Source organism: Oncorhynchus nerka, linkage group LG6 (assembly GCF_034236695.1).
Source record: "Oncorhynchus nerka isolate Pitt River linkage group LG6, Oner_Uvic_2.0, whole genome shotgun sequence".
Taxonomy (NCBI): Eukaryota; Metazoa; Chordata; class Actinopteri; order Salmoniformes; family Salmonidae; genus Oncorhynchus; species Oncorhynchus nerka.
Window position 1 is genome coordinate 40,347,023 of NC_088401.1, and position 121,896 is coordinate 40,468,918.

The window sequence follows — 121,896 nt, forward strand, 5'->3', positions numbered from 1 at the left end:
GTGTCTCCCAGGTGGCTTGTGGCAAACTTTAAACAACACTTTTTATGGATATCTTTAAGAAATGGCTTTCTTCTTGCCACTCTTCCATAAAGGCCAGATTTGTGCAATATACGACTGATTGTTGTCCTATGGACAGAGTCTCCCACCTCAGCTGTAGATCTCTGCAGTTCATCCAGAGTGATCATGGGCCTCTTGGCTGCATCTCTGATCAGTCTTCTCCTTGTATGAGCTGAAAGTTTAGAGGGACGGCCAGGTCTTGGTAGATTTGCAGTGGTCTGATACTCCTTCCATTTCAATATTATCGCTTGCACAGTGCTCCTTGGGATGTTTAAAGCTTGGGAAATCTTTTTGTATCCAAATCCGGCTTTAAACTTCTTCACAACAGTATCTCGGACCTGCCTGGTGTGTTCCTTGTTCTTCATGATGCTCTCTGCGCTTTTAACGGACCTCTGAGACTATCACAGTGCAGGTGCATTTATACGGAGACTTGATTACACACAGGTGGATTGTATTTATCATCATTAGTCATTTAGGTCAACATTGGATCATTCAGAGATCCTCACTGAACTTCTGGAGAGAGTTTGCTGCACTGAAAGTAAAGGGGCTGAATAATTTTGCACGCCCAATTTTTCAGTTTTTGATTTGTTAAAAAAGTTTGAAATATCCAATAAATGTCGTTCGACTTCATGATTGTGTCCCACTTGTTGTTGATTCTTCACAAAAAAATACAGTTTTATATCTTTATGTTTGAATCCTGAAATGTGGCAAAAGGTCGCAAAGTTCAAGGGGGCCGAATACTTTCGCAAGGCATTGTATATGGTATAAATGTACTAATGTTATATAAGGTTGTCTTTGTTGCTATGGGAAAACCCTGCTTGGCTTCGACTTCCCGTAACAGCAGCTAATAAATCTTTAGCAGTGAGTGTCTGAGAGGCTTGCATGCAGTTTTACATTATTCAGAGTGTATTATCCACACATTCACATCAGAGCTGTAATCCTAGCCTCTAGCGTTTCCTTCATTCGTTGTAATTATATTTTTGTCAGGTGAGAATATATCCTGGTGCTAACAAAGCTAGCTTGAAGTGAGCAACTGACACTCCACATCCTCCTCTCGCTCTTTAACAGCTAACAAGATGTTGCTCAATAAACGTTTCTCAGTAGTTTTTTCTCCTATTAGGTCACCTCCCAAATGGCACCCTATTTCCTATGTAGAGCACTACTTCTGACCAGGGCCTATAAGGCTCTGGTCAAAAGTAGTGCATTATGTAGGTAGGGAGTAGCGTGCAATTTGGAGTGTAGGCTTATTGTCCCTTTCTCTCCTCAACTGACTTTCTCCTAAGCAATGATATATGGTTCAGGCTCTTGCCCTTTCCACCAAACCTAATAAAGCAATTTTTTTCTACATGGAAAATGTACAAAATAAAACAAGAAAATCAACTTCTACTTCAGGTGGCGGTAGCCCACTTCCAAAGATCAGTTGACACAATTTTTCTCTCTGAACAGTGTATTTATTGTATTGATATTGGGAGACAATACTTGGAGAAAGTATAAAGATCCATCATATTGTACAGTATATAGACCCTCGGTCATATTAGTTGGTTCATGTTGTTTTAACTTTAAAACCATGTGTGAGTTACTAATATTGTATGTGTTGATAATGTAGCTTTCACCTCAATTTTTAGTTAGAAACCCTGTTTTGACAAAGACATATTGAATGTATACAAGACATTAAGAATAAATTATCAGAACAACACAATGATTAGGAGGAACAAACAATGGTATTTAGTTGTGACTGAGCTCAATCAAATCCTGTTTCTCCCTCCAGGCAAAGTGACTATGACTGACTTCTCTGCCTCCCAGGTGTGAAATAACATAATAAAAGGAGTCTGTGAGGAACATGTAAGTTGCTGCTTTGTGCGCAGTAGACTACTCTGCTCAGATACAGACAGACTTCTCTCTCTGCTCTCTCTAGTTTAGTACACAGTGTCTATGAGAGACCTGCTTCTCTTTGAATTCCTCTTGCTGGCAACACTCACGATTGTCAATTTCATGGTTGATTAATTGTCATTACTGGGTGAGAGACAAAAAAGGAGAAATGCATTTATGGATAAAAATGGGGAGGAGCGAGACCTTCCCTGAAGAGTGATGTTTAGAAAGAGAAACATTCATTCAAAGGTGTTCCTTGGGTTGTTGGCGTTGCCCTTATTCTAGTCAGTGAGTCTATTTGTTACAGTTTATATTTTTTTTATATTGTGGAAATTGTGAGTGAGATGAAGTTGATTAAAGTCATCATTCTCTACTTAGCAATAAAGTTAGTAAGGGCTGGGCAGCAAACCATATTTTATATGTTTACTTAAGTTTGCTAAATGTAAAATTAGGTTTGTTAAATTTAACAAAAATAGAATAACTGAGTGATGAAACTTGAAAAATTATGTCAATCAATCCTTCCTTACCACCAGACATTTTTTTGGTACCCTTCCACAGATCTGTGCCTCGACACAATCCTGTCTCAGAGCTCGACAGACAATTCCTTCAACCTCAAGGCTTGGTTTTTGCTCTGACATGCACTGTCAACTGTGGGACCTTATATAAACATGTGTGTGCCTTTACAAATCATGTCCAATCAATTGAATTTACCACAGGTGGACTCCAATCAAGTTGTAGAAACAGCTCAAGGATGATCAATGGAAACAGGATGCACCTGAGCTCAATTACGAGTCTCAAAGCAAAGGCTCTGAATACTTATGAAAATAAGGTATTTCTTTATTACAATTTTTTAAAATTTGCACAAAAATTATTTGATCAATTTTAGAATAAGGCTGTAACGTAACAAAATGTGGAAGAAGTCAAGGAGTCTGAATACTTTCCGAAGGCATTGTATAGAGAAACTAATGGAGGCTGCTGAGGGAAGGACGGCTCACAATAATGGCAGGAACAGAGGAAATGGAATGGCATCAAACACATAGAGGCCATGGGTTTGTTATATTTAAAAACATTCCTCTTATTCTGCTCCAGCCATTACCACAAGCCTGTCCTCCCCAATTAAGGTACCACCAACCTTCTGTGATAGAGGTTAGTGGGAGATAAATTACAGTCATAATTTTCTCCTCCCTCTTCGTTGAATTACATTGATATGAGTTTGTTCTGTCGTGGTTGTTAAGGAAACAAGTCGATTGTGTTCTTAAAGTATTTCTAAAGGATTACAATCAGTCTACTGTATGTATTATTATGACTGTTGTCAAGCCAATGCTAAGGATCTTCCATGGTTTAATACCAAAACAATCGCATTAGTGCCAGCTGCACCTGTGATATTACATTGAATGTGGAGAGGTGACACAAAGGTCACAAAGTAACAGTACTATAGTAACAGGCTTTAGATTATTTATTTTTTATGTTGCATAGTTTCGATTACTTGTAAGGGCACCTTGATTAAGGGGAACATTGTCTCTATGACAGAATGCCAAAAGGGTTATGATTTATTCGATGGATTATATATTCTTTATTGAAAAACACTGCATGTTGATGATCTATTCACAAGGGTGATTTTGTTCATTTCAAGGGGAATCATTTGTAATTCAAAAGAACCAAAAGACCCCCTGGATAGATATATGTCTGCAGGGTTGTATTGTGAAGTCAATATAAAACCAGGTTTGGGGTCAATTTGGAATTTCTGGATTTAATTTGATTCAAACAATGATTTTGAATTGAATTTGAATTGGCCACACCCCACAACAAGCATGATTTGAATTGAATTTGAATTGAAGGTAGTAGAGTTTAATTCAAACCAATTCAAACCAATTCAACTGAGAAGTGAAACTTATCATTTTCATTCATTTGACAAATCTTTTATCAAAAGGATATGCCCCCTATTAATGCAAAGAATACAAATATTATACCACTCAAATGTCAAACAGTATTTTTCTTTGTCGTGAGATGGGTTGATCCACGAAATAAGTGCCTTTTGCATCCATTTGATATTTTAAGTAGAAATTGTGCACCAATATTACATTTAAAAAGTCTGTTATTATAGAATAAAGTGCCCTTTAAAACCTCTTAACGATTGGACCATTTTTGTTTTTCAATTTTCGCCTAAAATGACAAACCCAAATCTAACTGCCTGCAGCTCAGGACTTGAAGCAAGGATATGCATATTCTTAATTTGAAAGGAAACACTTTGAAGTTTATGGAAATGTCAAATTAATGTAGGAGAATATAACACATTAGATCTGGTAAAAGATAACACCAAGAAAAAAACGTGTTTATATATAATTTCTTTCCCGTCATCTTTGAAGTGCAAGAGAAAGGCCACAATGTATTATTCCAGTTCAGAAGCCATTTAGATTTTGGCCACTAGATGGCAGCGTTGTATGTGCAATGCTTTAGACTTATCTAATGAACCATTGCATTTCTGTTCAAAATGTTGTATCAAGTCTGCCCAAATGTGCTAATTGGTTAATTGATACATTTTCAAGTAACTGTGCACTCTCCTCGAGTAACTGTGCATGGTATTCTTTCACTGTAATAGCTCCTGTAAATTGGACAGTGCAGTTAGATTAACAAGAATGTAAGATGTAAGCTTTCTGCCCATATCAGATATGTCTATGTCCTGGTAAATGTTCTTGTTACTTACTTACAACCTCATGCTAATCACATACGTACGTTAGCTCAACTGTCCCATTGGGGGGGGGGTCACTGATCCCAAAGAGGTTAGTATAGACCATGTGGAGAATTCAATTAATCATATTTTCTATATGAATAAAGGCTTGATAAAGTGCGAAAATTCAGCATTTTGATATATAGGAAGATTTTAACCGACTTAAAGATGGAATCCTCAGTAGTGGGAAACAGAGCCACTATCCGCCCCACAGTTGTTGTTGTTGAAAAGCTGAGGTGAGGAGCACTAGGGGAGCGAAGCGTAGTACACATGCTGCTGTTCTATTGTGTGCGCAATGATGTCCGAAGGAAAAACGTCTTTGTTGTTGTAATATTGCAAACCGACGTTGTGATTTCAAGGATTCCAGCTTTAGCCCCAAAATGTCTCCAAGTTTTCACCGTCATTGTAAAGCCCTAGTTATTTTGTTGCGTTGACAAAGTCATTTCTGAAGATCATTTTTTATTGTCAGCTCAGCAAAAAATGAAAAGTCCTCTCACTGTCAACTGCGTTTATTTTCAGCAAACTTAACATGTGTAAATATTTGTATGAACATAAGATTCAACAACTGAGACTTAAACTGAACAAGTTCCACAGACATGTGACTAACAGAAATTAAATAATGTATCCCTAAAAAAGGGGGGGATCAAAATCAAAATTAACAGTCAGCATCTGGTGTGGCAATCAGCTGCATTAAGTACTGCAGTGTATCTCCTCCTCATGGACTGTACCAGATTTGCCAGTTCTTGCTGTGAGATGTTACCCCACTCTTCCACCAAGGCACCTGCAAGTTCCGTACTTTTTGTTCGGGAATGGCCCTAGCCCTCACCCTCCTATCCAACAGGTCCCTGACTTGCTCAATGGGATTGAGATCCGGGCTCTTCACTGGCCATGGCAGAACACTGACATTCCTGTCTTGCAGGAAATCACGCACAGAACGAGCAGTATGGCTGGTGGCATTGTCATGCTGGAGGGCCATGTCTGTAACGCACAGCACTGAGATTGCCTGCAATGACAACAAGCTCAGTCCGATGATGCTGTGACACACCGCCCCAGACCATGACGTACCCTCCACCTCCAAATCGATCCCGCTCCAGAGTACAGACCTCGGTGTAACACTCATTCCTTCCACGATAAACGCGAATCCGACCATCACCCCTGGTGAGACAAAACCGCGACTCGTCAGTGAAGAGCACTTTTTGCCAGTCCTGTCTGGTCCAGCGGCGGTGGGTTTGTGCCCATAGGCGACGTTGTTGCTGGTGATGTCTGTGACCTACCTTACAACAAGCCTACAAGCCCTCAGTCCATGCTCTCTCAGCCTATTGTGGACAGTCTGAGCACTGATGAAGGGATTGTGCGTTCCTGTGTACGCTGTGTAACTCGGGCAGTTTTGTTGACATCCTGTACCTGTCCCGCAGGTGTGATGTTCAGATCTACCGATCCTGTTCAAATGTTGTTACACGTGGTCTGCCACTGCAAGGACGATCAGCTCTCCGTCCTGTCTCCCTGTAGCACTGTCATTGCACTGACATTGCAATTTATTGCCCTGGCCACATCTGTAGTCCTCATGCCTCCTTGCAGCATGCCTAAGACACGTTTACGCAGATGAGCAGGGACCCTGGGAATCTTTCTTTTGGTGTTTTTCAGAGTCAGTAGAAAGGCCTCTTTAGTATCCTAAGTTTTCATAACTGTGACCTTAATTGCCTACCATCTGTAAGCTGTTAGTGTCTTAATGGCCATTCCACAGGTGCATGCTCATTAATTGTTTATGGTTCATTGAACAAGCATGGGAAACAGTGTTTAAACCCTTTACAATGAAGATCTGTGAAGTTATTTGGATTTTATTTAATTATCTTTGAAAGACAGTGTCCTGAAAAAGGGACATTTCTTTTTTTTGTTGAGTTTGTCATTAGTGATTAATTTACCTCTGTCCCTCATTTTAAGGTCAACCCTTTTACATTAACTGAACTTTAATTTTAATATGGTGGAACTATTCCTTTTAAATCTATTTTTTTAAAGTACATCTAATAGTCAAATCATATTGGCTCTCTTCATTTGAGAGCCTCTTAGAGGTGGATCCTTCATCTCGCCTCACCGCCACCCAGTCCCTCCGCCATCCCTGGGTGGTCACCATGGCAGCAAGCTCCTCCTCCATGACCAACCTGCACCGCTCCATCTCCCAGAACCTCTGGCAAAGGGTGTTTCGGGCCTCAGTCCCCTCATCCTCCCAATGCCCCAGCAGCATGAGCTCCGGGGCTAGCCACAGTTGATTTCAATCTACGGGAGAGAGAGCTGCTGGAGAGGAACCAGACCCAGAGACCCACCACCCAGAACTAGAGACGATAGCCAGGGAATCCGGGAATTAGGACAGTCTCTGAAGCCCACCTCCCAGCCCCAGAAGCCCCCTGAGCAGGTTCAGCAAGCGGGCTCCTCCTCCCCCACCAACACCACCCGGCCAGGGCTGCTCTGCCAAAGACCCAGTCAGAGTAACATCAGCAGCACAACAGCTGTTCAGGCTAAGTCTTCTGTCTTACTGCTGCAGACATCGGAGTGTCTCCATCCCCAGTCTGAATCATAGGCTTTGTCCCAAACGGCACCCTATTCCCTATTAAGTGCACCACTTTTAACCAGAGGGGGTGCCATTTGGGACGCAGATATATTCTCCAGCTGTGTCTGTGGGTCAGGCTGAGGCCTTAGCATGTTCTGTCGCTGCCACTCTGTCTTAGTTACAGACCCATGCTCAGCTAGAACACTTTGATCCCTCTATGGCTCATTCAACACCTGCCTGCTCACACACCACAGACTGATATGAGGGTCAGAGGCTTTTTCTAAGACTTAACCCTCTCCAACCCCAATAGAGATGATCAGACTTTGTCTTAAAAAAATAGGCAAAACATCAGATTGTTTTTCAGGTGTAGTATAAATGAAACTTTAGTACAGGCCCTATGTTCCTCCAGGAACGAAAAGGATGAAGGCTTAACAGACAGTGATATCTCTTGACACACCCTGCTCTGTGACAATGTAATAAGCCATCATAAATATTTAAATTGAGTACCTGAAAAATGTTATTTCAAATCAAAACAGTTCAAGGAGTAGGCTAAAGGGAGAGGAAAGCAAAAAGAAAATCAAAGTTTGAAAGTGCATTAAAATGCAAATAGGATGGGAAGAAAAATTGCCAGTAAAGCTCCATTTCATCTGGCATTATCACAAATTACATTCATGATATGTTGTTTTGCATTAATATTGATGATAATTTTTTTCAGTTGAGATTACTTGGATTGCATCCAAAATGGCATCCTATTCCTGCACTACTTTCGACCAGAGCCCTAAATGGGCCTACTAAAGTAGTGCACTATTAAGGGAATAGGGTTTAGGGACAGCCTTGCTGTCTAGCTCACCTTGCTATTTTCCACTGTGGAGAGGAAAATGTACAGAGGAAATTGGGTCCTTATCACTGACGCTGGTCCAGTAATGGAGTCAGATGTAACTGATAGCCTATTTGTGTGGAAAGACCTCTCTCTACGCCATTGATTGGCTGTAAATATGAATATTAAATGTAATCTGCCTGACACCTGTATGTTTGTTTTCCACCCCCCTTCCCCTTCCTCCAATTCTGACCTAAGGTGAAATATTACTCCAATAGGTTAATGCAACAAAAGTGTTTAATCAAATTAATATTTGATATAATTCTACGTCATCATGTTTTGATGACATATAATGTTCTGTTTTATTTGTCCACAAGGTGACACTAGAGGGTAAGAACCCTGTGGCAGTGGGTGAATGAATGCATCAAAAGAAATTATGAGAGTAAATAATGTTTAATTTTTACATTGCCCACTTGAATAATTTCTGAGAATGAGTACATTTTTCTTGAGTTGGTGGCAACACGTCCATCATTAAGCTTTATACTTGGGATTGACAACAATTATGGCACTCTTGTAGATCGGGTTGTCACCTTGCAATGGAACAGAGGAAGAACAATATCAGTAGGTCTACATACGATTCCCAATGATTTATCTCATCACAATCCTAATTCAGACAGTGAAGAGACAAACATAACTACTGTACTGTACTGTATATTCTCCACAAGTAAGTTCCCTTGAGTCTGGTGAGACACTTGTCCTGATACGGCTGTAGCCTTCATGGCGTCTACACCACAGCCATATCAGGGAAAGCCAAACCCTGTCTGTGTCCCAAATGGCACCCAATTCCCTATATAGTGCACTTCTTTTGACCAGGTTCCATCGTGTCAAAGGTGAGCCAGAGCACCCGCACCCTGTCCCAGGTCATCGCTCCCAGTTCTTTATGGAAGTGGGTGAACTCCATCCAGTCGTGGCTGGGAGGTAAATAGTTTCCAGAGCAGTAGAGAGACCACATCCAGGACCATCATGGAGCCAGACACCACTGCAGTCACCAGAACCACATCCGGACCTGACGGGCACTCCGGGAGGAAGAGAACAATGTCAAAGTTTAAAGCCACAATCTGCCATTTCAACAGCCTGACTTTTCCATTATGAATAAACATTGGGTTGTATGTCAATAATTCAAATGGCCTTTAAACAGCAGGAATATGACAGAGTGTGGTTTATTAGAGGGGTAATCTGGGATTCAAACAGCAACAAACTGGTTACCCACCACTCTTTTGGTAAACAACTGAGGATTGGAGCTGGAGAAATGTAGACACTTTCAAATGACTGACCATTCATGAGATTAAAATGATTATTATAATTTTTTGACAAAAAATGGTTCCTACATACAGCAGCTTAATGGTTGAGTGAATGTGGGCAGCGCCCCATCTCTGTCTGGCCAGATACAGGAAATTAACTAAGCACGCGTCTGTGTCCCTCTCATTACACCTGTGGAAGCCATACCCAACAATGGGTATGCAAACCAGGTATTGAAAAAGTTAGGTCCGAAGAGTTGGTTAGTAGACTATTTGTGGTGTGCAATTGTCATCATGGCTGTTTGCGTCAGGGGCCTAGGCATGGGTTGGCCTGTGTGGACACAGCCACACCCACTGGGGAGCCAGTCCCTGACAGGCCCAGCCAATCAGGTTGATGTGGTTTAAGCAGTTTTGTGGACATAGAACATCACATTTTTATTTTATTTTTTTCAATGGGAAAACATTTAATTTTTAACACAGGGTGGGGACTTTTTGCCAAAATTCGAGTACACCCACTTCTCCAGGCACCACTACACAACTGCATAGGGCCGATAGAAAGACACCAGTCACAGACAGTATGATGTTAAAGCATAAGCATTCACTCGGACATAATAAGTCAGTAGGTCCCAATCATAAGAATACAAAAACACAACCATTAAGCATTTCCCGGTGGAAATATACAACCATTACTTCCCATTGCAAAAAGCATTTCACGTTTAATATACAAAATAAATGTTGACCTAAAGTAGAAATGTTGTATTTAATTGTATTTATTTTATTTAACCTTTATTTAACCAGGTAGGCAAGTTGAGAACAAGTTCCCATTTACAATTGCGACCTGGCCAAGATAAAGCAAATGTAACAATGTTTCACACAAGTAAGTAATTTTAAAGAGTTAGTGAGCGGCAATAAAAAAATACAGTTCCACTCACCATGCTCTGCAGTTGTACATTTGGTTTGCTAATTTAGTAGTTAGTGATCTAGCTAAGTGTCTAGCTTCTTGCAAAATCAAGCTTCTCTTGGTAACAGCAGAGAATCCCCTCCTAGATCAAGAGCCTTGTTGTATAACATTTGCTTTGTGCGTGCAGCACATTTTTGAGTTACATATATAACTTTAGGAGCTGGGATGTCTGTCCAGCAAATAGTTTATGTCAAATAGTTTATGCGCTCTTTAGCATTTAGCTAACATTCGCTATGGGATTTAACATGTACTTTTTAGCATTGCTAACATTCGGATTACAACGTTCCTAGACGACCAGCAGGGTCAAATAATAATAATTGCAGTGGTTGTAGAGGGTGCAACAGGTCAGCACCTCAGGAATAAATGTCAAAGTTAGAGACGGCAGGTGCAGTAGAGCGCGAGAGTCGAAAACAGCAGGTCCGGTGAACAGGTCAGGGTTCCATAGCCGCAAATCAAATTTTATTTGTCACATACACATGGATAGCAGATGTTAATGCGAGTGTAGCGAAATGCTTGTGCTTCTAGTTCCGACAATGCAGTAATAACCAACAAGTAATCTAGCTAACAATTCCAAAACTACTACCTTATAGACACAAGTGTAAGGGGATAAGAATATGTACATAAAGATATATGAGTGAGTGATGGTACAGAGCGGCATAGGCAAGATACAGTAGATGGTATTGAGTGCAGTATATACATATGAGATGAGTATGTAACCAAAGTGGCATAGTTAAAGTGGCTAGTGATACATGTATTACATAAAGATGCAGTAGATGATATAGAGTACAGTATATACATATACATATGAGATGAATAATGTAGGGTATGTAAACATTATATTAGGTAGCATTGTTTAAAGTGGCTAGTAATATATTTTACATCAATTCCCATTATTAAAGTGGCTGGAGTTGAGTCAGTGTGTTGGCAGCAGCCACTCAATGTTAGTGGTGGCTGTTTAACAGTCTGATGGTCTTGAGATAGAAGCTGTTTTTCAGTCTCTCGGTCCCAGCTTTGATGCACCTGTACCTCGCCTTCTGGATGATAGCGGGGTGAACAGGCAGTGGCTCGGGTGGTTGTTGTCCTTGATGATCTTTATGGCCTTCCTGTGACATCGGGTGGTGTAGGTGTCCTGGAGGGCAGGTAGTTTGCCCCCGGTGATGTGTTGTGCAGACCGCACTACCCTCTGGAGAGCCTTACGGTTGTGGGCGGAGCAGTTGCCGTACCAGGCGGTGATACAGCCCGACAGGATGCTCTCGATTGTGCATCTGCAGAAGTTTGTGAGTGCTTTTGGTGACAAGCCGAATTTCTTCAGCCCCCTGAGGTTGAAGAGGCGCTGCTGCGCCTTCTTCACGATGCTGTCTGTGTGGGTGGACCAATTCAGTATGTCTGTGATGTGTACGCCGAGGAACTTAAAACTTACTACCCTCTCCACTACTGTCCCATCAATGTGGATAGGGGGGTGTTCCCACTGCTGTTTCCTGAAGTCCACAATCATCTCCTTAGTTTTGTTGACGTTGAGTGTGAGGTTATTTTCCTAACACCACACTCCGAGGGCCCTCACCTCCTCCCTGTAGGCCGTCTCGTCGTTGTTGGTAATCAAGCCTACCACTGTTGTGTCGTCCGCAAACTTGATGATTGAGTTGGAGGCGTGCGTGGCCACGCAGTCGTGGGTGAACAGGGAGTACAGGAGTGGGCTCAGAACGCACCCTTGTGGGGCCCCAGTGTTGAGGATCAGCGGGGTGGAAATGTTGTTGCCTACCCTCACCACCTGGGGGCGGCCCGTCAGGAAGTCCAGTACCCAGTTGCACAGGGCGGGGTCGAGACCCTGGAGCAGCAGCACGACCAGGTCGACTGTTGTATTCTACTGCTTTAAATGGGCAGGTCAAGACAAGGGGCGCTATTTAACTGTGTAAATAGTGCCCCTTGTCTTGACCTGCCCATGTAAAGCAGTAGAACTGTTATAATCTCCACCCGGCACAGCCAGAAGAGGACTGGCCATCCCTCCGAGCCTGGTTCCTCTCAAGGTTTCTTCCTAGGTTCCTGCATTTCTAGGGAGTTTTTCCTAGACACTGTGCTTCTACATCTGCATTGCTTTCTGTTTGGAGTTTTAGTCTGGGTTTCTGTATAGCACTTTGTGACATCGGCTGGTGTAAAAAGGGCTTTATAAATACATTTGATTGATTGATTGATTGATTGATTGATTGATTGATTGATTGATTGATTAAACAGTATGTCAGATGTCAGAAAGAGAGCACAGACCTATCTCCACATGGTAAGCCCCGGTATTGGTCATAGTGGAAGTCACTGCACTCACAGAACTGCCCATAGTAAGCATGCAGGGTGGGATTTCTGTGGCTTTTATGGAACATACACTTTCCTGAAACACACACGCCTTGCCCACTGCACTCTTCTGAGGTGTTGTCATGGCGACAAAGGTGTCTCCCATGATTCTTCATGCTCGGCTTTACTTTCTCACACAACGCTCTGACATGCCACACAACTTTCCTATCCCTCTGACATGGACAGTCACATATGGTCTTCAGCATAGTCTCCACCTCCTCACTGTAGCCCTGGGGCTTGATGACCACCCGGGACTATCCCGTACTGGTGCCAGACCCACATTGAGGGGTAGTGATGATTACGTAAAAATTCACATCAAGCATCCAGGCTCCCCTCTGTTGAGTCCAGTTTTCCTGAGATCGGCTGTCCCCCCATCAGCTCAATGAACAGGCTTATATTGGCCGTGAGGCCCAGGAGGTCGTGGTAAGTGAAAGGAAGAACTACCCTACGCCTTGACCTCTTTCTCCCCTCTCTCTCCAGATTACATCCTGCAACTAGTGGTCTGGCCGACCTACAACCTGGTCGCTCGACCGCATCCCCTCCTCCAGACCATCTCTGGACCTTCTCCCATTCCTCACTTTCCTCATCGCTGACCACTGTCTGCATCCCCTCTGACTTCAAAATGGCCCAAGTTGCTCCCCTCCTCAATAAACCAACACTCAACTTATCTGACGTCAAAACTACAGACCTGTTATCCCTTCTTTATTTTCTTTCCAAAACACTTGAGTGTGCTGTCTCTGATTAACTTTCTCGTTATCTCTCACAGAATGATCTTCTTGACCCAAGACGGGTAACTCAACCGAGACTGCTCTTCTCTGTTTCACGGGGGCTCTCTGCAATGACAAAGCTGACTCTCTCTCTCCTCTGTTCTCATCCTCCTAGATCTATCCACTGCATTCAACATCGTAAACAATCAGATCCTCCTCTCCACCCTCTCAGGGCTGGGCGTCTTGGGCCCTGCACATTCTTGGATTGCATCCTACCTGTTAAACCGATCCTACCAGGTGACTTGGAGAGGATCTGTGTCTGCACCACGTACTCTCACCACATACTCTCACAAGTCTAGGTCCAAAAGGCTTCTTAACAGCTTCTACCCCAAGTCATAAGACTCCTGAAAAGCTAACCAAATGGCTACTCGGACTATTTGCATTAACCCCCTTCCCTTTTTACGCTGCTGCTCCTCTCTTTTTATGATCTATACATTGTCACTTTACCTCTACCTACATGTACATATTACCTCAATTACCTTGACTAACCTGTGCCCCCACACGTTGACTCTGTACCGGAACCCCCTGTATATAGCCTTGTTACTGTTATTTTATTGTTGCCTTTTAAAACCTCTTAGAGATCTCTTCACACGCCAATCCCTTCAGCGGGATCCATTTGACAACATCCAGTGAAATTGCAGAGCGCCAAATTCAAACTACAGGAATATAAATATTCAACATTCACGAAAATATAAGTGTAATACATCCAAATAAAGCTTAACTTCTTGTTAATTCAGCTGCTGTGTTAGATTTCAAAAAGGCTTTACGGCGAAAGCATACCATGCGATTATCTGAGGACAGCGCCAGGAACACAAAACCATACAAACATTTTCCAGCCAAGTAGAGGAGTAACAAAAGTCAGAAATAGCTATAAAATGTATCAATTACCTTTACATTTGATTACAATTACCTTTGATGATCTTCATATGATCTTCAAGATCAACCTCAAAAAAATGTAACTGCTCTTCCTCCTGTGGAAGGCCTTCTCGCTCAGACCTATCCATCACAGCTGATAGCTTCACAGTGTCACCCTCCCAGAGTGCAAAGAACCTTGGCAACACCCTGTCATTCTCTGCAAACATCAAAGCAGTGACCTACGGAACAGCAAGAGGAACTGTCCCTCCCTACCTTCAGGTTATGCTCAAACCCTACATCCCAACCCGAGCACTACATTCTGCCACCTCAGGTCTCTTGGCCCTCCCACCCCTATGGGAGGGCAGCTCCCGCTCAGCCCAGTCCAAGCTCTTCTCTGTCCTGGCACCCCGATGTTGGAACCAGCTTCCCCAAGAAGCTAGAACAGCAGAGTCCCTGCCCAACTTCCGAAAATATCTGAAACCATAAATCTTCAAACAGTATCTTAAATAATCCTCCTCCTCACCTTGACCCCCCCTTCTATCGCTGACTCTACTGATAGCTACATTATTGAGGCTGTGATATGTGGTTGTCCTACCTAGCTATCTTAAGATGCATGCTGTAAGTCGCTCTGTATAAGAACGTCTGCTAAATGACTAAAATGTCAATGTAAAATGGAAGGGAGCAAGGCCAGGGCTCAGTCCTTTTGCATGGGTTCTGGAGCACCCCCTCTGTGGTACTATTTTGTGTCTTGTCCACAAATGCTCCAAAGCCTTCAGGGAAGTAATGCAAAATACTGTTTAGCAGTAATGATTACACAAATCTGGGCCAATCAGTACGGCCAGGCAGGCAGCCAGGCAAGCAAGCAGGCAGGCACGCACACACACACACACCCATTTTGAAGTCGCTGGTGGTGTTCCTCATCTCCTCCATCAGGTGTGTCCCCAGCCTCTTGACATTGGGTAGGTCATCCTCCATGAAGAAGCAGAGGTCCATGGTGGTACAGGTCTATGGGGTAGTCCCCCACGTGCTTGAACTTCAACTCAAAAGTCTGTACTAAGAGGTAACCACTCACCTTTGCTGACATATTGGGGGGATACCTAGTCAGTTGTACAGCTGTTTTCCTTCAACTGAAATATGTCTTCCGCATTTAACCCAACCCCTCTGAATCAGAGAGGTGTGGAGGACTGCCTTAATTGACATCCACATCTTCAGCGCCTGGGGAACAGTGCTTTGCTCAGGCACAGAACGACAGATTTTTACCTCAAGGGATTCAATCCAGCAACCTTTCAGTTACTGGCCCAGTGCTCTAACCACTAGGCTACCTGCAGCCCCACAGTGCCAGTCAAAAGTTTGGAGACATTCAAGGGTTTTTCTTTATTTTTACTATTTTCTACCATCGTGGAATTATTCTAATCAAAAGGAGATACTTTCAGATTTCTTCAAAACAATCCAACTTTATTATTTAATTACTGCAGTAAGGAGCTTGTCAACCAGCCTCCTGTAGGTAATTAGTTGAGAGCCCCAGCAAGCGGATATGAGCCACAGCATGTTATAGCAAAGTCCATGACAAACAACAGATGTATGGAATGGGTCACAAGGTTGCTAATAATTCACTGCAAACAGTATATGCTGTAAATGCTGTTCTCTAGTGTAGAGACCAGGGTCTGGCCCTGGAGCCATCTCCCCCTGGTACCCCAGTACAGAAACATTAATGCATGCTATGGAATGCAGTCTTGTTAGGCTTATCACCCAAACACAACGTAAATCTTCTGTCAGTGTTAAATCTCCCAAAGGTCCACTTTCAGTCCACACAGACACAATAGAGTTATAAGAACACTCTATTCTGTTGCATAAAACAACCATTACAGTATTACATAATCTTGCAATTTTCTCCACCATACTACATTGTAGAATAATAGTGAAGATATCAAAACTATGAAATAACACATATGGAATCATGTAGTAACCAAGAAAGTGTTAAACAAATCCAAATATATTTTAGATTTTATATTGTTCAAAGTAGCCATCCTTTGCCTTGATGGCAGCTTTGCATACTATTGGCGTTATTTCAGTCTTCCAGAGATTTGAGACTGGCACTGAGGTTCACCTTCCAGCAGGACAATGACCCTAAACTTACTGCTAAAGCAACACTCGAGTGGTTTAAGGGGAAACATTTAAATGTCTTGGAATGGCCTAGTCAAAGCCCAGACCTCAATCCAATTGAGAATCTGTGGTATGACTTAAAGATTGCTGTACACCAGCAGAACCCATCCAACTTGAAGGAGCTGGAGCAGTTTTGCCTTGAAGAATGGGCAAAATTCCCAGCGGCTAGATGTGCCAAGCTTATAGAGACATACCCCAAGAGACTTGCAGCCGTAATTGCTGCAAAAGGTGTCTCTACAAAGTATTGACTTTTGGGGGGTGGGGGGAATAGTTATGCATGCTCAAGTTTCTAGTTTTTTTGTCTTATTTCTTGTTTGTTTCACAATAAAAAATATGTTGCATCAAAGATGCATCTTCAAAGTGGTATGCATGTTGTTTAATTCAAATGATACAAACCTCCCAAAAATCAATTTTAATTCCAGGATTTTAATTACTTTCTTAAGCCGCTGTATATATGCCACTCTCTTTGGTTTCTTCCCCAGTCGTCATGTTTCCTGTTTCTGTTCCTGTGTCATCTCTAAGCGTTGCTCGTGTTTCTTATTTTGTTTATTTATCAAAACACTCACTCCCTGAACTGCTTCCCGACTCTCAGCGCACATCGTTACAGAATGACGATTTAACAAAGACAAGCATCAGGGAGTGTTTTTTGTGTGTGTTGGGGGTGATGTCCGGTGTTGGAGTCGAAGCTACCTGGGAGGCCTCAGCCGGTTTGTAGGCTCCCATGCCTCAGCGGGTTCGATAGGCTCCCATGCCGAAGCTGGGTGAACATGTTCCCGTGACTCAGCCGAGGCAACCAGGGAGGTCTCAGCCGGCTCATCACGTTCACTCCTCTGCCAGTTAGTCAGGTTTCTGTGCCTCTGCGAACTGTCCGCTCCGGGGCACTGTTACATATGCTCTCTCTCCAGCGCTCTAAGTCGTCATCCTCCCATGCCTCAGCCAGATCGACAGGCACCTTAGCAGAGGTGACCGGTCTGCTCCTGATCCCTGGGATCGTCATCTTGGTCGGCGTCCTGCGACTGGAGCAGCGTGTCGGGCGGGGGTACTGTCACGTGTGCTCCCTCTCTGGCCTCTAGGTCACCAGGCTGCTCGTTAGGGCGCACACCTGTCACCAGCGTTAGGCGCATAATGACACTCACCTGGACTCCATCACCTCCTTGATTACCTGCCCTATATATGTGTTGATGGAATTTATATGAATGACTAGAATAATCCACCCTGAAGCCGTATAATCGTATGAGTATGAAATTGATTAGAATTATGTATGACCATAGTCTGTACAATATGTCTATAAACCGTGCCTCGTGATACATCAGAGAGAGTGTATTTTGTTACAAAATACAGCACTGAAGCAGAGAACATTAAAAGAATCATTAAAAATAATTGGGGAATCATCCAAAGTGATATGCTACTACGCCAAGTTTTTCCTGAGCCACCAGTAATAAGATTTAAGAGATGTCCTACCCTAAATGACAAATTAGTCCACAGTTAAACTTGGCTTGACCACAAACCCAAGGGCTCATTTAAATGTAAACATTGCAACCATTGCAGTAATATTGCACAGAATAAGTATTTTGTTGACACAGCTTCCAAAATGGAGTATTACGTCAAGCATTTCATTAACTGTAAAACCACTCATGTCATCTATAGATTGGAATGTCCACAGTGCAAGGTGTTCTACATTGGACGGACAAAGAGACACCTTCAAGACCGCTTAGCGAACACAAGTACGCCATACGGGTAGGCAATGAAGACTACCCCATGGCAAGGCACTACAAGTCCCTACACCATGGCAACCCTGCCTCCCTACAAGCTATGGGTATTGATCATATTCCGGCCTCTATTAGAAAAGGGGACCGTCTTAAACGGTTAAACCAAAGGGAAAGTTTTGGGATTTACAAACTACAGGCCACTAAATACCCTGGTTTAAATGAAGATATGGATTTCTCACCCTTCCTGTAAGGTTGTGATGGGTCCATTTGCTGTCATCCAGTGAACATTTTGCCTAATTTGCCCTCAGCTATGGTTAGACTGTTGTTGTTCATGTTTTGCTGTGTTCTAGTGTACTATGGAATATCTTGCTTTCTTATTCTTGACACTTCTCCCAGTCATATTTAAGGTTACAACTACCTTTCAGTCTTCTGATACTTGGAGCTTGAAGTTGTATTTTCTAAGATAACTTAGCTACAGTATTTCACCTTTTAATGTGTATAGTATTTTTTGTACTCCCTGACGAAGGCCATGCAGCCAAAACGCGTCGGTTTAAAAAAAAACGTTGTTGTTTCTATTGAACATACCATACTAATAAAGGCATTTCAATTAATTATATGCAGAGTGCCTTGGTCCTCCTTTCTTTCTGATGTCTATAAACCTTATTTGAATAACAGACAGACTCTCTGAGCAAGATTCAGTGCCGACCTTGGCTGGCGCCACTGACAGTACTTCCCAGTCTCCCTATCTTGAGGGAGGAGGGGGAGTAAGTCTCACAGAATCCCCTAATCTTTGTCGGCTGGGTAGCAGGACATTGTGTGCGTATGTTAGTGTGAATATGTGTGCGTATGTTTGTGTGAATGGGTGTGCGTGAAAAGACAATAGAACAATAGAGCAGCGCTCTCTGTCACACCCTGACCATAGTTTGCTTTGTATGTTTCTATGTTTTGGTTGGTCAGGGTGTGATCTGAGTGGGCATTCTATGTTGTGTCTAGCTTGTCTGTTTCTGTGTTTGGCCTGATATGGTTCTCAATCAGAGGCAGGTGTTAGTCATTGTCTCTGATTGGGAACCATATTGTTTGGTGTTGGGTTTTGTGGGTGATTGTTTCCTGTCTTTGTGTTTGTTGCACCAGATAGGGCTGTTTCAGTTTTTCCACGTTTATTGTTTTGTATTATGTTCATGTTTTTATTTTCATATAATTTTTTTGAATTTTACCCCTTTTTCTCCCCAATTTCATGGTATCCAATTGTTGTAGTAGCTACTATCTTGTCTCATTGCTAAGTCATGCGTCCTCCGATACACAACCCAACCAAGCCGCACTGCTTCTTAACACAGCGCGCATCCAACCCGGAAGCCAGCCGCACCAATGTGTCGCAGGAAACACCGTGCACCTGGCAACCTTGGTTAGCGCGCACTGCACCTGGCCCGCCACAGGAGTCGCTGGTGCGCGATGAGACAAGGACATCGCTATAACCCGGCGAACCCAGGGACTCTGATGGCACAGCTGGCGCTGCAGTACAGCGCCCTTAACCACTGCGCCACCCGGGAGGCCCCGTATTATGTTCATGTTAAATTTTCTTATTAAAAAACATGATCTTCAACTACGTTGCATTTTGGTCCGCCTCTCCTTCCCAGGAAGAATTCCGTAACACTCTCGGAAATACATTTTCTGACTATCGTAGCTGGGCCTCCGTCTGATTCATTTCAACCAGTTTCTCACAAATTCTGGGTTTCAGGCTGAGTAGTTAATTGAATTGGGTTTATGAACATTGAGAACATAATTCTCGTGACATTATGTCACTCCCTTTGGTTTCATCCCCACTCGTTATTGTTCCTGTGTCATGTCTGTGCGTTGCACGTGTTTCTTATGTTTTATTATGTTGTGTTTATTTTGTAAAACACTCACTCCCTGAACTTGCTCCCCACCTCTCAGTGCACATCATTACACAAGTGGTCACCAAAATAATTATTATATTGCCTTAAGTTGTTGTTGTTTTTTTAAATGAATACTAATGCTGTTTTCTATGCTTTGGGATACTGATGCACTTGTAGTCAGAAAGGTCCTTTTTTTCGTGTAGGAGTAGGTCTACACGATTTTATTCATAACGCATTTAATATTTTGTGGACCCTACATTACACAATTTTCTTCATAATGCATTTAATACAAGACCCCACTTTTTTGTGTACATTACACCATTTATTTCATAATGCATTTTATTCAAGGCTATGTCAAAGTGTATGAGGGTTGCCAGATTTTTTGTTTTTGGTGTTGATGAAGGTATTTGTTTGGGTAATGGGGATACATTTTATGATGGGACATTTTTACACACACCATAATACACACACACACACCATAGGTGGCAATCTCAGGGGGGACGGGGGACACACAACCCCCCCATCCTGGGAAAAATATGACTTGTCCCCCTCAATATATCACTGTAAACATAACTATGTACTTTAAATCATATTAATAATACGCAATGAAAGCACTTTTGCTGATTATAGACACTTAGCGTGTTTTTAAGTTTCAAAAGATTGCGTCCCCCCCGCCCTTTGCCTCACAATGGTTTGATCCACTGCCTCCCACCCTCCCCAGCCATCAGCAGTGGCACATGATGCAGGTACTGTGCATGTGTGGGAATCTGACAGAGTCTGTCGTTGGTGGCTGACCTCCAGTAAGTAGTTCAAACAAAGGATATGTTAGACATTTCTTTACTTCTACCACTCAATACAAAACATATTTTTAACTGTCACCAGTCTCCTCCTACATTTATGACCGAAGCCCATCTCCTACTGTAAATAACCTGCACACTGTGTGTGTGTGTGTGTGTGTGTGTGTGTGTGTGTGTGTGTGTGTGTGTGTGTGTGTGTGTGTGTGTGTGTGTGTGTAGCCAGCCAGACATGTAGCAAAATGGCAGAAAAAATGAAAAAGGACGGACATCAGAGCTGTCACGTTCTGACCCTAGTTATTATGTTAATTGTTTGTTTTAGTTGGTCAGGACGTGAGTTGGGTGGGCATTCTATGTTTTGTGTGTCTAGGTTGTTTTTCTGTGTTCGGCCTAGTATGGTTCTCAATCAGAGGCAGGTGTCGTTAGTTGTCTCTGATTGAGAATCATACTTAGGTAGCCTGGGTTTCCGTGTCTGTGTTTGTTTCACCACACAGGACTGTTTCGGTTTTCACATGTATTGTTTTGTATTTTTGTAGTGTTCTCGGTTATCGTCTATATTAAAGATGTTTAACACTAACCACGCTACATTTTGGTTCTCCTCTCCTTCAGCGGAAGAAAAACGTTACAGAAACACCCACCACAAAAGGACCAAGTGGCGTGGTAAGCAGCAGCAGCAGGAGAGGCAGCAGCAGCAGCAGCAGTGGGAGAGGCAGCACTATTTGGAGAAATGGACTTGGGAGGAGATCCTAGACGGGAAAGTACCCTGGGCAGAGCCAGGGGAATATTGCCGCCCCAAAGCAGAGCTGGAAAGCAGAGAGGCAGCATTAATGAGGAGCTAGCATGGCAGAGCGGCTGGAAGCACGAGAGGCAGCCCCAAAAATGTCTTGGAGGGGGGCACAGGGAGAGTGTGGCAGAGTCAGGAGTCAGACCTGAGCCAACTCCCCCTGTTTACCGTAAGGAGCCATGGATGGAATCAGAGCAGTCGGCGAAGTTAAGGTGTGCGTCTGGGAATGTTGAGGAGGTATTGGACAGAGTAGAGAGAGCTGTTGGTTTGGCGTAGTATGCACGGCATTTGCCCTGAGGAGCATGTTAGCTGCCCGATGCCACCTGTGTCAGTTCCTCGTACTCAGCCTGAAACTTGTGTTAGAGTTCCGGAAGATTTGATGTCGGCTATACACACCAGGTCTCCAGTACACCTTCACAACCCGGTGTGTCCTGTTCCTTGCACTCACCCTGAGGTGCGTGTCCCCAGCCCGGTACCACCAGTGCCGGCACCCCGCACCAGGCTGTCTCTCCGTCCCATCAATACAGGTGCTCCCGCCTGTCTCTCCGTCCCATCAATACAGGTGCTCCCGCCTGTCCGGCGCTACCAGAGTTTTCGCCCCTCAGTCCAGAGGCGCCAGAGCCCCTCAGTCCAGATGCGCCAGAGCTCCTCTGTCCAGCGCTGCCAGAGCCTTCCTCCTCTCCAGCGCTGCCGGAGTCTCCCGCCTGTCCAGAGCTGCTAGAGTCTCCCGTCTGTCCAGAGCCGCTAGAGTCTCCTGTCTGTCATGAGCCGCCAGTCAGCGTGAAGCCGCCAGAGCCGCCAGTCAGCGTGGAGCCGCCAGAGCCGCCAGTCAGCCAGGAACCGCCAGAGCCGCCAGTCAGCCAGGAGCCGCCAGAGCCGCCAGTCAGCCAGGAGCCGCCAGAGCCACCAGTCAGCTAGGAGCCGCCAGAGCCGCCAGTCAGCCAGGAGCCGCCAGAGCCGCCAGTCAGCCAGGAGCCGCCAGAGCCGCCAGTCAGCCAGGAGCCGCCAGAGCCGCCAGTTATCTCTCAGTCCTGAGCTACCCCTCAGTCCTGAGTTACCCTTCAGTCCTGAGCTACGTATCAGTCCTGAGTTACCTCTCAGTCCTGAGCTACCCCTCAGTCCTGAGCTACCCCTTAAGTCCAGAGGTGTCCCTCAGTCCAGTGGGCCTGTTGTTTAAGGTTCCCAGGTCAGGGTCAGCGGCAAGGGTCGCCGTTCCTAGGAGACCACAGAGGCGGACTAAGACTATGGTGGAGTGGGATCCATGTCCAGCACCAGAGCCGCCACCACGGACAGATGCCCACCCAGACCCTCCCCGAAAGGTTCAGGTTTTGCGGCCGGAATCCGCACCTTGGGAGGGGGGTACTGTCACGTTCTGACCATAGTTATTGTGTTAATTGTTTGTTTTAGTTGGTCAGGACGTGAGTTGGGTGGGCATTCTATGTTTTGTGTGTCTAGGTTGTTTTTCTGTGTTCGGCCTAGTATGGTTCTCAATCAGAGGCAGGTGTTGTTAGTTGTCTCTGATTGAGAATCATACTTAGGTAGCCTGGGTTTCACTGTTGTATTGTGGATGATTGTTTCCGTGTCTGTGTTTGTTTCACCACACAGGACTGTTTCGGTTTTCACATTTATTGTTTTGTATTTTTGTAGTGTTCTCGGTTATCGTCTATATTAAAGCTGTTTAACACTAACCACGCGGCATTTTGGTCCTCCTCTCCTTCAGCGGAAGAAAGTCGTTACAAGAGCATTTGTCAGTACACCAAAACGCAAAGTAAGAACACTAGTAGCCTAATATCTCAAAGACTAGTTGATAAAATGTTAATAGGAAATAAGTGAAATGCTAATGGAAAACTGTCATAATGATGTCATTAGGCAGAGCAGGCAACAGCTGGCACACAGACAGCAGAGCTGGGGACAGATAGGCAGGGACTGACTGGAAGAGACAGGGAGTCTCAGGTAAGTCTTTGTTTGGCAACATTGTGAAAGGTTTCTCTTTTTTAGACTTGTAAAATAGGGACATAATTTGAAAAGGCCATGGATACCCCCCACTCTCAACTTAAACTGGTGACTGAACTAAAATGTGTTTAAGGTAATGGTATTGCTGTTGTAATTAATTGTGTAGTTTTGGGTACCGGTAGTTAAGAGTATGGCAAAAACCTTATTTATTTTCTAGGAGACAGACTGTGTGTCAGTGAGGGTGGTGAACGCCAAGGAGAGAGACTTCAGAGGACAGTGTCACAGCTACGGCAGGACCAGATGTCAACTTTGTTGCCAGCAGCACCAGTATAGGGGACAGTGGCACAGCATTGTCCAGTTACCTCAGTAATGGCACAAAACCATACCAGCCACACCCACAATTTATAGAACCGCAAACTCTTGCCAACAGAGTGTTGACTTTTCAAGAGAAAAATGGTTTCGCGATTTCTCCTGGCTACATTATAATCCATCAATAAAAGGAGTGTTGTGTTTTCACTGTAACCAAAGGTTTTCAAGCCAGCCATCTTTTGGCCAAAGAGCGGATGCTGCCTTCATTAGCGCAGGATTTAGGAACTGGAGAAAAGCCATTGAAAACTTCACAGTACATCCAAACTGCCAAACCCACCGCCACTTTGTAACTGTAACAGCACACCAGCTAAATCCAATCAGTGTCCAATTTATCCAGCACGTGGGGTAAACAGCAGAATGCAAGGCATTGCTTGATGAAAATTGTTCGTTCGGTGTGGCATGTAGTAAGACAAGGACAAGCCTTTAGAGGCCACAGTGGGAATTTATACCAGCTTTTGAAACGTAGGGCAGAAGAGGATGATCCCATTTTACTGACATGGTTAACAAAGCGTACCACAATGTACACAGGCCCCAAAGCACAGAAGGAAATTCTGAACATCATGGCCAATACAGTCATTCGAGGCATTGAGGCTGAGATTTGGTCTCTTCCGATTGTACAATTTTCAGTAATTGTTGATGGTACTCAATATGTCTCTGTTGCTGAACAGGAGAGTGTCTGCCTGCGTTATGTTGACCATGACCTTGTCCCTCAATAGGAGTTTATTGGGCTATACAGGGTGTCGGAGGCAACAGGCGAGTGCATTGCAAAAGTGGTAACTAAATGTGTTGTTGAGGCTCAATTTGCCAATGTCTGGCTTCGTGGGCAGGGTTACGATGGTGCCTCAAAAATGTTTGTGGAGCATACTGTGTAAATATGATTACACAGGCTGGCTGCTCAGCCTCCACTGATCCGGGATCCCTTTCTTGGGTCCATAAGTGAGGTGTCCTCTATGGCCAGTGAGGAAATTTTAAGAGCATGTTTGAACCAATTGCCACGTCCAAAGATACACATCTGGCCACCCTGAAACCTCTATGTCCAACAAGGTGGACTGTGCGGAATACTGCTTTTAGAGCTGTGGTAGGGCAGTATGAGCGGGTACTAAGCAGCCTGCGTCGTCTTGGCCATGTGCTTAGGGTTGTTGTTCTGTTGGAAGGTGAACCTTCACCCCAGTCTGAGGTCCTGAGCTCTCTGGAGCAGGTTTTCATCAATGATCTCTCTGTACCTTGTTCCATTCATCCATCCTGACTAGACTCCCAGTTCCCTGCCAGTGAAAAACATACCCACAGCATGATGCTGTCACCACCATGCTTTACTGTAGGGATGGTGTCAGGTTTCCTCCAGACATGACACTTGGGATTCAGGCCAAAGAGTTCAATTTTGGTTTCATCAGACCAGAGAATCTTGTTTCTCATGGTCTAAGAATCTTTAGGTGCCTTTTGGCAAACTCCAAGCGGGCTGTCATGAGGAGTGGCTTCCGTCTTGCCACTCTACCATAAAGGCCTGGTTGGTGGAGTGCTGCAGAAATGGTTGTCCTTCCGGAAGGTTCCCAAATCTCCACAGAGTAAGTCTAGAGCTCTGTCAGAGTGACCATCGGGTTCTTGGTCACCCCCCTGACCAAGGGCCTTCTCTCCCGATTGCTCAGTTTGGCCCGGGCAGCCAGCTCTGGGAAGTCTTGGTGGTTCCAAACATCTTCCATTTAAGAACGATGGAGGCCAAGGTGTCCTTGGGGACCTTCAATGCTGCAATGTTTTGGTACCCTTCCTCAGATCTGTGCCTTGACACGGCCCTTTCTCTGAGCTCTACGGATAATTCCTTCGACATGGCTTGGTTTTTGCTCTGACATACACTATCAACTGCTGGACCTTAAATAGACAGGTGTGTGCCTTTCCAAATCCTGTCCAATCAATTGAATTTACCACAGGTGGACTCATCTCAAGGATGATCAATGTGTCAAGACTTCTAGAAGTAGTGGGTGGAGGAGTCAGGCGCAGAGAGCAGGGTAGTTAGATACGTGGATATATTTATTCCCAAAGCAACAGAGTGTCGGTCAACGCCACACACACGGGCGCTAAAAGACCCAGTTGTCACGCCCTGGTCTTAGTATTTTGTGTTTTCTGTATTATTTTGGTCAGGCCAGGGTGTTACATGGGTTATTTATGTGGTGTGTGTTGTCTTGGGGTTTTTGTAGGTTATGGGATTGTGGTATAGTAGAGTAGTCTAGGAAAGTCTATGGTTCAAATCAAAAATCAAATCAAATGTATTTATATAGCCCTTCGTACATCAGCTGATATCTCAAAGTGCTGTACAGAAACCCAGCCTAAAACCCCAAACAGCAAGCAATGCAGGTGTAGAAGCACGGTGGCTTGGAAAAACTCCCTAGAAAGGCCAAAACCTAGGAAGAAACCTAGAGAGGAACCAGGCTATGTGGGGTGGCCAGTCCTCTTCTGGCTGTGCCGGGTGGAGATTATAACAGAACATGGCCAAGATGTTCAAATGTTCATAAATGACCAGCATGGTCGAATAATAATAAGGCAGAACAGTTGAAACTGGAGCAGCAGCACAGTCAGGTGGAAGTTGAAACTGGAACAGCGGTTGGAAACGGTTCGGGAAATAAAATCCACAAAAATCACACACACCAATAACAGACAAACAAGCGGGTTTACCGCGGGCCTACCGGGTTTAAATAGCCCAAAACCTAAACAAGAAACAGGTGCAGCTAATCAGACAACACTAAATGAAACATAAAAGCAGATCGGTGGCAGCTAGTAGGCCGGCAACGACGACCGCCGAGCGCCGCCCGAACAGGAAGAGGCACCATCTTCGGCCGGATTCGTGACACAATGGAAACAGAATGAACCTGAGCTCAATTTCGAGTCTCATAGCAAAGGGTCTGAATACTTATGTAAATAAGTAATTTATTTTCATGTTTTTAGCAAACATTTTAAAAGCCTGTTTTCACTTTGTCATTATGGGGTATTGTGTGTAGATTGCTGAGGATTTTTATTTATTTAATCCCTTTTAGAATAAAGCTGTAATGTAACAAAATGTGGAAGAAATCAAGGGGTCTGAATACTTATGTAACTAAGTAATTTGTTTTAATGTTTTTAGCAAACATTTTAAAAGCCTGTTTTCACTTTGTTATTATGGGGTATTGTGTGTAGATTGCTGAGGATTTTTATTATTTATCCCTTTTAGAATAAAGCTGTAATGTAACAAAATGTGGAAGAAATCAAGGTCTGAATACTTTCCGAAGGCACTGTTAGCTTCAGTAACAAAAGACCATCATGGTTGTAATAACACTTGGTTGGTTGTAATAACACTACTACACTGTTGGAGCAAGGAACACAAGCATTTCCCTACACCCGCAATAACATCTGAAATGTGTGTATCTGACCAATAAAATGTGATTTGATTTGATTTGTTTTTTTAAAACAGGTAGTTTGTAAATGTGTAGAATGTGTTTGTTGTGGGTCCACATTGGCAAGTTAACTTATTAAAATTAGTCAGTCACAGAGGCTTTTCTTCTGAATAACTGGCATAACACATCAGTTTCAGGAAACTTTTATGTAAGGCTTGATTAAACCTGTAGTGACTACATCTATCCATCATGCCCATTGTTGCTTATCCATTGTTCACTAGATATATCAGTGTAATTACACCCAACACAATGTTGAAAAACAGAATGCTTCCCACCACTAGATCACAAAACTAGAGGTGAGCTAGACGGGATCCCAATGCTGCCACCAGTGTAACGGAAGAAAGTGAAAGCTACAACAGGGACTCTAACCAGGGCTCATACGTGGCAAAGTGAGCTCTCACTGCCATTGCCATTGCAATGTAGGTCATGAAAGCTTAGTAGGGTTCTGGGCAGAGGCAGTAGGCCTAATATACCTTGTTACAATAGCCTGATTGATGCGACCGTAATAATAATCATGAAATGGCCTTGGAAGTGCCATAAGTGTAAGCCAGCATAACTCATTATTTTGCATTAACCTGTTTAACTGCATTGATATGGCTTAATTGATCATAGTCCAGACTCGTTATAGTTGCAAATACCATGCAGTAGCACCGGCAGAAATTAAACCAAACATATTTTATTGGCAGGTCCTCTGATTCCCCACATTTGTTGAATAATGAATTCCCCATCATGAAAATGTATCCCCATTCCCCAATCAAATACCTTCATCGATACCACAAATGAAAATAAGAAAAATGCAGATTTTTACTCCAATCTGGCAACCCTCATAAAATCTGACAAAAACAAGCATAGAAAACAGCATTGACATTACTACAAAATAAAAAATAAAACATGAGGCTCCTCTTACAAGTATTTCTGTGACAACTTGGTTGATTATCAATATTGGGTTGTTAACGTGTTTTTTAAATTTTTATATATAAATAAATGTGTGAGACAAAAAAAGACAGTGTAGAACACCATTGCCCGAAATGCATTGCTCCAATAACTTTCAAAATATTGTTCCGAAGTTTGCTCCCCCAAAATGTATAGTAGCACAAAAAAATGTGTGTATTTTCCTATGAATTAAGTCACACATTATATTTTTTTTTTTCACACAAATGTGCACAAAAACGCAAGAAATCTGCTGAAATACTTTTTGCAAATATTTACATAAATTGAGTGTGAGATTGTGTTGGCATTGTATATTCCCATGGCCCCCATAGCCACAGGAGATAGGGGTGGTCAGGGTGCTGCAGCAATCACCCAAAATAGATAGTAGACAATATTAAAACATTTGCATGGAGAAAAGCACCAGGAATGTACGGCATTCTATTTAACATTTTGGGACAAAGTAGCACTCATATTTATAGAAATGACAACCCACATGTCACTGAATTCAGTGTCCTCTAGTTTCATTTATCAAACAGTTACTTGAGTTATATTAAAAACAGGAAAATCTGGAGTGCCCTGCTGATTACAGACCCATAAGTTTAATAATTTGTGACAAAATAATAACAAGTCTCTTTAGAAATAGAATGGCAAAAGTCTTACCAGACTTGATACATATCAATGAAACAGGGTTTATTAAAAATAGACACTTACAAATACAAGAACATGTTTCAGTTTAATAAGATATGCTAAAGAACTAGATATAGATCTTTCAATAATAACCGTTGATGCCGAAATTATGTCTTGAATGACCTTTTCTTGTCAGAAGTTGGGTGTAGCTGGTGCATGAAGTCAGGCGCAGGAGAGCAGAATGAGTGAGCAATGTACTTTCTCAAAATAAAGGCACAAGGTAACAATACACCTCACCAACAAAAAACGGTAATAAATTATGCACGGGTATAAACGGTACCCGTCGAAAACCAGCCAATAACGTACCAAAAGAAACAATCACGCACAAAAACATGGGGGAAACAGAGGGTTAAATAAATGAACATGTAATTGGGGAATGAAACCAGGTGTGTAGAAAACAGACAAAACAAATGGAAAATGAAAGGTGGATCAGTGATGGCTAGAGACCGGCCGAACGCTGCCCGAACAAGGAGAGGGATCGACTTCGGCGGAAGTCATGACTTTTCTATTTAAAACTTTGGAAGCTTTCAACTTTCCAGCTAAAATAATACATTTAGTAAAAATGCTATATAAATGTTATGATGTTAAAATGTTAAATGCTATATAAATGTTATAATATATTATTTAATGAAACTGCTTTAGAAGGTGGCACAGGACAGGAATGTCATCTCTCCCCCCTCCTGTTTGCACTGGCAATTGAACCGCTTGCAGAAAGAATTAGGCAGGACCCAAATGTAACAGGTATCAGTATTGGTAAACATTCATATAAACTAAACTTATTTGCAGATACATTTTTATTTTTAACCTTTATTTAACTAGGCAAGTCAGTTAAGAACAAATTCTTATTTATAATGACAGCCTACCGGGGAACAATGGGTTAACTGCCTTGCTCAGGGGCAGAAAGCCAGATTTTTACCTTGTCAGCTCAGGGATTCAATCCAGCAACCTTTCGGTTACTAACCCAATGCTCTAACAACTAGGCTACCTGCTGCCCCAAAATCTCCTGATATATCTGAACAATATTGAAAACTCACTGCCCCTCTTGCTAAAAATATTTTCAGAATACTGTAAAGTCTCAGGATATAAGGGCCTCCCGAGTGGCGCAGTGGTCTAAGGCACTGCTAGCTGTGCCACTACGGACTCTGGGTTTGAGTCCAGGCTCTGTCGCAGCCGTCCGCGACCAGGAGACCGGGGAGGTGCACAATTGGCCTAGCGTCATCTGGGTTAGGGGAGGGTTTGGCCGACATTGTCCCATCGCACACTAGTGACTCTTGTGGTGGGCCGGGTGCATTGCATGCTGACACGGTAGCCAGGTGTACGGTGTTTCCTCCAACACATTGGTGCGGCTGGCTTCCGGGTTAAATGGGCATTGTGTCAAGAAGCAGTGAGACTTGGTTGGGTTGTGTTACAGAGGACGCACGGCTCTTGACCTTCGCCTCTCCCTAGTCCGTACTGGAGTTGCAGCAATGAGAAGACTGTAACTACCAATTGAGGAGAAAAAGGGATAAAAAAAATCTCAGGATATAAAATTTACTGGAAAAAAATAAATATTGGGCAATAGGAAAAAGAAAAGTAATAACTCATGATCTACAGCAGTTGTTTAAGTGGACCACAAAAAATATAAAGTACTTAGGATGCTTAATAAGTGACAACAAACAACAAATATGTAAAGATAACTTTACTCAACAATATGAAAGCAGATCTAATTAAATGGAACAATCTTCCCATAAATCTTACAGGTAAAATAAACCTCTTCAGAATAGCTTGGCTCCCAAAGTTTTTATATTCATTCTCGGTAATACCAATTACCACACTGAAGATATTCTTTAAAAAAGTATACCAGAGCAATCTTGAAATAATTATATTTGAGAACAGTCTAGGAGAGATGATTGTGGCTGAGACAGGTCAATGGGTTGTAATGGAGAGACTAAATCTGTGTCCCAAATGGTATGTAAGAAATAGAAATAGGGAGCCATTTGGGAGACAGAGTAGTCTCTCCTTTACAAACCCATTGACCTGTCTCAGCCACAATCATCTCTCCTAGACTGTTCTCACTGTAAACCACAGGGCAGTGCTAAAGAGGGATCTCTTTGTGATCACGACACAGAATTTTTACAGTAAATTTCTCATAAACATTTGTATAAACCCAGATGGCTGCTGAAGACATTGCTGAGAATGTGATATTACTCACTATGTTCTACCCTCCCTCTGTGACACGATGCAAACATCTAGCTAACATGCAAATGTTTCACAGTCAAGAGGAGGTTTATTTCTAGATAGTTCCATATGCTTCCTCCGACTCTCCCTCTCTCTCTCATCTGTGTCTGATGGGCAATATGGGCTGCAGCATTAGCCCATCCCAGAAGCAGCTGAAAGCAGGACGGATCTTTGCACACAAAAAAAGCTGTGAAGGGAAGGGAAAGGGAGAGAGGGGGTGGGAGTGGGGTAGGAATTAGCAAAACACTTCTTTACCTTGAGTGGGGAAGGAACATTTTGCATCTCATTGCAACAATGTATTTCATATGGAATATTGTCACTGTGTCGGTCTGCCTGGTAAATGAATGTGTCTACACTACTGCTCCAGCAATACATTTCCACACTAAATTCATATTATCAGGTCAGATTAAATGTTCCATGTATATTGTCTGGCTGCAGGGAATTTACATCAAATGAGCCATACGTGTACACAATTCAATTTTAGTACAATACATTCACACATTTCACAGTCTTACCATTGGCCTTCATCAATAATTAATGGAGTAGAAGTAGAATATATTAATCTAGTTCAGTAATGTTTTTAGTAGGTCCACTGGAGTAAACTAACAGTGAGCTCATCGTCGCCACAGGTGATTGGTGCCACTCAAACTGTCCAATCACAAACCGTCTGTTTGACAATGCAAATTTTGGCTTGGTCAGCTGAGCTATAATCTTTTTGGACATGTTTTTCGCAACAGCTATGATATCCCTTCAAGTTCTGATGTTGGACAGCAAAATATTGATCCAACACACAATTTACAATGACAACCGAGAGAAATGTGTAGCTATGTTCTTAATACTGCATAGTGTTTGTGGATTGCTGAGCTAAAGCTAGCAACTAATAATGCGGACGGTTTCCTATGGCTAACGTTAGCTGGGATATTCGACTCATGTCGACCAGAGTTGTCATCGTCCTCCCTGGTGGTTTCTCTGGTAAGTTCATTTTCTAGTGTGGGGTTTGTCTCAGACTATCTATACTAGAATAAATATTGTAATGTACATTTTACAAGTTTTTGAATGTAGCTAGCCAAAGAAAAGGAAGACATTGGCTAATGTTAGCAAGCTAACGACGTTGGCTACGACGCCCATGTCTTAATTCACAACTCTCGTTTTTAAAAACGCTGGTGTAAAAGTAACTTGGATATCAAATGCCCTTCCCCACAATCTAGCCTGCTAGATACGCACATTTCTTATTCATCTATACATTTGTAACGTTATTTAACTTAGCTGTTAACATTAACTGTTCTCGTTCTTGAAAAAAAACGAACGTTAGCTAACTAAGTTAGCCCCGCAACATCTGTCTGGACTGTGTGACCAAACATTCGCTAAGGTCAAGAATTGAAAAGCTGTTATTAAATGTAGACTTTTTATCGTGGGCGTAACGTTAACTCGACAAGTTGGCTAGCTAACTTACCTAGCCAGTCAACTAGCTAACGGCGCTAGTTACCTAATTTTTTTATAACTGCAAATTATTCGACATTCGTAACTAAGTCAAGTGACCACCAAGCAAATCTCGCTAACGTACGATATTGTTGTACCATTTTGTGTCTCTGAACACTGCATTCTCTACCAGAAAGTTGGTTGGCCCTCTTTGAAGTCACACGTAGGTTGATGGATACTTCTGTGTATATATAGTTTAGTAATGTATGTGGACACGCCTTCAAATTAGTACATTCGGATATTTCAGCCACACCGGTTGCTGACAGGTGTATAGAATTGTGCACACCGCCATGAATTCTCCATAGACAAACATTGGCAGTAGAATGGCCTTACTGAAGACCAAACATTGGTCATTCAGTGACTTCCAACGTGGCACCTTCATAGGATTCCTTCTTTCCAACAAGTCAGTTCCTAAAAAATTCTGCCCTACTAGAGTTGCCCCCGTCGACTGTAAGTGCTGTTATTGTGAAGTAGAAACGTCTAGGAGCAACAATGGCTCAGCCACAAAGTGGTAGACCACACAAGCTCACAGAACAGGACTGTAGCGCGTAAAAGTAGTCTGTCCTCGGTTGCAACACTCGCTTCCGAGTACCAAGCTGTCTCTGGATGCAACGTCAGAACAAGAACTGTTCGTTGGGAGCATCATGAAATTGGTTTCCATATCCGAGCAGCCGCGCACAAGACTAAGATCAACACGTTCTCTGGAGTGATGAATCACGTGTCACCATCTGGCAGTCCGACAGACTAATCTGGGTTTGGTGGATGCCAGGAGAACTCTACATTCCCCAATGCATGCATAGTCCCAGCTGTAAAGTTTGGTGGAATTCTTTTTTCTGGAGCTTTTTTTCATGGTTCGGACTTGGCCCCTTAGTTCCAGTGAAGGGAATTCTTAACTTTACAATGACATTCTAGATGATTCTGTGCTTCCAGCTTTGTGGCAACAGTTTGGGGAAGAACCTTTTCTGTTTCAGCATGACAATGCCCCCCGTGCACAAAGTGTGGTCCATTACAGAAATGGTTTGTTGAGATCGGTGTGGAAGAACTTGACTGTCCTGCACAGATCCTCGACCCCATCGAACACCTTTGGGATGAATTGGAATGCCTACTTTGAGTCAGGCATAATCGCCGACACCCGTGCCCGACTTCACTAATGCTCTTGTGGCTGAATGGAAGCAAGTTCCCGCAGTAATGTTCCAACATCGAGTGTGGGGGGGTTGTTATAGCAGCAAAGGGGGACTCTATTACATTAAGGCCCATGATTTTTGAATGAGAGTTTTGACAAGCATGTTTCAACATACTTTTGGTCATTTAGTGTGTTTTCATTTATAAAGCCCTTTTACAAAAAGTCCCACTGTACCTAACATCTTTACTAAACTTTTGGACATACGAGTAACACACGTGGTCTCAGGTATCTATCGAAATCTTGATATTCCAGTTGTCTCTACTGAGTTAAGTAAATCAGCTTTTTGTTCCACAACTAAGGTCCAAGAAAACCATCTTAAATGTTCTTACATTTGATGTTTTAGTACCTTAAGGGCAATTCAGAAAGCTAATAGAGGATCTTATTACATTTTATATTTTGTGTGTATCTTTTGTAATTGATGTAATTCAGGGCCCATCTGTAAGAGACCTTGGTATCAGTATGACTCCCTGAACCTTTATTTTAAATAAAAAATAACTAGCTAGCTACTAGCTGAAATGTTTAATACTTTTGATTCTACTTATCTATCAAACAAATTGTACTTTGTAAACAACAGGTGTAGATTAACAGCGGAATGCTTACTTACCGGTTCTTTTCCAACAATGCAGAGTTGTACAATGCAGAAATGTATATACTCACTACTGTAAGTCGCTCTGAATAAGAGCATCTGCTAAAGGACAAAAAAAAGTTAAAGATAAGAAATGTTTTAATAGTGACAGTGAATAACGACTAAAAATAACCACAAATATGGTTCGTTTTTCAGGGGGACTGATTATTTCCCACCCCACTTTAGCTGGGATGGGTAGAAAAGTTCTCTCTACATGCCAATATGTATAAATCTATTAAAATGTATTGCATTGGGGGCTATGGAGGGGTTGGAGATAGGGATATGTATGACACAGTCCCCTTCAAACTACACATATTTGGTTGGTAGAGACCCCACTGAGTATTTCCCACCCAATTTTAGCTACAAGCCAATATGTATTCTATGTACAGTCTATAGTGTAATGCATTGGGGGCTATGGGGGTGGAGTGAAAAGCCAGCAGCAGGCTGTGCAACAGTACCCTTCAAAAACAAACAATATTTGTTGAGTAGAGACTAGTGTTGTCACGATGCCAACATTTTACTTATGATACCAGGTGAAGTATCGCAATACCACGGGGGGAAATTCAGTGGTCTCGCGTCCTGTTCGCCTTGTTCCCGTTTTCTAAACGTAATGCTCATGTGCTACACATCTGGCACTGATATTAATACTTCTACTCAATACAACACATTAACTTCATACTGTTAACTGTGTAATATATTGAACAAAAATGTAAACGCAACATGTAACGTGTTAGTCCCATGTTTTATGAACCGAAATAAAAGTTCCCAGAAATTGTCCATATGCACAAAAAGCTTATTTCTCTCAAATTTTGTACAGAAATGAGTTTATATCCCTGTTAGTGAGCATTTCTAATTTGCCAAGATAATCCATCCACCTGAAAGGTGTTGCATATAAATACGCTGATTAAACAGCATGATCGTTATGCAGGTGCACCCTGTGTTGGGGACAAAACAAGGCCACTCTAAAATGTGCAGTTTTGTCACACAACTGGGATATGGACTGGGATATGTTCCGGATAGCGTCGAACAACAACATTGATATACTGTGAGGAGAACAAGTATTTGAACACTGCCGATTTTGCAGGTTTTCCTACTTACAAAGCATCATTTTTATCATGGGAACACTTCAACTGTGAGAGATGGAATCTAAAACAAAAATCCAGAAAATCATATTTGTATGATTTTTAAGTAATTAATTTGCATTTTATTGCATGACATAAGTATTTGATACAGCAGAAAAGCAGAACTTAATATTTTGGTACAGAAACCTTTGTTTGCAATTAGAGATCATACATATCCTGTAGGTATTGCACACACTGCAGCAGGGATTTTGGCCCACTCCTCCATACAGACCTTCTCCAGATCCTTCAGGTTTCGAGGCTGTCACTGGGCAATACGGACTTTCAGCTCCCTCCAAAGATGTTCTATTGGGTTCAGGTCTGGAGACTGGCTAGGCCACTCCAGGACCTTGAAATGCTTCTTGCGGAGCCACTCCTTAGTTGCCCTGGCTGTGTGTTTCGGGTCGTTGTCATGCTGTAAGACCCAGCCACGACCCATCTTCAATGCTCTTACTGAGGGAAGGAGATTGTTGGCCAAGATCTCGTGATACATGGCCCCATCCATCCTTCCCTCAATACGGTGCAGTCGTCCTGTCCCCTTTGCAGAAAAGCATCCCCAAAGAATGATGTTTCCACCTCCATGCTTCACGGTTGGGATGGTGTTCTTGGGGTTGTACTCATCCTTCTTCTTCCTCCAAACACGGCGAGTGGCGTTTAGACCAAAAAGTTATATTTTTGTCTCATCAGACCACATGACCTTCTCCCATTCCTCCTCTGGATCATCCAGATGGTCATTGGCAGACTTCAGATGGGCCTGGACATGCGCTGGCTTGAGCAGGGGGACCTTGCGTGCGCTGCAGGATTTTAATCCATGACGACGTAGTGTGTTACTAATGGTTTTCTTTGAGACTGTGGTCCCAGCTCTCTTCAGGTCATTGACCAGGTCCTGCCGTGTAGTTCTGGGCTGATCCCTCACCTTCCTCATGATCATTGATGCCCCACGAGGTGAGATCTTGCAAGGAGCCCCAGACCGAGGGTGATTGACCGTCATCTTGAACTTCTTCCATTTTTTTATAATTGCGCCAACAGTTGTTGCCTTCTCACCAAGCTGCTTGCCTATTGTCCTGTAGCCCATCCCAGCCTTGCGCAGGTCTACAATTTTATCCCTGATGTTCTTACAAGGCTCTCTGGTCTTGGCCATTGTGGAGAGTTTGGAATCTATTTGATTGAGTGTGTGGACAGGTGCAGTTAATACAGGTAATGAGTGGAGAACAAGAGGGCTTCTTAAAGAAAACTAACATATCTGTGAGAGCCGGAATTCTTACTGGTTGGTAGGTGATCAAATACTTATGTCATGCAATAAAATGCAAATGAATTACTTAAAAATCATACAACGTGATTTTCTGGATTTTTGTTTTAGATTCCGTCTCTCACAGTTGAAGTGTACCTACGATAAAAAATTACAGACCTCTACATGCTTTGTAAGTAGGAAACACTGCCGATTTTGCAGGTTATCAAATACTTGTTCTCCCCACTGTATAAGCTAGAGGTCGACCGATTTTTATAATTTTTCAACGCCGATACCGATTATTGGAGGACCAAAAAAGCCTATACCAATTAATTGGCAATTTTAAAAAGAAAAAGTTTTTATTTGTAATAATGACAATTACAACAATACTGAATGAACACTTATTTTAAGTTAATATAATACATCAATAAAAATCAATTTCGCCTCAAATAAATAATGAAACCTGTTCAATTTTATTTAAATAATGCAAAAACAAAGTGTTGGAGAAGAATGTAAAAGTGCAATATGTGCCATGTATGAAAGCTAACGTTTAAGTTCCTTGCTCAGAACATGAGAACATATGAAAGCTGGTGGTTCCTTTTAACATGAGACTTCAATATTCCCAGGTAAGAAGTGTTAGGTTGTAGTTAATACAGTATTTATAGAACTATTTCTCTCTACCATTTGTATTTCATATACCTTCTGACTATTGGATGTTCTTATAGGCACTTTAGTATTGCCAGTGTAACAGTATAGCTTCCGTCCCTCTCGCCTCTACCTGGACTCGAACCAGGAACACATTGACAACATCCACCCTCGAAGCATCGTTACCCATCGCTCCACAAAATCACGGCCCTTGCAGAACAACCACTCCAAGTCTCAGAGCGAGTGCTGTTTGAAATGCTATTAGCGCGCACCCCGCTAACTAGCTAGCCATTTCACATCGGTTACACCAGCCTAATCTCGGGAGTTGATAGGCTTTAAGTCATAAACAGCGCAATGCTTGAAGCACAGCGAAGAGCTGCTGGCAAAACGCACAAAAGTGCTGTTTGAATGAATGCCTCCTTGCCTACCATCGCTCAGTCAGATTGCTCTATCAAATATCAAATCATAGACTTAATTATAACATAACACACAGAAATACGAGCCTTTGGTCATTAATATGGTCGAATCCGGAAACTATCAATTCAAAAACAAAATGTTTATTCTTTCAGTGAAATATGGAACCGTTTTGTATTTTATCTAACGGGTGGCATCTATAAGTCTAAATATTGCTGTTACACTACAAATTAGTTTGCAACGAGCCAGGCCCAAACTGTTGCATATACCCTGACTCTGCTTGCCATGAACGCAAGAGAAGTGACACCATTTCACCTGGTTAATATTGCCTGTTAACCTGGATTTCTTTTAGCTAAATATGCAGGTTTAAAAAGATATACACTGCTCAAAAAAATAAAGGGAACACTTAAACAACACAATGTAACTCCAAGTCAATCACACTTCTGTGAAATCAAACTGTCCACTTAGAAAGCAACACTGATTGACAATAAATTTCACATGCTGTTGTGCAAATAGACAACAGGTGGAAATTATAGGAAATTATAGGCAATTAGCAAGACACCCCCAATAAAGGAGTGGTTCTGCTAGTGGTGACCACATACCACTTCTCAGGTCCTATGCTTCCATGCTGTGGCAAGAAAGTTTGCTGTGTCTGTCAGCGTAGTGTCCAGAGCATGGAGGCGCTACCAGGAGACAGGCCAGTACATCAGGAGACGTGGAGGAGGCCGTAGGAGGGCAAGAACCCAGCAGCAGGACCGCTACCTCCGCCTTTGTGCAAGGAGGAGCAGGAGGAGCACTGCCAGAGCCCTGCAAAATGACCTCCAGCAGGCCACAAATGTGCATGTGTCTGCTCAAACGGTCAGAAACAACCATTAGGTACCGAGATGAGATCATCAGACCCCTTGTGAGACCATATGCTGGTGCGGTTGGCCCTGGGTTCCTCCTAATGCAAGACAATGCTAGACCTCATGTGGCTGGAGTGTGTCAGCAGTTCCTGCAAGAGGAAGGCATTGATGCTATGGACTGGCCTGCCCGTTCCCCAGACCTGAATCCAATTGAGCACGTCTGGGACACCATGTCTCGCTTCATCCTCCAACGCCACGTTGCACCACAGACTGTCCAGGAGTTGGCGGATGCTTTAGTCCAGGTCTGGGAGGAGATCCCTCAGGAGACCATCCGCCACCTCAGGAGCATGCCCAGGCGTTGTAGGGAGGTCATACAGGCACGTGGAGGCCACACACACTACTGAGCCTCATTTTGACTTGTTTTAAGGACATTACATCAAAGTTGGATCAGCCTGTAGTGTGGTTTTCCACTTTAATTTTTAGTGTCACTCCAAATCCAGACCTCCATGGGTTGATAAATGTGATTTCCATTGATAATTTTGCGTGATTTTTGTTGTCAGCACACACAACACAACTATGTAAAGAAAAAAAGTATTTAATAAGAATATTTCATTCATTCAGATCTAGGATGTGTTATTTTAGTGTTCCCTTTATTTTTTTGAGCAGTGTACTTCTGTGTATTGATTTTAAGAAAGGCATTGATGTTTAGGGTTAGGTTCAGTCATGCAACGATTGTGCTTCTTTCGCAAATGCGCTTTTGTTAAATCATCCCCCGTTTGGCGAAGTTGGCTATCTTTGTTAGGAAGAAATAGGCTTCACACAGTTCACAACGTGCCAGGCGGCCCAAACTGCTGCATATGCAAGAGAAGTGACACAATTTCCCTAGTTAAAATAAATTCGTTAGCAGGCAATATTCACTAAATATGCAGGTTTAAAAATATATTATTGTTAATTGATTTTAAGAACGGCATTGGTGTTTATGGTAAGGTACACGTTGGAGCTACAACAGTCCTTTTTCGCGAATGCGCACCGCATCGATTATATGCAACACAGGACACGCTAGATAAACTAGTAATATCATCAACCATGTGTAGTTAACTTGTGATTATGATTGATTGATAGATTTTATAAGATAAGTTGCTAGCTAGCATTAAACTTATCATGGCTTCTTACTGCATTCGCATAACAGGCAGGCTCCTCGTGGAGTGCAATGAGAGGCAGGTGGTTAGGGCGTTGGACTAGTTAACTGCAAGATTGAATCTGAGCTGACAAGGTAAAAATCTGTCGTTCTGCCTCTGAACAAGGCAGTTAACCCACCGTTCCTAGCCTTCATTGAAAATAAGGATGTGTTCTTAATTGACTTGCCTAGTTAAATAAAGGTGTTAAAAAAAAAAATCTGATTGTTATGAAAACTTGAAATTGGCCCTAATTAAATCGGCCATTCCGATTAATCGGAAGTATAAGCTGATTCGGTGAGCGAGTTTATTAGCAAGTGCATCGGTGATGTTGTACCCACAGCGACAATTAAAACCTTCCCCAACCAGAAACCGTGGATTGATGGGAGCATTGCTTTTAATCAGGGCGAGGTGACTGGAAACATGGCCAAATACAAACTGTGTAGCAATTCCCTCCGCAGCAATCAAACAATCTAAGCGTCAGTATAGAGACAAAGTAGTGTCGCAATTCAACGGCTCAGACACGAGAGGTATGTGGCAGGGTCTACAGTCAGCCACCGACACGGCCCGCTACCAAAACCTGCGGTCTCTCCTTCACCGCAGCCAACGTGAGTAAAACATTTAAACGTGTTAACCCTCACAAGGCTGCCGGCCCAGACTACATCCCCAGCCGCATCCTCAGAGCATGCGCAGACCAGCTGGCTGGTCTATAATTAAAATTCCTCAAGCATACAAGTATTTTACATGATAGACTTCTCGTTAATCCAGCCACAGTGTCCGATTTCAAAAAAGGCTTTCCAGCGAAAGCAAACCAAACGATTGTTAGGTCAGAGCCAAGTCACAGAAAAACACAGCCATTTTTCCAGCCAGAGAGAAGAGTCACAAAAAGCACAAAGAGATAAAATGAATCATTAACCTTTTGATCTTCATCAGATGACACTCATAGGACTTCATGTTACACAATACATGTATGTTTTGTTTGGCGCGTTACGTTCAGTAGTTCCAAAACATCCGGTGATTTTGCAGAGAGCCACATCAATCATTTAGTAAACAATCCAAAATCACGATGCCCCGGCAAGTCCAAGCTAAAGTTCAGACGAAAAGTTATAACAGTTTGTAGAAACATGTCAAACGAAGTATAGAATCAATCTTTAGGATGTTTTTATCATAAATCTTCAATAATGTTCCAACCGGAGAATTCCTTTGTCTTCAGAAATGCAATGGAACAGAGCTCGCTCTCATGTGAACGAGCTCATGGCACTCTGCCAGACTCTGCTCAAACAGCCCTTATGAGCCCCCACTTCACAGTAGAAGCTTCAAACAAGGTTCTAAAGACTGTTGGCATCTAGTGGAAGCCTTAGGAAGTGCAACATGACCAATATCCCACGGTATCTTCAATAGGGCATGAGTTGGAAAAACTAGAAACCTCAGGTTTCCCACTTCCTTGTTGGATTTTTTTCTCAGGTTTTTGCCTGCCATAGGAGTTCTGTTATACTCACAGACATCATTCAAACAGTTTTAGAAACGTCAGTGTTCTCTATCCAAATCTACTAATAGTATGCATATATTACCAACTGAGCCTGAGTAGCAGGCAGTTTACTCTGGGCACCTTATTCATCCAAGATACTCAATACTGCCCCCCAGTCCCAAAGAAGTTAAACAGCCATCACTAACATTTAGTGGCTTCTGCCAACTTACTAACTCAAATCTCTAGCCACTTTAATAATGGCAAATTGGATGTATCACTGGCCACTTTAAACAATGCCACTTTATATAATGTTTATATACCCTACATTACTCATCTCATATGTAAATACTGTACTCTATACTGTCTACTGCATCCTGTCTATGCCGTTCGGCCATCGCTCATACATATATTTATATGTACATATTCTTGTTCATTCCTTTACACTTGTGTGTATAAGGTAGTTGTTGTGAAATTGTTAGATTACTTGTTAGATATTACTGCATGTTCAGAACTAGAAGCACAAGCATTTCGCTACACTCACATTAACGTCTGCTAACCGTGCGTATGTGACCAATAATTTTTTTTTTTGACACCACTCTCTCGCCCACATACACACACACTGCTCCCAACTAAAATGTTTGTCACCAGAAATATATATTTTTAAATATAATTTAGGCCTATATGAATCCTACCTTTTTTGAATCATTCATGAGTGGCAGACACTTTTCCTTTTAATTCCTGTGCAATAAAAAAAGAATACCTAATGTGACATGGTTTGTGAAATTCTATCAAATGCGTGCAACATCCTGCAGGAAGAAAATGGGTAGCTCTGGTTATGATTCATTTATTTATTTTGAGCTAGAGACAAGCCGTTTGCTATGCTGTAATGCTGCAAGCATGTCTGTCGCAAAGTTTTTCTTCTCTGGCACTGCTGCTTGACAGTGAACTTGCAAAGCATATACTCAGACTGGCTTGTGCTCTTGGTTATACCAGGGATTCAATTATATACAATGTATCACTTTAGCTCGTGCTGCTCTAATGTAACAGCAGAAGACTGATCAGGGTCTCCATCCTCGCTCTCCATCACCGCTAAATTCTATATATTTAAAAACTGATGGTGGAATAGATGCGGACGGAGAGGAGAGCAGGTGAGTGAGAGCTGGTAGGGGATGCATCTGGCTGTTCACAGCTGCCACACATGATATGTGCGCGAAAGTGAAGTGGACATTATTGGAGCGGTGCATACGAGACTAGTTGCTGTTCCTTCAACAATTAAACAGAACCTATAAACTGACTATGAACATTTTATAACAGGCGCCAGCGGGTTCTTTAGATAGGTAGGGACAAGTTATTTTATAAAAACATTTTATATATAGTTTTGGTACCGTGATATAACCGTGGGACTGGTATACCGTGCAACACTAGTAGAGACCCTACTGAGTATTTTCCACACCTCTTTAGCTGAGACAGGGAGACCAGTTCTCACTACAAGCCAATATATCCCATGTAAAGTTTATTAGCTTATTGCATTGAGGCTATGGAGGGGGTGGCGAACAAAGTGCTGCTGGATATGTATGACACAGCCCCCCTCCAAAACTACACATTTGGTTAGTAAAGACTGCTGAGTATTTCCCACCCCACTTTACCTGAGACGAGTAATAAAGTTTTCCTCTACAACCCAATATGTATAATGTGTATTGCATTGCAGTAGGGTTGGGCAATATGGTTTAAAAATCATCAACTGTTTTTTTAAAGGTTTTATTTTTACGTAGAACTTAAAGGTCAAATACACAGCAATAGTCGACTGAATTGAGGGCTTGTGAAGTTATACCTAGGCTAAATATAGGCCTTCCACAACCAGAAGAAACCCTAATAATAAAATTATTTGAACTTGTTTTTTTTTGCAATAATCACTGATCTGGCTTTTAAGTTTGAAAATGTAATTTTTTTGTTCCAAATTTAACTAGAGCCATGCATAATGCACATTCACTAATGATGACTAATTTATTGTAGCAGGCATTAGGCTATTGAAAATTAAAATAGATCTCATCAACAACCTCTCAAGCCCACGTGCTGGTGATTAGCCAGCTAGTCTTTATATTTCAAGTTTAGCCAACTTGGATCTATTTGCTAGCTAACAAGGTTGAACTGTTATTGTTATGAACACATCCTGTCTCCAACTGTTTGGAAAGCATGTTAGCCTGTCCACTTTGTTCAGATGTTGAAATCAAGTGGCCTGCCTTATTTGTAAGAATGTGAACGAGTTGCCAATTTCTTAAATTGTTTTATGCTTATTGCACTTTCATAAAGCAGACTAGACAGCTAGTAAAACTTTCTTTGGCTAAAATGCGGCTAGCTGTAAACGGAGCATTCGTTTTCAGCAATTCATGTAAATTGATACTATCATTTTAGTTGTCTGCACTGCGTGTAATTTGAGTAGGTGAAACCTAAAAAGTGTATTGTTTAAAACAATGAACTTCTCTTTCTGTCAAATAATCTCTCAATGCGTTTTGGTGTCCATATTAGAGATTATTTTGGACCAAGCCTCAAATGGAAATAGTGAGTTGAAACTGCTTGCCAGAGAGAAAGATGTGGTCTAAACTTTGTTGGAGTGAGAGACATTCTTTGTGTATAAACCGAAGAGGTGAAGCGAGAGGTTTCCCTTGCTAAAATATGTTCAAAATAAGGGCAATGTGTTTCTATGGGCTTATTTTGGAATAATCTTGTCGCTTTGGGACAACTTAAATTGTAAGTGCGGAGACGTACATCTCGAGTAGTGCGGTCTGAGGCACTACATCTCAGTGCTAGAGGCGTCACTACAGACCCTGGTTCGATTCCAGGCTGTATCACAACCGGCCGTGATTGGGTGGCGCACAATTGGCCTTGCATCGTTAGGGTTTGGCCGGGGTAGGCAGTCATTGTAAATAAGATTTTGTTCTTAAATGACTAAATAAAGGTTAGATTTAAAAAAAAAAAAAAAAAAAACCTTGTCATTATATAAACATCTCTGGTGTGAATGGGGATGGTACACACAGCATGAAGGAGCAAATGAGACGAGAACAAGCAGACACAAACTCTCATAAAAAGGGAAAATAACACAACTTTGATTCTTGCGATACAGGCTTTTGAAATATCAATTCAAATGAATTTGAACAATTGCCCAGCCCTACATTGCAGTGGGTGGAGTAATGAGTCACCAGTACTCTGTATTAAACCCGTTGCCCAGCACGAGACAAATTTGAAGTTTAAGACTATTGAGTAATTCCAGTAACTTATATTTTATTAAGTGTATTTCTTCAAATACAGCCTACACTATCTGTAGTATAATTTGATGAATTTCATTTATCAATAGATTTTTTTCGAAGGTGGTTGCAATACTGGGGAAAACTATTTGTTTTTGATATTCCCAACGTTTAGCATGTCTTTGCAGGGGGACTCTTAAATCTGTTATCGTGCTCCCAGCATAATATCATACTGCTAAGTGAAATGGTAATGGTTGACTGGCTAGTAGCCACACATGCTGATGTTCTTGCTGGCTACATTTAAATCAAATGTTATTGGTCACATACAAAATGCTTGTGACTTGAATCTAGCTAGTAACAATACATCATACATCATCAACTCCAAACATGGGTATATCCCTGGGACAACTCTTACCCTACGAGGTTGGAAAACTGCTGGTTTTCTGTTCTACCTAATTAATTGCACCGACCTGGTGTCCCAGATCCAAACCAGTCCCTAATAATGGGGGGGAGAAGCAGTGGAACTTTCTTTAAGATCCAGATTTGGAATTTGAGGGTATAGGTTTAATGTCCTTTGGACAACATGTACACAATGACATCAGTTTAATTTCGGTCTCTGCTTTCCAGGCCACTATCCCATTCCCAAGTGGATGATAAGCATGGAGTACGTTCTTAGCGTGTGGACTACACACCCCCACTCTACAGGCAGGAGACCACACCCTCCTATCAGTACAGGTGAGATTAAGCTATATGCATTCATACAGTGCCTTCGGAAAGTATTCAAACCCCTTCCCTTTTCCCACATTTTGTTATGTTACAGCTGGGGATGCATGATATATTGGAATTTAGTTCAATGCCGCAGTTAAAAAACGATGTCAAAGCTACCGTGCATACCTATATAACGTAGGTACATGATGTAATGACGCCACATAAAATTTTGCGCTACAAGTGCCACACAGCATTCCTAACCTAGCCCACATTGTCTGCTGTGTGGATCGAGCAGTCAACAAGTCGAGCAGTCATTCGAAAGAATAAGATCATTCAAAAGGCAACTCAAAAGGCAAAATTCATTAACGTCAAGATAATGTAATTCATTGCCCTTGACGATCAACCGTTCTCTCGTGGGTGATGTTGGCTTTCGCCCACTGGTCGGGCTCCGGTACACACTACCAAGTGCGCTATTTTTCAGATGTTGCCCTACTGGAGTTGCACAGTACTAGCGTCACTGCTATTGGCTTCTCAACATAGTGGGGCAAAAAAGTATTTAGTCAGCCACCAATTGTGCAAGTTCTCCCACTTAAAAAGATGAGAGGCCTGTAATTTTCATCATAGGTACACTTCAACTAAAAAAAATCCAGAAAATAACATTGTAGGATTTTTAATGAATTTATTTGCAAATTATGGTGGAAAATAAGTATTTGGTCACCTACAAACAAGCAAGATTTCTGGCTCTCACAGACCTGTAACTTCTTCTTTAAGAGGCTCCTCTATCACCCACTCGTTACCTGTATTAATGGCACCTGTTTGAACTTATTATCAGTATAAAAGACACCTGTCCACAACCTCAAACAGTCACACTCCAAACTCCACTATGCCAAGACCAAAGAGCTGTCAAAGGACACCAGAAACAAAATTGTAGACCTGCACCAGGCTGGGAAGACTGAATCGCTGTAAAGCATAATTTCAAAATCTGAGACGACAGGTGGGTTAACAAAAGGCTAAGCTGTGTTTTGCAATATTACACTTGTGATTTCATGAATATTATTTTTTTTTAGTAATATTATTTGACTGTTGCGCAATGCTATTCAGCGGTTGCTGACAAATGATCCCGCGACAGGGATGGGTAGCGTCAAGAAGTTTAAAGTACTGACTTATGTAAATGGGATATCTGTTTTTCATTCTTAATACATTTGCAATAAAAACGAACCTCTTTCTGCTTAGTCATTATGGGATATTTTTTTTCGATTGATGTTTAACTTCTTGCGTCGAGCCATCCCGGATCCGGGATCGTGACTACAGCCTCAAGCCCATTACCATAACGCAACGTTAACTATTCATGAAAATCGCAAATGAAATGAAATAAATATGCTAGCTCTCAAGCGTAGCCTTTTGTTAACAACACTGTCATCTCAGATTTTCAAAAATATGCTTCTCAACCATAGCAAAACAAGCATTTGTGTAACAGCATTGATAGTTAGCATAGCATTTAGCGTTAGCATTCAGCAGGCAACATTTTCACAAAAACCAGAAAACCATTGAAATAAAATAATTTACCTTTGAAGAACTTCTGATGTTTTCAATGAGGAGACTCTCAGTTAGATAGCAAATGTTCAGTTTTTCCTGAAGGATTATTTGTTTAGGAGAAATCGCTCCATTTTGTGCGTCACGTTTAGCTAAGAAAAAAACCTGTATCCAGGATTGTGTAAATCTATCCGCAAGCTCATTACCATAATGCAACGTTAACTATTCATAAAAATCGCAAATGAAATGAAATCAATATGCTAGCTCTCAAGCTTAGCCTTTTGTTAACAACACTGTCATCTCAGATTTTAAAAAATATGCTTCTCAACCATAGCAAAACAAGCATTTGTGTAACAGTATTGATAGCTAGCGTTAGCATTTAGCAGGCAACATTTTCACAAAAACCAGAAAACCATTCAAATAAAATCATTTACCTTTGAAGAACTTCGGATGTTTTCAATGAGGAGACTCAGTTAGATAGCAAATGTTCAGTTTTTCCTGAAAGATTATTTGTGAAGGAGAAATCGGTCCGTTTTCTGCGTCATGTTTGGCTACCAAAAAAAAACGAAAATTCATTCATCAAAACGCCAAACTTTTTTCCACATTAACTCCATAATATCGACTGAAACATGGTAAACGTTGTTTAGAATCAATCCTCAAGGTGTTTTTCACATATCTCTTCATGATATATCGTTCCTGGAAGTCTCCTCTCTGTCTCAGCAATTTCAACAAAGGACACCGGGCGGACACCTGGTAAATGTAGTCTCTTATGGCCAATCTTCCAATGATATGCCTACAAATACGTCACAATGCTGCAGACAACTTGGAGAAACGATAGAAAGGGCAGGCTCATTCCTGGCGCTTTCACAGCCATATAAGGAGACAATGAAAAACAGAGCCTCAAAAATCCTGCTCATTTCCTGTTTGAAGTTTCATCTTGGTTTCGCCTGTAGCATCAGTTCTGGGGCACTCACAGATAATATCTTTGCAGTTTTGGAAACGTCAGAGCGTTTTCTTTCCAAAGCTGTCAATTATATGCATAGTCGAGCATCTTTTTGTGACAAAATATTGCGCTTAAAACGGGCACGTTTTTTAAATCCAATAATGAAATAGCGCCCCCATAGGTTGAAGAGGTTAAAAAATAAAAAATTATTATCATTTTAGAATAAGGCTGTAACAAAATGTGGAAAAAGTCAAGGGGTCTGAATACTTTCATAATGTCGGCCAAAATCTATCTTCTCCCACTGCCGGCCACTGGGCTTCCTCTCATCACCATATTTGGTGGTGAGTGGTAATGTCAAACGGATGCTTCAGATTTAAACATCCTGTGAAACATCTGGGGCCTCCTTTTATAACCGTTGTGTAAAATGTACACAATCTACTTACACCATTTCTGAAAAGACTTAGCAAGCACAAACATATTGATTTACTAACTTGGCGCATGCCATATTGTTCCGGTTATAAATCAAACCGGTTGTAAAACCGCTTGTGAACGAGCATTGTAACGCCGCCTGATAATCGCCCGTCATTCACCTTTTATGGTGACAATAACACCCTTTATTTTCTGTATATTTTGGAAGTAGGCAAAGACACAGTATCTAAAGGAAATATCAATGGGGAACATCAAATGTTTTTGGGGATGCATACAGAATATTTTATTTTTCAGGCTACAGCAAATGTCACTGACTGTTTCTGAAAGACAAAATGATTGCAAATTGTTGTGGACCTGTAAACAGTTTAAATTCATGTTTTGCATTTACTTTTCCCCAACCTAAATAGTCTGCACTGCCTGTGAATTCTGAAACTTTGTCTACTCAAAAAAGAATTAAACTACAGTACTCAATATTTAAAGGTGTTCTTAATGTTTTGTACACTCATTGTAGATGCCTGTTAATAATTATTTTAGAATGCAAAGATTAAACAAATGACCAGGACCAAATCCAGGCTTTTTCACCTGGTTTTACTGATTTTCCTTATGAACTGTAACTCATTATAACTGTTGATATTGTTGCATGTTGCGTTTTTTAAATATTTTTGTTCAATATAGAAGACCAGTTGAAGTATGACAAAACGCTTTGCAGTACTTAGGGAATGCCACAAGAGGGTGACATTGACTAACATATAGGTCCCCTAAAATTACAGTACACTGAATCGAGGTTTGCTTTTCAAATTTGGTTAGCAAATAATTTGGGGAGGTGCGTATATTTGTCCTGTTACAAGTGTCAGTAAGACCAAGGAGCTGATCGTGAACTATAGGAGAAAGAGGGGAGAGCACATCCACATCGACTGGGCTGTTGTGAAATAGGTTGAGAGCTTCAAGTTCCTTGGGGTTTACATCACTAAGGACTTAACATGGTCCACACACACCTGCACGGCAGTGTCTTTTCCCCCCCAGGAGGCTGAAAATATTTATGGACCCTTGGATCCTCAAAGTTCTACAGCTGCACCATCGAGAGCATCTTGACTGGCCGCATCACTGCTTGGTATGGCAAATGCACGCCCTTGACCGCAAAGCGTTACAGAGGGTGGTGCGGACAGCCAAGTACACCACTGGGGCTGAGCTCCCTGCCATCCAGGACCTCTATATCAGGTGGTGTCAGAGAGCCTGAAAAATTGCAGAAGACTCCAGCCACCCAAGCCATAGACTTCGCTCTGCTACTCTCTGGCAAACAGATTCTGAAACAGCTTCTACCCCCAAGCCATAGGACTGCTAAATAGCCAGACTGGTGAATAGTCAATTAATGGTACCCAAACTATCTGCACTGACCCTACACACACACACACACACACACACACTCACTAGACTATATTATATATCTACATATTGTCATCTACACAGACACACACACACACACTACATTGACACATTCACAGACACTACATACGCATACCAACAACACAAACACACATTACACACTTTTTACACATCATTTGCAGCTGCTACTCTCTTATTTGACTCTTATCAATCCTGATACCTAGTCACTTTACCCTGCCGTCGTGTACATATCTATTTCAAATACCTTGTACCTCTGCACATTGATCTGGTACTGGTATTCCCTTTTATATAGCTCCAATCTTGTATTTTATTTTATTCCTCTTGTGTTACCATTTTATTTTTAAACTCTGTATTGTTGGGAAGGGCTCTTAAGCAAGCATTTCACGGTAAGGTCTACACCAGTTTTATTAGGCGCATCTGACAAATACAATTAGATTTCTTGCCTAACCCAACTTCCCCTGAGACACCCGCAGGGAGTGAGGTCACGGCCAGGGTCATCATTTCTCACACCAGTCTGCTGCACTTGTGTTCAACTTCTCAAGTAGCCCATCTAGAGTTTGTGCATTCCTTGTAACGTGTAGAAACTTTTGTTTGTTTTACAGTTAAAATGAGTTACACTACATGACCAAGTATGTGGACCCCTGCTCGTCGAACAACTCGTAAAAAAATCATGGGCATTATTATGGAGTTGGTCCCCCCCCCCCTTTTGCTGCTATAACAGCCTCCACTCTTCTGGGAAGGCTTCCCACTAGATGTTGGGACAGTTGCTGCGGGGACTAACTTCCATTAAACCATTAGCATTATTGTGGTTGGGCACTGGCTTGCGTCGGCGTTCCAATTCATCCCAAAGGTGTAAGATAGGGTTGAGGTCAGGGCTCTGTGTAGGCCAGTCAAGTTCTTTCACACCGATCTCGACAAACCATTTCTATATGGACCTCACTTTGTGCACATGGGCATTGTCATGCTGAAACAGGAAAGGGCCTTCCACAAACTGTTGACACAAAGTTGGAAGCACAGAATCGCCTAGATAGAATGTCATTGTATGCTTTAGCGTTACGATTTCCCTTCACTAGAACTAAGGGGCCATGCCCAAACTATATATAAAAAAACGACCCAGACCATTATTCTTCCTCCACCAAACTTTACAGTTGCCACTATGCATTGGGGCAGGTACCGTTCTCTTGGCAATCGCCAAACCCAAATTTGTCCGTTGGACTGCCAGATGGTGAGCGTGATTCATCACTCCAGAGAATGCGTTTCCACTGCTCCAGAGTCCAATGGCAGCAAGCTTTACACCACACCAGCCAACTCTTGGCATTGCACATGGTGATCTTAGGCTTGTGTGCGGCTGCTCAGTCATGGAAACCAAGTTTGTGAAACTGATGACAAACGGTTATTTTGCTGATGTTGCTTCCAGAGGCAGTTTGGAACTCTGTAGTGACTGTTGCAACCGAGGACAGACTATTTTTACACGCTTCAGCGGCCCCGGTCTGTGAGCTTGTGTGGCCTACCACTTTGCGGCTAAGCCGTTGTTGCGCCTAGACATTTCAACTTCATAATAACCTCATTCACAGTTGACCAGGGCAGCTCTAGCAGCACAGAAATTTGATGAACTGACTTGATAGCCAGACTGGCTATTTGATAAGTCTGACCATAATTCTATCCTCCTGAGAACTGCTTTCAAGCAAGAAGCACCAGTGACTCGATCAATAAAAAAGTGGTCAGATGGAAAGCAACAGGACTGTTTTGATAACACAGACTGGAATATGTTCCGTGACTCTTCCGATGGCATTGGAGTACACCACATCAGACACTGGCTTCATCAATATGTGCATCAACGATGTCGTCCCCACAGAGAGTGTACGTACATATCCCAACCAGAAGCCATGGATTACAGCCAACATCTGCACTGAGCTAAAGGCTCGAGCTGCTGCTTTCAAGGAACGGGACTCTAACCCGGAAGCTTATAAGAAATCCTGCGATGTCCTCCGACGAACCATCAAACAGGCAAAGCGTCAAAGGACTAAGATCGAATCATACCACACCGGCTCCAACGGATGTGGCAGGGCTTGCAAACTATTACAGACTACAAAGGGAAGCACAGCCGAGAGCTGCCCAGTGACATGAGCCTACGAGATGAGCTAAATTACTTTGATGCTCGCTTCGAGGCAAGTAACACTGAAACATGCATGAGATCAGCTGTTCCAGACGACTGTGTGATCACGCTCTCCGCAGCCGAAGTGAGTAAGACCTTTTAAACAGGTCAGCATTCACAAGGCAGCAGGGCCAGACAGATTACCAGGACGTGTACGAAGAGCATGCGCTGACCAACTGGCAAGTGTCTTCACTGACATTTTCAACCCCTCCCTGTCAGTCTGTAATACCAACATGTTTCAAGCAGACCACCACAGTCCCTATGCCAGATAATACTAAGGTAACCTACCTAAATGACTACCAACCCGTAGCACTCAGGTCTGTAGCCGTGAAATGCTTTGAAGGGCTGGTAGTGGCTCACATCAACACCATTATCCCAGAAACCCTAGACCCACTCCAACTTGCATACTGCCCTAAAAGATCCACAGATGATGCAATCTCTATTGCACTCCACACTGCCCTTTCACACCTGGACAATAGGAACACCTATGTGAGAATGCTATTCATTGACTTCAGCTCAGCGTTCAACACCATAGTGCCCTCAAAGTTCATCACTAAGCTAAGGACCCTGGGACTAAACGCCTCCCTCTGCAACTGGATCCTGGACTTCCTGACAGGCCGCCCCCAGGTGGTAGGGGTGGGCAACACGTCTGCCACGCTGATCCTCAACACGGGGGCCCCTCAGGGGTGTGTGCTCAGGCCCCTCCTGTACTCCCTATTCACTCATGATTGCATGGCCATCAAGTTTGCTGATGACACAACAGTGGTAGGCCTGATCACTGACAACGATGAGACGGCCTATAAGGAGGAGGTCAGAGAACTGGCATTGTGCCAGGACAACAACCTCTACCTCAATGTGAGCAAGACTAAGGAGCTGATCGTGGACTACAGGAAAAGGCAGGGCAGAACAAGCTCCCATTAACAGGGCTGTAGTGGAGAAGGTTGAGAGTTTCAAGTTCCTTGGTGTCCACATCACCAACAAACTATCATGGTCCAAACATACCAAGACAGTCGTGAAGAGGGCTTGACAAAACCTTTTTCCCCTCAGGAGACTGGAAAGATTTGGCATGGTCACCAGATCCTCAAGAAGTTCTACAGCTGCACCATTGAGAGCATCCTGACCGGTTGCATCACCTCCTGGTATGGCAACTGTTCGACATCTGACCGTAAGGCACTACAGGGGGTAGTGCGTATGGCCCAGTACATCGCTGGGGCCAAGCTTCCTGCCATCCAGGACCAAGATCATGGGCAGTGTCAGAGGAATGCACGTAAAATTGTCAGACTCCAGTCACCCAAGTTATAGACTTTTCTCTGCTACCTCACAGCAAATCACCACCGGTGATAAATAAAGGTAACAAAAAAACAATGCCACTTAATATAATGTTTACATACCCTACATTACTCATCTCATATGTATATACTGTACTCGATACCATCTACTGCATCTTGCCTATGCCGTTCTGTACCATCACTCATTCATATGGGGCGACAGCGGCAGCCTAGTGGTTAGAGCGTTGGACTAGTAACCGAAAGTTCAAATCCACGAGCTGACAAGGTACAAATCGTCATTCTGTCCCTGAACAAGGCAGGGGCTGTTCCTAGGCCATCATTGACAATATGAATTTGTTTTTAACTGACTTGCCTGGTTAAATAAAGGTAAAAAAAAAAAATATATATATATATATATATATATATATACATACATATACACTGCTCAAAAAAATAAAGGGAACACTAAAATTACACATCCTAGATCTGAATGAATGAAATATTCTTATTAAATACTTTTTGCTTTACATAGTTGAATGTGCTGACAACAAAATCACACAAATTATCAATGGAAATCAAATTTATCAACCCATGGAGGTCTGGATTTGGAGTGACACTCAAAATTAAAGTGGAAAACCACACTACAGGCTGATCCAACTTTGATGTAATGTCCTTAAAACAAGTCAAAATGAGGCTCAGTAGTGTGTGTTGCCTCCACGTGCCTGTATGACCTCCCTACAACGCCTGGGCATGCTCCTGATGAGGTGGCGGATGGTCTCCTGAGGGATCTCCTCCCAGACCTGGACTAAAGCATCCGCCAACTCCTGGACAGTCTGTGGTGCAACGTGACGTTGGTGGATGGAGCGAGACATGGTGTCCCAGATGTGCTCAATTGGATTCAGGTCTGGGGAACGGGCGGGCCAGTTCATAGCATCAATGCCTTCCTCTTGCAGGAACTGCTGACACACTCCAGCCACATGAGGTCTAGCATTGTCTTGCATTAGGAGGAACCCAGGGCCAACCGCACCAGCATATGGTCTCAGAAGGGGTCTGAGGATCTCATTTTGGTACCTAATGGCAGTCAGGCTACCACTGGCGAGCACATGGAGGGCTGTGCGGCCCCCCAAAGAAATGCCACCCCACACCATGACTGACCCACCACCAAACCGGTCATGCTGGAGGATGTTGCAGGAGGATGTTGCAGGCAGCAGAACGTTCTCCACGGTGTCTCCAGACTGTCACGTCTGTCACATGTGCTCAGTGTGAACCTGCTTTCATCTGTGAAGAGCACAAGGCGCCATTGGCGAATTTGCCAATCATGATGTTCTCTGGCAAATGCCAAACGTCCTGCACGGTGTTGGGCTGTAAGCACAACCCCCACCTGTGGACGTCGGGCCCTCATACCACCCTCATGGAGTCTGTTTCTGACCGTTTGAGCAGACACATGCACATTTGTGGCCTGCTGGAGGTCATTTTGCAGGGCTCTGGCAGTGCTCCTCCTGCTCCTCCTTGCACAAAGGCGGAGGTAGCGGTCCTGCTGCTGGGTTGTTGCCCTCCTACGGCTTCCTCCACGTCTCCTGATGTACTGGCCTGTCTCCTGGTAGCTCCTCCATGCTCTGGACACTACGCTGACAGACACAGCAAACCTTCTTGCCACAGCTTGCATTAATGTTCCATCCTGGATGAGCTGCACAACCTGAGCCACTTGTGTGGGTTGTAGACTCCGTCTCATGCTACCACTAGAGTGAAAGCACTGCCAGCATTCAAAAGTGACCAAAACATCAGCCAGGAAGCATAGGAACTGAGAAGTGGTCTGTGGTCACCACCTGCAGAACCACTTCTTTATTGGGGGTGTCTTGCTAATTGCCTATAATTTCCACCTGTTGTCTATTCCATTTGCACAACAGCATGTGAAATGTATTGTCAATCAGTGTTGCTTCCTAAGTGGACAGTTTGATTTCACAGAAGTGTGATTGACTTGGAGTTACATTGTGTTGTTTAAGTGTTCCCTTTATTTTTTTTGAGCAGTGTATATTCTTATGTACATATTCTTCATCCCTTTACACTTGTAAAGGTAGTTGTTGTGAAATTGTTAGATTAGATTACTTGTTGGTTATTACTGCATTGTCGGAACTAGAAGCACAAACTAGCTACACTCGCATTAACATCTGCTAACCATGTGTATGTGATTTGGAACGGTTGATTGTCAAGGGCAATGAATTCCATTATCTTGCCGTTAATGGATTTCGCCTTTTGAGTTGTCTCGCTGAAATGTTCTTACTCTTTCAAATGACTGCTGGACTTGTTGACTGTTCGATCCACACAGCAGACATTGGTCTAGGTTCATTACATCATGTACCTACATTATATAGGTATGCATTGACATCCGCTTTGACATCGGTTTTGCAAATCGTTTGTTAAACGAGACATCGGGCCAATGTTGGCATTTTTAGCTAATATCGTACTTGCCGATGTATCGGGCATCCCTTGTGGGAACTCTTCAAGACTGTTGGAAAAGCATTCAATGTGAAGCTGGTTGATAGGATGCCAAGAATTTGCAAAGCTGTCATAATGGGTGGCAACTTTGAAGAATCTCACATATAAAATATTTTGATTGGTTTAACACGATTTTGCTTACTACTTGAGTCCATATGTGTTATTTCATAGTTTTGATGTCTTCACTTTCATTCTACGATGTGGGAAATAGTACAAATAAAGAAAAACACTTGAATGAGTAGGTGTGTCCAAACTTTTGACTGGTACGGTGTATTGCATTTTTTATTTTTTTCTGATACGTTTTGTGCAAAATATTAATTATCACTGCAGGGCGGTCTGTCTCTGTACTGTTGAATAAAAAGTACATTAGTACTGCAAGTGATTTCGTTCCCCGGTATCGCACAGTTTTCAGCTGCCTATCCTAATATGTGAATATCAGTCCGTTTCTACGGAGGGAGCGTGAGTACTATTCTTTCACCAGGTTTCCACTAGTTACCATAGCCACAAAGTCAAAATTGACTGTCGTAAAAGTGAATGAAAACATATCGGTTTTTTTTGGTCTTAATTTAAGTGTAGGAGTTGTTTAGTTTTTTAAAATTTTAAAATCACATTTAAGAAGAAATTGTAGAAATAGGCGGGGTTTGACTTTCTGGTTGTGGTAACTAGTGATATCCCCTTCCCCTAGTGTTCCCGCCCCTCGGGGCTCCGCGAGCACGCATGCGCGCGATACCGTAAGGGAATGGCTGTTGTGTGATCGGGGGTTGGGCCGCCAGGAGCGAAGGGACAGCTGCAAGAATTTGTAATGTCCGCCATGTTGGCTATGGCGTATTGAACCAGGGAGGGAGAGTGGAGCCTCGGAAAAAAAAGAGACCGACAGTAGTAATCGACCAAAATCCGGGCCTTCCCGGCTCCCGTTCGCATCGCCGTATACCTGCCCTGGTACCAAGCGAACGGTTGACTTCTGATGAACATCACAGATCCATCCATGAGAACTCAAACCAGTACTGCTGTGAACATTATTAGATCGGTAGATTTATGCTGCATCTCACATTATAAAAAATGAGTAAATTGTCGTTTCGGGCACGGGCGCTGGACGCTACCAAGCTTCTACCCGTTTTCCGCTGCGAGGACTTGCCAGACCTGCACGAATATGCCTCTATCAATCGGGCAGTGCCGCAAATGCCAACTGGGATGGAGAAAGAGGAGGAATCGGTATGTTTTATTATCGCTGTTAGATTCATATTTAAGATGTTTGCACTATGTTCACAATATGGGGGTCGCCCCTATCTTGCCTGCGCAAGTTTGCACAAAATGGCTGCCGTGTCGGTTTTCTGTGAAGTGTAAATTGCGACGAAATGTGCGTGTAACACCGACATTTTACCGTCAACATTATCCCAGCCGTGTATTGTTTCGAATGTAGGTTAGTAAGCCGTGTTGTAATCACTTATTTCACTTGGATTTACATTGGAAAACACAAAGGGGTCACGTGATTCTTTTCGCATCCGCCATTTTGTTTACGTTGTCTTTGCCAAAAACACAGTTGGGGATGGGCTTTGAAGTGGTGCCATTATCACGAACAAATACCAGGGGGAGACACTGAGTCGACATGTCTTTCCTATGCATGTTTTGAATGGGCTACACATTTGGGGACAGATCGGTAAAACAACCATCACGCACGACGCTGTGGGACTGGCACTACCAGTCAATAACTGAACAGAAACGTGCACACTCTAAGGCGCAGATACCTCTTGCCAGACCGCACAAGCTTTTTTCTAATACATATGTGTGCACAAAAGCTATGCTTAGCCGAGTGTCTCAAATTTGTATACCCATAGTCGAATTCTTTCAAGCTTGAACTACAACTGACAGAACATCTGCAATTTAGAAGCCAGTCCAGGTATTCATAAAAGCACCTCGGAGTAGAAGGCTGTAGTAAACTAGTTATGGAAGTAAAGAGCACCTGCCTAAGGGTAATGAAGCACATGATCTCCTGAATATAATATAGCAGATCTGAGTGCTGATGTGGTGTGCATATTTTTTGCCTGTCGGGGGTGAGGCAAAACAACCCCGTTCTGGGTTATAATCCAAAACAAACCCAGTGACCAATTTTGAGCATTTTGGTGTGATGATCGGCAATGTCTCAACTAGAGCATTGGAGGGATGGGGGTGCAGTAGTGCAGTCAATTTAACTACCAGAAGAATACCGCCAGCCTGTCTCCCTTCCTGTGCTCTGTTATGTAACCTCCTGGAGTGACAGAGGAGAGAGGTGTTTTACTACAGGGGCTCAAGTGATATGCAGCATGGCTTCTTTGCTGTCTGACCCTCATCTACCCCGATGGGAACTGGATGGAAAACCTGGACTATTCTCTTTATAGTGCATTACTTGTGTCTTACTGTACATTGGGTTAGTGGTCCAGAAGTTGTGACATCTGGGACACAGTCTTGGGGCTGGTTGACTGGGGCAGACTGAATGGATGAACTGCTAGCTAGCTTCCCCTGACCAGGTTGTTTTATATCTGGAAAGCAAAACTCTGTGGCTGGCGGTCTATAGTGAAACCATAGAAATCATCAGCATAGATATTTTATACTTCTCAATGTTTTATGGAATGTTGGAAGTGTTGTTTCCCCATCATGCTTTGCTCTAGGACATGGGTAGGCAACCCTATTTTTGATTTAACCAACTTGGAAGACCAGGTGTGTTGAATTTTAGGCAATAACTGAACTGATCAATTAGCTCAGATGGGCAGGTGTTGTCCCTAGTTTAAACACAATCATGCAGCACTCCAGGAACAGGGTTGCTTACCCCTCTAAGAAATATGACTGTTTGGCTTGACCTATGTATTTTTCCTTGACTGTCTTCTAGTTCCATTAACTCAAATTATTATTTTTGTCTTGGTGGATTTCTCTTTGCACAATTAAGCTACTTGGTTACTGAATGGACTGTGCCAAACCTGTATGAGGTCTTGGATTTGTTTGATGGGTGAGCACTAGGCCAGGGGTTCTCAAAGTGAGGTCCATGAAGGTACTGCAGTGGGTCCCCAGCATCAATTTTTTTTTAAACTGATTCAACATATTTTGGCCAACGGATCCTTGGAATAAGATGAGGCTGTAAAACAATACAATTTGATATTAATCTACAACAGGGATGGGCTACTCCAGTCCTCGGGGGCCTGATTGGTGTAACCCTTTTGTCCCAGCTAACACACTAAACTAATGTTCTGTTTAGAATGCAGTTTGTTTAATCAGCTGTGTTTTTCTAGGGATGGGGGGGGGCACACAGCCCCAGCCCTCGGACTAGTTTCCCATCCCTGATCTACAATTGATCTTGTTAACCCTGCACAACATGGGTCTGGGAGGCTCACAGGAATATATTTTTTATGGGCAGTTCTCTACTTTTCAACTCAATATTTCTTGTGTTCCCCCAAAATGTTTTTATTTAAAGTAACTGTCCAGTCAATCTCAGCTTTAAAGTTAATATTCTATTAACTCGTACCCAAATAATGTTGACATATCCTATACCTGTATTTGTGGCCAAAGCATACATTGCAGGAAATTAACTTCAAAACTGCAACATTCTCTCCAATGCCAAGAGGCGGGCCTTTAAAATGTTCCTTCCCAAGATCTGAGACTTAGTCCATCCAGTAATTCACTGCTGAAGTCATGGTAAAACTCGGTATGCTATTTTTCTCATTCAAGTTGTTTTGAGGGCGTTCCTGATTAGTTTCCTGTAACAGAAAAGGGTTCCCGGCCCCAAAAAGTTTGAGAATGCATGCGCTAAACTGTGTCCCATGTAGTGAACAATTTCCAACCCCTGCTTGCCTCTCCCAGTTTCAGTTTTGTAATCCTTCAAGAGGAACATGAGTCAGACTGAGCCAGTGTTTCATAATCTTCCACACTGACAATTACACCTAGCCTAATAGCTAACATCCCTGCTGAAACAATACAGTACAGTACACCTAGCTAATGTCCCTGCTGAAATGTTGACATATGCTGCATGATTTGAGTGCAGTGCTGTTGCATCTGCTACTTTACTAGAATTTACTATACACACTAGGCTACTTCTTCAATTTGTCAATCAAAACAGAATCTGCACGAAGGCCGTAATTATAAAACCTACTTGAATACCGAACAGGCCTGTGATGACCGTTTTAATTTAATTGAATATAAGAGAAAATTGGCCTACTTCTTCCTTTGATTACACCACTCTTACCTTTAGCAGATGCCATTGTCTGACTGAACAGACATTGTTTGTATCCCAAATGCCACCCTATTCCCTATATGCCTCGCCCAGTTTGGGGCGGCAGGTGGTTAGAACGTTGGACTTATAACCGAAAGGTTGCAAGATCGAATCCCCGAGCTGACAAGGTAAAAAAAAAACTGCCATTCTGCCCCTGAACAAGGCAGTTAACCCACTGTTCCTAAGCCGTCATTGAGTATAAGTATTTATTCTTAACTGGCTTGCCAAGTAAAATAAAAATATCAAGGGCTGCCCAACCCTCTTCTTGGAGATCTACAGTTCTGTGGGTTTTCAGTCAACCCTAAATTAACACACCTGATTCTACCAATTAGCTGCTCAACAAGACCTAAATTAGCTGAATCAGCGATGCTAAATTAGGGTTGGACTGAACCGGAGATCTCCAGGAGGAAGGTTGGTATAATTTTCTGGAATTTTCCAGGCTGTTTAATAAAGGCACAGTCAAGTTAGTGTATGTTGACTTCTGACCCACTGGAATTGTGATGCAGTTAATTATAAGTGAAATAATCTGTCTGGAAATAATTGTTGGAGAAATTACTTGTCATGCACAAAGTAGATGTCCTAACCGACTTGCCAATACTATAGTTTGTTAACAAGAAATTTGTGGAGTGGTTGAACAACTAGTTTTAATGACTCCAACGGAAGTGTATGTAAACCGCCGACTTCAACTGTATATAGTACACTTATTTTGACTAGGGCCCAGGCAATCAGTTTGTCTAATGAACACCTGCTGGAGGCCACACTTTTTTATTGGTCTACATCCTGTTCCTCGGGAACATTACTTTGAGGGAAATGCATGTCTCTGTGAAAATAGGCTGCAAAACTTTCCCATTTGTGTTTCTGTTTTAGCCCAGGTGTCCTAGCTGTGTGTATCAGGTAGTCTAATGGTATCAGATGTTTCTGCTCTTGACATTGTCATGCCAAAACATGGAGTTGGCATGATGGCACAAATACGAGCACTGAGACAAGTAAAGCTGATGCTTGTAGCAAGGTTTCTGTATCATGGATTTTCATCATGACAGGGTGCTTTTCTATTTATCACCCACCCTACATGTTGCACCGGCCTTAGCTAATGCTGCTAGGCCATAAGAAGGCAGGCTACCTGAGCTAAGGAGAAGCTAGCTAAATGATCTAATGTACGGTCCTTCTCCCTGCTGTGACTTTTGTTCATTGGTTGTTTCATTCGCAGACATCCTTTATCACTACCATGTGCGTACACATTAATAGAGGAAGGTCCCCAACTTCACTAAGCTCAGTCAAGCAGCTGTGAGTAATTTTGCTATCGTCAGGGCAGCTGTGATTCAGGTTAGTGGGTCGCTGCCTGGCGTTCTCCAGAGGAGCGTGCAAAGGAGTCTGGCTTAGGCCTGCTTCCAATTGGTTCCTTATGCAAGTTTTCACCCTGCCCGGAGTTCAGCGGTGTGTATGTTGCCTTAGGCCTCATGGGGGTGATTTGGGGCCATGCATAATTTGAGACCTTCATAAATGGCTCATTGAGAGTTTAATTCTTTATTTACTTTATATGCTATCATATCTGATATGAACATCCTGTCAGTGACATAGTCACATTACTAAAGCAACAGTCTATCCTTCCAATATGGTTGTCTGGAGTGCCTCAACGGTTGCCAGGATTCAGCTATAAGCCCACTGTGCCACCATCGGGACAAATTGGAAACATTGCTCAAAGATGAGCTACTTCTGTACTGTTTACCACATTTACCAAATATCAGAACAATACATTGAACAAATTATCCAATAAATATTATGCTTATGCAGTATTTTGGACTATTTTCAAAGATGTTGACTTTAAAACGTCTTCTCCTGGACCGATTTGGCACCAACTTTGTTATGGCATCTCTGTACCCATGTCTTAAATGCAACTTTTTCCAGGACTCACAAACAGTATGGCTGATATGAGCCAATGAGTTTGCATGACTGTTTTTTCATGTCTAACAGTGCCACCATGCTGCATAACTGAACCATACTTTACAGGTTAGCTAGACTCATATCCCTGAGCATGTGTGCCAAATTTCATCACATGGAATCAACAGATTAAGCTATATTAACATGAGTGCATAATAGCGCCACCGTGTGGTCGATCTGACCGTGCTTGAATATGTTGAGTCTCCAGTGTTTGGAACGGGTACCAAGTTTTGTTACAATACGAATATCCGTGACTGATTTGTGCCAGACCACGCAAATGCGTGTTGGTCAATAGCGGCCATGTTTTATGTACTATGTGCCTTAAAGCTGCAATGTATAACTTTATGGATGACCAATTTCACAATTTTATTTTTAGATCTGTCATTCTCATTGAAAGCAAGTCTTAAGCGGTAGATCTGTTCTATGTGCTCTAATTTTATGCTTCCCGTTAAGTTTGGCTTTTACTTTCTGTTTTCTACACCAGCTTCAAACTGCTGAAAATACAATATTTTTGATGATGAAAAACATATTTCGTAGTGGTTTACAGTTGAAGTTGGAATTTTACGTACACTTAGGTTGGAGTCATTAACTTGTTTTACAACCACTCCACAAATTTATTGTTAACAAACTATAGTTTTGGCAAGTTGGTTAGGACATCTGCTTTGTGCATGACACAAGTAATTTTTCCAACAATTGTTTACAGACAGATTATTTCACTTATAATTCACTGTATCACAATTCCAGTGGGTCAGAAGTTTACATACACTAAGTTGACTGCCTTTAAACAGCTTGGAAAATTCCAGAAAATTTTGTCATTTTAGCTTCTGATAGGCTAATAGATATACTTTGAGTCAATTGGAGGTGTACCTGTGTATGTATTTCAATGCTTACATTCAAACTCAGTGCCTCTGTGCTTGACATCATGGGAAAATCAAAAGAAATCAGCAAACCTCCAAGTATGGTTCATCCTGAACGTACTTTGGTGTGAAAAGTGCAAATCAATCCCAGAACAACAGCAAAGGACCTTGTGAAGATGCTGGAGGAAACGGGTACAAAAGTATCTAAATCCACAGTAAAATGAGTCCCATATCGACGTAATCCGAAAGGCCGCTCAGCAAGGAAGAAACCGCCGTAAAAAAGCCAGACTGTGGTTTGCAACTGCGCATGGGGACAAAGATTGTACTTTTTGGACAAATGTCATCTGGTCTGATGAAACAAAAATTTAACTGTTTGGCCATAATGACCATCCGTTCTGTTTGGAGGAAAAATGTGGAGGCTTGCAATAGAGGTCGACCGATTAATCGGAATGGCTGATTTAATTAGGGCCGATTTCACGTTTTCATAACAATCAGAAATCGGTGTATATATATTTTTTTAAATATATATTTTTAATACCTTTTATTTAACTAGGCAAGTCAGTTCAGAACACATTCTTATTTTCAATGACGTCCTAGGAACGGTGGGTTAACTGCATTGTTCAGGGGCAGAACGGCAGATTTTCACCTTGTCAGCTTGGAGATTCAATCGTGCAACCTTACAGTTAACTAGTCCAACGCAATAACGACCTGCCCCTCTCGTTGCACTCCATAAGAAGACTGCCTGTTACCCAAATGCAGTAAGCCAAGGTAAGTTGCTAGCTAGCATTTTTTTTTTTTTTATCAAATCATAATCACTAGTTAACTACACATGGCTGATGATATTATCTAGCGTGTCCTGTGTTGCATATAATCTGACAAAGCATACAAGTATCTAACTATCTGACTGAGCGATGGTAGGCAGAAGCAGGTGCGTAAACATGAATTCAAACTGCACTTTCGTGCATTTTGCCAGCAGCTCTTCGTTGTGCGTCAAGCATTGCGCTGTTTATGACTTCAAGCCTATCAACTCCCGAGATGAGGCTGGTGTAACCGATGTGAAATGGCTAGCTAGTTAGTTTGCGCTAATAGCGTTTCAAACGTCACTCGCTCTGAGCCTTGCTCTGCATGGGTAACACTGCCTCGATGGTGACTGGTGCCGTTGTGTTGCTGGTTCGAGCCCAGGGAGGAGCGAGGAGAGGGACGGAAGCTATACTGTTACACTGGCAATACTAAAGTGCCTATAAGAACATCCAATGGTCAAAGGTTAATGAAATACAAATGGTATAGAGAGAAATAGTCCTATAATTCCTATAATAACTACAACCTAAAACTTCTTACCTGGGAATATTGAAGACTCATGTTAAAAGGAACCACCAGCTTTCATATGTTCTCATGTTCTGAGCAAGGAACTGAAACGTTCGCTTTCTTACATAGCACATATTGCACTTGTACTGTCTTCTCCAACACTTTGTTTTTGCATTATTTAAACCAAATTGTACATGTTTCATTATTTACTTGAGGCTAAATAGATTTTATTGATGTATTATATTAAGTTAAAATAAGTGTTCATTCAGTATTGTTGTAATTGTCATTATTACAAATAGAAAAAAATTGGTCGATTAGTATCAGCTTTTTTGGTACTCCAATAATTGGTATCGACGGTGAAAAATTATAATCGGTCAACCTCTAGCTGGCAAGCCAAAGACCGCCATACCAACTGTGAAGCACGGGGCTGGCAGCATAATGTTGTGGGGCTGCTTTGCTGCAGGAGGGACTGGTGCACTTCACAAAATAGATGGCATCGTGAGGCAGGAAAATTCTTAAAATAAAGTGGTGATCCTAACTGACCTAAAACGGGGAATTTTTACTTGGATTAAATGTCAGGAGTAGTGAAACGGAGGTTAAATGTATTTGGCTAAGTTGTATGTAATCTTCCGAGTTCAACTGTAGATGTTGTTTTGTCACAAACTGAAATTAGGCAAACAATACACATTTTGGCAACCAGGAAATGTAGCTTACTAATTGCAAGGTGTGGCCTTTACCACGTTTGTGCCATTATCGTTATGCACACTTGCTGCTCCTCATTCAAGCCCCAGGCGGCTAAAGCGTCTCAACCCCAGAGCAACGTTTTCTCCTGTGTGATCTTCGGGGAAGTAGTCTATAATGTTTGCAAGCACCTCCCTCTCAGTTGAAACTCATTAATAAAGTGTACTGTCAAACTAATGTATCTTACTGTAGGGCTCAGTTGATCTTGTAAACTAAAGGTCTGTTGTAGGCGTGTAATCAACATGTGAGCTCTGTTTCAACTTCTCCTTAAATTTTGTTATGCAGTGTTGGGATGGCGACAAGGGAGAACCATGCTAGGTGGAGTCTTGTATCTACTGTCAAGCTTGTTTATCTTCTTGAAGCTGTCTTTGCTTACTGTGTATATAGGAGCCATGTCTTTGGCTATGTGGTAGGTTTGTCTTTGTCTTTCTTTATTTTCCCAATTGGTAGTTAGTCTTGTTTCATCTCTTCAACTCCCGTACGGACTGGGGAGAGGCGAAGGTTGAGAGCCGTAACGCAACCCAGCCGAGCCTCACTGCTTCTTGACACAATGTCGCTTAACCCGTAAACCAGCCGCACCAATGTGTCGGAGTACACCTGGCGATCGTGTCAGCGTGCATTGCGCCCGGCCCACCACAGGAGTCACTAGAGTGCGATGGGATAAGAACATCCCTGCCGGCCAAACCCTTCCCGCCAGCATTCCATCCCTGTTTAACATAGGTGGCTGGCTGTAGCTGAGGGGCTTTGCTGCTGTCGAGAGCTTTTTTCACCTTGCAATTGTCGTAAAGTAGGGGATGGTTCTATAAATGATTTGAATACGTTAGTCGCCACAACACTGAAGCAAGCACATTTTGCGCAACACTTGCATTTGGTTGATATTGGTTTTTCTGTAGCATAAATACTGCTATACCACTGAAGACGCCTTTCTTTGGCACCAAATCAATCTCGTTAGCACTCGCAGCTCTCATATTTCCGAGGTTTACTGAGGTAAAGCCCTTTTTCTCATCACCAGCGTCTAACTGTACACAGGGACATTTGTGATTGGCCAGCATGTACATGCCATGCCACGTGAGAGCCTGCTTGTGATTTAGTCAGCATCCTCTATGCATGTAGAGAGTGAACGAATAGAGTCTAGCGCATCTCATTGGTGGTATCGTAAGTCTATTTTTTTGTTGTATTAATGGATTGTAAAAATAATAATAATAATTACATGAAAATCGCAGCCTCTTGCTATTTATGGATATTGCACATGTCAATATCAAATATTTGTTCTGAATTTGATTAATCGTGCCTGGTGTTGAAGGGAATGTGAGCTGGGTGTTGCATCATGATTTGCTTCAACTGCTAACAGAAGACCTAAGACTGGCCTGTTAATGTTTGTAGACTAGCTTATCTCTGTTAATATTGTAGTTGTAATAGGATGTTCAGTCTTGCTCTGATGCACTGTTTGCATTGTTTGTTATAAAAAAACAACATTAACTGTTTTCGGTAGCAAGCGCCCTTAATTAACCTGTCTGGGAACGGGGTTCCGCTAGCCAACAGCCAATGAAATTGCAGGGCGCCAAATACAAATCAACAGAAATCTCATAAATCAAATTTCTCAAACATACAAGCATTTTACACCATTTTAAAGATACAATTCTCGTTAATCCAGCCACAGTGTCTGATTTCAAAAATGCTTTACAGCGAAGCTCCACAAACAATTGTTAGGTCACCACCAAGTCACAGAAAAATCCTGCCATTTTTCCAGCAAAAGGGAGGAGTCACAAAAAGTACAAATAAAGATTCAAATTAATCACTAACCTTTGATCTTCATCAGATGACACTCATAGGACTTCACGTTACACAATACATGTATGTTTTGTTCGGTAAAGGGGATATTTATATCCAAAAAATCTCATTTTACATTGGCGTGTTATGTTCAGTAGTTCCAAAACATGCAGTGATTTTGCAGAGAGCCACATCAATTTGCAGAAATATTCATTATAACTGTTGATGAAAATACAAGTGTTTTGCATGGAACTTTAGATTAGATTAACTTCTCCTTAATGCAACCGCTGTGTCAGATTTCCAAAAACTTTACGGAAAAGCATAATCTGAGTACGGCGCCCAGAGCCCAAAACAGCCAAAAGAAATATCCGCCATGTTGCGCAGTCAACATTAGTCAGAAATAGCATTGTAAATATTCACTTACCTTTGCTCTTCATCAGAATGCACTCCCAGGAATCCCAGTTCGACGACAAATGTTTGATTTGTTCCATCAAGTCCATTTATGTCCAAATAGCTTCTTTTGTTAGGGCGTTTGGTAAACAAATCCAAACGTGCGTTCGGGTCCAGCCGAACATCGGACGAAAAGTTCAAAAAGTTATATTACAGGTCGTAGAAACTTTTCAAACTAGTTATAGAATCAATCTTTAAGACAGGGGTGTCAAAGTCAAATGGACGGAGGGCCAAATAAAAAAATCAGCTACAAGACGAGGGCCGGACTGTTCGAATGTTCATTGAAATTTTTTTAAATGACGCATATAGTCTAGTGAACCTAATTGAACCTACTGAAAACCTAACAAATATATTACAATATGATCAGATAAATAAAGCAATATTTTCTTATGGCTCTGTCAGTAATCTTTAATTTTCAACAGACACAAAAGACAAATTTCCTTTATATAAATATCCCCATAACATGAACATTAAATGAAAGAAACCGGTATTCAAGGCACCATCAGTAGACTATATTTTCTATTTTAGCAAAAGTGGGCTAAATTTACTTCAAAGAAAAAACAATAATAGCAATTTTCAATCATCCACTCAACTGAAATATTTTTAAAATATAATTGGATTGAAATGCAAAAAAATAAAGTGCAAAAATCTATTAATCAAAAACAACACTTTGTTTAAGGAGAAGTAACATGCAGTGAAAACAAATATTACATTTTAACTTTTAAACTTGAACTGAGTAAAAACTCTAAATATGTGATTGCACAGTAATGTTCACTTGTTTGAGGTTGAGGGTGATACTTGGTGGTGTCCCATCTTTTCCACAAGTTCATCAATGTTCGGGGTAAGGCTCTGAGCTGAAGAAATCCTCAGAATTGAGTGGAGGTGTTCAGCAGTAAGTCGACTTCTGTGTGATGTTTTGTTCAGGTTCATCAAAGAAAACAGTTGTTCACACAGGTATGTGCTGCCAAACATAGACAACGTTTGAGCAGCCTGGATGCGCAGCTGGGGCATTGTGCCGGGAGGAACGGGCGAACTCCGCAGCACCCACTGCCGCAATTTTGCCCTCAGTGCATCATTGCATTGGAGGTCAATCAACTCCATTTGGAGGTTTGGTGGTGAGCTTTCCACGTCAACAGCAAATGGGTTACCGAGCAGTTCCAACCTGCTTTTTTGTGCTTCAAAGTCAGCAAATCGGCGTCGAAAGTCAGCGGCAAGCATACCTATTTTATCAGCCAACTGTGTGCTCGGGAACGCACTGGTAGAGAGCTTCTCTTTCATGGTCTGGCAGCTGGGAAAGTGGCTCAAATTTTCTTTCCGCATCTGCGTCTCCCACAGAGTCAGTTTGGTTTTAAATGCCTTCACTGTACTGTACATATCAGAGATGACACGATCCCGACCCTGCAGCTGCAAGTTTATTGCATTCAGATGACTCGTAATGTCACACAGAAAAGCCATTTCACACAGAAACATTTCGTCTCGGAGTTGTGTTGTGTCTTTCCCTTTGCTGTCCAAGAACAGACAAATCTCCTCACGGCTCGAAACATCTTTGAAGCACCTTTCCCTGGCTTAGCCATCGCACCTCTGTGTGATAAGGCAAATCACCATGCTCCGTTTCTAACTCCGTCAGAAATGCCTTGAACTGGCGGTGATTCAAACCTTTGGCTCTGATAAAGTTAACTGTGCGCGTGATGATGCTCATTACATGCTCCATTTTCAAGGCTTTACCGCACAACGCTTCCTGGTGTATGATACAATGATAAGCTGTCAGCTCACCTGTCGCGTTTTCCTCTTGCATCTTTTCCCGTATCTTCGCCACCAGTCCGCTCCTGTGTCCACACATCGCAGGTGCTCCGTCGGTTGTCAAACCCACGAGTTTTTCCCAAGGCAGCTCCATCTCATTTACACATCTTGACACCTCTTCATACAAATCATGCCCGTAGTTGTGCCATGCATAGGACGTAAAGCCAAAAACTCCTCTGTCACGCTTAGGTTGGAGTCCACTCCGCGGATGAAAATTGACAACTGGGCAATGTCAGAAATGTCGGTGCTCTCATCCACAGCCAAGGAATATGCAATAAAATCTTTTCCCTTTTTCACAAGCTGCTCTTTTAGATTGATGGACAACTGGTCTACTCTCTCGGCAATGGTGTTTCTGCTCAGACTCACATTTAAAAAGAGTTGCCTTTTTCTGGGCAAACTTCGTCACAAACTTTAATCATGCAGTTTTTGATGAAATCCCCCTCCGTAAATGGCCGGGCTGATTTAGCGATCTCTTCTGCCAAAATAAAACTGGCCTTGACAGCAGCCTGGCCTTGTGATTTGGCTTTTTTGAACAGAGCCTGTCGAGATTTGAGGCCTCGTTTTAATTCCTCTGCCTTTTGTAGCCTTTGTTCCATGTCCATATTCTTGTTTTTGTCCGCGTGTTTCGTTTCATAATGTCGTCTCAGATTATACTCTTTCAGTACCGCCACACTTTCTCCACACAGAAGACACACAGGTTTTCCAGCTACCTTCGTGAACATATACTCCGACTCCCACCTTGTTTGAAACCCCGGTTCTCAGTATCCACCTTCCGTTTTGCCATTTTTGATGGGTATCTGAAAGTTAATTTTACTGTGATGCTGACGAAATAAATATTGAAATGAAGCAGCCTACTGCTCGGTGCGTCACCTTTGCATTGTGGGAAATGTAGTATTGGTGCGTGTAAAAGATCTGCGGGCTGCCGGCTTGCTGCGGGCCGGTTCTAATAATAAATCAAGATCATCCCAGGGGCCGTAAAAAACCTTCTTGCGGGCCGGATGTGGCCCGCGGGCCTTGACTCTGACATATGTGCTTTAAGATGTTTTTATCATAAATGTTCAATAATGTTTTGAATACTGTTGACACCTAGTGGAAGCCTTGTGTAGTGAAACACAACTAATATCACCTTGTATCTTCAATGGGGGCTGAGTTGAAAAGCTATAAACCTCAGATTTTCCACTTCCTGGTTGGATTTTTTCTCGGGTTTTTGCCTGCCATATGAGTTCTGTTATACTCACCGACATCATTCAAACAGTTTTAGAAACGTCAGTGTTTTCTATCCAAATGTACTAATTATATGCATATTCTAGCTTTTACGGCTGAGTAGCAGGCAGCTTAATTTGGGCACATTTTTCATCCAAGCCACCCAATACTGCCCCCTACCCCAAAGAAGTTAATGTAGTTGTGCACAAGCGCAAATCGCCACATCCGTAATTTTTGTACTGTCCGACTCTGCCATCTTGGTAATTTTTACTTGGCAAGAAAGTTATCCCAGCCCTAAAAACCTACTGTTTTTCAGCAAACTCTCCGGTCCTCTGATAATACTTATCCCGTGTGAATCGTCATCCCTGTGATTTGATTGATATTAGAGTTTAACAGGTGCTGCACCCAGTTTGGATAAGAACATAGGAACACATTGATGCTTAAAACAAAGTGCTATGCACTTAGCTTACAGATGAAGGAACTGTTTTGTCACACATCAACTTTCCTAGTGCCATACTTCTCTTTTTAAAATATGAAGTAGATGATATTGTGCCAATGAATTGACATTCTTCAGTTAATTAAATGTCTGCATGGGTTACGTGGTTACATGGTTCTTATTGATATGTGTTATTATTTTGACTTTCTCGGAACTGAAGGCCCGTTAGGCCAATATTAGGCTATCCATACACCTTTGAAGTGTCTTCACGTCTAGAAGAGCCCTCAGGCTGACGTCATAACAGTTCATTTTGAATGAGGAAAAAAACATTACAGGGGTAAAACTAATCCCGCCCGAATCGTCCACTGTAAAAACAACGGACATGCTGGGGTGATAATTACACAACAGATGTCCAATAGTAATACTAGTCCCCTGCGAATAGGGCTAAAGTATGGAAAAATACATGTTTTACATTTTCTACCAATCAATCTAAAAAAAATACTTGCGGTTGAACAAGATTTTTTAAAGTCTGGGACAGCCCAACTGTTTCTAGCTACTCAACCAACCTAATGAGAACTTGAGTGCGTGTACATGAATCCCAAAGTGTTTAGACTCACCTGTACTGATATTGTTTTAAATTGATCTGAGGATGCTGAACGTCCGACCTCGAATTCCCCTGAATTGATTTCCCCCATAATGTGAATTAAAATTGGATGAGTACTGTGAATGTGACCTCTGATGGGGACAATGGACCTACTGCTGGATAGTCGGGGGGGTAAGCCTATATGTTGAATTGTGGGGGGGCTTAACCTTTTCACAGGTACCAACAAACATGTGTGAACCTTCTACAGTGGTCCCTGCCACGCATGCTTAAACCGGTTGGATTAGAAAGCTCACCAAGAACGTCCAGTTTCGATTGACGCAACAGTAAGCGTTTGAGCTAGCCACACATTTTTTTTAGAACCATTTTGCACAAACAGTCCTTACAAAGTTATGTCCTGAATGTGACAAGTTTATTTTGGAATGCAATGTTAAGACATTCACAGAAATAGCAACAGCATACATAATCATCCAAACGAGAAAATGTGGACTACATTCGTCCACGCGCAAACTGAGGAGACATTGATGTAACACAAGCATATTAGGAAACTTTAGGCTGACAGAGACCACTATGAATTATCTAATACCAATTGGTGAGCTCAACATTGATCTAAATATTTGAGTAAGTAATCATCGATGGGTAGTTTGTGTGCCGCCATGTATAAGAGACAAGATTAGTTTGGTCTGTTTACAGTATGCATTTTGGAGGGGGTGTGTCGTCTACGATCAGTTACTTACCTTCATTCACTTCCGGAAGTTTACTCGAAAGATGAGTGAACCATTCCTTGACCTCAATAAATTTCTGGTCTGACAGACATTTACATGACACCCAGAATGCATTATATAATGTCAACAAACATGGCGCCACGCATAGCTGGCAAATAGCTTAGCATTAGCTCATTATAATTAGTACGACCTTCAAAAAAGTATTTTACACACATCATAGGTGTCCATTACAATTTATGCAATAATCGGAATGCATTATTTGTCACCAGTACATGAAAAGGTGAATAAAACTGTAAATACATATACATGCAAGCATGCATACATACATATTTCATGCTACAGTAGAAACGACAACAAACGAAAATAAGGCACTTACTTTGATAGGAATGCACACATCCACACAAATTTGTTTGTAAGGTAAACAACAATGGAGGCAATGTGAGCTCCAGCCAGAAAATAAACTTTAAATGCCTATTGTAGTTGGAAACGGCAGCAAATTAATGGAATATCTACATATGCGTACAGAGGCCCATTATCAGAAACCATTACTCCTGTGTTCCAATGGCACGTTGTGTTAGCTAATCCAATTTTGTCATTTTAAAAGGCTAATTGGTCATTAGAAAACACTTTTGCAATTATGTTACCACAGCTGAAAACTGTTGTGCTTAACCTCTTGCTTCTACTCGGGACGCTTGCGTCCCAACTAGAGCTCTGGAAATGCAAATGCGCTACGCTAAATGCTAATAGTATTAGTTCAAACTCAAAAGTTCATTAAAATACACATGCAGGGTATCGAATTAAAGCTACACTCGTTGTGAATCCAGGCAACAAGTCAGATTTTTAAAATGCTTTTCGGCGAAAGCATGAGAAGCTATTATCTGATAGCATGTAACACCCCAAAAGACCCACAGGGGACGTAAACAAAATAATTAGCATTTCGGCGTTACACAAACCGCACAATAAAATAGAAAACATTCATTACCTTTCACCATCTTCTTTGTTGGCACTCCTAGATGTCCCATAAACACTATTTGGGTCTTTATTTTGATTAAATCGGTCCATATAAAGCCTAGATATCGTTATATGTAGACTGTGTGATAAACGAAAAAAACATTGTTTCAAAACGTAACGTCATTTTTAAAATTCAAAAAGTCGACGATAAACTTTCACAAAACACTTCAAATACGTTTGTAATGCAACTTTAGGTATTAGTAAACGTTAATAAGCGATAAAATTCATCAGGAGGCGATGTAAAGATCATTAGCTGTCCGTCTGGAAAAATGTCCGGCTAGAAACTCAACGAAAATATCCGGTCCTAGACCATAGGAGATACGGTGCCCTGCATGTGTTTGACCAAGAAAAAACTCGAAGGGAAATGACAAGACTCTAGACACCGTGTGGAAGCTGTAGGTACTGCAACCTCAGTCAATTAATTGTGGTTCACCTTTATCAATGGGTTCAAGTAGCGCATGGATATATTTTCCCATTTTCAGTGATCAGTTTTTCCTGTGCTTTTCGATGTAAATGCCGTTCTGGTAAAGCCACAGCAGTGATTTAACCAGTTTTATAAACGTCGGAGTGTTTTCTATCCACACAGACTAAGCAAATGCATATACTATATTCCTGGCATGAGTAGCAGGGCGCTGAAATGTTGCGGGATTTTTAACAGAATGTTCAAAAAAGTAGAGGGTCGACTTAACCTCTTGCCTCTACTTGGGACGCTTGCGTCCCAACTAGAGCTCTGGAAATGCAAATGCGCTACGCTAAATGCTAATAGTATTAGTTAAAACTCAAAAGTTCATTAAAATACACATGCAGGGTATCAAATTAAAGCTACACTCGTTGTGAATCCAGGCAACAAGTCAGATTTTTAAAATGCTTTTCGGCGACAGCATGAGAAGCTATTATCTGATAGCATGCACCAATACACTACAACAGAAAAGCACAGCAGGGGACGTAAACAAAATAATTAGCATTTCGGCGTTACACAAACCGCACAATAAAATAGAAAACAGTCATTACCTTTCACCATCTTCTTTGTTGGCACTCCTAGATGTCCCATAAACACTATTGGGTCTTTATTTCGATTAAATCGGGCCATATAAAGCCAAGATATCGTTATATGTAGACTGTGTGATAAACGAAAAAAACAGCGATTTCACAACGTAACGTCATTTTTAAAATTCAAAAAGTAGACGATAAACTTTCACAAAACACTTCAAATACGTTTGTAATGCTACTTTAGGTATTAGTAAACGTTAATAAGCGATAAAAATCATCCGTAGGCGATGTAAATATCATTAGCTGTTGTCTTGGAAAAAATTTCAGGAGAGAGCTCTTCCGGAATGATCTGGGCGGAGACCGGAGGTAAGCGGTGCCCCTGTTTCGGTTCAACCAAGAATCAAAGATGATTCAATTCACAAGACTCTAGACAACATGGGGATGCTGTGGGAGTTGAAGGCTCGGTCTTATCTAATTCGGGTCACTGTTAACAATTGCTGGAAGTGGCGCAAGGATATTTATTTCCATTTTCTGTGATCAGGTTTTCCTGCGCTTTCCGATGTAACGCACGTTATGTAATAGCCACAGTCGTGATTTAACCAGTTTTTAAAACGTCCGAGGGTTTCCTATCCACACATTCTAACCATATGAACGTACTATATTCCTGGCATGAGTAGCAGGTCGCTGAAATGTTGCGCGATTTTTAACAAAATGTTCAAAAAAGTAGAGGGTCGACTGAAGAGGTTAAGAGGTTAAGCAATAAAACTGGCCTTTAGACCCGTTGAGTATCTGGAGCATCATTTGTGTTTTTGATTACAGGCTTAAAATGGCTAGAAACACAACTTAATTCTGAAACTCATCAGTCTATTCTTGTTCTGAGAAATGAAGGCTATTCCTTGAATAGAATGGAATAGCCTTCATTTCTCAGAACAAGAATAGACCGACGAGTATCAGAAGAAAGTTCTTTGTTGCCTACATTTTATTTGTGTGCTTCTACTTAGAAGACATCATGTAGTCATTGTAAAAAATGTCAGCGTAGATCCATGAACTATAATAAATACGCAATATCACTCAGCATTTTGTGGCAGGACAGGCACTTTGTTGATGCTTAATGTTCAGTTGTAGATATGTTTGCTTTTATTATTGTATCTAAATTATTTATTTTAACATTGGTTAAAAGACGCAGGTCACAAAAATGAAATTAAGCAGTTATACCCCATTATTACTTACTGTTAATCATTGTTTCTGAAACATTAGAAAGCGTGCTCAGTTTGATTTTTGGTGTAATTACGTATAATTTATTTTTTAACGGTTGTAGTGTAGGCCTACTGACCTTTACCTTCCTCCCCCACAGGAGCACCATCTACAGCGGGCTATCTCGGCACAGCAGGTGTATGGGGAGAAACGGGACAACATGGTCATCCCCGTCCCCGAAGCAGGGAGCAACATCGCCTACTACGAGTCCCTATACCCTGGGGACTTCAAGATGCCAAAGCAGCTCATTCACATACAACGTAAGGAGTATTATTGTTCATGTAGCCTGTTTGTCAGCGGTCTTTGTTTTTCTGTTGTCTCTTTGGTCAGACGGTAGATGTTTGTTTTTCTTCTCTTGAGTGTGCTTTGCGTGTGTGCACATACTGCAGTTTGTGTTCATGCTGCTGTGTGTGCAGTGCATGTGTGCTCTGTCTGGGGTATGTTTAAAGCCCCAGTGCAGTCAAAATGTGGTGTTGCTATGTTATATACACTGCTCAAAAAAATAAAGGGAACACTAAAATAACACATCCTAGATCTGAATGAATGAAATATTCTTATTAAATACTTTTTTCCCTACATAGTTGAATGTGCTGGCAACAAAATCACACAAATTATCAATGGAAATCTAATTCATCAACGCATGGGGGTCTGGATTTGGAGTCACACTCAAAATTAAAGTGGAAAACCACACTACAGGCTGATCCAACTTTGATATAATGTCCTTAAAACAAATCTAAATGAGGCTCAGTAGTGTGTGTGGCCTCCACGTGCCTGTATGACCTCACTACAATGCCTGGGCATGCTCCTGATGAGGTGGTGGATGGTCTCCTGAGGGATCTCCTCCCAGACCTGGACTAAAGCATCCGCCAACTCCTGGACAGTCTGTGGTGCAACGTGGCGTTGGTGGATGGAGCGAGACATGATGTCCCAGATGTGCTCAATTGGATTCAGGTCTGGGGAACGGGCGGGCCAGTCCATAGCATCAATGCCTTCCTCTAGCAGGAACTGCTGACACACTCCAGCCACATGAGGTCTTGCATTAGGAGGAACCCAGGGCCAACCACACCAGCATATGGTCTCACAAGGGGTCTGAGGATCTCATCTCGGTACCTAATGGCAGTCAGGCTGCCTCTGGCGAGCACATGGAGGGATTTGCGGCCACCCAAAGAAATGCCACACCATGACTGACCCACCGCCAAACCGGTCATGCTGGAGGATGTTGCAGGCAGCAGAACGTTCTCCACAGCGTCTCCAGACTGTCACGTCTGTCACGTGCTCATTGTGAACCTGCTTTCATCTGTGAAGAGCACAGGGCGCCAGTGGCGAATTTGCCAATCTTGGTGTTCTCTGGCAAATGAAAAACGTCCTGCACGGTGTTGGGCTGTAAGCACAACCCCCACCTGTGGACGTCGGGCCCTCATACCACCCTCATGAAGTCTGTTTCTGACCGTTTGAGCAGACACATGCACATTTGTGGCCTGCTGGAGGTAATTTTGCAGGCCTCTGGCAGTGCTCCTCCTTGCACAAAGGCGGAGGTAGCGGTCCTGCTGCTGGGTTGTTGCCCTCCTACGGCCTCCTCCACGTCTCCTGATGTACTGGCCTGTCTCCTGGTAGCGCCTCCATGCTCTGGACACTACGCTGACAGACACAGCAAACCTTCTTGCCACCGCTCGCATTAATGTTCCATCCTAGATGAGCTGCACTACCTGAGCCACTTGTGTGGGTTGTAGACTCCGTCTCATGCTACTACTAGAGTGAAAGCACCGCCAGCATTCAAAAGTGACCAAAACATCAGCCAGGAAGCATAGGAACTGAGAAGTGGTCTGTGGTCCCCACCTGCAGAACCACTCCTTTATTGGGGGTGTCTTGCTAATTGCCTATGATTTCCACCTGTTGTCTATTCCATTTGCACAACAGCATGTGAAATGTATTGTCAATCAGTGTTGCTTCCTAAGTGGACAGTTTGATTTCACAGAAGTGTGATTGACTTGGAGTTACATTGTGTTGTTTAAGTGTTCCCTTTATTTTTTTGAGCAGTGTATATATTTCCACACTAAGGTTGGAGTAATAGTGTGAAATTGTGAAAATTATGGTAATGTAGTTTTAGTTTAAGAGTAGTTTCAAAAGACCCTGAAATTTCTTTTTTGGTGGGATGGAGTTTTGGCCTTCCATGTTGACATCACCATGCGGTAAATTAGTTAGGTGCAATACATCAATAAGATAGCGTTTCAAACCTCTCTGCCAATAAAGGCTTCTTTTTTTTTTTTGGTTTCCCCTTCCAACTCAGACCACTAACAGACAGTCGTAGTAAAATTCTTGTTTGAGAAATTGCTCTTTAAAAACCTGTTTTTTGTTTCTGTTTTCAAATTTTTTTTAATGTTTTATCACAGTAAGGTACTTAACTGTTACTCAAAGAATTTGATATTGAGATTAAATTGGCTGCATTGGACCTTTAAGTGATTGTCAGCCCCTGGGGATTCTCTAATAGCAGCAGTGTGATCCAGAGGTGTCCTGTGGTCTGAAAACATTTGAGCACACTCACACAGTCAGAGAGGGCACATATGGGAAGGTAGAGGGGCACAGGCTAGGCAGGGGTTGTGGGACACTGAATAGTCTAAGCCCAGGGGACCCCCTCTCAGCCCCAGCGCACAAACACTCCTGTCAGCTCTGTTTTTTTCTAAGGGGCTTTCATGTCGAACCAAAGGCAAAGGGAGGGCAGGCTTTTTGCAAGCTTAGTGTATTTCTGTAGTTCGCCGCATTAAGCTGCTGATTGTGATCTGCGCTAAATTCAGAATGCCTTGTGAAAAAGCGTAGAAATGAATGTGCTTTATCGCTGATCTACTCACTCCTGGCCAAAATCATCCAAACTGGATAATAACTCAAAACAACTTGTAAGGTTAGAGAATTTTATTAACATACTACTGACGCAGTCAACACCAAAACATGGCGTAGAGTTAACACAGACAAAATGAAAAACCAACCTCTAAAAGAAAACTAATAGACTCCAAGACTGACACAGATGACCGTAAATAATAAAATGGGTAAAATCCCCAAAATCCAACAGTTTATAAGTAAACTATAAATTCACTTTTCTATTTAGGGAATTTTTGTTAGAATGAATTATTTATTTTTTACATATACTATTTATAAATATATTGAACAAAAAATATATAAATGCAACAGAATTGTAATGAAGTCATTAGGCCCTAATCTATGGATTCCACATGGCTGGGAATACAGATATGCATCTGTTGGTAACAATACATTAAAAACTTTTTTTTTAAAAAAAAAATATTTTTTTTAAGTAGTGGCGTGGATCACAAAACCATCTGGTGTGACCACCATTTGCCTCGCGCAGCGCGTCACATTTCCTTCGCATAGAGTTGATCAGGCTGTTGATTGTGGCCTGTGATTGGACATACTGCCAATTTCTCTAAAATTATGTTGGAGGCTTATGGTAGGGAAATTAACATTCAATTCTCTGGCTACAGCTCTGATGGACATTACTGCAATCAGCATGCCAATTGTTCGCTGTGGCATTGCGTTTTGTCAAAACCGCACATTTTAAAACTCTAACTCTTATTGTCCCCAGCACAAGATGCATCTGTGTAATGATTGTGCTGTTGAATCAGCTTCTTGATATACCACCCTGTTAGGTGGATAGATTATCTTGGCAAATAAGAAATGCACACTAACAGGGATGTAAACAAATTTGTGCACAATTTGAGACTATTTTTTTCACGTTTGGAAAATTTCCAGGTCTCCCCCCCCCCCCCCCTAGCTCAATAAACATGGGACCAACACTTTACATATTGTGTTGTATATTTTTCTTCAGTGTAGAAAGCTGGTCAAATTGTTAAAGATTTTGCTACCGTGGAAAGGACAATACCTGTGTATTTGTGGAAAAATCACCTTGATTAATTCTTTAGTCATATCCTAGTTTACCTATTTACTTATGGCCCTGCCTACTTCTGACAACTTTTTTTATTAATTACATGAGCACAAAATATTCTGCTTTATTTGAAACCGCAAGCCAGACACAATTGAAACGGGCCTTTGTGCCTTCAGAAAGTATTCATACCCCTTGACATATTCCACATTTTGTTACAGCCGAATTAAACATTGATTATAAATACTGACTTATTTTTTCTTCTCACCAATTTACTAACACTACCCTATAATGACAATGTAAAAACACCTTTTAAGACGTTTTTGCAAACATATTGAAAATTAAATACGGATATCTAATTTACTTAATTATTCATACCTCTGAGTAAGTACTAATCAAATCCAATCAAACTTTTTATTAGTCACTTACACATGCTTAGCCAATATTAATGTGAGTGTAGCGAAATGCTTGTGCTTCTAGTTCCAACAGTGCAGTAATATCTAACAATTCCCCAACTACCGAATACACACACCTAAAGGGATGAATGAGAATATGTACATATAAGAATATGGATGAGCCATGGGCGGCATAGGCAAGGTCCAGTAGACGGTATAAAATACAGTATATGAGTCAAAGACGTAAGGTTTTCCAAGTAGCAAAAAAATGTTTCACCTATGCCCTTATTAGTTATATTCAAGAATAAAGCCAATTCATTTTTATTGTGATTCAGTATAACATAGTGTTTAAAAAATATATAAAAACTATGGCCATTTTTTTTGGTAATCACAAGGTTATTATATCCATGCTTGGCAGAAATATAACTACCCAGAAAAAATTACATTTTATTTTGAGTACCACATACAGTTGAAGTCGGAAGTTTACATACACCTTAGCCAAATACATTTAAACTCAGTTTTTCACAGTTCCTGACATTTAATCCTAGTAAATATTCCCAGTCTTAGGATCAGTTAGGATCAACACTTATATTTTAAGAATGTGAACTGTCAGAATAATAGTGATTTATTTCAGCTTTTATTTCTTTCATCACATTCCCACTAGTCAGAAGTTTACATACACTCGATTAGTATTCGGTAGCATTGCCTTTTGCATTGCCTGCAGCAAAGCACTCCACAACATGATGCTGCCCCCCCCCCCCCCCGTGCTTCACGGTTGCGATGGTGTTCTTCGGCTTGCAAGCCTCCTATTTCCTCCAAACAACAATGGTCATTATGGCCAAACAGTTCTATTTTGTTTCATCAGACCAGAGGGCATTTGTCCAAAAAGTACGATCTTTGTCCCCATGTGCAGTTGCAAACCGTAGTCTGTTTTTTTATGGCAGTTTTGGAGCAGTGGCTTCTTCCTTGCTGAGCGGCCTTTCAGGATATGTTGATATAGGACTTGTTTTACTGTGGATATAGATACTTTTGTACCCGTTTCCTCCAGCATCTTCACCTGGTCCTTTGCTTTTGTTCTGGGATTGATTTGCACTTTTCACACAAGTACGTTCATCTCTAGGGGACAGAACACGTCTCCTTCCTGAACGGTATGACGGCTGCGTGGTCCCATTGTGTTTATACTTGCGTGCTATTGTTTGTACAGATGAACGTGTTACCTTCAGGCTTTTGGAAATTGCTCCCAAGGATGAACCAGATGCGGAGATCTAAAAAAAAAAATTAAAAAATTCTGAAGTCTTGGCTGATTTCTTTAGATTTTCCCATGATTTCAAGCAAAGAGACACTGAGTTTGAAGGCCTTGAAACCATCCACAGGTTCAACTCCGATTGACTCAAATTATGTCAATTAGTTTCATGATTACCATCATATGATATGCTTTAAAATGGCTTTTTACTTTTGTTATACTTAATGACATTGAAGCGCAGAAGTCTGGAGAAAAGTTAAAATATTTTTTAGATACAGTATGTCGCCCATTATACTATATATTGTTGCAAACACTAACACAATTATGCCATGGGAGTTCATTTATATTTTTAGGACAAATTTCTCCATTTTAAAATTGCACAGTGTGGGGTTGAGACCCAGGGCCTCCAGCTTGATGAAGAGCTTGGAGGGTACTATGGTGTTAAATGCTGAGCTGTAGTCAATGAACAGCATTCTTACATGGGTATTCTTTTTGTCCAGATGGGATAGGGCCATGTGATGGTGATTCTGTCATCTGTGGACCAGTTGGGGCGGTATGCAAACTGAAGTGGATCTAGGGTGGCCGGTAAGGTGGCTGCGATATGATCCTTGACTAGCCTCTCAAAGCACTTTATGTTGACAGAAGTGAGTGCTCCAGGACGGTAGTAGTTCAGTTCTTTGCCTTCTTGGGTACAGGAACAATGGTAGTCTTCTTGAAGCATGTGGGGACAACGGCCTGGGATAGTTAGCGATTTGAATATGTCTGTAAACACACCAGCTAGCTGGTCTGCGCATGCTCTGAGGATGTGGCCAGGGATGCCGTCTGGGCCAGCAGCCTTGCGAGGATTAACACATTTAAATGTTTTACTCACGTCAGCCATGGAAGTAGAGAGGGGGGCACAGTCTTTGTTAGCAAGCCGTTACGGTGGCACAGTATTATCCTCAAAGCGGGCAAAGAATGTGTTTGTTTTTCTGGAAGCGTGACGTCAGTGTCTGTGACGTGGCTGTTTTTGTAGTCCGTGATTTCCTGTGGACCCTGCCACATGTGTCTCGTGTCTGAGCCGTTGAATTACAATTCCACCTTGTCCCTGTACCGGCATTTCGCCTGTTTGATTGCCTTGCAGAGGGAATAACTACACTGTTTATATTCAACCATTTTCCCAGACCTCTTTCCATGGTTAAATGCAGTGCATCGCACTTTCAGTTTAGTGCGAATGCGGCCATCCATCCACGTTTTCTGCTTAGAGTAGGTTTAATAGTCACAATGGTTAGCACCAATGCATTTCTTTATAAACGCACTCACCAAGTCAGCGTATAGGTCATAGTTGTTCTGAGGTTGACCAACATATTCCAGTCCGCGTGATCAAAACAATTGTGAAGCGTTGTTTCCTATTGGTCAGACCAGGGTTGAATGGTTCTCCTCACTGGTACATCCAGTTTGAGTTTCTGCCTATAAGACGGAACGAGCAAGATCGCATGTGGTCAGATTTGCCGAATGGGAGAGCAGGGGAAGGCTTTGTATGCGGAGTTAGAGTAGCAGTAGTCGAGAGAATAATCCCTGCGTGTCGTGCAATCAATATGCTGATAGAATGTAGGTAGCCTTGTTCTCAAATTTGCTTTGTTAAAATCCCCAGCAACAAATGCAGCCTCCGGATATATTTACATAGAGTCCAGTGAAGTTGCTTGAGGGCCGTTCACTTGTGGGGGAACGTACACAGCTGTGACTATAACGGACGAGAATTCTCTTGGTAGGTAAAATGGCCGGCATTTAATTGTAAGGAATTCTAGGTCGGGTGAGCAGAAGGACTTGAGTTCCTGTATGTTGTTATGATTACACCATGAGTTGTTAATCATAAAGCATACACCCCGCCCTTCCTCTTCCTAGAGATGTTTATTTCTGTCGGCGCGGTGCATGGAGAAGCCCGCTGGCTGAACCGATTCCGACAACATATCCCGAGAGAGCCATGTTTCTGTCTCTCTGGAAGGCAACCCTTGCTCGTATTTCGTCTACCTAGAGACTGGACATTGGCGAGTAGTATACTCTGGAACGATGTGCACGTCTACGGAGCCTGACCAGAAGGCCGCTTCGTCTGCCCCTTCTGCTGCGGCGGTGTTTTGGGTCGGCTACTGGGGATCAGATCCATTGTCCTGGGTGGTGTTCCGAACAGAGGATCCGCTTCGGGAAAGTCGTATTCCTGGTCGTAATGTTGGTAAGTTGACGTTGCTCTTATCCAATAGTTCTTCCCGGCTGTATGTAATCATCTTTGGCAGCGATTTTAAAGCTTTGAATGTTTGTGTAAGTCTCTTAGTGCTTTCCACACCTGGATTGTGCAGCATTTGCCCATTTTATTATTTTTCAATTCCTCAAGGTCTGTCAAATTGGTTGTTGATCATTGCTTGACAACCATTTCAGGTTTTGCCAGGATATTTAAGTCAACTGTAACTTGACCACACGTCTTGGTAAGCAACTGCGGTGTAGATTTGACCTTTTAGGTTATTGCCCTGCTGAAAGGTGAATTCATCTCCCAGTGTCTGTTGGAAAGCAGACCGAATCAGGTTTTCCGCTTGGATTTTACCTGTGTTTTGAGCTTTATTGCTTTCTCTTTTTTTATCTTGAGAAACTCAAGTCCTTTACGATTACAAGCATACCCATAACATGATGCAGCAACCACTGAGAGTGGTACTCAGTAAAGTGTTGTTTTGGATTTGCCCTAAACACAACTCGTTGTATTCGGGACAAAAAGTGAATTGCTGTGCCACATGTTTTGCAGTATTACTTGAGTGCCTTGTTGCAAACAATGCATGTTTTGGAATATTTTTTATTCTGTGCAGGCTTTGTTCTTTTCACACTGTCAATTGGGTTAGTATTATGGAGCAATGTTGTTAATCCATCCTCAGTTTTCTCCTATCACAGCCATTTAAACTGTAACTGTTTTAAAGTCACCATTGGCCTCATGGTGATAACTTCAACATTAATAACTTCAACATGCTTAAAGGAATATTTAATGGCTGTTTTTTTAAACAACCAATTGGAAAACCTCCCTGGTCTTTGGTTGAATCTGTTTGAAATCCACTGCTCGACTTAGGGACCTTACAGAGAATTGTATGTGGGGGGTACAGAGATGAGGCATTAATTCAAAATCATGTTAAACACCATAATTGCACACAGTCCATGAAACTTATTATGACTTGTTAAGCACATTTTTACTCCTGAACAAATTTAGGCTTGCAATAACAAAGGGGTTGAATACTTACTGACTCAAGACATTTCAGCTTAAAATGTTTATTTGGCGAAGAATTTGGATAACATGGTAACAATTTGACATTATGGGGTATTGTGTAGGCCAGTGACGAAAAAAATCTTAATTTAACCCATTTTAAATTCAGGCTGCAACACAAAGTACGTAAAGTCGAGGGGTGTGAATGAATTCGGAGGAGAGAAGTTATTTTAAATATTAAAGCATTGGATCTCTTACTAAAGGCTCTAGTCATACAATAACTATACTTAAATCTGAACTGGTTCTCAAGCAGATTGTAAGAATGTCTCATCCTGTGTTCAAAAATGACCTTTTCCCCTTCATCCAGATAGCCTCTCACTTTTGGTTATTTGAAGATAACTTAATCTCCAAAATATATCTATTTTTATAACAAGCCATAGAAAGCTGGTTGCAATTTCAGTTTGAGCCACAAGAAAAGGCAGAAATATTTGAACAAATATTATGGTTAAACTCAAATATACAAATTTATAAAGAAAAAAGACAAACATTTGGGGGATGATGTTTGTACATATAAATAGGACTGGTGGAGTTGTTACACATGCAGCTCTATCAAAAAGTATATCCAACTGATTGCAGCATTACCTCAAACGGAGGAGGCAAGTGTGAAGGGGAGAAGTTAAGGAACTTCTTTCGGCCCTGCATAAAAGACCAAAATTGTGATAAAGTATACCAGTTTCATTTAATGACCAAAACATGTAGAGATGTGCCATACAGGTTGCAAAACAGTTAGGAGATTTTCAATGTACCGATTCTATGGCACATTGTTTATGAATTATACACAAAACAACGGCAGATTCAAAACGTAGTTTTCAATTTAAATTATACAACTACCTTGAAACCTATAGAATTTTTATTTATTTGACCTTTATTTAATAGGCAAGTCAGTTAAGAACAAATTCTTATTTTCAATGACGGCCTAGGAACACCCATAACCCAGAACGACAGATTTGTACCTTGTCAGCTCGGGGGTTTGAACTTGCAACTTTCCGGTTACTAGTCCAACGCTCTAACCTGCCGCCCCAGAATGTTATCTGTATGGGGGATACAACTAACCCATCTCTGCACATTTTTTCTGAGAAGAGACCGTATCATTAGATCACTTGTTTAGGTATGTGGCTTGTTTTTGGTCGCAAGTTCAGGAATGGCAAAATTTACTTAGAGCTAACGCTGCAAATAGCATGACTGGGTGATTTTGAAAAGTCCTAGTCAATTGATCATTAATAGAATACTCACAGCAAAAATGTTTCTTTAATTTACAATCTGTAGAAACTATTAGAATGGAAAAGTTAACAACTTTTAGTGGAACAGCACAGTGGAAAAAATATGTCAGTAAGAATGTCAGAGATAGATGGGAGGAGTTGAGGGTAGCTGAACGCTGGGACTAAAAACAAAATATAACTAATGTAAAATATACTGCCGTAAAATGTATATATTATGTACTCTTCAAATAAAAATGTCCCCTTTTCAGCACCTTGTCTTTCAAAGATAATTAGTGAAAATCCAAATAACTTCACAGATGTTTATTGTAAAGGGGTTAAACACCATTTCCCATGCTTGTTCAGTGAACCATAAACAGTTAATGAACATGCGCCTGTGGAGCGGTCATCAAGACACTAACAGCTTACACACGGTAGGCAATTAAGGTCAGGTATGAAAACTTAGGACACTAAAGAGGCCTTTCTACTGCCTCTGGAAAAACGCCAAAAGAAAGATGCCTAGAGTCCCTGCTCATCTGCGTGAACGCGCCTTAGGCATGCTGCAAGGAAGCATGAGGACTGCAGATGTGGCCAGGGCAATAAATTGCAGTGTCCGTACAATCTCAACGCTGTGCGTTACAGTGAAGACATCCTCCTCCCTCATGTGGTAGCCTTCCTGCCGGCTCATCCTGACATGACCCTCCAGCATGACAATGCCACCAGCCATACTGCTCGTGATTTCCTGCTAAACTGAAATGTCAGTGTTCTGCCATGGCCAGCGAAGAGCCCAGATCTCAATCCCATTGAGCATGTCTGGGACATGTTGGATCGGAGGGTGAGGGCTAGGGCCATTCCTCCAGAAACGCCCAGGAACTTGCAGGTGCCTTGGAAGAATGGGGGTAACAACTTACAGCAAGACCTGGCAAATCTGGTGCAGTCCATGAGGAGGGGATGCACTGAAGTGCTTAATGCAGCTGGTGGCCACACCAGATACTGACTGACTTTTGTTTTTGACTCCCCTCTTTGTTCAGGGACAGACACATTGTTCAATTTCTGTTAGTCACATGTCTGTAGAACTTGTTCAGCTTGTCTGAGTTGTTGAATCTTATGTTCATTGAAATATTTACACATGTAAAGTTTGCTGAAAATAAATGCAGTCAACAGATGGGGGACGTTTCTTAAGCTGGAAGTAGAAGCCTACGTGTTGTTGTCCATTTAGTTTACTCCAATTAGGGGAGAGGTGGTAAGGTCAGGGAGAAATAATAAAGGAACATATTTATTACAAAAGAAAATATGGGGAATTTGAAAGGATACATATAATTACATTGTTAGATCACACAATTTATCTGCAATATATTAAAGCTGGTCTACCACCTAAAACAATATATTTTAAAAAACAAGTTGGTTATTTTTTGTTTACTTCAACCTGTCTTCTCTATCACAGCTTTCAGTTTGGATACAGAGCAGCCGGACTACGACCTGGATTCAGAGGATGAGGTGTTTGTGAATAAGCTGAAGAAGAAGATGGAGATCACCTCTCTACAGTTTGAGGACATGATCGACCGGCTGGAGAAAGGCAGTGGCACGCAGGTACTTTACCAAACGACAATGCTGAAGGCAGTTCTCTCAGAAAATGGGACGTAATGCCAGTGTTTATCAAACCTTTTGTCGACTACCTTTCTGCTTATTTGATAATAAAAAAGTTGAAAGGCTTGAGTACTAGAAAGAACAGTGTGACTAAATGTGTGTTGTCTGCTCAGCTGGTGAACCTGCAGGAGGCTAAGCTGCTGCTGAAGGAGGATGACGAGCTGATCAAGGAGGTGTTTGACTACTGGACCAGGAAGAGGAAAAACTGTAAGAGCAGTTCTCTCATCCCCACGGTGAAGCAGGAGAAGAGGGACGGATCTAGCACCTCAGACCCCTACGTGGCCTTCCGCAGGAGGACCGAGAAGATGCAGACTAGAAAGGTGAGCCACGTCCTAGGTAGGATGACGGAACTGAACAAGGGCTGCATTCAAGTATAATAAACCATTTCACTTTCAGAAAGGTGGCCTTTTCACAGGGCATTGCAACCCAGGGCATGGTTGAGGGAATGTTCTTACCCACCTTTCTGTATTCACTAGTGTGTAATTTAGCCATGAACTATTCTCAGGAAGTGACAGTATAGCAGAGAACCCGGTTAACATTTTAAAGTAGGAAAATGCCTAACTTAAATGCTGCTCCCATGCTTTATTCCTGCACCAACATAGATGTTAACATCTAACTTGTGTCTGCAGAACCGTAAGAACGACGAAGCTGGGTATGAGAAGATGCTGAAACTGCGGCGGGATCTGAGCCGAGCCGTCACTATTCTGGAGATGATTAAGAGGAGGGAGAAGAGCAAGAGAGAGCTGCTCCACCTCACCCTGGAGATTGTAGAGAAGAGGTGATACATATTTGATATTTTTATGTTTTATTCATATGAATGAGGGAGACTGAGGTCATCACCGTGAGAAAAGAATGGATAACTTTGTAATCAAAACCCCACCATTTCTCTCTGGGATTTTGGATTTTCTGCTGTTGTGGATTATGAATGAATTGTCCCCGAAATCAATGAAACAGTTATTTTCTCCGCGATTGTAGCAGACTATTAACTGAAAAGTTTTTTTTTTTACAAACCGGCCATTTTGTATCTGTGGCAATCTGCAGTAGCCTGTCTAGTTGATTAAAACTGCTATGTTTGTTCAAAAAAAAGATGTGCTAATACCCATCATACAGGATGTGTCCCAAATGGCACCTTATTCCCTAGTACTCTATGGGCCCTGGTCAAAAGTATAGGGAATATGGGAAGCATCCTGTATGATGGTATTAGCATGTTTTTTTTAAGGAGACAGGCTCTGCTGCTCATTAATTGGCAGCATCGTTCAGTGCTCTGTTTTGCATGCATTATCAAATAGAGTTCACCTTATTTTTGCAGTAAGGTCGAAGCAATGAGCTCATTGACTTTGACTCGTTACACTGCTGCCCATTAAAAAAGAATGGCATTGTCTGCACAGAATGGAATAGAATAAGCTAGGCTTACTGTTGGTTAGTTGCGTATTATATTTCTTAATACTTATTTTGGGGGTTGTTGTTCCCTTGTGGAGCAGTCTATAATACGTCCCAAATGGCAGCCTATTTCCTATATAGTGCATTACTTTTGAAGAGGGCACATTGGGCTCTGGACAAAAGTTGTGCACTATATCGGAAATAGGGTGCCATTTGGAACTTAACTATCCAAATATCACGTATTAGAATGGAATCGATTTCATCTGAAAGTAGCTGTCACTGACTTCAGACTCTGATTTGTAGTGACATTGCAATTTCCGCCTGTTATCAGCCTGGTGGCTCCTTTTATTCCTATGGTTTTATTTTTTACTTCGTTATATTTGGATATTCTATTTTTGATAGATGTTTTGCACTCATGCTAAAAGGTGTGCCAATGGCATGGCAGAGACACAGGTAGCTAACTTCCTTCACTACTTTCCTGGTCATTTTCTCAAATTTAGAAATGGTGTAGCCTATCCGCCGCATCCAGTAACCTGCAGGTGTGAGGTCATAAAAAAAGATGGCACACTGTTTTATTGTGCAATGTTTTGACCCAAAACGGTCTTTCTCAGAGTCTTTCTTAATCAAGCCCCCTTTATTTCCATATGTCTTTCCCAGGAACGGTATGCCTGACTGCGGCAGTGAGGTGATGGCTGAGGCCCTTGCCCAGAGGGCTCTGGTGAAGCCCATCTACACGATACCCATCATTCCCCTCTCCAACAGCAACCAGTACCGCCACCAAGACCACATGGACATGAAGGACTACAAAACGAAGGTAAGAGACACAGGGCATAACATGTACTTTTTTGTCCACCAGCCATGTAAATTAGACCAACTGTTTAGCCTGTGTGCAATGCTTCTAAAAATGAATTTTTCACTCCGCTCTTCACACGTGCATAGCCCCCAGCCAGGCAGGCAGTGTTGCAGCTCGAGGAAGGCTATATAGAATTTGAAGTTTAATGTTGTGCAATTATTTTACCAGCTATGAAACAAAACTGAAAATTATATAAAAACAGCAACTGCAGCATTTTATTTTACGATATACAGTTGAAGTCGGAGGTTTACGTACACTTAGGGTGGAGTCATTAAAACTAGTTTTTCAAACAGTCCACAAATTTCTTGTTAAACAAACTATAGTTTTGGCAAGTCGTTTAGGACATCTACTCTGTGCATGACACAAGCAATTTTTCCATCAATTGTTTACAGATTATTTAATTTATAATTCAATGTATCACAGTTCCAGTGGGTCAGAAGTTTACATACACTAAATTGACTGTGCTTTTTAACAGCTTGGAAAATTCCAGAAAATGTCATGGCTTTAGAAGCTTCTGATAGGCTAATTGAGTCAATTGGAGTTGTACTTGTGGATGTTTTCAAGGCCTAACTTCAAACTCAGTGCCTCTTTACTTGATATCATGGGAAAATCAAAAGAAATCACGCCCAAAAATTGTAGACCTCCACAAGTCTGGTTCATCTGTGCAAACAATTGCACTGAAGTATAAACACAATGGGACCATGCAGCCGTCATAGCATTCAGGAAGGAGACGTGTTCTGTCTCCTAGAGATGAACGTACTTTGGTGTGAATAGTGCAAATCAATCCCAGAACAACAGCATCGTTATCTATATCCACAGTAAAACAAGTTCTATATCGACATAACCTGAAAGGAAGAAGCCACTGCGCCAAAAGCGCCATAAAAAAGCCAGACTACAGTTTGCAATTGCACATGGGGACAAAGATCGTGCTTTTTGGACAAATGTCCGCTGGCCTGATGAAACAAAATAGAACTGTTTGGCCATAATGACCATTGTTATGTTTGGAGGAAAAAGGAGGAGGCTTGCAAACCGAAGAACGCCATCCCAACCGTGAAGCACGGAGTTGGCAGCATCGTGTTGTGGGGTGTGCTTTGCTGCAGGAGGGACTGGTGCACTTCACAAAATAGATGGCATGACGAGGAAGGAAAAGTATGTGGATATATTGAAGCAACATCTCAAGACATCAGTTAAAGTTAAAGCTTGGGTCTTCCAAATGGACAATGACCCCAAGCATACTTCCAAAGTTGTGTCAAAATGGCTTAACTTCTTAAGCGCACCCGACACGCACGCGTCCCATCTAGCCATCTGGAAATGCAAATGCGCTACGCTAAATGCTAATAGCACTCGTTAAAACTCAAACGTTCATTAAAACACACATGCAGGGTACTGAATTAAAGCTACACTCGTTGTGAATCCAGCCAACAAGTCAGATTTTTCAAATGCTTTTCGGCGAAAGCATGAGAAGCTATTATCTGATAGCATGCAACACCCCGAAATACCTGAAGGGGACGTAAACAAAATAATTAGCATGGCCGGCGCTACACAAAACGGAGAAATAAAATATAAAACATTCATTACCTTTGACGATCTTTGTTGGCACTCCTAGATGTCCCATAAACATCACTATTGGGTCTTTTTTTTAGATTAAATCGGTCCATATATACCCTAAATATCTATGATCTATGAAGTGTGTGATCAAGGAAAAACAGCGTTTTAAAACGCAACGTCATTTTTAAAAATTAAAGTCGACGATAAACTTTCACCAAACACTTCGAAATACTTTTGTAATGCAACTTTAGGTATTAGTAAACGTTAATAATCTATCAAATTGATCACGGGGCGATGTGTATTCAATAGCTCCACGTCTTGAAATCATGTTCAGAAATTTGTACTCCAAAACATCCTGTCGGAGAACGGAAGGAATGGGCTCTCTCTTACTCGTTTGACCAAGAAACAAAGCGCAGGCAATTGACAAGACTGGCGACATCGTGTGGAAGCTGTAGGACTTGCAATCTCAGCCCCATCTAATTTGCTTTCTAATAGGCAATACATGCAAGTGGCGTATTGATATATTTTTCAGTGATCAGTTTTTCTTGCGCTTTTCGATGAAACGCACGTTCTGTTATAGTCACAGCCGTGATTTAACCAGTTTTATAAACGTCTGAGTGTTTTCTATCCACACATACTAATCATATGCATATACTATATTCCTGGCATGAGTAGCAGGACGCTGAAATGTTGCGCGATTTTTAACAGAATGATCAAAAAAGTAGGGGGTAGGCTTAACAGGTTAATGACAACAAAACCAAGGTATTGGTGTGGCCATCACAAAGCCCTGATCTAATCCCATAGAAAATGTGTGGGCAGAACTGAAAAAGCATGTGCGAGCAAGGAGGCCTTACAAACCAGACTGTTACACCAGCTCTGTCAGTAGGAATGGGCCAAAATTCACCCAACTTATTGTGGTTAGCTTGTGGAAGGTCTACCTGAAACGTTTGACCGAAGTTAAATCATTTAAAGGCAATGCTACTAAGTACTAATTGAGTGTACGTACACTTCTGACCCACTGGGAATGTGATGAAAGAAATAAAGCTGAAATCATTCTCTACTTTTATTCTGACATTTCACATTCTTAAAATAGTGGTGATCCTAACTGACCCAAGATAAGGAATTTTTACCAGGATTAAATGTCAGGAATTGTGATAAACTGAGTAAATGTATTTGGCTGAGGTGTATGTAAACTTCTGACTTCAACTGTAAATGTGGTCATACTTGACTACTTTTATTCACAAATGCAAGTGAATTACTCACACGGTGGAGCCCTGACCACCCGACAGCGTGGCTGGTGAAATAGACATCTTACCTGCCAATGCCAAAATTGACCCGGAGGTGGCCGTGTTAATTTTAGGCCTTCAAGATGCAGATGTTCCCATAGCTGTTGTATTGATAAGGAGACTGAAAAGCGTTATGGCATCTTCAGTAACAGCTTTACTATTCTGAACAAAAACATAAACGCAACCATGTCAGATTTCTGACATTTGCCTTATTTCATACAAGGAAATCAGTCAATTGAAACGCATAAATTAGGCCCTAATCTATGAATTTCATATGACTGGGAATGCAGATATGCATCTGTTGGTCACAGTTATCTTAACATCAGAGGTAGGGGTTTGGCTCAGAATACCAGTCAGTATCTGCTGTGACCACCATTTGCCACTTGCAGCATGGCACCTCTCCTTTGCATAGAGTTGATTGTGGCCGGTGGAATGTTATCCCACTCTTAAACGGCTGTGCAAAGTTACTGGATATTGTCAGGAACTGGACGCTGTTGTACACGTCAATCCAGAGCATCCCAAACATGCTTGATGGGTGACATGTCTGAGTATGTAGGCCATGAAAGAACTGGGACATTTTCAGCTTCCAGGAATTGTGTACAGAGCCTTGCGACCATAACATGCTGAAACATGAGGTGTTGGCGGCGGATAAATGGCACGACAATGGGCCTCAGGATCTCATCAATTCAGGGCACTCTTAACCAGCATGGCTACCACGCCATTCTGCAGTAATATGCCATCCCATCTGGTTTGCGCTTAGTGGGACTATCATTTGTTTTTCAACAGGACAATGACCCAAAACACATCTCCAGGCTGTGTAAGGGCTATTTGACCAAGAGAGTGATGGTACTGCATCAGATGACCTGGCCTCCAGAATCACCCAACCTCAACCCAATTGAGATGGTTTGGGATGAGTTGGACCGCATTGTGAAGGAAAAGCAGCCAAGTAGTGCTCAGCATATGTGGGAACTCCTTGAAGACTGTTGGAAAAGCATTCCTCATGGCTAAAATGCTGCTATCGGTACGTCGTTCCGCAATGCCGCACGAGACAAACTAAGCATTACGTTTCCATAATCAATGTTCATTGATGCTTCCGTTTCCTGTTTTTGTAGCATTTGCTCTGCGTGCAATTTGAGGAGTTGAGACATGGTATTGTTAGAAAAGTTAACTTCTCTATTACAGTAAAATAATGTATCAACGTATTCCACTTTCCATATGACCGAGACTGTTGGACCAAACCTCGAATGCAAATAGCTAATTTGAAACCACTTGTCAGAGGAAGAATTAATCTCCGCTTTGTTTTTGTGAGTCACAGGGGTAGGGGCTTTGTGTGTGTGTAAAAGGGAAGGTGCACACAGCACTGAAGATTAGAAGGAGAAGATATCAAAAAGACAACATGAGAACAAGAGGATGTAAACGCTTATAAAAAATACTTGCTTCATGCGATACAGACATTTTGGAAATAATTCAATATATTGCCCAGCCCCAAGGTACATATCGAATCATCTTGAAATTGAAAAATGTGCATCCCTACTACTTATCACTGGGTGATGAGCGACTCTATTGTTTCTCTACCACCCTCATCCGTTGATGTAACGCTGACCCTCCACACTCCAAGTCCAAACCCTGCTGTCACTTTGCTTTCGTTCCTTCCATTGTTTTGACTTATGACACACCCTGCTCCCCCGTATTGTAGCATTTCTCCCTCCCTTTTCCCCCTGGGGCCTTGGGTTGAAGGGGAGTTCAGTTCACTAACCCTCAGCAGTGGTGTGTGTGTGGGTGGGTCTGGTCAGGGAGAGGCACCATCTGTCTGGGCAGAAGGATATGGCACATGCCTCGCCCACCATCTGCATATCAATGAGTCTTAACTCACTACACTTCTGTTTCTAAATGGTTCTCCCCATCACAGCACCACCTCCATAAGAAATTCTACAGGGCTCAGACACATTTCTGTTGCTCGTGAAGTAAATGGACCATTAATTAGTCTTCTATATTCTTCCAGCCAGAGAAAACTGAAGTGGTCCGAATGAAGAGGAAGTACGAGAAGAAGCCTAAGGTTCCTCCTCTCTCTGCACCCCAACACTCTGGCCCCTCTGTGTTCAACCCCAAGGACCTCAACCAGTACGACTTCCCCAGCTCTGACGACGAACCCTTTTCCCAGGTGAACTCATAAATAACACTGCTGGTGGCGATGAGTGATGCGTCCTAAATGGCTCCATATACCTTATTGATTTGCTGTTTACGAAATGGGATGCCATTTAGGGCATAGATGATGGTAGTGAAGGTGATGGTGTTAAGTATCGGTCTGTATTTGGTGGTAGTAGTAGCTGCTGCACTAGTAGTAGTAGCTGTAGTTGTAGAACTAGTAGTGGTAGAAGAAGAACTAGTAGAAGAAGAACTAGTAGTGGTAGAAGAAGAACTAGTAGTGGTAGAAGAAGAACTAGTAGTGGTAGAAGAAGAACTAGTAGTGGTAGAAGAAGAACTAGTAGTGGTAGAAGAAGAACTAGTAGTGGCAGAAGAAGAACTAGTAGTGGCAGAAGAAGAACTAGTATGTGTAGTATAACTAGTAATGGTGGAAGAAGAGCTAGTAGTGGTAAACAAGAACTAGTAGAACTAGTAGTGGTAGAAGAACTAGAACTAGAAGAACTAGTAGTGGTAGAAGAACTAGTAGTGGTAGAAGAACTAGTAGTGGTAGAAGAACTAGTGGTAGTAGTAGATCTAGTAGAATATCTAGTAGTAGAAGTAGTAGAAGTAGCAGTAGTTGGGGACATGATCACAATCGTGGCTGTTGTCTAGGTAGCCAGCCACGTTGTTCTTATGGTCTCTGCCTCTTAATGTAACTCACCCATTCCCCCTCTGCGTTTATGTTTAGATCCATTCAGGTTCCTCGGAGGCAGAGGAGGAGAATGACCCAGATGGCTGCTTTGTGTTCCGGAGGAAGGCCGGCTGTCAGTACTATGCTGTGAGTAGAGTAGCTGCCTGCCCTCCTGTGACTCAACTGCTCTATTTATAGCCCTTACGGCGCTCTCTCGGACGGCCAGCCACACACAGCCAGGGTTGCCACTGGTCCTGCTGCTTTTTTATCTTCCACATTCTGCTGGCCACACCAATGCCTTTCTGACGGAGCTTTCCTCCTTTGTCTCGAACTATCTTCTCTCGCTCTCCTCTCTCTCCCTGTCTCAGTCTCGCCTGGACCAGAGTGGTAACTGGCCATGGGTCAGCCCGTCGGAGGGCGGTTTGGGGGACCCTCGTTTCCGCTACTGTCTCACGTCTCTAACGGTGCCCCGGCGCTGCGTAGGGTTGGCACGGCGGCGCACGGGCAGAGGGGGCAGGTGAGTTCAGGCGCCCTTATTGCTCCCTAATTTGTGTCCTAGATGGCACCCTATTCCATATGTAATGCTGTACTTTTGGCCTCAGGTCTAAAGGTAATAGGATTCCATTTGGGACACATCCAAATCTCACCTTGTGGCTCTACTAGCCTGGTATAGTAGCCGTTCGTTTGACAGGATCCTATTTCTGTGCTTGATGGCGTTTAGGACAGGGAGTTCCCAACTCACGTTTGACAAAATTGTTGTTTGAAACACATTTGCTGCTATTCTATGTAATTTAACAAGACTCATTACACTTTTTCGATTTAATTATGATGATGATAATAATATACATGGATAAAGAAATTAAAATCTGGACCCTATTTCCTCGAACATTATTCCGCTATCAAATGTTTTATGGTCATTTACATGAACCTTCTTTGTAACTATACGTATTATCTGGTACAGAAAGTGATTTGAACAATTGACGGCGACAGTCACACATTGTATAAGATTACTTTCCAAGCAAAGTCCAATAATCCAAATGTGTAGCTCGGCTTCTGAATTTTAGAGGTATTCCGATGTGCATCAGTTGAATCTTCCTCTGTTTTTTTAATGCTTGTTTCTAGCCTAAACCATCGTGGTTTAATGCGTCGTTTTAGATTGTTTTTTTTTTCAATCGTTTTTAAATGTATTTTTACAATTATTATTACCCTCCCTTGATTTCGGAACCTCTGGTTTAGGAGATTACGTTTAGCCTGCGACTGTTTCTCGCGCGTGCCCACACGAGAGATATTGGAATCAACTATCAGGTCTTTGAGGAAGGCTAGAACTATAGTACCCTCATAGTGTGATATGCAATTACAGCTGCAAAATGTAATCACACTTATACCACCTGCCTGGGGTTCTGAATATATATCCAGAACTTACCGTCTTGTGTTTTAGGAAGATGAGTCTATAACTGCATCCCAAATCTAACACTATTCCCTATACAGTGTACTACTTTTGACCAAATGGCAACCTACTTTCCACCAATGGTCCTTTCTCAAAAGTAATGCACTATGTAGGGAATAGGGTGCCGCATCAGTCTTATCAATAAAGTGATTTAGGGTATGTTAACAGTTAGCCGCCAAAAATACATGTTTATAGGTTGATTTGCGTTATTTCGTTTAATTAAATACTGTAGGTGTCAGAATTTAACATCTGGTCACTCATAAAACCGGAACAGTGTCACGTTCCAAAAAATGTACAATGAGTTTATAGTTAGAAAGTGACTTGCGTTTAACGTCAACTAATGGCTTAGTGTCTAGTGGAGTGGTTCCCAAACTGAGGGGATCCACCACCATCAGTCTGCTGCTCTCTCCCTCCACTGAGACCGACCATCAGATGCAGGCACCATCAGCCCAGTAAAATTAAAGCCATTTAAAAATGGCTTAAAAAAAAAAAAAATATTACCTTGACTAGCCGGTACCCCTGTATGTAGCCTCATCATTGATATTTTGTAACTTTTTTATTTTTTACATGTTTTACTTTAGTTTATTTAGTAAATATATTCTTAACTCTGTTTTCTTTAAAAGTGCATTGTTGGTTAAGGGCTTGTAAGTAAGCATTTCACGCTAAAGTCTACGCCTGTTTGTTTTCGGCGCATGTGACAAATACATTTTTTTTTAGAAATGTATACTCAGCTGTGCGACATGTAATACAACAACGGATCTATTACTGGTGTGATCATATAGCCTAACTCAAATGTTGAAATGTGTACAGTACCAGTCAAAGGTTTACTCATTCCAGGGTTTTTCTTCATTTTTACTATTTTCTATATTGTATAAATATAGCAACGGTGTCAAAACTATGAAATAACACACATGGAATCATCTAGTAACCAAAAAAGTGTTAAACATATCTAAATATAATTGAGCTTCTTCAAAGTAACGAAACTGACTCATTAAGACCGCCACAGGAAAGGAAGACACAGTTACCTCTTCTGCAGAGGATAAGTTCATTAGTTAACTGCTCCTCAGATTGCAGCCCAAATAAATTCTTCACATAGTTCAAGTAACACACATCTCAACATTAACTGTTCAGAGGAGACGGTGTGAATCAGGCCTTCATGGTTGAATTGCTTCAAAGAAACCACTACTAAAGGCCACTAATAATAATAAGAGACTTGCTTGGGTCATGGAACAAGAGCAATGGACATTAGACCGGTGGAAAACTGTCCTTTGGTTCCAACCACCGTGTCTTTGAGACACAATCACCCAATTGAGATGGTTTTGGATGTTGGACCACAGAGTGAAGGACAAGCAACCAACAAGTGCTCAGCATATGTGGTAACTCATTCAACACAGTTGAAAAAGCATTCCAGGTGAACCTGGTTGAGAGAATGCCAAGAGTGTGCAAAGCTGTCATCAAGGCTAAGGGTGGTGGCTACTTTGAAGAATCTAAAATATATTTAGAATTATTTAACTTTTTTGGTTTTGGGTACTACATGATTCCATGTGGGTTTTTTAAAAGTTTTGATGTCTTCACTATTCTACAATGTAGGAAACAGAGAAAATCTATAAAAACCCTTGAATTAGTAGGTGTGTGACTGCTACTGTATATATATTTTTATGTTCCAAACAGCAATGCATTGGCAGGGCAATTCAAGCAAAGCCTATATGCAGTGGTAATGTATTGGGCCAAAAGCTTACCTCAAAAACCTCTGCTAAAGTACTGTTTTTAATTGGTTAATAATGTTGCATAGGCTTAGATTTTTTGTTGCTGCTTAAAAACTTGAGCGGTAGTTCTCGGCTTTGTTGGAATCCGTGATCTTGACTCAAAAGGTTGGTGACCAGTGTTCTAGAGTTTTCTCTGTTAACACTGTCAACACTTCCCTTTACTGTGGCAATTGTGATCGAATCCATGCAATATTAGCCACTTTCAATGCAACATACTGAAACAAAACAAACTATGCAAGAGATTTTGTTGTCGGCAGAACGGATCGGAGTTGGATTCTACACAGACCTTTGCGGCATGAACAACCTGCAGTTGGAGAATATGCTTATATACCATTGCCATATGTGGATCTTTGCCATTTACTCTGAACTGGACTGTTTACGACATGAGTAGATGCTCCTGTTTTGAGGTTAAAGCGTGTGCTGCGTGTAGCCATTTGTGCACATTTTGTTCATATCCTTTGCTAGTTAGTGAGTTATTAGCCAGGTAATTTATAGTTGGCTATAGGGGAGTAAGTGATTTCCCAAGAAAGCACAAAATGTGTACCTTTCTAGACATCTTTGAAACGCAAGTCAGGTAAAGAGCTTTATTTATTTTTATATGGGTCAGTGTTGTATTTTGAGACGGGCTTGAATAAGCTAAGTAGCCAATAGGGAGAGGGTAGTATAATTTCTGATTCTCTAATAATGGTATGGGAGTAATGTGGTTTATTTTTAAGTGGTTTCTTGCATCAAACACAACCTATTCAGTTGTCCCCTTTTCTGAAGCACAAGTGGAGGTATATGTTCTTTTTTTATTCAAAAGTCTGATGGAAAGCCTACATTGAAAACCACACATTGGCTGCTACTATAGGTTGAATGACAGAACAGCTATTTCCATGTTACTATGTTATGGGATTCATTTTCTCCAGAGTTTTTGATGGTAGGCCTACATTATGATGAAATAGCCACAGTAGCCTACATGGCCACGGTTAAAACTGTAACTTGAAGTGGGTATAGCCACAGTGATCATAGTAAATGTGCGTTGGAAGTTGCACAGAATTTTCACAAGCTCACGTTTGTGCTCAGACCTGAAATTTGCTCAGTGCCAGAAACAATTAGATGGATACATTGCTACTCCTCCAGACAAAAAATACACTACATGACCAAAAGTATCCTATTCCTCGCCGAACATCTCATTCCAAAATCATGGGCGTTAATATGGAATTGGTCCCCCTTTTGCTGCTGTAATAGCATCTACTCTTCTGGGAAGGCTTTCCACTAGATGTTGGAACATGCAGGGACTTGCTTCCATTCAGCCATGAGCATTAGTGAGGTCGGGCACTGATGTTGGGTGATCAGGCCTGACTCCCAGTCGGCATTCCAATTCATCCCAAAGGTGTTCGATGGGTTTGAGATCAGGGCTCTGTGCAGGCCAGTCAAGTTCTTCCATACTGATCTCGACAAACCATTTCTACGTAGACCTCGCTTTGTGCACGATGACATTGTCATGCTGAAACAGGAAAGGGCCTTCCACAAACTGCCACAAAGTTGGAAGCACAGAATCATCTAGAATGTCATTGTATGCTGTAGCATACTTTGAGCCGTGTAGCATACTTTTAGCCATGTAGAGTATATATATTTTTTAAGAAACTCAGTCCGGCTTTCAACTTACTCTTGAAAGTTGTAATAGTAGGATGCACAAGGTGCAATTTTGAAATTGGGTAGACCATAATCAGTTTCTCTTGCCATGTCAGTCAGTGCACACCTTAGCGAGCTATTTATAACTTGTCAGAAATGTCCAGATCAACTGGCCCATGTCAGATAACGTTTTTAGCTAAGTTTTTTAACCCATAGATTTTTTATGTTTGCGTCGCTTAAATATCACATGAATACACATTAGACATGACTCTCCACCAACAAGAGGGGTGTTGTTCATTAACAGTACTTGTGCCTATAGAAATAGATGTGGTGTCCGCGCATGCGTGATATGTTCCCTGTTGCTGGAGGGGGACCTGAGTGAAAGTTTGAACACCTGGTCTCTACGAGCAAACCAGAGCGGAGACACATTACTAAGGGACGCAGACTGTAGCAGCCAGTGTTGCAGACTATTTTTCAGATAATCACTAAATGACGTTTTGCCGTTGCCCCGATGATGCCACAGCACCAATTTGCCTTGCTGAAGTCCAACTGCGGTCCCCTCACCTGGCACACAGCCCCTCAGCTTGTGCTTCTTTACCCGTGTGTGTGCCGTTGCTGTGACATCTGTTTCATAGACAGCTTTTCCCACTCTCGTTTGCAGCATTGAGTGGGGAAACTCGCTAAATGTTTTCAAAAGCATAGAAATCCTCTGTCAAAACTCTCCAAAGGCAGCCTGAAAAGTAGCTGAATTTGATGCTAGCCTCCTACAATGAAAAGTTGTTGGAGGGGTCTGAAAACTCTAAATATTGCAACAATGTCGCTAAATTTGCAACACTGGCTGCTGCAGAGGGAGAGACAGAGGAGCAGCATGCAGCAGCGAACAATGGCTAAGCTAGCAACCGAAAAGCTTCTTAGCATTACTCTCCTGTTCTACTGGTTTTCATAAACTTCCTTTCATTGTCCTGAAGCCAAAGGCACAATTGTTATCATTTTAACAACCTATCCTAGTTCTTGCATGTTTAGATTTCCTATCTTTCTCTTGCATGTTCAGATTTCCCCACTAAGTTTCTAACGGAGATGTTTATCTCTGTCACATGAACCTGCTTGCACCAGGTGCGTCTTTTTTAGAACACGGTTTTCCCACTCTGTCGGAAATGCAATGTATTACATTGTCTACTTCATAACAGTAGTTTAGTTGCATGTTTAATAATGAGAAGACAGACTTGCTATTGTCACATTTTTTTTAAGCTAGTTATGAAAAATGTTCATTCCTTGTACCCATGCGTAGTTTTTTGGGGCTGTCGCATAATTTTACTGGAACTAGTTTAACCATTTGTTAACCTGTCAATGGGGGTCGCTTAGTAGGCAGCAAAATTGACGGTACTGTGATTTGTAAAGAGCGTCTTTCTGATTATGTTTCAGGCTGTTACTGGACAGAGCACACACAGACCTGGACAGCATTTTCCACAGCCTGGACTCGGACCCCGAAACCGAACCACTTCAAGACTCATCTTCCACAAGCTCTCCTCTCCGCAACGTAGAGCCAGCCAGTACCTCAGACGCCAATACCTCGGACCGAACCAATACTTCCAACAACCACCACCCCTCCTCCATCCCCTCTTTGTCGTCATCTGTGGACCTCAGTGAGATTCTTTTGAACATTAAGTCGTGCCGCTGGAGGCACTTTAGGCCGCGGACACTATCCCATCACCCCCTGGGTGGAGGCGACATCTCACGCTATAGAGGATTTAACCAGACTACATCCTCGGGACATAGCAAGCTCCTTGGGAGTGGAGTTAACACCCGACCCTGCACTGGCCCTGGAGCTACCCCCGTCATCGGTGAGTTAGTCCACTGTCCTGTGCTGGAACACTCATCCCTACCTAAGGAGGTTTATGCTAGTATTCAGGCATCAGGTAGCCTGCTTGAGAGTACTGAGTACTTTGTTTCTGTCACTCACTACTTTGCTTTACGCAATGCAGGTATAGGCCTAGCGGTGCATGCTAATTTGCTTCTGATTCCTGAATGTAAATGGGATTGACTCCAGCCCTGTGATGGGGTATGTTTCTGACATTCTGTTTTGACTTTTAAATATAACGAATAGTAGAGAGAACCTGATCCTAGATTAGCGCTCCTACTCTGAGATGCTTTTGACCCAGGGCCCATACGACTTTGGTAAAAAAAAATGTGCACAATAAGGGGAAAGGGGTACCGCATTCCACCCTCTTGCATTAGGGCACTATGTCGATGTTATGCAGGATATGCATTCTCTTTTTAGAAATTATCTTTAGAGATTGTAAAGAGTTTGTCAGGCAGGTAAAGGAGGTGGTTGTTTTGTTTTGACCTTGTTACACGATCATAATCTCTTGAATAGTTTTTCTGTTCTGGAAGAGCTATGAAGGTTTAGTGGGAAAAATCTGAATTCAGCAGGTTTTGAGTGTGTGTGGTGAGGGGTGTAATTGTAAAATTTCCCATGACTTGAATTGTGAGCTGCCATATTTTCATTGACCGTGTGTGTACACGTGCGTGCGTGCATGTCTGTTGCTGTGACCGTAGGGCTGTTGCGGCGACCTTATTACTGTCACAGCACCAGCGGTCATGAGTCATGACCGTAATCTCCTTTTGTGCACTCTGGTTGTGTTGGGAATACGCAAATCGCTAAAGACCATCAATTCGCTAATGGCCTGGTTCTCAGGGCTCTATATTTCCCGCTAACCACTGACATCAATGCACATGCAATCGAAAATCACATCTAACTTTAAAATGCACTGATTGATCAATTTGAAGAAAGAGAAGTTCAACAGGTTGTAACTGAGTATAACATGATTTTTGGGGATGTTTCGAAGCCTAACGCAACAAAATGGACATCACTTCATAAATTGATTGATTTAATTCCAAACATCCATAGGCATGTTGGAGTTTGTGCATACGCATAGGCCTATATATGAGCCCAAGCCTGGGGGGGAAACACTTTTTTTTTTTTAAATTTAAAAATTATAATGATTGTGACATACAATATATTTGTATTTAGCTGCACCAGACAGGATGCTCTTGCCAGCATACTTGGCGTGCAACATGTATGCTGTGGCGTGTATGGGCTTCAGGCAGAAGTCTTCATGCTTTTTGATGTGTTTCAGAACTACAGTTTCCTCTGCTTGGCGCAACAGTGAAGTGGGCAGGGCAGTACAGATTTCTTCTGTTACATCTGCAAGCAGAGTATGAACATCAGACAGGATGGCATTGTCTCCCTCAATCCATGCAATGATTACTGCTATGGGTTTCAGGAGTTTCTCGCTTCTTACCACTCTCCCAAAATACATCATCCAGGAGGATCCTCTTGATGGGGCTGTCCATATAGGCAGATTGTGATATGGCCATTTCTAAGAAACTCAGGTGTTGCTGGGCAGCTTCAATGTAGTGCTCTTATTCTTCTCACTTTGCTTCGTGGGGTAGATTGCTGCTTTAACTTGATGACCCTTCACATACCTAACCATTTCCTTGGCTCTCTTGTAGTGTATCCATGGTTTTCAGTGCCATGATGTCCTTGAGGAGCAGAGCCAATGGGTGTGATGTGAGGGTAGGACTCCATCCACTTTAGACCAAGCAACCTTCATGTTCACAGCAGTGCAAGTGCCTTCTGTGGTCCAAGGGCATTGACTGTCTTCAGCTTATCTGCAATGTAGAGACCGTCCGTGTCTGTTGTCCCTTGAGTCTATGCTCTTGTAGAATACTGGTTGAGGGGTGGAGATTATGTAGTTAATTATTCCTTGCCCACAAACATTCAACTCCCCATCAGAGATGATTGCAATACAGTCTGCATTCTCTATGATTTGCTTGACATTCACTTGAACTCTGTTGAACTCTGCATCCAGCAAATGAGTAGATAGAGTATGTCTGGTTGGAGGGGTGTATGTTGGATGATGAACATTGTGATATCTCTTCCAATACACATTGCCTGTGAGCATCAAAGGTGAACCTGTTGCATACACAGCTCGAGCAAGACATCCATCAGCATTTCTCTGACTACGTTCCTCCATTGAGTCAAAAAATCTTCTGATTCCAGGAGGACCATGAGCTGTTGCTATCGATAAGGTGTCTGATTCATCATTTTTACCTTGATTAGGAGGAGGGACTTATGTCAGAGGTTGCTTGTTGTGAGCACTGAGGGGACTTTATGCACTAGGCCAGATGATTCTGCGTCTTCGTTGCGTTCTAAACATATGATTTGACACAGTATTTGCAAATGTACACAGCTTTTCCCTATACCTTAGCTGCAGTGAAATGTCGCCACACATCAGATAGTGCCCGTGGCATTTTCCTGTGAAGATTAGGGGGGGAAATTGTTTTAAAAAACTCCTACAATTCCATATAAATAGTTAGATTAAACAACTTCTTTGTAAGATAAATGTTTTAAAATGAAACGTATGGAAACCGGTGAATTAACACCCACATGGTAGCAAAAACTAACTAGCAGAAATTGTTAACAAGTTAGAAATTATTTAACCTGTCTAGGACTGGGGTTTCATTAGCGGAATGAATGAAATTGCAGGGCGCCAAATACAAATCAACAGAAATCTCATAAATCAAATTTTTAGGCACCATTTTAAAGATAAAATTCTCGTTAATCCAGAAATCTCCACAAAAGATTGTTAGGTCACCACCAAGTCACAGGAAAAACCCTGCCATTTTTTCAGCCAAAGACAGGAGTCACAAAAAGCACAAATAGAGAGAAAATTAGTCACTAACCTTTGATCTTCATCAGATGACACGCATAGGACTTCATGTTACACAATACATGTATGTTTTGTTCGATAATGTGCATATTTATATCCAAAAATCTGTTTACATTGGCGTGTTACGTGCAGTAATGTTTTGACTCCAAAACATCCGGTGATTTAGCAGAAATAATCATAATAAACATTGATAAAATATACAAGTGTTATTCACAGAATTAAAGAAAGACTTATCCTTAATGCAACTGCTGTGTCAGATTTTTTTTTACTTTGCGGAAAAAGCATAATCTGAGTACGGCGCTCAGAGCCCAATCCAGCCAAAGAAATATCCGCCATGTTCCTTTGTCTTTAGAAATTAAAAGGAACGGAGCTCACGTGACTAAACTCAAGGCATTCTGCCAGACCCCTGATTCAAACAGCTCTTATTCGCTCCCCCTTCACAGTAGAAGCATCAGACGAGGTTCTGAAGACTGTTTGACATCTAGTGGAAGCATTAGATTAGGAAGTGCAATCGTACCAAATGTACACTGTATATTGGATAGGCAATCACTTGAAAAACCGCAAACCTCAGATTTTCCACTTCCTGGTTGGATTTTTCTCAGGTTTTCGCCTGCCATATGAGTTCTGTTATACTCAGACATCATTCAAACAGTTTTAGAAACTTCAGTGTTTTCTATCCAAATCTACTAATACTATGCGTATCCTAGCTTCTGGGCCTGAGTAGCAGGCAGTTTTCTTTGGGCACACTTTTCAACCGGACGTGAAAATAGCGCCCCCAAGCCATAAGAAGTTAATATGAAGTGGAAAATGCCAATGGAAAACACTGCTAGAAGTTAGGCCTGGGCTACCTGGCCTATGTATAAATGTGCCCAACTGGGGTTGTCTGATTTTTAGTTTTAACTGCCCATCACTAATGAGCTGTGGCGCTTCTCAGTAATTCAGATCTGCAAAGGGGAGGAGGAGGGTCGCAACGTTTTTAATTTTTACTGGTTATCTTGATCTCTGGCTCCCTCAACTCATTTGTCTTAATTATTTCATCAGAAATAAGTGTTTTTTACCCTAGCACTACACAGCTCATTCAAATAATCAACTAATCATCAAGCTTTGGGGAAACGCTGACAGATGTGTCTATATATGAAAAATGCATGCTTGAAAATATCTACCAATCATTTGGTTGAAAGGACAAGACTACTCTTGGTCAACAGATGTGTTTTAAAGTTGGGGACAGCCCTAATTCATACAATGAATGCTTCCTTATTAGAATACATTTAATTCCTGAGAATACATTCATTCCTGTTCTCCTGGCTCAGGTGTTGTATAAATGTTGTTGTGTAAATAGATTCAGAAGAGGTGCTGGGGTGTCAGGGTCATTGGCTATAGAGTAGAGGGGGAGTCTGCTGCATACTGCAGTGTCTCAAGCTAGAATATTGGCTTGATTGGAGTTTAACCGTGATAGTCATGTTAGTGTCTAAGGGTCAGAATATACCTCACAGGAATGTACGTTTTAGAATGCTGTTTGATGTCAGAAAGCTCAAATGTGTGTTTTCTTTTCATACCCCCTTGTGTTGTGCTAGGCCAGGCATTAAACTGCATTACAATTTTGGGGAGGCATTTTTTGCCATGTGAGCGTTGCTGTGTTTATGTTCACCTTGTCAGTTTTTGATGTCACTAGGCGGATTTGTGTTCGCGTAGGTTATGTTCTGGCAATTCAGTGGCTTTGACACCTGTTTTGCTTAGACCATAGGAGGTAGTTCATAGCTAACCTGTTTTTTCTCCTGATAAAGCAATCTTCAGGCTCAATTGTTCTGAAGGATGTATTTGTATGGACTCAGTCAAGTAAACGCTTTGACATAGTGACCTGATTAGATATTAGCAAACCCCACCTGGAATCTGGAAAGATTTACTCCCAAAGCAGAGCGGCTGGTTAAGTGTAGGATGTGTATTGAGAATGTATTTTAGATAATGGAGTGGCTACGATAGTTTCTGTATCCCAATTTTCCCAGGATAAAAATAGATATTTCTGAGCATTTTTTTCCCCGTAGCAGAGTGCCCACTCCGCTGCCTACGTACCAGCTGTGTGGAGTGCTCCGCTGCCACTCCCCCCTCTGATTGCCTTCGTTAATGGGTTGGCCTACCAACTTCATGTTTTACACAAAACTGTTAGAACTATTGCATTCCGTGCCTCAGTAAGTATAAGCACCATTTCATGTTTGTTCTTCAGGAGGGGAGTAGGCTAAATGCAGCTATTTATATGTTTTACACAAAATACATTATTGACATATTTGTACAAACAGGCAGTCGAGTGATTTCATGTTCTTCTTAGCTGACGAGTTACATGCAGCTATTTACTCTGGCCAGAATATCAGCATATATTGCGACACAAAACAAACTCATTGTCACACACTTTTTACCGGTCCGTATACACGCTCAGCTGCCTAGAACGTTCGGCTGCCCAGAGGTGGAAATCAGCAAGACACACACACAGACCTGCTCTCACTTGGAGCCAAAGCCAGACCACTGGTACTTCACACCAGCTTGGTGAAGATATTAAATGTTGATCTAGATGACAAGCTACAAGGTCAGTCAGCCTTGAAGGAGGCGATAAGACTAAACGTTTTGTATATATGGGAGTGGCATATAGCCTACTGTGTGCACTGTGCAGGTATTTCTTTGCTTTATCTATGACTGGCGGAGAGAGATAGGATCTGCATATTACCTCAACTCTTCATTATGCTGTGTGTATAACCCTTGTGTGTTATAACACTGTTGTCCTGTATTTGTGTAGCGTTCACAGCAGAGCAGTACCAGCAGCACCAGGAGCAGCTGGCCCTGATGCAGAAACAGCAGCTGGAGCAGATTCAACATCAGCAACAGACACAGCCCAACACAGACACATCCTCTACTACTACTACATCCACAGCAACACCACCCAACACACAGGTCAGACACCACTCCTTTACACACACCACACACAAAGCTCCAAAATAGCCCTGTTGGTGTGTATTTCACCCAGCGTTTCCCCTACCATTGTAAAGGCATGGCAGGCCCCCCTCTAGCCCCTCCATAAAATATATTAGGGGAAACACTGCTATCATTCCTTTTGAGCATTTTATTTCTTCAATGGTATGTAGAATGTCTGACTTGGTCTCTTTGTCCTCCCTCCCCTCCAGTGTATAATCTCTAAGACATTAGACTCGGCCAGCGCCCAGTTTGCTGCCTCTGCCCTGGTGACCACGGACCAGCTGATGGCCTTCAAGGAGGAGGGGGTTCTGGGAAGTGGAGTCAACGGGGTCCTCCCAGGCTCAGGTGAGCAGCACCGCTGATCTGTCGTTCACTTCATAGCAAATGAAATAAATGAGACTGGGGAGTTAAATGTTAGTAATTTTAGCAGACGCTCTTATCCAGAGTGACTTAGTCGACCACTTATCAGTCATTGCAAGTGTTCAATTGAGGAAGTGTTCAATGTATCTTTTGTAAATGTATTTTGTCTTTCCCCATCTCTGTCAGGAGTGTACAAGAGCTTACACCTGGCCAGCACCACCCACCACCCTAACAGCAACCAGACTCTCACCCCTCCTCCATCAACCCCCACCTTCCTCCAGCCCTCGTCCAACCACTCCTCTACCTCTCCGTCCCCTGTCACGGCCTCTTCTCTCACATTCCCTCCCAATGCCCATCACACCCACCTGGGTAATAATGCTGCAAACACCTCCCCCACCACCACTCAGGTCCTGATCGCGAATAACATCCGTCTGAGCGTTACCCCCTCATCCTCCTCCCCTGCCCTCCCCAGCCTGGGCGGCACCACCACACGCCACATACCCAGGGCCCTGGGAGCCGTGCCCTCCTCTGCCTTAAAGATGGCTGCCAACACCAACTGTCAGATGCCCAACAATGTCACCGGGGCTTCTACCATGGACATAGGATCCAGGTGAGATAAGTTGACATTCTCTGACTGATGTACTATGTATGTCTCGCAAGTGGTACCCTATTCTCTGTAGTGCACTACATTTCACCACAGCCCTTTGGGAAATGGTCAAAAGTAGTGTACTTTATATTGAATCTGGTGCCATGTCTTGATTGCCTAATGTCATGCCTAAGCCATGTGTCTAGTGGGAGCTGTGTATTATAACAAAAAGTTTGACACTGTTTGTATTCCTCCTCCAGAGATAATCACAATCAAGACAAGCCAGCTCTAAACAGTATAACTGACAACACAGTGGCCATGGAGGTGACGTAGCATAGTGGTGGTGGTGCAGCTAGCTGCCATGACAGGCAGCCCCAACACTACCCAACCCTCTGCTGCACAACCAGTTATTTGCTTAGAGTCTGCTGCTACCCTCTGAGTTCACTCTTTAGGTGCTGTGCACCGTAGCATTGGGAATGCAAATAGGGCAGCAGGGGGGACTCCACACACATAACGGACTACATACGTAGTACGGACAGACACGTTTCCACGGCAACTGTGGGAATGTATTGTTGCAATTCTCATCTCATGCTTTTTTAATATTTGTTTTGTTTTTGTATTCGTTAATGAGTAAAAATTGACATCTTGTAAAATATGAATATGGCAAAATAGTATCTGTACTATAACTACATATTTGTAATACCCCCTTGTATATACGTTACTTGAATACAGAAACTTATTCATTTGTGATGTTTTGCACTTGGGAATGAAAAGAAAAAAGCGATAAACTATAGATGAAAGTTTCAAATTAAGACGTTTCATCACTTGCATGTTGCAGAGCCTGCTGTTATCTATTTATTGTGCTGTGTTTACAGTTTTTTTATTTTGTTTATTTGTACACTGTACCTTCATTGGTTCCTGTGCTGTAGTAAATGTTAGGTAGCTACGGACTCCTGGGTATTTTGTATATTGTGAACACAAAGCAGGTTTTCCCCCTTTTGGGTCCCTGTACTTCTTTGGATCATATGGAATTCAATAGTGACATAAAGAGACTCTTTGGGGATGAGGGGAGCCAGAGGAGAAGGTCGGCTTTGGTTCACTTTACTCCGTGTGGTTATATCTCTTCCCGGTATCTTCCATTTACATTGTTATCCCAATACAAGTAACAAAACTAGGGATGAAGTCTCTTCCTGCTGCTTCTGATTCAAAGCACTATTTCTCTTTTTTCTAATGATTTGATTGCTATTTAATGCTGCTTTTGTATAATTTGTCCCTAGTTTTCATGCAATGGTATCTCTCCCCCCTCTCACAATTCATTTATTTTGTAAACAGAATTGTTATTTTTGTATTTTTCTTGTGGTAAAAAATGATTAAGCTTCTTCGTATTGAAAGACTTCATTATTTTGTTAATTGTTCATGCATAGGTTATAAGGGCGGTGAATGACAGTTAAAATTGCTGTACGTGTATCATCATTCCAATTTCTGACAAGAAAAATCTTGAAGGGGGTTAGCTAATTGAGAAAGGGTTTCTCTTTTCTCCCCAGAAGGATGCAAGGCCAAAAACCACAAGTATCGGGTGCCTTCCCTTGGGGAACTATGTGTTCTCTTCTGTGAAGAGTAGGGCACAAAGACAGTGCTGCTAGTAGTACTTGTCTGTGTCGTCACAATCTGAATACCCAGTCCAATGGCAGGATTTATCCTTGAAGTTTTCTTGTCCCACCTGGAGGCTGAAAAAATATATATTTTTGTGTGAAAAAAAGTGACCGAACTCTCACGATAAAATCAGACAATAAAGCCCAGGGCATTATGTGGATTATGTGGCTCGCTGTCTTTTGTTGGTTGAATGTCATGGTCGTGTGTGGGTGTGTAAGCTAAAAATCTACATCTGAATAAAAAAATTGTCATTTTGAAACTACTCATGTCATACAGTGTTGTGTGTGTGTATTGGAGTAATAGTATTGTTTGGAGATGCTCTCAGGTGTATGAAATCGAACACAGCCATGCCATCTCCATAGACGAACATTGGCAGTAGAATGGCCTTACTGATGTGGCACCGTCATAGGATGTCACTTTTCCGACAAGTCAGTTTGTCAAATTCCTGCCCTGCTAGAGCTACCCCTGTCGACTGTATGTGCTGTTATTGTGAAGTAGAAACGTCTAGGAGCAACAACGCCTCAGCCACAAAGTTGTTAGCCACACAAGCTCACAGAATGGGACCGCCGAGTGCTCTAGCTCGTAAAAATCATCTGTCCTCTGCAATACTCACGACCAAGTTCCAAACGCCCCTGGAAGCAACTTCAGCACAATAACTGTCATGAGCTGGGTTTCCATGGCCGAGCAGCCTAAGAACACGATGCGCGATGCCAAGCATCGGCTGGAGTGGTGTAAAGTTCGCCACCATTGGACTCTGGAGCAGTGGAAAAGCGTTTTCTGGAGTGATGAATCAGCTTCACCAAAGGATGAATCTGGGTTTGGCGAATGCCAGGAGAACACTACCTGCCCGAATGCGTAGTGCCAACTAAAGTTTGGTGGATGAGGAATAATTGTCTGGGGCTGTTGTTCATGGTTTGGGCTAGAGCATACATTGACATTCTAGACAAGTCTGTGCTTCGAACTTCGTGGCAACCGTTTGGGGAAAGCCCTTTCCTGCTTTAGCATGACAATGCCCCTGTGCACACATACAGAAATGGGTTCTATCGATCTGTGTGAAAGAACTTGACTGGCCTGCTCAGAGCCCTGACCCCAACCCCATCGAAACCTTTGGGATGAATTGGAATATCAACTGTGAGCCAGGCCAAATCGCCCAACATCAGTGCCCGACCTCACTAATGCTCTGGTGGCTGAATGGAAGAAAGTCTCAACATCTTGAAGAAAGCCTTCACAGAACAGTGGAGCAGCAAAGGGGGGACAAACTCCATATTAATGCCCATGATTTTGTAATGAGATGTTAGACGAACAGGTGTCCACATGCTTTGTTTGTAAATTATGTATTTTTTAGTGTGCCCATCTGTAAAAAAAAAAAGACAATTGTACCGTCTGGTTAATAAAAATCAGTTTTACTTTTTCTCCCCAATTTTGTGGTATCCAATTGTTAGTAGTTACTATCTTGTCTCATCACTACAACTCCCGTACAGGCTCGGGAGAGACGCAGGTCGAAAGCCATATGTCCACCGAAACACTACCCAACCAAGCTACACTGCTTCTTAACACAGTGCGGCTCGTGCGCATCCAACCTGAAAGCCAGCCGCACCAATGTGTCGGAGGAAACACCGTGCACTTGGTGACCTGTCGCTAGTGCACTTTGAGACGAGGATATCCCTACCGGCCTAACCCGGACGACGCTCGGCCAATTGTGCGTCGCCCCATGGACATCCCGGTCACAGCTGGCTGCTACAGAGCCTGGGCGCAAACCCAGAGTCTCTGGTGGCACAGCCCTAGACCACTGCGCCACCCGGGAGGTCAAGATTTATACTTTTACTTTTGATACTTTTACTTTTGATACTTTTTTAGCAATTATATACAATTTTGATACTTTAGAACTTTTACTTAAGTAGTATTTTACTGGGTGACTTTCACTTCATTTTCTATAAAGGCGTCTTTACTTTTAGTATGACAATTGAGTACTTTTTCCACCACTGGGTGTGATCCACATGGTGACTGAATTCGAATTCTATTTGCGGCACGATTGCTTTTAAGGAGAAAACGCTCCACCGCTGCGCCTCAATTATGTCTTCACTTTTAAGTCTTTGTTAACATGTCATTTGTGACTACATTTCCCAATTCAGTCTTGTGTACCATTTATAAATGGGCTTTTTTTTGTACATTTTATAAAATGATGGACTCAGAGCTTCAAATGGTATATCATACACTGCAGTTGGGGGAAACTTGTGAAAGTTCTGTTTATTTGAATAGGACAACTTGTTATTCCACACTTGCTCTCTAGCTCTTTTTGTAGTACGCCCATTAAGCCTTACCCCCACCAATCTCTAAGTATTCACATGAGGCCATGAGAAAAACTGAATGGTTAAGGTAGTGTGGTCTAAGTAGAAGTCTTCAAGGTTTAAGGTTGGCTAGCTAGCCTTTAACTAGCAATACAAATGGATTTCTGACAAAATGAGATACGATTTATAACATTAGCTGGATTGGATACTTAGCCACTTAACTAGCTAGCTAATGTTAACTAGCTAACAGTAGGCATTAACTAGCAATGCAAACAACTTTCTAACAAAATGAGATATGAATAATATATGTACATGAAGCTAACGTTAGACTTACCCGTATACATGAATAAATGCTTCACGGCAGACAAACTCCTTTGATTAAGTAAAATGTCCTCTGCAGTTTGCGTTTTGTCTGCTCAGCTTTTTTCGGAAGTTGTGTCATGTCGCTCCAGTTCACACTGACAATTAGTTGCTCTCAAGGCCTGTTCAAAAGTAGTGCACTATGTAGGGAATAGGGTGCCATTTGGGACGTGCCCTAAAAACATTGTAATGAGAAAGCTTGATTGGTGGTTAAAGAGGGACTGAATTACCTTACCTTGGCTGGGCTGAGGGGGTCCGCTCCGCTTGTGTGGAATCAATGATGAACTTACTGCGTAGTGTCCCAAATGGTAACCTGTAACCCCCTATATAGTGCACTGTTTTGAGTGCGATTTGGCACACAGGCCATACCTCCAACACAATGCAGGGCGCTCGGCTGCTCCACGCTCATGTGTGAAGAAAAAAAAACAGCACACACACAAACATTTTCCCGCTCTTAGAACCCCCCAGTCCCCCATGGGAATGGAACCCCTCAACTCTGATGTTGCAAGCGCCATGCTCTACCAACTGAGCCACACATGACCTACCCTCCCAGCAACACACACACACACACACACTGCTCCCAGGGAAGATTCACCATGACAATGCTGTGCTGTGAACATACATCCATGTAGCACATGGTAGAATTACTCTGCTTTACATTAACTCTTCAACGCAAACAGCTTAAATATAAAACTCTCTCTCTCCCTCTCTCCTTGGCATGGGTTTAGCATTCAGAGTATAGGAAAAAAAATGTAAAGCGTTGCCCAAAATAACCCTAATGACAACACAAGATCCAGCTGTTTACCACCACTGGATCAGATGTCTTCATCAGGGAGGGGATTGGAAGGGCTGATGGCCAAGCAGGTTTAACCCCTCTCTTTTTCTCCCCCTCTTTTCCTCTTTCTCTCTACCCCCTCGCTGTCCCACTCTCGGCCCCCTCTCTCTGTCCCCCTGGCCAATAGGTGGAGAGTAGTCTGAAAAGGAGTCAGGACGTTATTGATTCATACCATGGTGCTCTCTATGATATGACTTCCCTGTCAATGCAATGGAAACATCTGTGGTCCCTCTTTAACTCAGAATTAATTTTACATCTGGAGAGAGATAGCCTTTCCTGTATAACATGATCGTGTTACTCAAGGATTAATTATGATTCCTGTCTCAGTAGGGTAGATGCTGAGAGAGATGGAGGAACATAAAACACTCTTGGACCCTGGTCAAAAGTAATGCACTATAAAGGGGATAGGGTGCCATTTGGGATAAAATCCTATTTCATTCTAGTGAGGTGATGTAGTCAGACTCCGGTCTGATTTCAAGCTGGTTCTGTCTTCACCTTGACATGCATTGTGCATTGTTTGAAGCTGTGAACATGATGCCGTGGTAAACAGAATCTGCGTTCCAACGGTATGAGCGGTGAGTAGTTTTGGCCCTGAATGATTCTGTGGTTATATCAAAAATGGCACTCTTTTCCCTTTGTAGTGCACTACTTTTGACCGGGGTCCATAGGGCTCTGGTCAAAAGGAGTGCACTCAATAGGGAAACGGGTGCCACTTGTTACGTAGCTACAGAATAATTCAGAGCCAGAACTACTCTCCCCTGTTGTCACCATGGACACAGTTGTGGTGTGAGATCAATCTGTATTAAAATGTTCCGTTTCACTGGATGTCTACTCTGCAACACCCACTCACCTTTGCTAGGCTGAAACAAACTTGATTCTCCTCCATGTGAGGAGTTTGGGGCCAGCCAGGCTAGATGTAGTAGCCAGCCGGTGCTATTGTGCTTGTGCCATCCTCGAGAGAAAATTGCACTCAATATAGAGAGAGGCCATTCTCTTTGCTTGGTACCATGAGTGTTACTCTGCTCAAGAGGAGAAAACACTTATGGCAGCCTTTTACAGAGTTATCAGTAACATTGGGTTTTTAACAGGAACACTGGGTTTTTATTGGCCGGTCTAAGAGTGTTCACTGTTGGATATTTTTCTAGTACTGTTTATTCCAGCAAGAGAGCTCAATCAGTAATGTATGTTTGTGTTTCCGTATGTGTATAGATGTTTTATCTGCAAGCTGAAAATGTTTTCGAATCTAAACTGGGTATTTATGCACACGTGTGTTTGTGCGTTTGTGAGCCACTGATTTTTCTCAGTGTCATGTGAACCTGATGAAGATGGGCTGCAGTGACACAGGACATTAGTCAGTCTGTGCTGCCCTGGGGACACAAACCATAGGACAGAATGATCAAATCAAAGTTTATTTGTCACGTGCGCCGAACACAACAGGTGTAGTAGACCTTACAGTGAAATGCTTACTTACAGGCTCTAACCAATAGTATAAAAAAGGTATTCGGTGAACAATAAGTAAGTAAAGAAATAAAAACAACAGTAAAAAGACAGTGAAAAATAACAGTAACGAGGCTATAAAAGTAGCGAGGCTACATACAGACACCGGTTAGCCAGGCTGATTGAGGTGGTATGTACATGTAAATATGGTTAAAGTGACTATGCATATATGATGAACAGAGAGTAGCAGTAGCGTAAAAGAGGGGTTGGTGGCGGGACACAATGCAGATAGCCCGGTTAGCCAATGTGCGGGAGCACTGGTTGGTCAGGCCAATTGAGGTAGTATGTACATGAATGTATGGTTAAGGTGACTATGCATATTTGATAAACAGAGAGTAGTAGCAGTGTAAAAGAGGGGTTGGGGGCACACAATGTAAATAGTCCGGGTAGCCATTTGATTACCTGTTCAGGAGTCTGATGGCTTGGGGGTAAAAACTGCTGAGATGCCTTTTTGTCCTAGACTTGGCACTCCGCTTGCCATGCGGTAGTAGAGTGAACAGTCTATGACCGGGGTGTCTGGGGTCTTTGACAATTTTTAGGGCCTTCCTCTGACACCGGTTGGTGTAGAGGTCCTGGATGAGGTAAGGTATGTAGGTTGTGTGTGTGTGTGTGTGTGTGTGTGTGTGTGTGTGTGTGTGTGTGTGTGTGTGTGTGTGTGTGTGTGTGTGTGTGTGTGTGTGTGTGTGTGTGTGTGTGTGTGTGTGTGCGAGGGTGCGAGCGCGTGCGAGTGCGTGCATTTGTGAGAGAAACAGAGAGGGGGATAGAGAGATAGATAGAGGTAAGTTAGGTGGTATGTAGGGGCCTCGGAAGAACAATCAGAGACACATGTATAATAGGCAATAATAAATTGTTTCTCCATCTTGATACTTTCTGGATGATTAGATTAGCAATTTTCCAATCATTTTGTACTAGTGAGGAAGATTGCACATGCTTGATTATTCTTGCAAGCAATAGTTAGGATAGCAATTTAATTCCTGTGTCATTCAGTTTCAACTCTATGTGAGCGCAGTTGCCACAGCAACGTTTTACCCTCATCTTCAAGATCCATACTTTTCTGATTCAGTTTTCTTAGAAATGAGTAAGGAAGGTTTGATACAGTACTATGTATAGAGCAGCAGAGAGTTATATGAGTGGGACTGGTACTGAATGTACAGATAGAGTTTATGGTACAATAAGTAGCTTTGTAATCAGTGTGTGTGTGTCAGTCATTTAGGCAGTCAGACCGCTCTCCCGTGAAGCAGAGAGGGGTGATGCTGTCCTGTCACTTCAGAAGAGGTACTTACTGACTGGGAGAGAGGCGGATGGTTGGTTAGTTGTGTGATTGAATTAACAGCCTCCGGTATTGTACTGTACAGCCTCTCACAACACATCCCCCTCAGGCCAACTCCCCTGTCGCATCTCAAATGGCACCCATATTCTCTATATAGTGCACTACATTTGACCAGAGCCTATGTCAAAAGTAGCGCACTCTAAAGGGAATAGGGAGCTAATTGGGAGGCACACCCATTTCATCATTTTGTCTATCACGCCGCTTATCACTTGGCACAAAAGCCCTAGAATTATTATAACATTTTATGTGCACTACTCCATCAATAATGCCTTTAATGGAAAAGGGCTGTTCAGAATGACTAGCAGTTTCACATTCACACTGCGCTTCTGTAGTGTGTGTTCGGCCTGCTTTAAATGAGCTGCTTTATTGATAAACCATTACATTTACGAAAGTCAAAGGGACCGAAAACCATCCTGGTCCTGATTGCTTCGTCTGGGAGAATGCATTAATGTATGAGCTGTGTGTTGGGTGAGAGGAATCACAATAAGGTGACGATGGAGGACTGAAACTCTCGTCTCTGAAATGTCAAATTAGATGCCTTTTCAAAAAGATGTTAGGGTTTATTATATTTATTTAATACTTTTCTGTTGTAGCCAAACATAAAGTTAAGTTAAGTAAAATGTTACCAATTTCCCTTCTGGGATTAATAAAGTATATTTATTGTCATGTTATTTTCCTTTGGGAAAGGATCGTTTAAAAACTAGTTCAGAGGAGGACGCTAGATCGGAAGTCCAATAGACACTGGGACACTCTGCAAAGTAAAATATGTGTCTCAAATGGCAGAATAGAGTGACATTTGGGACGCACACAAACAATAGTGAAACAGAGCGATATTCAGTGTGGATATCAGTGCCAGGTTACATGGATGTATGGATGCTTTTCCCATTGTCCCAAAATGGATGTTTTGTGCCAACAGACAGACAGGCAATGGCAAACACTCCTCCTTCCTCTGTATTGACAGACAGGTATTTGAGTACATCTTCTGTGGATAGACTAGTGGATGAGTGATGTGACCTTTCCATCTATCCCAGGGGACAGGAAGAGGATGGTCTTTCCCTGACAAAAGTTTGAAAAACAGCAGCCGGCAGGCTTCTGTTGCTAAGCAGCAAGGCTTCAGAGTGACAGTGTGTCAACAATAAAAGACAAATGAAAAATACATGGCATTTGAGTCCGTCGGAGAATGGACGCTTAGGATTGTATACAGCGACACCTGTTCCACCAATTATGAAGACATGGACTGCATCCCAAATAGCACCTTATTCCCAATATTCCCTTATTCTCAATTCCCACCTTATTCCCACCTTATTCCCTTATTCCCAACTACATTGGGAATACGGTGCTGTTTGGGACGTATGATTGTTTTACCAACAGTATGAACATTGCTCAACACATTATGTAATGAGAGCAGCCAATTGTCACATTATCTGTGTCAATAGACAGCTCAGCCTTGCGTCTATCTATGATTGATCCATCCAACAGTCAAAGGCAACGTGAGGGTGGGGATCAAAGATTAGGGGGGCATCCCAAATGGCACCCTTTTCCTTATATCATGCACTATATAGGGAATGGGGTGCCATTTAGGACGCAAACCTAGGCCTACTTCACATTGACACACTGAAATGATAACATTACGCCTTAAATTAGAAATGTGTTAATGTTATTATTGGTGGATTGTACTCTGCCTCTGTGGTGTGGTGACCTCAGCAGAGCAGCATGAATGAATAAATTCAGCATTATCGCCATGTGCTAGTCATCAACGCCAACCCAAATGGAAGTTGATTGCTGTTTAATTGACTTTTATGGCTCCTATCAGAACACATTACCTTTGACGATGTTGTTATGACGATGTTGTCACATTGACGCTGTTGTCACGCACGCAGGGTTCCAAGGGGTTGATGAGCTCATGTTCAGGTGATAAAGGAGCGTGGGCGTCCCAAATGGCACCCTGTCTCCTCTATAGTCCAGGGTCTGATAGACTCAGGGGATTCAGAATTTGTGTGTGACAGAAAAAGAACTTGAAGATGATGAGAATATAATACACAAAAATATATTTTGTCAATAAACTGCATTCTAAAACAGCATGCATGAGACAGCTGAAGCATAAGAGAGAGAAAGAGAAAGAGGGAGAGAAAGAGAGAGAGGGGGGGGGGGGAATGAAGAGATGGAGGGATAGAGGCAGAGAGTTGACAGGCAGGGAGGCAGGGATTCACACACACCTGTTTCCTGGTGATGGTGAGAGATGGAGAGAGGGATGAGAGTAGAGAGACTGAGAGGACCCACAACAGAGTCACTGTTCCTCAGCACCTGCCTCTCCTCCCTAGCTACATCCCTCCCTTCCCTCTACCACCCACCAAAGAGGGCCCCTCTCAGAACAGGCTTCAGTGGCTTTAAGGGGGATGGTATGTCCTCTCTCTCTCTCTGCTGCATTTGAAGCTCTGATCCAGACAAACAAAGAGGGATTTTTACGGTTCAGTTTAAAGCCAAAAACATCTCTATATATGCCAGGTAGGCTACTTCCTCCCAACAGTGGTTTTTGAAGTTGTTTGTCTCCCCGTTCATAAAATGCTACCTGCATGTGGCCATTATCTAGCATCTCAGCTAGATACCAGCTCCACTAGTCTACTAGAGATGGCATCTACTTCTTCTTTTTTCTGAGACTGACAGTAAAACGTCATTTCGTCATAAATCCACTTTCCTTCCTCATCTTAGGATAAAATTTTAAAAACTGGAACATTTTGAAAAGCAATTTTCTACAAGGACATACATTCTTCCCGTCAATGGTCAATCGAAGGTACTTCATCTTGAAATACAGAATGCAGTTTGAACATAATAATTACCATGATTGCAATGCTTTGTCTGCTGTCTTTGCTGGTATTTTTTTATTTATTTGCCTACGTAGACAAATATTGTAGAAGTGCTTTGCATCATCTTTTGTCCTCCTGTTCAAGAGTCCTTACATACTGTAACAAGAATATACAGTGTCTTCAGAAAGTATTCATACCCTTGACTTATTCCACATTTTGTTGTTTTTTGACTGAATTCAAAATGTATTAAATAGCTTTTTTTCTCACCCATCTACATGCAATACCCCCATAATGACAAATTGAAAACATGTTTTTAGAATTTGTTTGCATTTTGTTTTTCATGAAATAGAGAAATATCTCATTTACATACGTTTTCACACCATTGAGTCAATACATGTTAGAATCACATTTGGCAGTGATTACAGCTGTGAGTCTTTCTGGGTAAGTCTCTAAGAGCTTTGGACTCCTGGATTGTACAATATTTGCACATTATTCTTAAAAAAGTTCTTCAAGCTCTGTCAAATTAGTTGTTGATCATTGCTACACAGCCATTTTCTAGTCTTGCTGTAGATTTCCAAGCCAATTTAACTCAAAACTGTAACTAGGCCACTAAAGAACATTCAATGTCATATTGGTAAGCAACTCCAGTGTACATTTGGTCTTGTGTTTTAAGTAATTGTCCTGCTGAAAGGTGCATTTGACTCCCAGTGTCTGTTGGAAGGAGGTCTGAACCAGGTTTTCTCTCAGATTTAGCCTGTGCTTAGCTCTATTCCCCCCCCCCCCAAAAAAAAAATCCCTAGTCCTTACTGATGACAAGCATACTCATAACATGATGCAGCCACCCAAGGGCATCATTGGGGGGTGGGGAAAACATCAGGTGGGGAAAACATGAATGATTCATGGAGCCCTAGCCTGGTAGGGCCCCCTAAATGTTTAGAGAATTATTTGTTTATCATTTTAAAGGTGTTTTAAAAATCTGTGATGAAAATTAAAACGTATAACCATAATCAGATCAGGCTTCTCTATCCAATCATCCCAACGTGTGTCTACTACATGAAGTTGAAACAGTGGATCTTGGAGGTGAGGCAGTTGTTTTGTAGCAGCAGCATAACTAGACCATTTTTAACTTGTAAAGTTAGGCACATGATGACTTAGACACACTTAAATACGTATCCTATTTGATATGTATACTATTAAAACTTTTTTTCTTTCAGTAGTAGATTTTTAGTATAGTAACCTTTGTAGGAGAGAACATTAACCCTAACATTCCCTTTGTTACCCACTTCCTAGTGCCTAGAGTGATCCAGGTAGGCAGAACCTCAGCAAAAAGCTGTCAGACAGACTCTGATGCAGAGGAGAGCAGGAAGGAGGAAGAGGAGTTAAGGAGTAGCAGCAGTGCCAGTGAAGGAGTGACAGAAGAGATTGAACAAGCAAGTAATAAGGGAAAGGAAGAGTATGGACAGATTCAAAGTGAGGAAGATGAGGTTTTAGATTATCCAGCACTGTGGCCAGAGAAAGTACAAGACCATGAAAGAGAAGCTATTGTTTGCAGACTAGCCAACAGGTGTGGCGAGGAGAACTGTAAAAAAGTCATGCCCCCAGACTCAGAAGGCAAGCTATTCCCCAACTATTTACAGTACAGTAAGTCAGCAAATGGAAGAGAAAAGGTGCGGAGAGACTGGCTTATTTATAGTAAGAGTGTAAAGGCATTATATTGCATTCCATGTGTTATTTTTTCTCATGAGCAAAGTAAACCATCACCCAGTTCTCTGAATAGTAAGGATGGCTATAAGATATCATCAGTGAAATGGCAGAGAATGTATGACACACTACCAGAGCATGAGGATGGTGTGTCTCACAAGAACTGTTACTGGAAATGGGAAAAAAAATGTGCAGCATACCGTAACAACAGCTACAGGTATAGACAGTCAGCTGCAGAAACAAATCCAGTCAGGAATGTATAAAAACAGAGCACTTCTAGAAAGGATTGCGGATGTGACACTGTTTATCTCCTGTTGAACTTACTCAGGAATGCTCACATAAGGTCTTGACACTACAGTTGCAGTTTCACAGATGCTTGTTCTCTGCAGGTACCACATTTATGCCTGCAGTCCACATAGTTCTGGATTTTGTATTATTTTGGGGATGTTATTTAGGCATATATTTAAGAATTATACATAGGGCAGAAGAGGTTTAGCCTTGTTCATAAGAGTTGGTAATCAATTATTTCATCTGAAACATGGATCATTGGTAATTTCTTCATTACAACTGACTACAATACCATATATTAAAAATAAGTCACCCATTGTGTAGTTATTTATAATAAAGCATCATAAAAATCTCATGACACAGACAGCTTTTGTGAATATTTGCAATACTGTTAATATAGGAAAATGATGAGGGTGGAAACTAGAATCTGCACAATTGTAGTAGAGAGCAGCAGAAGCTTATAGTTAGTACATTTAATAAAACTTACTGTTCAGTACGTTATTTTAATCTGAAACATTCTGATTTCTATGTTAGGGGCTCGGCAGGTTTTTTTCATGGTCCCCAAAAATAAGAGTGGTACTCAGTGATGGATTTTCCCCAAACATAACGCTTTGTATTCAGGACATAAAGTACATTTCTTTGACAATTTTTGGGGCAGTTTTACTTAAGTGCCTTGTTGCAAACAGGATGCACATTTTGGAGTATTTGTATTCTGTAGAGGCTTCCTTCTTTCCACACTGTCATTTAGGTTAGTATTGTGGAGTAACTGCAGTGTTGTTGATCCATCACAGCCATTAAACTCTGTAATCGTTTGAAAGTCACCATTGGCTTCGTGGTGAAATCACTAGGGTTTCCTTCCTCTCTGGCAACTGAGTTAGGAAGGACGCCTGTATCTTTGTAGTGACTGGGTATATTGATACACCATCCAAAGTGTAATTAATAACTTCACCATGCTCAAAGGGATATTCAATGTTGTTGTTTTTTTACCCATCTACCAATAGGTATTCTTCTTTCCAAAGCATTGGAAAACCTTCACTGTCTTTGTGGTTTAATCTGTGCTTGAAATTCACTGCTCGACTAAGGGGCCTTACAGATAATTGTATGTGTGGGGTACAGAGATGAGGTAGTCATTCAAAAATCATGTTAGACACTATTATTGCACACTGAGTGAGTCCATGCAACTTATTGTGACTTGTTAAGCATATTTTTACTCCTGAATTTTTTAGGCCTTAACAAAAGGGTTGAATACTTATTGACTCAAGACATTTCAGCTTTAACATTTTTTTTACATTTGTAAACATTTCTAAATACATAATTCCACTTTGACAT

At 42.1% G+C, this 121,896-nt stretch overlaps 1 protein-coding gene across 4 annotated transcripts; it reads left to right on the plus strand.

Annotated features, from left to right (window-relative positions):
- Positions 1–31,832: 31,832 nt before the first annotated feature.
- Positions 31,833–109,624, plus strand: LOC115130439 (enhancer of polycomb homolog 1-like). 4 transcript variants are annotated; one of them, XM_065019558.1, is made up of 16 exons: positions 31,833–32,108; positions 45,186–45,293; positions 74,913–75,072; positions 82,354–82,548; positions 86,257–86,402; positions 86,573–86,779; positions 87,089–87,237; positions 88,497–88,653; positions 93,529–93,687; positions 94,399–94,488; positions 94,710–94,858; positions 100,594–101,012; positions 106,690–106,844; positions 107,075–107,210; positions 107,412–107,835; positions 108,072–109,624. In XM_065019558.1, the coding sequence occupies exons 3-16, from the start codon at positions 74,973–74,975 to the stop codon at positions 108,142–108,144; spliced, it is 2,559 nt and encodes an 852-aa protein (XP_064875630.1). In that variant the 5' UTR covers positions 31,833–32,108; positions 45,186–45,293; positions 74,913–74,972; the 3' UTR covers positions 108,145–109,624. The 4 variants fall into 4 exon arrangements, with proteins under 4 accessions (XP_064875630.1, XP_064875631.1, XP_064875629.1 ...); XM_065019559.1 differs by lacking the exon at positions 45,186–45,293; XM_065019557.1 differs by lacking the exons at positions 31,833–32,108; positions 45,186–45,293 and adding an exon at positions 56,257–56,706.
- The last annotated feature ends 12,272 nt before the right edge of the window (positions 109,625–121,896 follow it).

Coding starts and splice junctions, on each gene's coding strand:
- LOC115130439 (XM_065019557.1), top strand. CDS start 56,554: ATGAGTAAATTGTCGTTTCGGGCACGGGCGCTGGACGCTACCAAGCTT. Junction 82,549..86,256: donor TATTCCTGGTCGTAATGTTG/GTAAGTTGACGT, acceptor TCTCTATCACAG/CTTTCAGTTTGGATACAGAG. Junction 86,780..87,088: donor AGAAGATGCAGACTAGAAAG/GTGAGCCACGTC, acceptor TTGTGTCTGCAG/AACCGTAAGAACGACGAAGC.